At 43.5% G+C, this 144,179-nt stretch overlaps 1 long non-coding RNA gene and 1 pseudogene across 1 annotated transcript; both read right to left on the bottom strand.

Annotated features, from left to right (window-relative positions):
• Positions 1-10,046: 10,046 nt before the first annotated feature.
• LOC132245746 (leucine-rich repeat transmembrane neuronal protein 4-like) lies at positions 10,047-16,062 on the bottom strand (annotated as a pseudogene).
• A 28,467-nt stretch (positions 16,063-44,529) lies between these two features.
• Positions 44,530-110,893, bottom strand: LOC132245747 (uncharacterized). Its single transcript, XR_009457464.1, has 4 exons — positions 110,809-110,893; positions 94,085-94,213; positions 52,655-52,791; positions 44,530-44,713 (listed from the first exon to the last, which is right to left on the bottom strand). It is a non-coding gene; the product is annotated as an uncharacterized LOC132245747 (long non-coding RNA).
• Positions 110,894-144,179: the final 33,286 nt, after the last annotated feature.

Raw genomic sequence — 144,179 nt, 5'->3', positions numbered from 1 at the left:
AAAGGACATCTTAATTCCATTTTTAAAATACCTTAAAAAGGAAACAACCCTAAAAGGACTCTTTAATCTGTCAGAGGCATACCGTATTAGAATAAATGAATAGAAGCTGGATCTGAACAAATCTAAAATAGAAATAAGACAAAGGATTTAAAACTAGTGAGGAGCATGCTGCCAATAAAAGTCATGGATTCGTCATCTCTTGATGCCTTCAAATCAAGACTGGATGTCTGTCTAGACTAGAAGACATGCTATAGTTAAAAGTGTTTTAGATTGTGTGTGTCTTCATATATACATAATGCACATATGGCTCAGCATAGAGAGAACTGCAAAATGTAATGACCTAGGACACACGATTTAATCTGGATGACTGAATGGTTGCTTCTGGTTTTAAATTATATGAATTATTTCTTTTTCCCACCCTTGGTTGTCCTACCTATTGAGATTACAGACTGTTTAGGGCACAGAATGCCTCTCTGTACTCATACATAGCATCTTGCCATAATAGGGTTCAGTCGGATCTGAGACCTTTAGACCCAACTTCAAATATTATAACTAGAAATGACTATTATTCATAGCCAAAGCAAGAATGCAATAGAAATCCCAATAAATCTTTTCAGGACATATTAAATTTTGGAGCAAAGGATTTCCTATAGCCTTGTAAAATAAGAGGGAAAAAAATCATATCGAGCTGCCTTAAAATAAAATGAAAGCCAAAAAATAAAAAAAAAAAATAAAAAAAATAGGCAGCAACAGTGCAGTAGTCTTTTCATGGGATCCTTCCTACAAAAAAAGCTGGCAGGTTCAAGGATCTTCCTTAAAGTAATCGGCCAAAGCTCAGAGGTAAGCAGAAAGAGAGGCCAAAAAGGGAGAGGGAAAAAAATAAATGCTTCAGGTGATAAAACATCAAAAGGATCCAGAAGTCGAAATGAAAAATCAGAACTGACTCATTGGAAGAAGACAGGTGGCAAGCAAGCTCTTTCTTCAGTATTCATGCCGTTGCTTGATGCAAAGATGATGATGGCATAGTCCCAAGCCAATGCTTTTGAAACCAAACAAAGCAGACCTTGCATCTACCTGATTAGCAACCAACACAAGGAAAGCATAACAAGTACCTAAGTGCCTACCTGAGCAGAGGAGAATAATATCACTGCATATGGAAACAAAGCCATGGCATGATGCGCAGGGAAAACTGACCGTGACATTGGCTTCCAAAGAGACTGGGATCTATCAATATTGGCTCAGTAAACATACATACACAAAAGGAAAGCTTGTTTTCTTTCCTGGGATCTGAAAGCACTGCAAATGCTCAGTGGCATCTGAACAGCAAAGTTCACACGTTTCTAACTGAAAGCTCTGTATCCCTATGCACCAAACGCAGCAGTTTGCATTTGGATCTAATGAAAACAGTGGCTCTTTCCTGGAAATGATTACTTCATTTTAAAAGGAAGGTGTGGGACAATATTTCTGGAGGATAGACCTCAGCAGATGAAACCAATGGTCCTTGTCACAACAACCCAATGGCCTGCTAGGCTTTTATGGGGCTTGATAAACCTATTTGAATCAGTTTTACTTCCATAGATGGTGAATGCTTTAGGGTAATGTCTGTCAATATGTTTGTCCAGCATATACAACCATGGGACCCTTCTACCAGTAGGGCCTCTAACACTAGTGTAACACAAATGCTTAAAAAAATAATATGGTACCATGTCGGACTTGATGATCTGTTCAGGTCCTTCCGACCCTAGAAACTATGAAACTGTAAGTCACAACCAGTATGTTGAGATGCGTGTGCTCAAGTTTGATAAAGTATCTCTAGTTTAAGGCACTCAAAAAACTGCGCTGATACTCCAAGGTACTGAGGATCTACACTACTAATTGAATGCAATGTGCCTTTTATTTCTTTTGCAGGTGGCCTGAACCCTTGTTGTGCCTACATATGGATTTAGATGCCTAATTTTAAACAGCAAGGCCAAGATTTTTGTTTGTCACTAGGCCCCCATGTACCCACATTTTGCATTAGTGTAACTATTTGTATTAAGGGTGTGATTTGTTTCAAACAAATTGGGTGCATCTACATGTGCGTATTAATGTGAAGCAATAAACGCTGGAGCTTATGCTGCAGAGTTTATTGTTGCAGGTGCACAATTCGAACGCGCACCCAGGACTGTAGCACATTGAGCCAGGTTGGAGCAGACCTGGCTGGCAGAGCTCAATGGGCTGTGGACAGGCCGGCTGGGGCACAAGGGTGCTTCAGCGCAGGGCTAGCTGGCAGTGGAGCACCCTCATGCCCCTGCTAGCCAGGGCAGCATCTACACATGCATTGCTGTGGAGTAAAAAATGCCGCAGCAGGATAGTACTTGTATTTACCTGCTTCAGAGTAAATTCATTTACTCCAGTTTAACAGGGGCGCACATGTAAAAGTGTGATGTTTACTGCACAGCTCATTAGTCTAATGCACAGTAAACATCTCGTGTGGATGCGCCCAGTAGCTACATCAGCAGAGCCCGTAATGTAGGCCCAGTTCAATGGGGATAAAGATGACTCTTGGCAGAATAGCCTACTCTACTTCCTACACTGGAATACATTATACTTGTCTAAGATTACACCATATAAAATGGGGAGACTGTGGCAGAGAAGATATACACCTTAATCTCTACTAGTATAATTACATTTGTCCAAGTTTGGTATAGTATCTTGAGAGGATCTAACTGTTCTGATGTGTTCAAAATCAGCTTCTAATTTCTACTTAGCCTAATGCTCATAATTTTTTTTTAATTCAGGGATGGCCAGTAATGGTAACGGTCTGCTCCCAGGAGCACCACAAATAAAAAAGGGCCTCTTTGCTGGGTGATGTCTCTAGAAACAGGGTGTTTTCCTGGGGGGAAGAGGGACGCAGGAGTCTGCCATGTCACTCCAGCATCACCACCCACATTTATGCTGTCACAAGCTCTGCTCCACCATTAAACCCACCAACATTTCATGGCCACACTTTTCATATTGAACTTCCTGTTTATACAATAAGAAAGAAAAGGTGTAGAACTGAAGGCAAGGAGCCTTAAATTTACAAGGTCTTGGGCGCACCCAGGAACTTTGGCTGGATTTGCAAAAGAGCTCAGGTCCCATTTAGGCACCTAACTAAAGGTGCAGTGAGATTTTCCAAATGGCTCAGCAAACTGCAGCTGGATTTTTCATACCCAACATGCAATTTTGCCATGAGCCGATATTTAAATGGGAGCTAAGCTGAAAGTCTGACCTTTCCTAAGGGTGCTAGGCAATCTAAGCCTTTGCATACATTTTACTACAGCTACTTCCATAGCCTCTTTAGCGACAATGCCTACACCTGCAACAAAAATTAAGGACCCTCCAAGATTTACTCTGTCCTTTGTCAGGCAAACCTCTCATTGGTCTAACCTTCAGGTCATCTACCTGACATGGTGCCTACAAGCATACACACAAACCGGCTCTCATTCATCAACACGTTTTCTTCAGAAATGTTTTACTGATGAGCAGCTGTGTTCGTTTTCTCCTTAGTTGGTTCCTGTATGCAGATACAGAGCTACAAGTGAAGCTTCATCCTTTTTACCTTTGGCTTTGATGCATTCAAAGGAGAAAAGGGAAGCCTATGCAGAGCTGGGGGGAGAGGAAAACCAGGGAGACTCAACAGTGTAAAAGAGGAACAAGACACCGAAATGCATCGTGCTTATTCTCACAATTTCAGCAGATGTTAATTATCTAGCAAATCAGGTTATCTTCAACCCCATCTGGAATAAGGTTGCCAGTGCACCGTGCCTGCAGGGTCACCTCCTTTACCCCATTCCCTCCGAGCACCCCCATTTCTTTGCCACTCTCCTCCAGTCCCATTTCACCAAGGCACTATTCTCTGCTCAGCCATCTTTGCTAAGGGAAGGAAATTCATAACAAAATTAACAGGATCATTTGTTTTTAAACCCTCCAAGTTATTCCCTCTTCTCCATTTCCTGTTTTCTCTGTGCTCCAGGATCCTGTAAAGACAAGCCCTCACCATGTACACATCAGTGGCTCCACTGAAGTCAAGGGCACATGAGGAATTAGGACATTCGACTCCAAGATCTTTGGGCCAGAGTGTGTCCTAACAAGAACCTTATACAGAACAATACATGCTGTCAGGGCTTAATAATTAATTAATAAATGGCACTAATACTGACACTTCCTTTCCAAAATAGTCTTACATGGAACAGATCTATAGATTCTTAACAGGTTTTTTGACATTACAGTCCTTCAGTGCTTTATCTCCTCCTACTGATGAAAGGAGAAGGTGGATGACCATAATATAATGCGACTGTTTTAGCATGTATGAATGGAAGTAATGACTGCCTTATTTTTGATCCCAATGAAAACACTTGGGAACATCAGGCACGGGATGCTGTCCTGTCTGAACAGGCAGCCTCATTTGCCAAATGTTGAGAAGTGGTTAGATTAAAAAGTGAACCTTTAAAAGTGGCAACTTAAGGTTCATGTCAGTGATATCTTGAACGGTTTTGCTTCAGCTTCTCAATTTACAGGGAAAAAAGATCACTTTTTAGTTTGTTGGAGGTGCTGTTATTCTTGTTATTTTATAGCTTTGATCCTGAAATGCAGTAAGCCAGCAAACTTCCACTTGAAGGAAGCAAGCATCTTTGTAGCAGGACCCCATCCCAACACACAGAGGCATGGTGCAGATCAGTATACATGAGTGATAGTATACTTTGGTTGATAAAAAGAATTGCCGTTTAAGTGCGGTCTGAGCACTCATCCAAATAAGTGAGAAAAATGCAGGTTGCATACCAGCACATACGCAAGACAAAGACCAAACTAAAGGAGCTGCAGTTGGCTAATAGAAGAACAAGAGCCAAAATCATAAGCATGCCGTTATTTAGCAAGGCTTGCCAATAGACTAAATAGAATATGACGAACCAGGTGCAGTGATTATGACACCACCGGATGCCAGTGGATTTACACCCTTTTACAACAAGGCTGAATTTGGCTTTATACCTGCATTCAAGAGAGTCATTCAGAAAGCCCAGTTTGTAAATGCAGTCATATAACTTGCTTCTGTCGCTCTCTTATTTGCAAAGTCATGCCCTGGTTCACTGAAGCTCTTTAAATGCTAAATGCGCACACTGCTTTAAGTAGGTGACAGGTCTCCCTGAAGTATTTGGGGCTACTTATATGATCGAGTGCCGTACTGAGCTGGAATCTAAGATGCACTGCTTCAATTCTTGTTTGCCAGAAGAAAACGGGGGGGGAGGGGGTTAGGTATAATATGTTGCCAGGCCCTTTTAACCACAAAATCCACACTGTGAAAACAACAGGGGCATCCTACACAGCCCTTAGGAATCATCAACTATCTCTAATTTCCATTGATAAAACATTCAGGAACCTTCCACTGGTTATAAATGGAAAGGCGAGTTAAATAATCCTTTCTTCCCTGCTGCCCGCACATTTTTCAAACCATGAGATGGTCGCTTTTGCCTCTGAAAAAATAATAGATAGGAAGGACTTTTGAAGACAGGCAATGATTTATAAAAAGACAAAGTGGAATCAATAAAAACTTGAGCCACTTCAGTGTGTCCTTAAAAATATATTTGCGACCCTGACCTTACTTTGCCTCTAAATCTTTCTTGTGTGTGAAAGCTGAGCATGGGAACAATGAATGAGCCAGTCGGGACTGCTGAAAGACGGCCCTGAGTTACGTGTCTCTCTCACAAATACGAGTCCTCTCGGACTATGTCTGTCTGAATGCATCAATTATTAATACTGTTATGTTCCACTTCCCCTTTTCCCCAGTTATGAAACTTTCTTTTGCTGAAGATACCGAGGAAGATTCTTTTCCAATTGATAAGTGCTGTACAGAGCATGTCTGTCCTTTTACAAGTTGAACCTGGTAGCTATAGGGATGAAAAAATGTTAAATCCAAGCTGAAGATAGTAGGGGCTTATGGATGTTACATGAGTCTTCAATGATCAAGTGCTTTAATGTCTTTTCTAGTCTTCTCTACTAATAGCCAAGGTATACTAAATCATCATGGAAATACAGGGTCAACTTTCCAGGAGGTGCATAGACAACCTGTGGTCTCAATCCAGCAGATATTTATACACAGGCTTAACTTTATTCACATGAACAGACACACTGAAGCAAATATTTATTATTTAGTACTTGCATTACAGTAGGGGCTGGAGACATCAATGCCGCACTGTGCTAGGTGCTGTACAAGCAGTCATGGAAAGGCAGGTCCTTCCCCCAAGAAATTACCCATCAAATATCAACTGGCAGACAACACGCTAGCAAACAGAGGGAAATAGGGGAAATAATCCTCAGCATGAAAAGTAAAGGTGACAGAACACCAGCTGGCAGCCATGCTCATGCCTTTGGTAGACACCGGGAAGATGGGAGTTTTATGGAGAGATCTGAGAAGGCGACTGTTTGAGTAAATAAAATTAACTTGACTGTATGTGCCTGCAAATGTGTGACCCGTGGCGACCATGTGAAGTCGGTCGGTCCCTTCAACTGTTGAAAGAAAAAAACAAGACTCTTCCCCTAGTACAAATCTAGAATAGCTGCACTGATGTCGGCAAAGTTACTCTAGGTTCAGAGCGGTGGGAGAGAGGAGAATCCCCCTGAGGAGTCTAATCTGGTGAATTCTATCCAAGTGCTTGTCCAAAGTTAAGACTACAGGACAGATGCATACATCTGCACTTCTCCAATGCACCGATGAAATTCATAGAGCCCTAGATGCTGGGGTCGGACGGGACCTCAAAGAATCAAGTTCGACCCCCTGCCCGGGCAGGAAAGAGCACTGGGTCAGATGCCCCCAGACAGATGCCTATCCAGCCTTGTCTTAAAGACCCCCAGGACAGGGGAGAGCACCACCTCCCTTGGAAGCCCATTCCAAATTTTGGCCACCCTTACCGTGAAGAAGCTTTTCCTGATGTCCAGCCTAAATCTGCTCTGTCAGTTTGTGACCATTGCTCCTTGTTACCCCAAGAGGCACCCTGGAGAACAGAGCATCTCTGATCCCTTGCTGTGTCCCCCTAATCAATTTGTAGGCGGCCACATGATCACCTCCCAGCTTTCTCTTGCAGAGGCTGAAGAGGTCGAGGTCCCTCATGAGTCTCTCCTCATAGGGCTTTTCCTGTAAGCCCCTAACCATACAAGCAGCCTCCTCTGGACCCACAAGTCTATCAACATCCTTCTTAAAGTGCAGTGCCCAAAACTGGATGCAGTGCTCCTATTGTGGTCTGACCAATGCTGCATAGAGGGGAAGTATCACCTCCTTGGATCTATTCATTGTGCATCTGCTGGATATACTTGCACCCTAGGTGCAGCACTCTGCATTGGTCCTTGTTGTACTGCATCCTATTGTGTACTGCCCACTTGTCCAACCTGTCCAGGTCTGCCTGCAATCGTTCCCTACCCTCCAGAGTGTGCCCTTCACCCCACAATTTAGTATTGTCCACAAACTTGGACAGAGTACACTTCACACCCACATCCAAGTCACTGATGAAGACATTGAAGACTACAGGTCCAAGGACCGAACTCTGCGGGACTCCACTGCCCACATCCTTCTAGGTCGATAGCGACCCATCTACACCACTCTCTGGGTGCAACAGCTAAGCTAATTTGCCACCCGCCAGACCGTGTAAACATCTGTGTCACAGTCTCTTAAATTTATTTATGAGAATGGGATGAGACACCATATGGAAGCCCTTGCTAAAATCCGAGAAAACGACATCCACCTCTACTCCTGTGTCTAAGCATTTTGTGACCCTGTCATAAAACGAAACCAGATTGGTCAGGTATCATCTACCTGCTACAAATCCATGCTGCTTTTCCTGCTGAATTGATTTTTCCGCTGGGCTCCCACAAATATGATTCTTCATCATTTTTTCAAAGACCTTTCCAAGGATGGAGGTGCACATGTAATTTGTAGGAATTACAGGGCCAGATCTCAGCTCAGGTACACAGACATACTAATGCAGGTCATGGAACTGTGCTGACTTGCAACTAGTAATTTAGCTAATACTATGGATTGCCCTGTCCTTCTTAAGATTGCATCAGAGTCCATTTAAATGCCAATTTCTGATTAAATTATATTACATTTCCTTTATTGTGCTCTTTGCTACTTGCATCTGAACTTGTATCATTTGTGAGCACACTAATCTTCAGCTACCCCAGCTTTCTAAATCCACAAGAAAGACTTGAACATTTACTGTTAAAGGCCATCTTGCACGTGTACAAATGGTCTTAAAACCTTACTTGAATGATCTTTCTTTGCAAGGCAATCAGTCATAAACAGATGCTCAGACTTTGTCTTCCCAGCAGATGACCTTTACAGCAGCATCACCATGGCCTGAAGTCTCATTATTGTTAATCTCAGATTAAGATCACTATAGGTCTGGAGAAAGTATGCAATATAAACCCCCTTGTTTACTACCCTGTGGTAAAACACACACCTTTTTATTCAATTGCCATGATCACACACCAATTAGAGATATTTTCAAACCTTAAATAACTTCAGACTTATAGCATCTCCTGTGTCTCTTAGTGGTCATGCCACTCAGATATTGGATTTTGATTCATTCTTTAGAGATGCGATTCTCCTCTGAGTTGTGCTGGCGTAAATCAAAGGGAATCTCACTGAAGCTAATGGAGCTACACTGGATTTAAAAACCAAACCAAACCCAGGAGTGACAAGAGAAGGAGGTCTTGGGGGTCGCACTGATACCAAGGGAAACCCAGAGTAATCCCACTGAGTTGTTTTTTTTTTCTGTACCACTGCTGACAGCAATACCATACCTTAATTCACACTACTTCTGGTGGCAATGGCGAGGATATGCAAGGTCCCTTGATTTCAGCAGGGATATTGCTTTAAGCAAGTTAAACACAAAGCACACACTTCTACTTTTTATCAGAGCAAACATGTTCCAAAAGTGACTGGTGCTTTTGGGTGCCCAAATTCATGTATCTTAAAGGGTCCTGATCTTCAGAAAAGTGCTCAAAAGATCAGGTCCTGGGAAAGGATCTCCAGTTGGTCACTCAAAATCAGTTGTTACACTTAACCAATCTTGACCTTACATTTTAGCATATCTGAACGTCAAAGACACTGTCCAAGCCCTAACCTGGTTTAAACCCAACCTGCGGAAGTCATTGAGAATTCCCAGGATGGGAAGGAGCCACAACAGGCCGTTCATGTTTCCCATTAGGATGCTTACAGTGATAAGAAAAGCCAAGTCTAACCTGGCTTTAACACCACAGCAGCACATGCACAATGTCACATAAGCAGAAAGTCAGTTGCCCAAAGAAGTCTTTGTTGAAATGGCATAACACAAATCCATTTATTTACCATGTATAAATGGGCCGTGGGGATCTAAAGTACAACCCTTTCTTATTTATTAATGTCCTAATGATTACAAAATTACAGCTCAACATATACACATGCGTATATGCTCCACACACACACATGCTCCCCAATGACTGCCAGTTTTTTACTTACACTTATAGAGCCAAAACGACACCTCATGTGAAAGGGTGCAACTTTGAGCTACATCCCCTTCTGCCATCTCTTGGTCTCTCAACTGAAACTTTACAGCAAAACACACCAAACCAGGCATTTGCAAATGTTACTTTTGACTTCTGCCCTACTTTAGGACCCAAGTTCAGGCAAGTCCATAAACAAGAGCTCCCATCCATCCTGATTCAGCAGAGCACTCAAGTGAGTTAAGCCAGTGCTTAAGTCTCATTGTGCTCAATTATATTCCTGAACTGCAGACGGAATATGGAAAAGAGAAACAGCATCATCTTTTTTAACCCCTGTCAAATAGGTTGGAGAAGCCGCCAGATGTAATACTGACCCTACTATACAGATTTCCCCCCACCCAAGCATTCTACTCCGTGTTGCCTAGAACAGCAGGTGCCTTAATCACCTCCCAGTTACACCAGCGCACATAATCATTGACTCCCATAAACAGTCCCGGATTTAGGGTTAAACTAAATAAGCTGCACTTTAGGGCCTCACAATACGAGGGGCCTCTAAATAAGAAAAAGAAAACTGACTCAATGTCAAGTTTTATAATAGGCAGTTGGTAAATAAAGGAGATAAAGGAGATATGGGAAAATGACTCTCTAAATGTGGACATTTTTGTCCTTATGTGACAAAAGTATACATACATTGGATTATTTTCATTGTATGCAGCCTCTAAAGACGGACATAGTTTAGGGCCTCAGCATGTCATAATCTGGCACTGCCCATAAAGCAACTGGTGTAAAACGGGTCCCGGCAAGAGGAAATTCAGGCTCTAGATGTGTTTAACATGGCTATTTATTCCAACTTAATCTCATCCTCGGATGAACCTCTTTCAAGTCTGCACTGTTGAAAATAACCACCGTCACTTCCCTGACAGTTGTCATTTAATTAAATAACCTTTCCCACTGAGCACTCCCAAAAGCACAAAGGCTCATTAAACTTTCTAGCGATTATAATCGCCACAAAAGCTTCAAACATTTACCTCTCCTTCCCAGCTGCTGAAATGGTTTTAGGAGGATCGGGGTTCATACCTTACATTCCCTGGAGCCACAGACAGTGTACGCGCAGGGTCCAGATCCATTAACGGATACACCCATGGTTGGCTTGTAGTCCACATAATACTCCTGCAAAGGGGAGTTCATTTGCCTTTCAGACTCTGTGGCCGTTTTTCTGCGCCTCTTCATAAGAGAGTGCTGCTGGAGTTGTTTCACGCTGGCTGGGTAGCACTTCCACGACATGTAGATAACCAGCAAAATCATAGCCACTGAAAGAAAGAGGGCCACGCACCCAGCAACGATTTTGTGAAAGGAAACACGCTCGTACTCCCATTCCACTCCAGGTGCCGGCAGGTCCGGAGAAGGACTTGGCATAATGGAGGTTGGCCGATTACTTTCCAGTTTAGAAAGGGTAGGTTTGGGAATAAAAAGTGGCCTCTGGGGCATTTTAGGTGCCTGGTATGAACTTTCAGTACCACCACCTGGATTTCAGTGCAGATATTATATGTTTCCACAGCATCATTCACCTTCTCCCCATGCATGTGCTTAGGGCCCGCACATATCATACTGCTTTATTCCCCTTGAAATTCTTAAGCCAAGTAAAGAGAGGGCAAATGGTTTGAGTACATTCCCACAGATTTCCAGACAGAGAGATCTGTATTAGTGAAAGCCATGTATCGATGGTCTCCTGAGAGACGCTGGTGAGTTTGTTGGCATCCAGGTTCAGCTTGTGCAGGTTGGGCAGGCATCAGAACATCCCAGGCTCTATTCCCATCTTGTCATTCCCCAATAAATCCAAGTCGTGCAAGGAGCTCCAAGTCCACGTAACCCTGGTCTAACAGACCAGATCCTATTCCACTGCAAATAAATGGATCGAAGGTTGAAGAGGTGTGGAAAGTGGGCCAAGCTGATCTTAGAAAACTGGTTGTGCTCTAGAGGCCAGCAAAAGCATTGCGGGACAGACTCCGCACACGGTTGTAGCCCAAATCCAGAAAATCAATGTTCCGGCAATCTTGAAAAACTCAGACTGGTCCCGTTTTCAGCGAGTTGGACCGCAAGTGCAAGAACAAGTGTTTGAGAAGGCCCTTAAACTGCTCCGACCATAACATCTGCAGCTTGTTGTAAGAAAGGTCCAGGTTGCAGAGATTGGGGACCAGGTGAAATGTTCTGTTGTGCAGATGAGTAATTTTGTTGGAGCTTAAAATTAGTTCCCTCAGCCTTTGGATCCCCTGAAATGCATCCTCAGCCATGGAGCTGATGTCATTATGGTCAAGATAAAGGCAGATGAGCTGATTCAGGCCCCAAAACTGATTTGATTTAAGCTTCTGGATGCTGTTGTAGCACAGCGATAAGCCTTGAGATCCTCCAGAAATATTCCGAGGGATATCTCTGAATGCGTGAGATTCACAGTACACCATCACATCTGCAGTTCTTGGGGCAAGTGCGCTGAGCCGCAGTGAGCGTACCAGACAGCACCATAGGAAGTAGCACAAACATCACACTCATGCCTCTCAGCTGCTTCATTAAACAGAAACCTGCAATATTAAAAAGACGACAAACGTGCATTGTAAAACTATTAAAATAAATCACCAGGAGATTACTTATGTCAGCGGGGCTTCTACTGAGGCATTGGAGGTCCAGTGGATTTGGAGACAACCTGTTTGTCCCTTCCTGCATTGTTTGCTATGTAAATGCCTGTTATCATTTCACTTCCTAGCCTGCCTCCCCCTTCCCCCACACCACCACCACCACCACTGTGGTTATTCAATTACTTGTGTGTGATTTATGATCCCAAAGATGGGCCGAGAGCCTGTCTGCTCTTCCCTTGATCTCATGTACATACGCACACCGTGTAGCGGATATATCCTTATCACTGGATGCTGAGGTTTTAACAATGAATGTATCTGTCAAGTCACCGTTCTGAACTCACCGCACGGTTCGATAGGAAACTCAGCCCCTGCTTTGGTAGTTCAACAAGAAGTAAAATATTTCTTAATAAGCCCAGCTGCTTGTAAATCTTTTCCAGCCTGCACCCCTCCCCCTTCCAAAATGAGTATAAAAAGGAGCTACAGTGAGCAGCTGACATAATACAGTTTGACCTACATTTAAAACATGCCTTTATTGCAAAATGAAAGAGTAGATGAAAGTCTTACTAACCAGCATTGAGGGATCTTTTTCATGTGGAAAAAAAAAGCATGCATTGTAAACACACATACTATCATAAAGCATACATGTATATTATCTATATTATGTAGCAGACGTAGGGGACCCCGATATCATGAGGATGCCTTCATTAATATACATATTTCACAACTTAATTTTCAAGGTCGCATTATATGGATGTAAACACATCTACTGATATTCAAATATCTATTATTTTGTATGTGTGTTATTTTGATGTACTGCATGTGCATACCTACATGTATGTGTGTATATATACACATGTACACACACATACACCTATATAGAAGTATGAGTATGTGTGTATATGTATGCACACACACTTTTATACCAATGTTGTGTGACCCTGGTGGCAGCACTACCCGCAGCCATGTCCAAGTTTTTGGGATCCTGGGGTGCCAATAGGTCTCGGTCTACTCCCACTCTGTCTACAGGCTGGGAGCACCACACACTGGAGTGCTCTCCTGTGGTGCTCCCCCCACCAGACCACACACCAAGTAACTATTTACAATAATTTTTTATTTACAATAACAACTCAGAGATTGACAAATAATAACTGAGAGACTGACAAATTCGACATCCCATAAATAACAAACTATTGTTCATTTTTGAGCCATTAGAGCTATATTATTTGTGCAAGCTCAATAGCTATTAACTTGTGTGAGCTATTGAGCTAGTAATGATAGCTCATTATTGAGCTGTTTTCGATAAGCTCAATTATGATACTCATCATCTAACAAAAGCAATTATGTTATCAACTTTACCACTTGGGCAACTTATAACAGGTACGTATATATGCTGAGTCAGCCAGGTCTCCACAAAATCCCTCTGCCTGCAGCAAAATAGCCCGCTGTGCAGCAGCTGCAGTGGAGCCCCGGGGAGCGGTGCTCGCTCTGCCTCACAAGAGGGGTGGCGATGCCGTCATCTGGACAGAAGATGGTGGGGCCTGTCAGGAGGGTGGCTGCTCTGGAGACCAGGGTTTCTTGCCTTGTCCAGTTTTTCCTGGGCACCTGCAATCACTCACACAGCTCCCCAGACAGTTCCCAAGGCAGCTGTCCCGTGGTTAACACCTGGAGCACCCCTCTCACCTGTACGTTATTGAGCTGTCTGCTGGAGCTCTCACACAGCTGCTTTCTGCAGCTCTCCCAGAAAACCTCCTCTAGCAACCCCTGTCCCTCATTCCCTCCAGGGACTCCCTGCACCAGGGGATCTTAAGAGTGGGAGGGGAACCCATTTGCACAACCCCTGCTCCTTCAGTAAAGGCAATTCTGGGTACTTGGTAGCTGGTGGCTCCTCTGCCCGCAGTAGCAGCCCTTCTCCCCTTTTTTTCCCGGGCTTCCTGCCCTTGAGTTCCAGCTGTCAAATCTCATGCACGCATCCTGTGTGCACAGCCTGCTGGCAGAGCCTTGTCCCAAGAGTGCAAACACCCTGAATGAGCTTGCACACTCCAAAGAAGCCCTTCAGCACCTTTGCAGTTGCATTAAGATCAGCAAAAAGCGTTACATTTCAAGAGTCATATTTTCATCTGGACCCCCCTTGCTGTTCCTCACTGCCGCTGATTTGAATGCTTTGCATTTCAGATGTCAGGCTGATACTTCTGCATTGTCTATGCTGCTTTGGGAGAGCAGTCAGATTTTGCACAGTCTCTGAATAATTGTGGCAAGAATTTCAGAAATTTCAACCTACACACACACACACACACACACACACACACACGCACACACACTTTCTCAGAGCAAATCATAATTTTGGGACCCCCCTGGCTCAGTCCAGAGCTGTATTCCCACCCAACATTTGGCTGCATTCTTCCATCAGCAGCACTCTTCAAAGGCCTGTTATCTTCTCTGTAAATAGTCATTTTATTATTTGTCACACACCCTGTGCTGCAGTTATTAATTCCAATTTTAAACCAAGAGCCAGTAAATGAAATCATTCTTAATCTAAAAAGCCCTTATGTGTCTCTCTCTTTCACTTCAATGGTTAGGTCTCTAATTTAAATCCTGATCTTTCACTCTTGCCTGTCCACCAGCAGCAGCAAGCGAGAAATAAGTTCCAGCTGTTGCAGAGTTGGGGGGGATGGAAATTAAAACTGTCACACTTGAAAAAAATAAGACAAATGACTGCTGGAGATCCACCAGCTCTACTAGGGATATTTATTGACAAATCAAGTCAGCCTTCCCAAAACCCACAAAATCACCCCCCTCTTGCCTACTTCCCACATGCTGCAAACTGTTCACAATCCTTCCTGACAACCTGCATAATCTCAGTACAGGTTTATCTAACGTGCACACAATCCCAAAGGAAATCTCGTATGTGCGCACCTCAGACGGATACAGACACCTATTTAGAGGTGTATGGGCAAGTTGGATCATGAATGGACTCACTGTGGTTGTCAGCTCCATGCATGCATTTACATATTAATTACATATAAAACAACTGCGGGGAAGGGGGGGGGGCGGGCAGGTGTGTGTGCTTGTGCAGTGGTAGGGATATGCAATCAAAAAATATAATAGCAAAAACGCCCGGAAAAGGACTGTACCGCTGCTGTTCAGACTGGTCCCCGCTCTCCATCAGCTAATAATACAGCTGAAAAAATGTACTGTACACCTGCACCTGTGCTAAGGAGGCAGCAACAAAAGTTCACTTACCCATCCTTTTGTCATCCACAAGTGTATCCCCTTTTTTCTTCTCCCTCTCTCTTTCTCTTTTTTTTTTTTTTTTCTTTTTTCACACAGGGCTCCTTTCTTTAAACCATCGCAACCTTCATGCCACAGCACAGCTGCCACTCACATCACCGCCATCCAACTGGCATGCCAGTAACCCACACAAAGTTTCCTAGAGAGGACAAGAAAGAATTTGGTGGATGAGGAAAGGAAGGGACAGGGGAAAGGAGTAGAAGGGGTGGGGAGGACAGGACCAGGGATGGGGAGGGTACGGCAGGGGTGGGGTGGGGGGGATACACAATGGTGCTCAGAGCTTAATAAATCATCAGAGAACCATCACCATTAATTGGCAATCTGCATTTAAGAGATATAGCACAGCAGGTAAACCAACTTCTCTGGGAGGAATAAAAATAAAATCTTCCCCATACCTAGCACCCCTTATTCTGCTGCCCTTTGCTGTTCTCAGGTGCAGCAATCCATCCTCCAACTCTTGAAGCCAGCAGGTCTCTTGTGCTGTTTAAGAGCTATGCTGTACAGGTTTATCCATGTAGCCGGTCGGGTTGGAAGTGTTTTGTAGCTGTGCTAAGAGGCAGCTCTTGTCGAATTCAGCAGGCTTTCCAGAGAGCGAGGATGCTCTGGAGTGCGTGGGTGTTAACCTTTAGTTTGTGATGCACTGAGTGCCCTCCACTGGAGAGAACGGATCACACATTAAAGGCACAAACAAGTGATCCTGCCATTGCTATTCACGCTCCACTTTCAGAAACAAAAATTAAAGACACAGTATTGCTTCCTCCCTCCCGTACTTCATTTTTCTTCCCAGATTATTAAACATTTATTCCATGGATTTTCCTGCAATTACTATAACAGACCAAATAAAACACCTCATCCTTGCATATTTAGCAAGCTGCATGCCTAAACCACCATCTATTTCTTCTGCGAATTATAGACTCTTTTTAATTCCTTTATTCATTGCAGGGGACTTGGTGTGGAGGGGGGATGCTTATAGATGAATAATAAAAATGCTGTTAAAGGTACTAGGTGGGGGCTGTAAAATACACAAATCTAGCATCTGCATAAAGGGTATTTAATTAAAAGTGCTATGTTGAAGTGTAAACAGACTGAAAATGGCATTTTTTTAAACTCTGCTAAGTGCTTTTTGTCAGGCAAAAAATACAAAGTTCAACATATAATTGTAACAGAATGCCCGTGTGGGCTCACCAGATCGGCTTGAGACATTTCCCCTGGGCTAAAAACAGTGCTGGTGAACTCAGAGCAAGTCCAAGGGTGGAGGTGGGGAGCCCTGCCCTGCGGAGAAGGAGAAGCCGATTGAAAGAAGAGGTTTTCAATCCCCTCATTCGCAGGAAAGGGGGATGGCCGGGGTTGGGGGCCAGCCACCCTCAGCCCTGGATGCCCGATTTGCAAGCCAGGGGGACTGCCGGAGGGGATAAAAGCATCACCCTAACTGGTGTGGAAGCTGCTGACAGTGATACCGGGAAACGACGCAGGAGGCCTAAGAAGAGCTGGGGAGAGCTGACCCGGCCGAGGGAGCAGAGACCCCTCTGAAGAGCCGCAACAGCCTTGGGAGAAGAAGGCAGTGGCAGTCAGCCGTACCTCCGGCCCTGCAGCAGAGAGGGCAAAGCAGCCAGGAGCACAGGCGGCATCCTTATCCGGAGCAAGGAGCTGGGCTGGTGATTGGAGGAAACCCCTCACCTTCCCTGGGGAAGCAGGACAGCAGCAGGCAAGGCACTGGGATCCCGAGGAGCAGCAGAGCACCAGGACGAGGGGTCCTGGGAGCTCGGGGCGCAGGCTGGTGCTCGGAGCAGGACTGGGGAGCCGCGAGGCGTGTGGGGTGCCCAGCCAGTCATCTGGAGCAGAGGTTTGGAGTAACAACCCCTGGGAGCTGCCTGTGCTGCTGACCCTCTGCCACTGACTGCCCCAGAGGGGACTCAGCCCTGTCCCTTATTCTACAGCTGATGGTCATCACATGAAGACCCCGAGCTTTGTGCTTGGGCCATGCTGATTGCTGCAGGAGCCTACTCTGTTGCTTGCCTTTTTGGTAGCCATGGAGGGTCACCCTTCAGCCTCTTTGGGGGGTTGGGATTTGATACACTTTGATTGCTGCAGACCAGAAGAGCTGAACCTGTTGCAGTCTGTCACTTATTGGGAAGCCTGTGGGAGCTGCTGGGAGTGAGCACCCTGCTTCCTTGTGGTAGCACCTCAGCAGCGGCTGAAAGCTGCCAGTTCCCCTACCCGGGGGTCTTGAGTCAAGGGCTGACTAATGCATTTGGGTTTGTTTTGTGATTCTGGTTATGCCACTGAAGTTCACGTGTAAGTCACCTTTCCTATTATTCTTGTTTTGTAAATAAAGTGTAAATCGTTAAATCAGTTAAGTGTTAGACCTGCTTGGGACCATGGGGTGCTCCGGGGGGAGGAGGGGCTGGCTGGGAAGTAAATTGGTGATGGCCAGAAGCCCTGCTCCACTCTCACCACACCATCCCTGATATTGGGCAGGGGTGGCAGCTATTGGGCTGCCACCGGGGTTACATAATGCAAGGCTGGAGAGGCATAATTGCAGACACCTTTTTCCAAATTCAGAAGCAGTCAGGTCTCACAGACAGAGCACTGGCCTGGGACTCAGGACGCATGGTTTCTACTTTGATTTTCTGTGCGACCATCATTTCTGTAGTGTTTCATCTCCCAACCTTGATCTACCTTGCTTATCTGAGGGCCTGATCCAACTCCCACTAAATCCTTTGGAAAGATGTCAATGGGCTTTGAATCAGGGGCATACGATTCTTGATGCATAGACACGATTTTCCAGACAGTTCAGCCCTCAACGTGTAAATATTTTCAGAAAATCTGGCCACTTACTGACATACCTAAGAAGGATCTGAGCTCTTTAGAAAATCTGTCCTCATTTGTACATGCCGTGGAAAGTCTGAAAGTAATAGCCTGTGTGTCTAGAAAGCACTTAGCACAATAAACCTTGATCCTATCTGAGGTCTCTGTATGCTACCACTATTCATTCTACTAGTATTAACAAAAATAAAATCCCATCATCCTTCAGGGCCAGATTCCATGCCTGTTTTTCTAGATTTCTTATTCCTTTATCAAGCACAAAGATTACTGCCTCCAGTAGGAGCGTTTCCTTACATAAAAAAATGAGGGTTTAATATTGCAATCAGCTTTAAATGAAATCAAGGTCACCAAACAGTCTCTGCTTTCTCCCTCTCAACCAGTCTCAGTCAACTTCAGGAGTCACACCTGGCAAAAGAATTCAGTATTTGGCTTTCATTGCCTAGGGCCAAGCAAAATAGCTCACCGCCAATAAAACACAGAAATAGGCTCAAGTCAGCATTTTTCATCCTGTTCCACAATCCCAACCTCTCACTATTGGGATATGTCTTGATCCCGGTTTTCCTTTTATCCTCTTATAATGATTTGGGGTCATTTGCATATAATGGTTCAAGGTTTTGAATTTGGATTCATCTGCATGACTAACTATGATGGTGATTTACAATTTTCAAGATCAAGCTGTAAAGCTAGTCCCATGTCAGAGGCAACCAAAACCAACTGGGCTCAAGTTTAAATTGTAAAGACATGATTATGAAAGCAACATGCCATCGTGATCAGCATCATTTTTGTTCTCATTCATATGTAAGCCCAGTAATATTTCCTAATATGAACAGTGCCAGAGTCTGGGATCCTGGGACTTGGATAGATAGTTCGCTAAGAACAAGTACATGGCACAACTAAAGCTGAATTGAATCAGGTTTTATCCCCCACCCCACCCCTGCCCAATCAAGGAAGATCTAAAAAGACTGAAAACATTTCCATGTGGTTTTCTTTCCTGGGCTTCTGTGTCACTTCGTTTTTTAAGAGAGAAAGTGCCAGAACTGTCCTCATTCTAGACGCTCTCAGGTGAGCAAGAAAATGGCTTTATTTGCTGCTGTAAAATTTGATGAACTTTCTCTCCTAAACTTTTGATTTTTAATCAGAAAACCATAGCCCCCAAAACTGAAATCTTTGGCGGTTCCACCAGTGCCCGCTCCCCAAAATGTTTCAGTCAACAAGTACAGTCTGGGTTTTTTCTTGGTTTTCCCACAAACCATAGTGAGAAAACTAGTTCAATAGTCAGGAAAGTGTACAAGACAGGAATGAAAATGTCATTTGAGATTTCTAGTCCAGGTCTATCTAGGCACAGGTATCACAGAAATCTTGCATGAAGAAGTTTAGGATGTCATATAGAGGTTTGGATACTCCAGATGACAAGGTGTCCTGCTCGCTATCATCACTAACCTGCAAAAATTATCAAAACTAATAACCACTAACCTTGCTTACACTGCAATCCATTCTTTAGCATCTAGACTGATGACTGCATTTATTTAATTCAGCTCCCAATCAATATAATAGCAAATCTGCGGAGTAGGATGGCGGGGGTTCATTTTGAATCTCATGATTTCTAAATCACGGGATTCAAAAAATAAGAATGTTGCAAATTCTTTACATTTGTCTTCTTGTTTTTGTGCATTTAAGATGTGTTTGAGTCCTGTTGTAAGGTCTTTTTTGGAGAACTACAGGAGTCACAAACTTACACATGCTGAACCCTTTATCTGTGCAATTTGGAGGGACGAGAGTGCTCTCCCCATTTAAAAAAGAACAGAAAATTCCCAAAACAAATAATCTCAAACTTTCATACAATCAGCTTTTCAAAAGCCCTGCATAGTCACATGGTACATTTCTATTGACTGCTACAGGAGTTGGACTATGGCTCTTCCACACTTTGAAAAGCCCCAGCCACTAACTGGTTGAAAGATGGAGGTCTTCTTCATAAAAGCTTTATGATTTTTTTCTTGCTTTGCTAATTTAATTTTTAAAAATACTGTCCACCACGGCTAATCAATTATCTAGATTCATTGGCTACTTACCAATGTCATCCCATTCACAAAAACTTTTAAGGTGCATGTAGAGCTCTAATTATGACTGCCTCAGCCAAGTCATTGTCTTATTTATTTAACTGACTAAAAAAAAAAAAATAAGGCCAGGGGAACCATTTCAAAAGCCAGGCCTGTGTAACATCTGCCAAAGAACTTTCCCCCAACATTTCTGCATGAAGTCCACAGCTTCTGCCTCATATGTTTCTGAAAGACAGAAAAGGATGGAGAATCTACCACATCCTGTCCCCCTGGCTAATTCATCTTCTGTTGAACAGCTTGAGGATGAGAGCTCTGGCCACACTGGCTTTGAGAGCTGCAGTTTATTGCTTCATGCCATAATGATCCAGCAAACAGCTACTTCACATACTTTCCAGATGCATGGATGTAACGTGCTTGCCTCCCTTGTATGCCAGCCTAACCCTGTTGCTCACTGCTCCCCCTAATGAACACTGCTATTTATATTTGACACAGGCAGTATTCAGGCAGACCTCTGTAATGGAGACTCAGCATCTTTTAGGCACATAGCTCAGAAATTATTGCTTGTGCACAGGTATGTCTGTAGGACTCTCAGATTTACTTCTCCTTTATAGTCTGGTGTGAGCATAACCCGCAGGTGATCACATACTCAGATCCCATGCTGTGCGAGTCCACAAAGTACAGGAGTATGCTACCACCCCTGGCTACATAGCCTTATACAGCTTCTAAAAATACCGTATTGCTTGAAAGAATGAATCTCAAAAGACACCCAAGAAACAAAGCCTCCGTTTTTGGCGGCATTTATCGGAGCTGCCGGGAATCTTGCTAAAAGCCCTCAAATTATTCATTATTTCTCTCTTTAGTACATCGAGCTCCAGGTTCTCCAAGCACTGGTTTCACGTGTGACATTTACTTTGTGACACCGGACACGCCGAGTCAAAACTGAGCAATAACTACACAAACCTAGTTCACACAGTGCGAATCAGCTTATCCGCCCTTTGGGATGGAAATTTTTTATCTTGGCTGTTTTGGTGCAGCAGAAGTACATATTCATCACTTAGAAAGGAAGGTCTACAGGCATCCATCAGGAATATATCTTCTTGTGTGCTTTAATTCAGAATGAATCAGCATTGGAAATGGCCATTTAAAATATTGTTCAAAAGAAAAGGCATCTTAATTTTAAAATGTTGTGTTTGTTGGTTTATCAGCAGCAGCCCTGCTTTTGACATATATTGTCACTTTTGGACCAAACAACAGGAAACAAGCCTGCCCCTTTAAGCACTTTTTTTTTTTTTTTCCCCTTAGGAATGGTACTACTAGTTGCCCCCAAAAATGACAAGTTTCAGTTTGGGGGATTCGTTTTTCTTAAATAACAACTAAAAATATTTCTATCCTCCTGTGAGGTAAGGAAGTGACAATTTATACATGAGGAACTGCAACAAATTTCTATGCAGGTTGGGCACCTAAATACCTTTGGGGATCTGGGTCTACATAGGATTGCAGGAAAGTAAGGCTGGAAGGGAACTCGTAAGGTCACCTGGTCCCCTCCACTCGAGGCAGGACCACCCCTAACTAAACCATCCCAGCAAGTGTCTGTCTTGAAAACGTCCAGGGATGGAGACTGAACAGCTTCTCAGCACAGCCTATTTCAATGCCCGACCTCACAGTCAGGAAGTTCCTAACCATCTCCAACCTCCATTTCTTCTGCTGTAGTTTGATGCCATTGCTTCTAGTGCTGTCTCCTACAACCATGGAGAAAAGTCCATCCCCATATTGTCTCTACAGTCTCCATTCAAGTATTTGAAGACTATTAACCAATCTTCCTATAATCTTTCCAAACTAAACAAGATTTGAGCAAATGTCTGCAGCAGAGCTTCAGATCAGAGACTAGCCTTGTATGGCACAGGCTAGTCATCTTTCTATACCTAATTTAATCTTGCATTTCTTCTTCTATAACCTTGCCCTCTGCCTGCGGAAGGGGCGGCGGGGGGTTGTGAAACATTTGCTGAGCAATAAGGTGGCATTTTATACTCACTTTCCATTGGGCAAAGTAAAGGTTCATTACAAATTTGAACTCTGGTGAGGAGGTCCGTCCTCATTCTTCCAAGTTCTCAGCTTCAGATGCACTGCAACTTCTTGTCAGAGACATGGAGCCAGGGATTTCCAAAACTAAATGCATGAGCTAATATCATTTGAACAAGAAGGCAAGGCTGTGGGGCTCAGGGCTCTTGCAAATGCAGATCAGCATAAAAGGGAAGCTGTAAATACTTGCCCAAGAAGCTTACAGCAGTAGATACTGCAGTGGTACTAATGAGGAGCTTGCTGACAGGTGTAAATTGTTGCTTGTTGCCAGGTGTGGCAAGCTGAATGAGGGCAGAATACCTCTGAGTAACAGCAGCACTGCTGCGGCAAGGCAAAACTCTGTTCAGCTTCACAACGGCACCACGTTTTACCAGCAGAGGATCTGAACCTGTAATAATCACCAGACTTTTTTAAAACTCAGTTTGGGTTCAACTTATTGTAACAGCCACCAAACCTGGTATTATCACAGTCTAATTCTCAGAAAGAAAGGAAAACATCCAATTCAATTGGAAAAGGTATTAAGGAAAAAAAATTTGCTAATGAAACAATTCCTTTCCCCGCTCCACTTTAAATTAAAATTTGCTCTTTAAATTCAAAACAATGCTGAGGAATATAATATGCCAAGTACCCAATTTCCATTCCTCTCCTGCACAGTATTTGTGTCTGAGGTTATCATGTATATTGAAGATCATCCTGGAGTTAGTTAATTGGGCCTGAAGCTCTATAAAAATAATTCAAACTGGGCAATTGGTAATAAATGTAAAGCCTTACAATTTGTTTCATCTTGGGAACAATTCAAAAGGCTAAAAAAGTCACCTGTCTTTACTCCTAATGTTACTGAAGAGGGAAACAGTATCAGGTTATTGCATTAATGTATGGTCATTTATGTTTCAAAGTGGAAAACGAGCGTCCTGGCATTCGTGGAGTGCCAGCCAGGTCCATTTTTAAAGCAAGACAAGATTCACTAAACATGTCTATAGCACGTTCATTTTACAAGCCACAGAGGGAATGTTTCCATAACTCTTCCTCTGGATGATTTCTCTAAGGATATCAAAGCCTTATTTAATTACTGGATCAAGAAGGTGGCCTAGTCAAAGCCACTCAAGCTGGTCAGGGCCTCAGCAAACTTACCCCACCATGGGGAGTGACATCCACAAAAAGGTTATTTTGGAAGCGAGTAAGACTCACTCCCGTGTAGACAATAAGTGGGAGGCCTGCAAGCTACTTAACACCCTCCAAACATGGAGTTTAGTGCAGTTATATTCTCATCCTCAGCTAAAGGCTGCCATTGTATACATGTTAAAATGCTTGCACCCTCCACACCTCAGAAGACTCATCTTCCCACTTATGTTATTTCAGCCTAACTCTACAATCTCCGTTTGCACAGAGGGCACATTTTAATCATTTATAAAGGGCTGGTAGATATTTTAATCATGGTTATTCATTGCTAATGAGTTTTATATGTGGCTTACAATAGTTTAAGTATTCATAACACCTCCCCCCACATCCACAGCCAATTGCTGAGTGGGGGGGAGGGAGGAGGTCCCCCAGCAGCTGATCACTGAGCCCAGAAATGTCAATAGTGGAACCAGCGGCAAAAATGGAAGTGCTGCTGGGGGACCGAATACCCTTCTGGAGGTCCCGGCTGGCACCCCCCCCCCCCACCCCATCAGCACACCACTCCTTGAACCCTGGAGACAGGTTTTCATTAGTGTGGGACTTACTTCAAGAAACTTTCCCAGTGATTTTCAAAATCTGGCCCTTTATTTTTATTCCTTAATTAGTGAGCATTATTGAAAACCTGCTTTTGAGGTCCTAATGGCTCCTGAAAACTCACCATGCAGCGCCATGTGCATCGTGTGTCTCCACTACCGAGTGTTAATAAAAGGTGCCAAACTGATCAACCTGGAGAATGATGCTATCTATCCATGCAGTAGGTACAGCACGGCCAGCAGCAGTTCAGGCTTTTCCCATGCTGTCCCACCAATACACTTTTATTCCTGAGCTGGAGCGTATACACGTGGGAAGGCTGTTCAGTCTCCAAGGCACAAAGCAAACCTTTGGCTCAGCTACTGAAAAGGTCAATGAGATTATTTTGTAGTGCCTAGGGTGATGGGGGTTTGTGATGTGTACATCTGCCCAGGAGAGCCTGGACTAGCATCACCAGCTAATTGTTACACAATGCATCAGACTGCCACTAGCCAACTTTTGGCTGGCTTCAGAGCAAACTGGATTCAAACCAATGACCTTGGGTGACAAGCTCAGAAAAGGGGAGAGCTCTTTTATTGCTGGTCTCCAAAATAAACTCCCTTTGTATATGAATGACAGCAAAAGCTCAATCTAGCCAACACTTGCTTCCATGGCTGCTGACCCACAAAAGCTCCACAGACCCTTTGGGTTTTGCTGGTGTATATGCTTGTCACAATGGCATACGTGACACAGGGTCCCTTCGGTTACAGGGTAAGGCAATGAGGACAAAAACAGACCTACATAAATAGCTCAACAATCACCTGCTAGATTTATTCTTGTGAACTGCAAAATTTAGTAACACTGCGTTTTGTTATGTTATAATGCAACAAAAGACCCTCAGTTTGCAGAACAGAGCAGAATTCAGTCATCCATGACTGTTACCAAAGCACTTAAACTCATGCCCAAATGATTTATGGAACAGGACGAGGCTTCAGCAAATGTCTGAGTGCTTTGCTGGACTGTAGTCACAGCTAGGATGGTGAGCAGAAACTTAACCCGGCACTTCAAGACTCCTGTTCAGACTTAATACTGCATTAGCATACATTTGGACAGGTAACAAAAAGCATCAATCCCAGCTCAAAAATGGAGCCCCTAGCTATTGCAGCCGTGAAATGTGCAATATGCAGCACAAATATGAGAGGAATATTGGCTTAATAAGTACAGAAAGAGATGGCTGTTTTCCCAGTTTGGTTGTATTTGAGTTACTTAAGTAAAAAATAAACATTGTTATATTAAAACTTTTCTTCTTTAAGACACAGCATGAAATTTTCTCCTGCACTGCATATCAGTATAAAGGCTACCCACCATTTGGGCTCTTTTTTGCACACCTGTGGGTCAATAAGCCTCTCTACTGAGGGTGATTTTTTCTCTAGATTTGGGAAGCCAGTTCTAATGCCAGCTTTGTGGGCACCATAACAAGCTGGGCACAAATACAGGGAGAATAGGAGATCAACACCTTATCAAAGCCCATGGAAGAATTCCTGTTCACGTCACAGGGCTTTTGCGACTGCCGGACAAAGAGTTTGGAGGGCCGAGGGGTGGTGCAGTCTATGAAGAGACAAGAGATAAGACAGGACAAAGCATGCTGGAGTGTGGGACGAACTCCCAGAGGAGATCAAGTGAATCCAGACTCCCACAATCTTCAGGAAATGTTGCAAAACTTTCTCACTGGAGAAAGCATAAATGATACTCGCAATACAAATATGCTGGAGCAGCCCACCAAAACCTCCATACCTAAGCAAAGTATCAACCCCAGAAGGGTAAAAATGCCAGATTCTTCACTGTTGTTATTGAAGGTTTTCAAGTTCTCCAGTGAGGGGTGGCAGTACACAGCTCAAACTGAAGTAGTTGAGATAGCTAGAGGGAGAATTTGGTGAACAGGGCACAGGAGCTGCAACTGTTGGGTGAGCAGAAGGTGCAAATTGGGATCATTCACAGGCACACTACAAGGCTTAATTAATTAGCATTTGCCAAGGGCTTCAAGATCCTTGGTGGAATAGGGTGTTCGAGAGTGAAATGTGCCCCTGTGCAGCACGGCCTTTGAAGAGAGCTTGATCCTGGTGTAGTCCTTGCAGGTTGAGCACCTAAATACCTTTGAGGATCTGGGCCTACATAGGATCTTAGGAAAGTAAGTCTGGAAGGGAACTCGTAAGGTCATCTGGTCCCTTGTGCCTTTGCACAGGGGTAAACTTCACTCTGAGAAGGAAAGAACAATAATAATTTTATCTTTATGGCCTGTAAAGTGCTTTGGAGGGATTTCATGGTTGCCAGGAATTGTTATTATTCCATTGTTACTATCTGTAAAATGCTCTGTTATGGTCATTTGGGGTATACCACAGATGACCTCTATTTGTTTGGATTTTTTTTTTCTTTTTAATTTAATGTAATCACTGGATTTTCTTTATATGGTTATGACAAAGTATACTTTGCAACCTATGGTGCAGTGGTCATCACAGGATTCACAGAATGCAGTACTTGTGTGTCAGGGAAAAGGAATAAATAAGTTTCATGGACTGGACACAAAAAAGAAAAACTTTCAAATTTGTTAACTGGGGCTAGAAACCAGCCCTGGCAGAGGATGAGAAACATCTGTTTTTCAACCAAAAAACAAAAAAAAAAAGCCTGATTCCCATTTCAAATGTTAACCTTAGAAAACCAAAGAACATCACTAGTTATTTTTTTTAATTCATATCTTAGCTTTTGTAATGCTAGAAATCAAATGCAGTACGAAAGTATCAATGCCAGTAGCCTGAAATTAGATGTCCTTGCTTTCATTAGGTGTGCCACTGAAATGCTTCCTGATGTTTCCCAGACCCAAGGCTGCAAAAGCCTTCCCTGTTACCCAAGGAAGAATTCACAGCAGCAGGCTCTGGCCTGAAAGGTGCAACTAAGTTATTTTAATGAGATTTTCTGCAAGATTGCCATTGCAGTATAGGTAAGGGCAATGACATACCAAGATGCATCTTACAGAGGTCTAGAGTACATTCCACTAAACCACTCAACTTTTTCACTTATTGCATTGGTTTTGCATACTGATCTGTGCAACATCACCCTATAGTGGTTGGTTTCCAAGAAAAAAATATTTGAAATGCAATACACAGAGGTGATGCAAGTGATAAGACTGGAGTGTTTGGATAGCAGGTTACATCCAAAATCAGTTTCTAATGAGATGATCAGAGCCAGCCCATGCAAGGGATGGAACAGGTCTTCTTGAGTGGCAATCTTGTTGGCTCTTCCCATGAGCCTTTATTAAGCTAGTTCTATTTGTTCATAAATGAATTGGTAGCAACTTCCAGGCTTGTAAAGTAACTTTGCATCACATCACTAGGCCACACTCAGTATTCTTACCATTATTGTGTAGTTTTCTTCATCGATTAACAGACAGCAGCTTTGCAACTGTAACACTGCATTACCATCTATACCACCCCAGGCCAGGTATTAAATATTACCATTCAGATACGACAGTGCTGTACAGCCACTTTGGACTGAAAATGGAAATCCCAGCCCAGCATCTTGGGAAAAGTAGCAACATCATGTACATAACAGAGCAGTGACAGGACTAAGCATGTACATTTTGGTTTGCTGATTCATAGCCTGATGCTGTAACTATTAGGCCAAATAGTCTTTTTTACCTACCCTACCTCTGCAGTGGATTGCAATAACATGCTCAAGAGAATCACAATCATGAAGCTCGTATCAGAAGGAGAACTTCCTCAGACTTCAGGGTAAGTTGGATCCATTGTTTCACTCAGATTCATCTCTAAATTTTGAAAAGCACTATTTTTTCCTTCAGGTACTGAGTGCTTAGATGTGTCATTTCTTTCCCCAGAGCATGTAAAGGGAGGGGAAAAATAGAGACCATGAGAAGAACATTATTACTTTCCATCTGCTGAAGAACTGTAGGAGGAATTTATTTTTTCTTTGCCATTTTCTTTTAAGATTGTGAAATTAAAGGAAAAGTCAGGAGATAATGAGAGAAATAATGAGGAAGGGCACAGAACACATTTCCTTATTATGAGAACTGGGCAAAACGTAGCAGCTTTGTTTTGCAGGGGCTTGCAGTCCCAGGTGTTTTATTTTGGGTTTCAGGTGAAAGCTGAGATGACTTGCACAATAGATGAGCCAGACTAAAAACCTGAAGAAAATCTACCCCAGCTACCAAGGATGAAGTTTCTTTTTCTTTTCTGTATTATTATTGTCACTAGTGTATTGGCTACAATTGTACCTTCTGTCAATCTTACATTAAGCAGCAGGTACAATAAAAATGTGAACCAAAAAATAAATAAATAAAGCCAGTTTTTGAAGGAGATTTCATAGATTTCATAGACATTAGGGCTGGAAGGGACCTCGGAAGATCGTCGAGTCCAGCCCCCTGCCCAAAGGCCAGGAAGTCAGCTGGGGTCACAGGATCCCAGCAAGATAAGCATCCAGTTTGCTCTTGAAGGTGTTCAATGTAGGCGCTTGAACAACCTCTGGTGGCAGGCGGTTCCGACAGTAAAGAAATTCTTCCTTATGTCCAGGCTGAAACGATCTTGTAGTAGTTTATGACCGTTCGACCTAGTTGTCATCCCTAGGGATGCTCTGGTGAACAAATGTTCCCCGAGATACTTGTGGTCACCTCTGATAAACTTGTAGGTGGCCATCAGATCACCCCTGAGCCTGCGCTTTTCCAGGCTAAAGAGCCCCAGGGCTCTCAGCCTGTCATCGTAGGCTCTGCTTCCCTGAGCTCTGATCATGCGCGTGGCTCTTCTCTGGACTCTCTCAGGCTTCTCCACATCCTTTTTGAATTGTGGAGCCCAAAACTGGATGCAGTACTCCAGCTGCGGCCTCACCAAGGCCGAGTACAGGGGGAGAATGACGTCCCAGGATTTGCATGAGAAGCATCTATGGATGCAAGCCAGCGTTTTGGTCGCTTTACTAGCCGCAGCATCGCACTGCGGGCTCATGTTCATCTTGTGGTCAATGATGACCCCCAAGTCTCTTTCTTCCATAGTGCTAGCCAGCGTACCACTGCCGAGCTTAAAAGGATGCTGCGGGTTTTTCTTCCCAAGGTGGAGAACCTTGCATTTATCGGCGTTGAACACCATCAGATTCTCGTCCGCCCACTTGCTGAGCCTGTCCAGGTCAGCCTGGATCACCCGCCTGTTTTCTGGTGTGGATGCTTTGCCCCAAAGTTTGGTGTCATCGGCGAACTTGGCCAGTCCGCTTCTGACTCCAGTGTCCACATCATTAATGAAGATGTTGAACAATATGGGTCCAAGGACAGAGCCTTGGAGGACCCCACTGGTCTGATAAATGCAAAGATATAATACTCTGAACACTACCTGCCTATGTCCATTAAAAATTGCTTGAATTATTTGGGATCAGGTATTAAGTCTGGATCTCCAAGTCTAATTTGGGCAGTTATGTGCTGCCTGCCAAAAATCCACTTTGTTTTAAATATAAACCAAATTCTTTTTTACCGTTCTTCTCCACTTCCTGGCCTAACGTGCTGCATATCATCCCACGGGCTTCATTAACAATTGTGCCTTCCAATCAGAACTGGTCACATTTCAGTGAAGCATGAAGTCATCCCAAAATTAAGATATTCAAAGGCGACCAGTTTCTTGGATGCTCAGCTTGGAACAGCTTTAAGGGACTTTTGATACAAGCACAGTGAACACCCAGCAATGGACACCTCTCCTCACTTCTGCAAATCCTGGCATTTGCAAATCCACTAACAATATATATTTTTTTTAAATAATGCTTCTGTGTGCATCAATTGCAGATATTTCGCTTTGGAGGAGATTTCCAGGTGTATCCATGGCAGCTAGATACTCAACTCTCATTGAAAGTCAAAGCAAATTAGGAACCTAGCTATCAGTCATGCCTGTGGAAAACTATCCCCATTATTATCATCTGGATTAATACGAATAACACAGAGTTCCCGACCCTGAGTTCTCAGTCTCCTTTCCTGAAGTATTTAGCATAGCATGAGCTCTTGAATGACAACCCGACAGTGAAGAGGAACCAGATTACATATATGCTCCTTTGGTATACATGAATCAATAAAACACTGATAAATAGAAACTACACTGGAATGAATTCTTTTTTGACCTACTACTCCTGACAACGGTAAAGATTTAGCTGAGCAACAATTTGACTTAGAGCTGCCTTACTGGGCTTGCTTTGCTTAGCATACATCAAGAAAATGATGTATACCTAGAGCAAGTCTTGACAGATTTTGACCTATTCATTGATTGATGAGCTCCAATTACTGCATCAGATTCAGCAACATATTTTACCTGTAGTTTGTGTCATCACTCATATGCTATTCTTCTTTTACAAGATAGTTTAATGTTGTGCAGTTTGATAGATGAAGTATTTTATGCACAGCTACACAAAATAAAAGTGATTTACTTTCCTTAAAAGAAGGAGATGGCAAAATAAAATTTAAGGCCAGATCCTGATATTCTTATTCATGTTGAGAAGTTGCAGACTCTCTCACACTTCCTACAAAAATCAATTAAATGCCTCATGATATGAACACTTTTCTTGGGCAGGAAGACTGGGGAGATGTAACCTAGTCATTGGTTGCCTTATGTGTTTGCAGTACTTGTAGGGACAGCTGGGGAGAAGGAAAATTTCTGGATGGCTCATTCATTACTAAAATAGTACATCTGCTCAGAAGCAGAGAAAAAACAGAGAGTAATATCAAGGCAGCAGGCCAAGCGGTCTCTGAGCTGCGGGGTGGGGCTGGTGGTTCCCTGCGTAGCAGTGGCACTCCTCAGGCAGCACCCACCGCTGGCACCCGGCCCAGGTGGTCCTGGGGGCACTACAGCTGCGGAGGGAAGCACCAGGCCCCCGCGTAGCTCAGGCAGGCTCCAGAGAGTTTAAAAAAAGATCAGGCTCACTGCTTTTCCATGCCCCACTTCAGTAGAGCCTGCCATTAATAGTAGATCCTGTGCTGGAAAGAAAGACTTTTAGGAACATAGGTCTGGAAAGGATCTCCTGGGTCACTGAGTCCAATGCTGTCACAGGCAGCCATGTCACATGAGCCTATTCATAATTTTAACATGTTTCTTCTTAGAATGAGCTATGTTCGCTGTCACTGGGTTTGGCCAGTTGCATGTTTTAGCAGTTTTTTTCCAGGCACTGCATCTTCCCCAGTCGATCAGGGTGCCCGAGCTGCTTGGTGTAACTATGCAGACAGCATTCCTGTGACAAAATGTGTGAGGAGGAAATTGGGAAGAGAAGGAATGGATACAAGCCAAGATGGGGAGCTGCCCTGGAGCACCCATTTGAAGTACATCAAAAGTGTTCTTGATCCTGCAAAACCCGGGTCACTGTGGGTCACTTCGTGCAACCTAGTTATGCCTTTTCTGCTCACCACTTGCATACACACAAAACCTGGATGTTCTTGTAAAACATAAAACTTTGAAGAGATACACACTGTCCTCTCCCTGCAGCAACCTACACCACCCATGATTGTTTTCTGCCATTCAGATTTGGTGCCAGGTTCTGCTGGAGTAAGGTACTGCTCAAAATGAGAAATGACAACCAAAATGATCTCTTGGTGACCTATGATCTACGGCAGGGGTTTTCAACCTTTTTTTGGTCGGTGTACCCCCGGCAGGCAGTCGAGAAGTGGGGAGTCTGCCAGTGGCTGATCAACCAGTGGGGCGGGGGTGTTCAAAACCGCGGTGAAGCATCAGCAGTGCATGACAGCAGTGAAAACAAAAGCACCGGCAGCACATGGGGTACAAGTGGTGCAAAGTGTTGGTGGCCCACCCCCTGCTTCTCCATGCTGCTGCCGCATACCCCCTATAGCTTTCCTAAGTACCCCCAAGGGTACACATACCCCCGGTTGACAACCCCTGGTCTAGGGAAAGGAAGAAGAGAACCCGTAACAATGGAGAATCCATAGCAGTCTGCTGTCCAACATCACCAGAGGCCTTTGATTCATTAGGAAATGGTGTCTCAAATTTTCCTCTGACGTAAATTAAGGCAAAGCTACTGCCCATCCCGCCAGGTACCATAAGTCTGCCTAACTCTATTGAAATCCATCCTATTTTACATCATCTGAGGCTCTGCCCCAATGGAATTAAATTAACAAAAAACAAGTTCATATTCAGAGATACCAGATGATGACCAAAAGGGGCTGAAGGAATTCCTGGTATAGCTCAGCTGAAAGGAGATCTTCAAAGGATGCAACTGCCTCGCTCTCACCTGGAGGTTAACGTTGAAAACTTAGTTCACAAACAAGGCAGCATCAGTGCTATCTGTAGGGGGCTCTAGCCTTCCAGACAACTGCCCATCGACCAACCATTTTCATGACTATCAATCTCTGCTCAAGAAACAGTCAAGGACTGGAACGACAAGGTTATTCCAAGTCGGGGCTCAGGTGCATTGCCTGGGCTGCAGAAGAAATCTGACAAGCAAGGAAGAGATGAGCACCAAAAAGAGAAGAAAAAAAACATACCTGAAGGCACCTATTTTAGGGTAGTGTCTGTATATATACCTGCTCTTGTTTCTAGCATCACGGTCACCCCGCAAACAAGTCTCTTCACAGAACCGGTCTTGCCAGCAACATAAGCAACATACAGTAAATAAAACTAGGAGAAAGAAATGAGCCAAATTTTGCTCTACCATTTAATGGGATAGGCAAACAATTAAGGGAAGCATATAACCACTTCAATCTCCTCCCAAAATCCAGGCTTTTGCACATCATCACTAAAATGATGGCTTAACTTGTGATCACTGACTGGGAGCTGTATTCTTCATAGGAATCTTGGGGTTTCACTGGATGTCTTGACCACTAATTCCTCACTCCTTCCAGTATAAGTCAAGCTGGCTGCCAGAACTCATCGCCCAAACCTGCATATGTTAGTTCATAAAAATCAGACCCCAGCCTATTAATTGCTTCATGAGACTTTAGCACAGAAAAAACTGCATTTTTTTTTTCCATTTGGGGACAAGAGGTGGGCTTGCACTGAGCACTCCATTCTAAACAACTCTGTATTTTGTTACATGTCTAAACCTGGACCTTGGTCTGAAAGTCAGGATAACACAGGCCGTTGTCCTCTTCTACTGACTGAACACGATCAGAAGATAACAGCCTGGTACAACTAGTAACTGTAAGTCCTGCAGCTTAAGCAGCAGAAGTTGACATTTTTAGGGCTAAAGGCTCTAAATTTACTCTTAGATTAGACCTTCATGCACGGGCTATGGGACAGGGCTGAACTGCTACCCAGCACGTCCACGGGTGGTGGGTAGTGGAACGACCTTCAGGGAAGCAGACGAATAAGCAGCCATAGACCAAGCAGTGACAGGACCTCCACAATGTGGTGAGGACAGCAGATGGCAATGCTTTCCCTTCTGAAAAGCCACATATATCCTTTGACAGTGTCATGACATGGCGAGTATAGGTTGCTACTATAATAAGCCTACCCGGGCTCCAGCCATGGGTCTACAAGTCCTCAGTTGCAGGGCAGGTTGAAGAAAATGTTAAAATTTCAATGGCTATGAAGGCAGATGAAGGCTGCCGCAGATCCACCGTTACCTTGGTCTCTTCGTCTCAGGCTCTGCTACATACCCCTGATGCCCAAGGGATGACCCATCCACTGCTTTTACCATATAAAAGACAGAGAAAACAGCGAGTGCTTAAATCCTTGCTAAGTCTGTTCTATGTCTTTTGAAAGGGGAAAAAAAAATCCAAGCCTCCAAGTTAGTCAAATGCATCAAACAAACTCCCACGTGCATCTAGATCCTCAGCACAAGATTTAGCACCATTTGGGAAATCACCATGTTTTGCCTAAGAAAGCATAGGATAGATTTTTTATTATTATTATTATGTTAGACTAAGAGCTTCGTCACACTTCCATCTTTCCTGTGACCTTCCTCTTCAATTTTCCAAAGCACCTATGTATTTGCTTACTTCTAAACTCATGTAACAGTGTTACTAAATATTTACATTTACATTACAGTCTAGCCCAAAGGCCTAAATGAGAAGCAAAACCCTGTGATAGGAAGTCCTGTAGGATCACATAAACCCATAATTCTTGTTCAGGAAAGGTTGCAATCTAAGAAATACGAACACTAATGTAATGCAGCAAGCAAGCAAAAATATGCCAAGTGCGACTGAAGTGGAAGTTGCTGAACTACAGCAAACAAAAGCCCAAGTCGGTGACAGAGCTGGGAACAAAACTCCAGGCCTATACATTCGGTGTTCCCTTCCCTACACAAAGGAGCTTCTCCTTCTGTACAACTTGTCAGCTTCTCAGCTTTGCAGTTGCAGCTGTAAAATCTATGGACCAATCAGTCAAGTCTATCGTTCAACTGAAAATGCATCAAAAATTAATTTACCAGCGTAATCCTGTTAGGCAATGAAAATAGGAGACTGAGCAAACGTCATTTCAATCGGAATAATCAACGCCTTGCTATAATAAAATATGGATGTCATGCCACATGTACCGTAACTGATGTTTCGTATGATAATGCAGCCTGACCAGCGAAGACTTGAGTATAAGTGAGATGCAACTGGATTGGGAAAATGTGCAGCTTAAAAAAATTAAGCATAAAATGCATCAAGACATTAAAATTAAGCAGCATGGGCAGCAAAGTAAGTAAGAATTAAATTAGTAAAATCTGCATTAATGCAAGCAGAAAATGTACTATAGGAAATAAGTATGTACCTCACAATCATCATGACTTTGATCTTTACTGGCATCTTGTTGTATAGAGTAAGAACCGCGTTGTCAACCTGAATAAATACATTTATTTTGATTTATGTTTGTTGTCCTAGCAAACTCAAAGCAGTTGAATTTACATTTCCCACTTTGCTTTTAATGATGGCTGAGCCTTAGTAAAGCAGAAATGGGCAAAGAAAGTGGTAGCTCCAGTCTGTCTCTATATTTAGGTTTATTTTAGGAGATGGAGCACAGGTTTCAAAGCCAAAGCAAAGTTAGCCTCGAAAATCCAATGCTCCTGAACCAACAAGCAGGCCACACGCAGTATCCATGGAAATGACCCAAGTGCAGTTAATTTAGCTGAAGTCCAGGAGGGCGGCCAGCAGTGTGAATATTTGCATATGGAAACCCGCAGTATATGCAGCAAGCTCAGGAAGGGAAAAACAAGAAAGTTTGCTGAGGGGGAGGAGGGGAAGCATTTTCTAATCCACTGAGAGAGCTCTGCCTGCTAACAAATTTCACACATCAGCCTGAGGCTCTTGAGATATTGCTTTCAACAGCAATATAAATGTATTCAAACATGCGTTATACGTCTGATTAATTTTTGTCTAGTGACATTTTTTAAATAAAATACTTGTCAAGTAATCTCTCTATTGCGTGGCATATGATACATCTCCAAGTGCTTGTACTCTCCATATGTGGGAGGCTTGCTGATATTAGTAAATCTGAAACCTCAAGCTGCCTATGCCTGCTAATACTCCAAAGAGGGTTTTTTATTTTTTTTTTTTTTAGGAGTTGCTGTTGCTTTGGCAGTAATGGCAATGAAAATGAACACCTTACTTCACTTGGTCTTCAGCAGTTATTTTTGTTACAGTAATGCTAAAAGTACTCAGTGTACTAATTGTTGTACATATCCATCCATGCTATGCTATGCTATGCTATGCTATGCAGCCCTTTGGTACCACAGTACTTCAGTACCCACCAACTTTTAATAAATTTATCCTCACAGCAGACCGTTGAGAGACAGAACTGACTCTGTCCTTACTCTAAAGCAGGAGCGGGCAATTATTTTGGGCGGAGGGCCGCTTACTGAGTTTTGGCAAACCATCTAGGGCCGTATGATGGGCAGCCCAGGGTAGCTAAATATTCATTTTCTAAATTCTTTAGGGGACCCGTGGGCTAGAGACGATGGCCTGGCAGGCCGCATTTTGCCCACCCCTGCTCTAAAGACTAAGATCAGAGGCACAGAAAGTCAAGGCATCTTTACATTGCCTCTGCACAACATACAGAAGGCACCACAAAAGATCATGACACATCCACTCACTCCTGCCTACACATATCAAAGCCCCCAAATTAGGCAGTAGATTCAATTTAGCAACCTAATCAGCAAGCACTTAACACCACTTTCATGCATGCCACTTCATACACCCTCAGGACCATGATACACTGTCTCCTGCACTTTAAATTGGCCATGTTCACCAATTTCCAGGCTTTGGCAAAGCAGAGTAGAACCAAGAGTGCAGTGTTTAGGGGTAAGCAGAGCCTTCTTGAGAGCAGCTATAGGATACTGGAAGTGGCATGTGCATGTCCTAAGGGACCTGTCCAGGCTCACAGCTTATCTAGAACTTGAACCCACACCTTCTAAATCATGTCCTGACTCCTGGACCACCCTTCCTTCAATGAGTCCCTGTCTTGAAGAACATGTAACGTAAGTGGACCCAAGACACACAGAGCAAGAGAATGATCACTTCTATTTTAAGCATGGGAGACTAGCAACACACACACACAAACTGAAACCACTAGATCAGTCTCTCCAAACCTTGGCAGAACTGGGAAATAAAGCCATATTTTCCCAAGTTAAGTTTTTAAATGTCTCTGCCCTCTCCAAACAGAATGGATTAGGGATTGTGAATGTACATGGAGAGAGGTTAGCATCAGTTCGGTAGCTGGTATCTATGGAGTGTAGTGTCTATATCCTGTAGCTCTTAAGGAATGGATTCACATATCAAATAGATTTTTTCCATTTCACTACAATGCTGAATTAGGTGTGTATAGTCCTCTCATTCTGAGGAGGGTTCAAGTCCAAAAGGTCTAACAACGATCTAACATTTGCTATTTCTTCTTTGCCAGTTTGCACAGCTTGATGCATTTCAGTTACAATGCAATAGAAATATAGGTGCTCAATTGCCATGGTAATGGCCTGATATGGGGAGCTATATAAAACTCTTCCTGTTTATGAACAATTTATTAAAATAACAGAGTTTAAGTCAGCGCAAAATTTGGCTTTCTTTTGACTGTAAGCTTGTCCAGACAATGATGTGCCATAACGTGGGCCCTGGCAAACATTCATTTAAAGATGCAGTTGGATCATCCCCAATCCCAAGAATTGTTCCTCCTGCCATGTCACATGTGGGTCAGATCCCAATCACAGACTTGATAGTTGCCATTGCTGGGGGAGCCTGGGATCATAATCCCAGGCTTCCTCTGCACTAGCAAGATCAAAGTAGTTGCTCACACATCCAGGCTTGTGGCCAACAACCAGTGAATTGTTGGCTCCAGGCAAAGACTGCAATGGGGTCTTGAATCAGTCCCAGCATGAGCTAGGCCAGGCCCACAATCAGCTGATTGTTGACCTTGGCCCATACCTGCTACACATTCCACTTAAGGCACCATACAAACCAGCTATCAAACTGTTCTACATGATACGTAAAACATTGTTATGGCTCGTTTGCCAGGTTATGGCAATTGAGTGCACACATACCACCCTTGCCACTTACGCCACGGTTAATATGTTAATTACAGTATAAAAATAACATGTCGAGGGGGGCCTATAGCACAGTTCACTCTTCATGCAGTGCCATAGTAAGCTGACTGTCTACTGAGCAGAAGCAACTTCTTATTGGGAAACTAGGAAGATTCCAGCTGTCCAGCTTTGCCAATTTTTTTCACAGTAACTAAATTACCTGCTTTGGATAATTTCTAACCTGCAATGAATTTTGCTCCACCCCCAGATTTCACAATGGGACTCTACAGCAGAGCTGGAACCTTAGACTAGGCTGTTGGGCCTAATCACCTGCCCACGTAGGCCCTGGAGAAGTGACTGCATTTATCCTGCGGGCCCAATCTAACGCACTCTGATTTTTACTACTAAGATTGCTATTCATTTCTTTGGTTCAAGTCTTGGGTGTTCATCCCGTAAAGCTTGGGTTTCCCCATGCAGCCAGCTGGCAAACAGCCACCATGTGTCTCTCTGGTTATTTTAGTGCAGATTTTTAATGGAAAGGGAAGAAAAAGGCTAGATTTCCATTATACATTTGCCTATGCCAAATATGTTCTTGGTGCAATCACTAAGTAGGATCCCCATTTAAAAGTCAGCTTTTGCTCATTTCCCCAAGGCCATTAAAGCAGAAGTATCTACTAGACGTCCTGCCTAGCCTATTAGAAAGGTCAAATGTTGTAAGAAAGCATACCTTTCAGTTCTAAATGCAATTACATTTCCTGAAAATCACATCATTTGCATACTTTTTGAAATACATAATGAGATTTTCATACAGCAGCAGGGCTGTAGAATTGAGAAAAATCTTTGTATAATGCCATGACCTGTGAAGAAAACCTCTGTTTCCTTCAACTATCATGTGAAAACGACTAGGTCATGCAGAAGTTAGTTGCTAAAACTTCCAGCCTGAGCCTCTGCAGCATATTAAAAGCATTATCGAAATCCAGTTTCAAACCCTGTTATGCTCAGAGCTGTATAAAGATAACAAAAATGACAGCCCCTGCCCCAGAGCGCTTGCAGCTCAGAAGTCAGGCAAGTTACACGTGGTTAAAAGGGCAAATGGGAGTAGCCAGGCGGAGTGACAGGACAACATAAGAACATGAAGAGTTTGGCAGTGATAGGAATTCAAATCTCACCTTGTTAAGATTAAGCCGTTCATACATGGGCAACCCATCTTCCCCCTGGCACTTGTTTTAAACTGCTTTGACAGTGTAAAGTAAGTGGCCTTAAACTGGATGCCAATGTAATTGCAAGAGCCCAGTGAAATGGCTTTAAGTGTAAAGGAGAATCTGGCTAATTGATCAGCAATATACTCCACTGATTTCTATGGACCTACTTGTGACTTATGCCTTGACACCCATGCAATAGGGAAACTCAGTGCATCCAGGAAGAGCACACACCAACTGCTGAAGCTTCCTTAGCCTGATGAAGGGTTTTTGAACCCGAAAGCTTGCTTAATAACTATTCTCCAACCATTTGGGTTGGTCTAATAAAAGATATCAATTTCACCCAAGGAACCTTGTCTGCCTATGTAAATGCAGGAGGCTTTTTATTTCTCATTTTCCCGATTTTCCTTTTTGAAGTGATGAATGGGATTACATCCTACATCTTATGGCATTTCAGCATAGCAAGTATGCCGTTATATTATGCAGTTGTTCATAGATAGACAGTTTTCTCCCCTCATACAAGGCCTACTGACTCATCAAAAGTCCACCCCCTCCTCTCCAGAGTGAAGAATTAAAACATCCCTCCATGGTAATTCAGTTTAGACAATCACACATCAAATGAACAGTTCCTGGAAAGGGGTCTTTGTGCAGTGGGTATTTCTGGTTTTTAGGCTGCCAAGAAGAAAAGTGGTTTACATTAGAAGCCCGCTGAATAAAAGTAAATCTCTTGCAAAAATTGCATTTGCCGTCAAACAAAGACAGCAGATAATAAAACATTGCAAAATGGAACAAATGTTACAGATTTCAGCCTCTTTTAGATCCTTATTACAATTTGAGGAAACATATTGATTATGTTATTTCAGTGCTTAAGAAACAGATTGGGTCTTGCTTTGATTTTAATGGTGCTTTTCATTTTACGAGTCAGGAAAAAGATGCTGAGCAGACTATTATTTTCCTTGATAGGGCTGTTAGAGACTCTTACTTGGCCAACATACCAATCTTCCTCGCATTAGCTTGACATACATGATAATTTGGGGTGTTTCGTCCATCCTCTGATTTACATATTCATCTTTATGCTTAGTGGAGACTGCTTGACCTTTTCCCTGCACGGCATACAGTACTAAGATGATTAAATGGATTCTAGCATTCTAGCTAGTTTCCAGTTATTGTTCTGTATCTCACGTATTCCTTTCACCTGCTGGACATTGCTCACTGAGAACCAACCCTACATCCTTACAGTGCTGGCTGGAAGTGCTGCACTGCTGAGAAAGAGAACACAGCGACACAGATTTAACCTTAACACCAAGTCAATACAAATTAAACTTGGGTGCATTGGGTATTGTGATCACTAACAGAATGAATTTGGATCTCACGCGTGCCTCCCTTTCTGAATCAAGGGAGCTCTTATAAATCAAAGCCCATATGCATCTCCCTGTATAAAATAATAACCCCTTCTAGAGCTGTGCAAGCTTCACTTCAATTTGACACATTGCACCAGCTTTCCAAACATGTCTCACTTGTTATTTATGTTTTGCCTGAAATTTTAGATGGCTGATGCAAGGAACAGAACTGAGATCTCTGACAGCCCGATTAGCCTGAGCTGAAACAGATACTGCTGTAGCAGAAAGCCCCCTTTTCCTCTTGCCTGCAGTTGCTCTCCCCTCCTTGGATATGTTTTTCCTCTTCTCCTTTTCATCCTTCCTTTCTTTTACTTCAACATAAGGAATTGTGTTATAAAATTTGTATGTGTGCATTTTGTATCTCCCCTTGTATTTTGGTATTTTTATCTATTTGTGTGCCATGGCATTACTTTTGTAGCTTATATTTTATACTCCTCACCTTTCAACTAAAAGTGTTTATTTTCAGAAGTAAGTTATACATTGTAACAATGTTAACAAGGGCAGGAATCTAACTGCCGCTTTCCTGTATCAGGCTGGCCCCTGAAAGAGCGAGTGAATCAGTGATTGAATGTGTAACACAGTAGCAGGTGGCCATTAACACCTAGGGAAACCTCAGATCAACCAACAGAAGAAATCAATAGGAGACAATGTAGCAACCGGGAATTCTCTAAACTTCACTGTTCAAGGGCTAGAAGCCCTGGTCTGAGTTAATCAATGCCGGGGACCAAATTTTGGGCTGAATATCTCCAGATCGACCACTCCCAGAGTCCTATTCAAAATTCATCAACAGACTTCCAAACCTGCACGTACATGCGGACGACCCCTGGGGCTGACAAATGCCATCCACTAGCCACCGAGAGGGGAAGTCCCACGAGGGTCAACGACCCATGGATTGGGCAAACCTGAAAACTGGGGAGTCACCAAAGTCTGCCAAGGACAGATAAAAAGCAGTGAAAAGTGACCCTCAGCAGCGCCCTCTTGATCTCCAACTCGACCAGCACCCAACCTGTCCAGACAGAAGGACCAGCCAGCGACCCCCTTCTGAAGGATAACAATACGCTGAAAGAAGCCTCGACTGGCCATTGACAACAGACTCCAGCACTTGTAGGATAGCTATACCTGACTCTTGCAGCTTGCTACTGTGTGTGTGCATGTGTGTGCGTGTGTGTGTGGGGGGACCAGCCCCAAGGTTTATGATTTAACTTCATTACAGTGCTTCAATCTGCCTAATAAACCAGAATTTTTTAGGATCCTGAGTTGGACATTTGTAGCCAACACTGCATTTTCAAGTGTATGTCAAAACCTCAATATTTGTTCCCTCTTGCGGCTGCACCCATAATTGTCTACCTACAACTAGCAGGGACAGCAGTATTGCTATTACAGGAACAGAGGCACCGCCGCTAAGGATTTACTTAGTGCATTAGGAACATCACGTGGTTTTCCCATCAGATGAAAATTTCAAACTGCATTCATTTGGGGCACAACGCTGTAACCACTGGGCTTTTGGAATAAATATCTAGACCTGATTTCTGGGGTGAAACAACATCAAATTTGACTCTAATTTCTTAACTGATTGAAAACACAATTTTTGACTACTCATTATTCACGTAATAATATTTTCCCCAATTCTTGTTGTAAGCATGTGTTTGTAGAGGATTATAAGCACTAGAAAGAAAGGGAGAAAGTTATAAGGTACAGCTATAATCAGTTTTTTGCCTCCAGAATTTGATTATTCTACAATTGGTTAATTATTAGAACCTTTGTTCCCACAACAGAGCCATCAGCATCCCAGGATCTTACAGCTGCACCTCCAGGAATGTAGTATACCTCATCCAATGCACCAAATGCCCTGATGGAAGATATGTAGGAGAGACCAGACAACAACTGCGCACCAGAATGAACGCACACCGGAAATCCATCAAAGACAGAAACACCCAATTACCAGTGGGGGCACATTTCTCACAGGAGGGCCACTCTCTCTCCAATCTCTCAGTCCTGATCCTCAAAGGGAAACTTACACAACACATCCCAGAGACGAGCCTATGAGCTCCATTTCATCTACCTGCTGGATACTAGAGATCATGGACTAAACACAGACATTGGATTTTTGATAAATTACGATCTGCCTGGCAACTGACTCCCCAGCCCAGCCCCTGGCTTCTTTACTTTTCATTCCATCCAGGAAGAGCACACAGCAACTGCTGCAGCTTCCTTAGCCTGACGAAGGGTTTTTGAACCCGAAAGCTTGCTTAATAACTATTCTCCAACCATTTAGGTTGGTCTAATAAAAGATATCAAATTCACCCAAGGAACCTTGTCTGCCTATATCCTTAGACCAACACGGCTACAACCTAAACCCCTAGAATTATCACTGGCATTAAATCTATGCTAATTCAATCTCATCCAAGGAACAGTGATTTAACCCAGAACCCTTTCCCAATGTCATTCAACAACTGTAATTAGTTAGAGAGGTGTTCCTATTCTCCACTCACACTATATTATGATAAGTATTATTTAAAATGTATTATTAATATTCATTCAACAAACTGAGAATAACGAGGGGGTATTTATGACATAGCTGAGGAGGGCTGTTCAGACATATCTGGTTACAGTTTTCTTTTTCTTACAGAAACATTAATTTCTCATGTACATAAGTTCACGTTTAGCACTACTAATGGAAACAGTGCAAAATTAATTGGGATGTTTTAATGTGAATGCTAACTGTAAACACACAGTTTCACCCATCAGTTGAAATGCAAAGCTGCCTCCCTACCCCCTGCCACCTTCAATCCCTAAGATTTCTGGAAAGTAACAGTTAACTTTCACTGATTATAAACAAAAAATAATTCTTACATAGTATACAATTAGAGCTTGGAACATAGAGCCACAATACATCACTGGGGCAAAGAGTTGTTCAGCATTACCAAAGAACTGGACATTTAGATGGATGGTGTGAACATCTGCAGTTACAATATTAAGAATTAAAATATGTTTTAAATCCAATACTGTCTAGATCTTAAATTGTATATTTGCTTTGTAGGTCCTCAAGGCTTTGACCTAAGGTCAGGGTAATAACACAAGAGGATATCAAGGAACAGAAAGGTGAAATGACTTGTCTGAGGAAAGTCAAGAAAGAAGGCAGGACCTGAACAAGAACCAATATCTCCAAACAGGGAAGGGAAGGGGAGAATTAAACAATTGTATCTTCATTTTTTTGGGAAGGCTATAAATCTTCATGCTACAAGGCACACACTAAACTAAAACTGAAGCGGGTTAGGAAGAATCTCTCCCAGTGAACAGACATTTCCATAACACGTAGCATCATATTTTACATTTTTCTCTTACGAGTCTAAGAAACAGGCAGACTACTAGACTAGATAGATCACCGGCCTGATCTAATATGGCAATTTCTATGTGTCTAAGGTTGCGGGGGGGAATAAAAAGTTCTGGTACAACTCACTCCAAGGAAAAATCTAGACAGCTCTAAAAAATTGAAATTAAAACATAAAAATTACAAGAAACTAATTTCCCTCCCTCCCCCATGTTGTAATCTGATTTTATGCGCAGCATTAAAAGCACAGTGTGAGTTATCATTTAAAGGCTTACTTGAAAGATGCCATATGCTTAGATGCAGGCAACAAAATATAGGAATCTTGATAGATGAAGTAAGTTTATATCCATTCTAATTATATTCATAATACACTCATTTGAAATACCATAGGTATTATTTAGATGAATGTTACGCACTCCTTCTAAAATAAATTGAAATAAAAATATAATGCAGAGCTGAAAAATATTCTCTGTGCAAGTACTGTATCTCATTGACAAGTACTTTAAAAAAAGCATAAGTAATAAAAATTACTGCTAGAAAAATCAAAGTGTTCCATTCCTAGATTTTATGGGGGCAATAAAAAATGATGAAGCAGCTCTAGTTAAGCTAGACTGATGAAGTGATATAGTGCAGAAAGGCATTTAAGGTTGTATTGAAACAGATTTAAAGTTGATATATAGCAAGTACAATAATTCTGGTGCATATTAAATAGAGCTTGAATGGAATTTTATAAAAGTGTAGACAAGCTAGTGTAGACATGCACCACAAAATTGTAAGCAAAAAAAAAAAAAAAATCTCTTCTTTCCCTCACCAAAGAATTTGGATGAAATCAACAAGTTTTCATCCATCAAAGAGGGTGCATCATTGTAATCTCTGTTTGTTTGTTTTTTTTTTTATTTTATTAATAGGAATTCAGAATGACCAACCTTTTTTTAAAATGTATTTTAGTTCTTAACTTTCTTTCATCATAAAATAAGGGAAGATTTTGTGTTAAAAAATAATGGTATTCTAATGGAAAGCCATAACAGCAGCGCAGAATGTAGGCAGGAACACAGGATCTGGATTTGTGATCTGCATTTATTGTTATATGACTTTGGCCAAGTCACTTTTCCTTTCAAGGACCTTTCCCCTCCCAGGCTTGTTTGCCCTTATGTATACTCCATTGAGAAGGAACTTTCTATTACTATACAGTTGGACGGTATCCAGCACAACGGGGCCTTCCTTCTCCTCCTCCATCTTCAAGGTGCCACTGTAATATAAATAAGAACAAGAATAAGGACTGAGTAATAGGTCACCACTGTGGTCCTTTGTGCTGGTCAGAATGATACTAAGTGGCCAGAAAAATCCTCCAAATGTAGTAGCTGAGGTTTCCATCACTGAGGTTTCCATGTCATCTTCCTTGGGTACTTTGTGGGAAGGATGCTAAAGGGAGAGGGGAGCACTTATCTAACAGAACAGTTCCCTTGGGGTAACTCTGACTGATAGTAGTTAGAGAAGACTGGTGACTGATGAACCCCAGGCTAGGAAAAGCATCTGTTTGGTTTTGCCTCCCTCCCATTTAGTTGCCCAAAGCACGATCATATGCTGGGTCGCTGCAAGTATGCAAACAGCCAACAGAAAAAAATTCCAATATAGGCAGCACTTAAGAATGTAGAGAATAGCTGCTGGTTTTATTGGACCAAAAAAAGATGTTGTGCCCTGCAAATGGCTTCCTCTGCCAGCTCTTAACAGACACAGATGAGAAAGGAGTCACAGGCCAGTTAGAAAAGTGTGTTATTTGTAACATAGCCTGAATTTTGATGCCAGAGATGAGACTTTACATTCAACTTCTACTGCTAGACAGGATGAAATGGAGCAATGGAAAATATGTTGTGTTTGTGCACGACAATTAAACAGTGACTCAAAACAACTGACATCAATGCCACATTCTCTATGTGGCTTGTGCAGATTTCAACAGTATACCGGGCTTCTGCATTTCTTCTACTGCTCTGAATAAAAGGGTCTACCACAGCTTCCCCGTTAGGAAGGGAAAGACAAAAGTCAAGTGCTATCATTAACTGCATCATTATTTTCCAAAATAAACGTGCAACCTTCACCTCCGTAGCAGTGAATGGCATCACTGGGGCTGCTCACATTAAGCTGCCATCACTGCACTATCATTATGGGGCTGTTAAGGAAAAAGAAACACTTTGGGATACACTAGAGGATGCGTTTATTTCCCAGTGTTTCCAAGCTGAATTGTGCATGTATGGGTTTTTGAGGAGGAGAAGGAAGGTCGATGATACTGGAAACAACAGGGATAATAAGTGCATTGCTCTCAAGAAACCTGTTTAACACCCTAGCAGGCATCATGGATGAAATCCTCCTGGCCACTCTGAACTCAAAGCTCCCATTGAATTTTTAACAAGGCCAGAAATTCAGATGCCAAAATAAGAGAAATGGCATGGAATCGATCCCGGAAAAGGAGAGGGGGGAAACTGTGAAATCTTTGCTCAGAAAAGACACTCGTGGACTCTGCTGAGCTTTTTGCCCAAATGAGGAGTTCAATACTAGGACCTGCAGAAAGTACAGACCAAAGTTGATCAATGTAAATCAACTTCAACCGGAGTTTGAAAACAAATGCCTTAAGTCAAGAAGCAACGTTTTAGGAGTAAGGAGAGTAGCTTAATTAGTCTTGCCCCAGAGGGCAAGAATCTCTACACATTGAAAATGAACTCCAGCCCCAGATAGCTGAAAAAGAAATGGCTATGCTAAAGAATTTGGAGAAATTATATGATCATTGTTGAGAATAAATTCCCACTTAAGGTGTGCCCAAATGTACACACACACTTCACTTTTGCCAAACCTAACTGAAGTTGAATGTGGAAGAACTGAAGCTGATTGCTTGTTTCATTGGGCTGGAGGGAAAACAGAGTAACTGTTACTAGACCATTTTAGACTTAGGGAATAGGTGACAGTCATTTATGTGCAGGGACTATTAGAAGCAGCAGCAATGTCACCAATCCAATTTATCACCACCAATGAAGAACACTCAGCTGAACCTACAAGATTAAAAAGATTTTTTATTATTCGGAGCAAAAAAAGTAACAAAAAACAGAACAAAACAAACAAAAAAAAATAGCCAGAAGTCTCCCTGCAATTGAAGTATCTGATGGAATTTAAGGTTAGTGTGAAATATTAAATACAGGGAATATTTAATGTTGCATGCAAGGAATATTGATGCTTACATAATGCATGACAAAGTATTTAGTAATGCACCATGGTATAAACAAGCTGGGATAAAGGGAACCAGTCATTCTATGCTCATTAAACTGTGTTGATCCCCAATTACTTGGGAAATGCTAGTTTAGTGCTGTGACCTTTGGTAGACATTACTGCAGCCCAAAAATCTCGTAGCCACAGGTGCAGGTATGAGACAGGAGATGCTTGTCCAGACAGATTGAGTCTGAACTATGTACTGTGTGCACTGTTACTTATTTCCAGGACCCATCATGTGTTTTTCTTTACATGAATGCAACACAAGCTTATATTGTATCAAAGTGTCGCAAACTAGAACAGTGGTTCCCAGTCTGTGGCATGCATACCGCCAATGGTACGCAAACAACCTGTCAGTGGTACATGTTAACAGACTTATTATAATTATATGACAAAAATGTGCTGGTGGTACTTAAGGGTGAACTGAGAAATTTGCTGGTCGTACTTAAGGTCATATCATTTTAAATTGGTGGTGCGCAATCTGTCAGAGTTTGGGAACCGCTGGACTAAAGGATGTAGTCCTGGAGTTGGGACTTTGGAGACTTGCACTTCTACTCCAGGCTGTGCCACCAATTGAGTGGCCTTAGTTGTGCTGCCTCCCTTCTCTGTGCCTCAGTTAAGAACACAAGAGCTGCCATTTACTGGGTCATGGGTCCATCTTACCCAGTATACTCTCCCAGACAGTGGCAGAGCGCATGCTGAAAGGGAGAGTGAGCAGGGTATGACCAGGGTTTTTCCCATTGTTCTTCTCTCACGTGCAGCCTCCAGCATTTAAGGTCTAGCAAGTTCTGATTCGGAGGCTGTACCCCAAACTCCTGTGCTCAATAGCTATGGATGCACCTCCAAGAATTTGTCTTGTCCCTGTTTAAATGTGGCTAAACTGCCACAAGATGCTATGCAAGCTGACAGTGAGTTCCACACGCGAATTCCACCCTGTGTTAAAAAGAACTTCCTTTGTCAGCTTCCCCTCCTCACAGTGGGATCTCAGTACTCACCTCCCTTCTGCTTTGATGTCTGCTACTAAGGGAAAGCTCAGCAACTTGATTATCTTTATATTGTTAATACAACAAAGAGAGAAAGAGAGAGGGAGAATAGGCCTTACTAGGAGCTGTATTCTGGCATTGTTTGCTCTCTCCCCTGAACAGCTCCACCTTCCAAAATAGAGGATAACGTGATGGACATGGTATACAGCTGTTAATAGTAAATGAAACAGAAGTATTACGTGGTATAGCATATGCTTTAACCTTATTTCACATTATACAAGTAGAGTGTTCTGTCTTTCTAAACAACTAGAATATTCTGGTTAACATTTTCTGTTTGAGTCTCCCTTTGTTGAAATGATTTTAGTAAGGGCTTGACTTTTGGTTATGATTTTCTTTTCTTTTTTGGATTTGAGGTTATAGTTCTATCATTTTAAAACCAACTGTCTGTGAAAGTCTCTAGATTTTGGAAGACTATGAATACACTTATAATATAAACTGTATCCAAGCTAATATTCTGGTTTGCTTTGGTGACAATACGTAGCCTGGCATTCTAATGTAACTTGTCTAGCTCACAGCTGACTTAGGATGTGTTCAAACTGATCCTTTAATTCAAGTATTGTATTAATTCTTTTACTTAAAAATTAGCTGAGTCATTACTTTGTCTTAAATGCCTCCTTTTAACCTACATTTTAAGATAGCAGCTTGCAAATCACTACCACCTTGTGCTGATCAGGGCCAAGAACTTGCAATGTCCAATATCTGAGTACTAATTTATCTTACTGCTTACTGAGTAGTAATTTATCCGACTGTTTATCCCTCTTCTCCCTTTCCTCTCCATCTAGGTTTCACTTTTATGGCTTATCCACCTGTTAGATATTGTCTGAAGTCTACATTGTGATCTCTATGGGGCATGGGCCGTTGTCCTGTTTGCACAATGCCTGGTATGATAGGGTCCTGACTGGGCCCTATTATTCCTATCACAATAGTAGTAACACATTACTTATGAGCTGTATGCTTCTCTGCAAAGACATCGTCATCATTACAAATCAGTGACCACTACCCGGTATATTTCCTATCTACAGCCAAAACCTAGGAGGGGTCCCCCAAGACAGGGCTTCAGGTCAAGGCAAAGAAACTTATGGCAAGACACAATGGCAGGAAGCATGCCCCTTATCCTCAAGGATGGATAATTAATACATCATGAAACCAAACAGATCAATACAAGTGAATGGAAAGACTCTTCAGGTTGAGGTGCAACCCAGAACAGTCTTCCAACGTGGTATGAACCTTCCACAGGTCCCCAGACAATGCTGCCCCCAGCAATTTTGCAAAGGAAAAGGACAGCTTACCTGGATTAATCCTGTGTTCAATTGGACATGGTGGGCTTCATATCTTCACACACATGGCTCACATGACCATTTATCAATTTTTGTTACTTGCAATGTGGAAAGACCTAGAGACTCAAGCCATTTTGTGCGAGGCACAAATGCCAAACAAAACAGAGATTGATTTTTCAGTGGAGAGCTTCAAAGATAACAGGTAACTGATTTGTTCAGATCAAAAATGAACTCAGTCTTATCTCTACTAATAAACAGAGCACACAGGCCTCAAGTTGCAACTAGATCCATCTCTAGTGAAATCAATGGCAATCTTCAGAGGCACAAGGACCCGCATTTATGGATCTACAATTGCAGGATTGAGACTTATTTAGGCTTTATGGGACCCAAAGCATTGTAACAAGGCAGATGGATCTGTTTCTTAGCTAACCCCCTACAGAATCCACGTGACTTGAAATGCTACTGCTAATTATTCTTATCACAGAATAGTGGGCACCTTGGGAAGATCTGAAAGAAAAGAGAGCTCTCGTGTTATTGAAGTGTGAATTATCAGTAGAGAAAAAGCCACTAAAGGAATAAGAGGTTGTAAGACCAATAAACTATGGGCAAACAGCGGAGTTTTCACTCCAGGTCATGAGACAAAGAGAAACTCCAAGACGAAGTAACTGCTAAGAAATGGAATGCAGGAAAAACATTCATGGGTTTTTTGTTTGTTTTGTTTTTTTCCCTTTATGAAGATGAAAAGTTTTAATTCAAAAAATGAAACAAAACAGAACAGAACTGAAGAAGCCTATGCCAGTTAGAAATGTGTGGTTGTTCTGAAATATTTAATACCCAGTGTTAAGTATTTTATGCAAGAAATATTTGTGCTTGTACTGGCACTTCATTTTAATGTACAGAAACATCATGGACCAGATTTGTCTACTGCCAGTAGAGGCCTCTTAAATGAGGCCTTGATGATCATGCTCCATAGAAGTTAGTGGGATTTTCACTACCTTTATGGCTAAGTGCAGATGTCACACTTAAATCAACCTAGCCCTCGTTAGGTTAATCTAACTGTTGATCTTTACAGACATTCAGGGAGGTTAGTTCTGGCAAAAAATGGACAGACAGATCTTAATTAGTTCACCCAAGGCAGCAAATTATGTCAGATCAGGAATGGTTTCAGCCCAATCTGCTGAACATCTGCACAAGTTCAGAGCACAGTCCTGAGGCTGGGAAAGCCCAGCCACTAGCCCCAGCTCTGGGGCCACACTCCTTTGACCCTCATAACCCTGACTGGGCTATTTTCAGCCCCCAGACTCCCCCACTCCTGGATGGGCAACAGCAAACCCACCAAACCCTACTCCGTACAGATCCACCAGCACCGCCAATGATCCCACCGACCCCAAATTACTTAGATTGGGGTTCCCAACATATCTCCCAGCACTGGTGAACATGTGCACAAGCTACACCTGAACTACAATCACGCAGCTTCAATTAAGTCACATTATCATGGATCAGGTATGGCTAATATCTTCCCGTACTATATGTGACTAGCTTTTTAAAAGAGATTCGCTCATTAGCAAATCTGTCTATCATTGTCACAATGAGAGTGGTTGGGTGCTGACTGCTTGGGAAAGTAGATTCCCAAATGTGGGCTCTGGGAAACCGAGAAGATGACTGTAGGATCCCTTAAAAATCTGGGCCACAAAAGGCAAGAGCTAACAGGTAAGGCATGACATCTGGATCTAGTTCCAAAGTCCCTTAAAACTTTAGGAAGCTTGGATACAAGGTATGGTTCAAGACGCACTTGGAATAATTGCCGAAACGCAGTGTTACATTTCCTGTCCTATCTTTTGTTAAGGAAGGAAACGTTAAGTTACAGAAATGGGATTGAGGCAACCAACGAGCTCTGCTTTAGCATATTTTTACAGCAAGTTGTAGCTTGTAATGGTCTATCAACATTAAGCAAGACTTGCATCATTTCTGGATTGGGGCTCCCATGTTCAGACCAGGCATTTACCCTGCCACAGGGTCATTGCATGCCCTTGCAAATTCTGCACCTCACATTTCCAATCCCACCTAGCCCCAGTCCAGCTCCTACTGGAGTAAATGGGAAATAACCAAAATTCTCAGCGCAGGCCATACCTGGTCCTAACGCCTGACTTGGAGTAGGACTAACAGGCTTCATTACCAAAACTAATGATGAGTGTGGCAGAGGGATGCGATGAAGAAACCTGAGGAAGCCTCTTCCAGTGACACTTCCATGATCCTATTTGAAATTCTCAAGCAAAACCTGCCTATAAATATAGAAACCTTCTTCATCAACAGTAGAGCCCTCGGATGGATAAACAGGGACCTCCTTGTACCAGATAACTCGAATGGCAAGACAAATGTGTTATTTTGCCTTGGTAGTGCTGGGAGTGATTCTTCAGTGACCTGATGAAAAATGTTTTGCATTGAAAAACATGTCTAACTTTACTGGACCAACTGCATGGCTGGGATAAAGATCACTCACAAAAATCCTTGCCTCTTGCATTATTTTGCCTTCTAATTTGTACACTGCATACTTTTGCTGTACTTGCTGTCCAAGCAGGTAATAGGGTTTTATCTAACCTCAAAATCGCTATACAACCAAACTGTCTAAGAACCAAGATGCAAATCACAAACAGAAATCTCTAATTGTTCATATTCAAGCAGTACAAAGCCCAGCTGGATTTCATGCCACAGTTAGCTTGTATTTGTAGCTAATACTGAAGTACTCTTCTTCAACTTCTTCTTTTCCAGTATATAAAAAAAAAATCCTTACACCACTATTCTCTCCTTTTTAAGGCACTTGTGCAAATGCTTCCTAAATTCCTCTAGCTTAATTTTAATTTCCACTTCAAGAATTACCTTTTGGGGCAAGTACTTTGCACATCCTCCAAGTCAAAAGTTTTCCCTCCTCTTAAACTTTTACCATGCATAAAATGTGCAGCAGCACACAACACAGAAACAGCTGCTTTTCTGTTCTGCTTATCAAGTTGCATTGCTGTTGCTAGTTTGTTGGCACAAGGGACCCAGCACAGTCAGCTGACTGGCACTAGGATAAGCACCACACCACCTCAAGTTTAGTCACAATGTCTAGTCCAGGATGACAAAATAAATCTTTGTTACAGTGAAACAAGAGGAAAAAGCAGTAAAAGGTAGCAGTGAAAGTTTGCTGTTCTTATCTTCACTAACTATAAAGGTGGAAGGCCAAGTCCTTCTTACATCTGTGTAAATCCACAATAATTCCAGGGTACTGGTCTCAAGTTGGAGTTACACCTAATTTAACAGGAGTACAGATGAGGACAGATGTGGCCCAGCAGACAGCATTCAGAACAGGAGATCTTTTCAGAAGCAGTGTTGCATTAACATGCAGGATTACCATGCATACACATGCACATAAATAACATATTCACAAAACCCAACACCTTAATTCTATACAAAACATAAAGAGCTTTGGTTGTCAGGCCCAAACATTCATCTTTTGTGTTGTAAAAAGCACATTTCTTTTACATTAAACATTTCGTTCATCTCTAACTATTTCACTTCAGGGAGGTGTGCAATGGGATATCTGTCCCAGGAAATAACCATGTGGTTTCTGCTTACCTGATATCGGAGCACCATTCCCACTCCCTCTCTGGATCATAAGTTCTGTCCCACTCTGGCTTGCAACACCGAGCTGAATATCCAAGTTCAAAGTCAGTCTGGCGTTTACAGCCTTTGTGCTTCCAGTTGCAGTAAGTCTGGAAACACACAAACCACAACTTCCCTATTAATTTGCATTAAGATATCCAGCACTCAGGATCTCTCTGTTCTGTGGAAATGCTTTTCCTTCTCTTGCCCAGTCACCTGATTTTTCCTTTACCTAGGATCAGTTACTAGATTCTTCCTTTTTCCAGACATTTCCTCAGGCATGAATTAGGGGGTCGACTGTGTTTGCAAGCATGCGTTATATCACCATTCTAATAGTGAAGTGAGAGTTTGCTACTAAAATTGGGAATTACTTTCTTGAAATGGTTTGTGCTAAGAGTGTCTGATGATTCTCTCCAGCATTGGCCCTGACCCTGAACTGACTTCCATGCATAGAGATGTTTGCAGCATTGCCAACATGGATGGTTCAAACTCATGAGATTTACAAATTATTTGTTTTGTTTTTTTTCATTGGCCTCCAGTTTTTTTTCAGCTGATAGGGTACATGCGGGTCATATTGTCAGCTTTTCTTAACAACAACCAGGAAGTGTGTTCTCCCATACAAACATGATTGCAGGCATTCTGGCTTTAAAGCAACATGACATTTCACCAGGGATCCTAGTTTTCTGTTTAGTGCAGAAAAATGCAGATTTTCTCATTTTAAGAGCAGGACCTGGCAGAGCAGGGTGAGGAAGCCCAGTGAGTCCCATGCCACCATGGTGAGACATCCCCTACCTGCCTGGCAGCAGCAGGGGTGGCACCATGGAGTTGTGTCCCCCACTGCTGCCAGGTGGGCAGGGAGCACCTTGCCATGGTGGTGTGGGGCTCATGGCAGTGGCACCAGTCTCATTGATAACCCAGTGACCAAGTGATCTGTAAGGTCCCTTCAAGCCTCTAACAACTACAAGCCTATGAAAAAAAACCTGATGAGATGAGTAGGCTATTTTCCTTTAATAAAAAAGGAGTTTCATGATGAGCTGCTGCTTATTCAAAGTGGTTCAATCATCTGTAATTACCGTTGTCACTGGTGACTTTTTGTTGCAAGGAACTTAAGCCAAGATTGGGGTCTTCCGTGGTGCCCTGTACAAACTTATGAAGATGCAACCTGGCACTGAATATTGAACAATCCTACAAAAGTATAACTGGATTTATTGGCCCATTCCAGCTTATATTCCTTTCATCATGAGGAACCATGATTTTCTCAGGGGAGAGGCAGCACAGTCTATTTGATATGGCAATAGGATAAGAGCTCATAAATAAGGCTGAGATCCTGGCCCTGACATTAAGCTCAGATGAGTCACTTCACCTCCCTGCCCCTCCTGTTCTCTTATGTATTTAGTTGGAAAGCTCTTTAGGGCAGGGATCATCACCCCATACTTGCCCAGCACTTAAAACACTGGGGCCCTGTGCTCCTGCTAGCCTGATAATATTTCTCCCCTTTGGCAAAAGTCCTTCTTAAGGGAAATGTCAGAGCTAAAAAGAAAATGGATATGCTTAGGTTCTTTGATCTTTAATAAATACTGGTCACAACCAATGCTCACTTAAAATACGGATGCCTGATTCCCAGCCATTAAGGACTTTAAGCATCATTACTTCTATTTGGTGAAATAAACTTATTAAACTCTCATGGTAGCCTCAGCAGTGCTTGTGGGCACGCAGGAAAAAAACCCACACATTGCTGACTGTCTGAGACCAGAATTTCTTGTGGTGAGATGGGGGAACTGGAGAGGAGTTAGCTTTATGTCAGGGCTCCATTTCCTGGGTAATGTTATTAATTTATTCATTAAAACATTATCAAATTATTGAAAAGAAAGCACCATCCTGAGATGTAGATAACAGCAGTTCTGCATCCCATCTGAATGGTATGTTCACTTTAGCAGAACTTTCAACTACCAGCATCATAGAATCATAGAAGTAGGGTTGGAAGGGACCTTGTAGATCTTCAGGTCCGACCCCCTGCCTGGGCAGGAAGAAAACTGGGCTCAAATGACCCCAGCCAGGTAGGCATCAAGCTGCTTCTTAAAGACCCCCAGGGTAGGAGCCAGCACCTCTTCCCTTGGAAGTTGGTTCCAGATCCTAGCCGCCCTAACTATGAAGTAGTTCCTATGGATGTCTAATCTGAACCTACTCTCCAACAACTTGTGGCCGTTATTCCTTGTTATCCCGGGGGGGGGAGGGGCGCTAGGGGAAACAAGGTCTCCCCCAAACCCTTCTGGTCCCCCCTAGTGAGTTTACAGACGGTCACCAGGTCCCCCTGTCAGCCTTCTCTTGTGAAGGCTGAACAGGTTCAGGTCCCATAGCCTCTCACTGTAGGGCCTGCCCTGCTGTCCCCAGACCATGCGGGTGGCCCTCCTCCGGACCCTCTCAATGTTGTCCACATCCCTCTTGAAGTGGGGTGCCCAGAACTGGACACAGTACTCCAGCTGTGGCCTGACCAGTGTCATGTAGAAGAGGAGGATTACCTCCTTGGACCTACTTGACATGCACCTATGGATGCACGATAAGGTCCGGTTAGCCCTGCTGACCGTGACCTCGCATTGTCGGCCCATATTGTTTCATAACTTTTACTTTTATTATTCAGTTCAGCCAAGCTTCTTTTTTCCAACTCTGTTTACACATTTTAATGAGTTTTTAATCTTTCTTGACATATTTATTTAGATTATTTGTTTTACAAAAGTAAAGTGTCTTAAAGTGTAATTGAGGAAAGCAATGCCTGCTCAACTATTGGAAAGCAGCAGCATGAAAGTACCTGACACTCAGGTGTTGCCCAGTAGCTTTCCCTGCAGCAGAGCTATGGGGATGCCATGGACTCCTGCTTCTTGCACATACATGAAACTGTTCTGTGCATGGGGAAATCACTCAAACATAATCAGGAACTTGCTGCAATTAAGTAGCTGAAAGGTGGGGGGGGGGGTGAGGATAAATGAAGGAGAGGAAGACCCTTGAAGACCCTAGTACTTATTTCTAATACACCGATGCCATTAGGCAGCAGAAGGTCAGATATATATGAAATGCTTCTGAGGATTCCTTCAAAGCTCACCCTTTCTATCAAGATGACAGTAGCCTCCATAGATCAAGCTGACATACCCATGGATTCTCAAGATCAGCAGCATTAGACAACCCTGTTCCCCCACAGCGAGGGTACATTTTACACTGAAATTTTGCAATGTGCTTTCCTCTACCTCCAAGATTTTCTTCCCACTCACAGAAGATTGGCATTTGGGTGGCAAAGGGATGACACAGGACTGTCCTCTGGTTAACTTGCCATATAGGGCGCCTATAGACATGCTTGCTGGTGTTCTAATTAGAACATGGAGCAGACTTGATTAATGGAGCCTGCTCCACCATGTTCCAATTAGAACACTCCAGCATTGCCTTGGTGTCATGCGTATTAAGCCCCCATGCATTTCAGAATGGCCACAGGGGCACTTCATGTAATCTCAATGAAAAAGCTCTAGATAAAGCATCCCACAGACATTTTGAAATATGCACGGGCTTAATACACATGACGGTGAGCCATTTTAATTAAAGCAGCTGTCCAGAAACTGCTTTAATTAAAACACCTCCCACCACACAGTGAGCACGTATATAGGCAGCCATAGATTCTGGAGACCTAAATTTGAGTCTCAGCTATGCCAACAATCCCAGCAAGTGATTTAAACCAGATTTTTCAATATTCAGTGCCCACAACTGGGCCCAGGTTTTTAAAATAACTCAGATCCCGTTTAAGTATCTGTTCCGCAAGTATCACAATGGGCTTTGCCCAAAGCTTATCATCTTAGAAAATTTGATATTATTTTGCAAGGCAGCGTCTCTGAGTAGCACCAATCCCAGACCAGGACCCCACTGTGTTAAACACAATATGAGTCCATACCAGAAAGATGGTATGACCTTTTCATCTCCCTTATCCCTTAAATCTGTAAATTAGGGATAAACACTACTCTCTACCTTGTAAGAGTGTTTCAGGACAAATGCATTAACATAGGATATACATTAATACACCATGGCGCTGAGAGCCATATAAGAACCTTCACAGGTAGTCCAGAAAGCAATCTCTGCCTGTATGATTATGCATCTATTTATTGTGTATATGAAATTATAATAAATATTTTAAATATTTTGCAGAGCATGAAGGAAAGTTAAATGTAACCGAAATAATTAATCCTCCTTATAGTTCCATCTTTAATGACAGCTTTGGAGTGTTCTCTAATCTCTGCAGAGTCAAACTATTTTTTGAAAGCAATGAAACACTTGGGAGAGTGATCGACTTAGACATAATAATGCCACATCCATCCACTAATAGGAATACATTAAAAGTTTAAGTTTGATCAATATTTGTCACTCTCAACCGCCAGTTAACATTAATAAAGTAGATTACTGTCAGAACAAAAAAAGCAAGAAGCATTTATGAAATTGTTATGACATAATCAAGACTAGCAGTTAAAACTGATCTATAAATCCAACACCAGAACGGTGCAGTCATATATCATTAAGGTAATGAATCTTGCTACCGATCCTGTATTTGGGGTACTTTCTCCATTAAAAGTACAGTAGTCTAAGCCCATTTAGCAGTTATGAAACACCTTCTATGAAATGGCTTTGACTTGGTGTTATCGGTCTGCCTTATGCTACTTACACATGTTTGAATGAAAGGTTCCCTACAGCTTTCCAAAAGAAGGGAAAAAAATCCACTTTCATTTCTTAAACAAGTAAATAGTGCATAGAGAATTGTTTAAGGAAAAAAAAAGAGATAAAATTAGAAAGCGGCTTTTATATATTTATTGAAAGCCTCCAGAAAGGCAATAGCTGCCAAAGAACTGAGCTGCTGTGCAGGGGATTTATTACACATCAAAAACGGCAAAATCGGCTTTATTTGCCAGGTATGGAAAATGGTAAAAGTTATGCAGTGTTGCCTACAGACTGAAATCCTATTCAAGTCAGTGAAGAAGTTCCCACGGAGTTAAAGGACATTTGGAATGAGAACCCAAGCTTTCCATCCCCACAAAACTCAGGCACCACTTAATATCAGCACTGGCGTTAAACCCACCTCTCAACAAACAACTACAGCATACGCTTCTTTTTAGGCACAGGAGAAGTCCCAAGAAAGAGACTGGACTTCAGTTTGGTGCTGAATTGGACTCAAGTAACATGATTTTGGCTCATTTCCATAAGAGCTGCTTTTTAGAAACACTGAGCACTTTCAGCTCCCATGCACTTCAAACAGGATGATGAGCATGCAGCATTTCTGAAAAACTGCCTTTCATTGCCTCAGTTTACCCATATACAAAATGATAGGCTAATGCTATTTCATGGAAATAGTCTGAGGCTTAAACTAATGGTTCTAAAGCTCACGCACATCCCCAGAAGAAAAATGCTATATAAATGCAAAATATTGCTATAATAAGCATTCAACAGTACAAGCCATAATAATCATTTTCTTCCCTTCTCCAGCAGCAAAGGAGAAAATATAATACTTACCATGGTAGAATTACCATGACTTGGAGAGACTATAAATGGAAAATTCTCACACAATACTTTCTGGGATGAAAGCTCCTATGCAAGTGTAAATTATTATCATTAAAATAATGATTTTGTACCCTGCTTAAGTTTTGCAGCTTGCACTGAGATTGAAAACGAAGCTCAAGGATGTCATGTGAATTTTCCACAGCATTTGGTCTCCATCTGAATTGTGTAGCCCTCACAATCAGCACACAGAGACCGCATTAAGAAAGAAAGCCCTATGGTACAGGATCCAAATTTGTTGCCTTATTTTTCTTGGATAATTTTAAAGCCAGGAATGACTACAGAGATTGTAAACAGTACCTCACCAGTTCAAATCCAGATCAGGTAGGAAGTTGAACAGAAGAGATCATCAAGTGATGGCTCTGAGGTGTCACATATAAAATGTGTTCTTTAGTCTCAGGGCAGCTATCATGGATAAAAACACCACTCCATTTGGCCATTCCAGACACCCCTCGCTGCCACTCTCAGCAGACAAGCAAATCATTAAAATGACCACAAAGGCTGATTTAACCTCTCAAACCCTCAAAATATTCTTCCCCCATGGCAAGATCAAGACACGCCAGCTGGGGAAGCATGCAGAAGCTTGCCTGGCATTTGACTGGGTAATAGGTCCTTGAGAAGCAAGCCAGAAAACAATGCAAATGCCTTCTAAAAATGTTGCTTTGAGTTAGAACTGGTTTAAAATTTTTCAAGCAACCCTTTTCAATGGAAAAGATGTTTTGGACAACATCTAAAAAGATGTGTTGGGAATGTACTGATTTTGTAAAAAAAAAAAAAAAAAAAATTAAACCAACATTCAGTTCTGAGCAAGTCAAAATATTTTATTTCAGTCCAATCTTAACTTCTATCAAGTCAGAGTGCATGGTGAAAAATCCTGAGGTTCCTATTTTCCACCCTGATTAGGGATTAAGTGAAATTTCAGAAACTCAGCATATTTGTTTTCTAATCATTTCCACCCCTGTTTTTGAGAGTCTCTGTCACCAGCTGCTAGACATCCTTGACAGAAGTACTTCAACTGAGTTCAGTCAGTGTTTTAGGTTCCCCATTCCTCTGTAAATAAGGACTAAAACACCTCAAACTTTTATACAGAAAAATGGAGAGTCCCAAATTAGAGAAAAGGAAGGAAGTAGGTGAGAATAGGCTGTGAGCCAAAATCCATTTGAGTCAATGTATTCAGTGTCTAAGGTTTAAAATTACTTTATAAATTGTCACTTTTCAAATTCAAGTTCAATCCAAACATGATTTATACATGATCAATAGATATTACAAGTACGTTGCAGACATGAATAGATGGTGTGAAGTATGTGCTAGGCCCTATCAGTCTTAGTTGTTAGAGAGCTGGGGTTATATAAGTAATCTTTTGACCCAGTAAACTTTATAATCATCCACAAACATTGCTTGGGATCAACGTGGAAGTATGCAGATACAATTCTTGTGTTCTACAACAAGAAGTCAGACTACATATGATCACATCATCCTTTCTGGCACAGATAACAATTCCTGAACATGTCCATCAGTCACATATTAACTACAGCTGGTTAGGACTTGCCTGATGACGTGGACTGAGGAGGATCGGGGGGGGGGGGGGGAGCGCGGGGGAGGGGGATAACCATCTGTGCCTCCAATTCCCAAGTGGGTGCTATTTGAGGGGCAGGAGGAGGGGGGAGGGGGTGATTGGTTAATTATTCTAGTTACTCTTTTGGTCTCTCCAACTCTTTTTGTCCCTGCATCCCCAAAACAGTAGAGCGAGGTTTGTTTCTTTTTAATTTTTTTTTCAATTCTATTTTTTTTTCCTTTGAAGGAAGGGAAAACAAAACCTTGTCCAGTTCGGTCATTAGCCTGCCACAAACTATTTATAAATGGAACTTCAATATTCAAGTGTCACCATAACAGACTGGAAAAATATTTATGATGCTTGAAACAAATCCTTTCTATTTCATGCACAGCTGATTTACACTACGCTGTTTAATGACTCTTCTATTTTTCTTCTTGCCATTTGCTGATCTTTTTTGGTGTCTTATTTGCCATCAATCACACCCTAAGTACAGTAATGCTCTCTAGGGCTGTGCGAAACAGCACCGTTTCATTTTTACTTTTTTTTCGCCATTTCGATGGGACAGTGTTTCATTTTGAGTTTCGGTTTGTTTTGAAAGCACTGTTCCTTTTTGTTTCATTGCAACTGTTTCGACGTTTCGCCGTTAGGCTATAATGGGGAAGCACAGAACTGCCTATAACTTTGTCATGTTTTAGCAGATTTGAATGAAAATAGCAGGGATGGTAGCCCCTTCTGAGGGCATGAAGCTCACCATGTTTCCAGGGGATAGGTGAAGGGGTTTCTGGGAAACTGCACCACAAGCTGCTGACAAGAAAAACTCATGTCACTTGTAAATGTAAAGGCACAGGGGGGTGAAAATAGCAGGCATGGTAGCCACTGATGAAGCTGGGAAGTTACTTGGTATTTATCTAAAAGTTTTGTGAGGATACTCCACATCCCTGGTGATTAACCCCAGAAGGTTGAGGGTATTCAGCATTTCAATACCCAAATGATTTAGGAACACCTAAATGGTGTAGGAGCTTAAAACAAATCAACTCGCAATAAGTCAGTTTTAAAAGATATTTAATGCAAATAAATGCAAAGGGGGATTCTTAAATGTACATTAGCACTTATCTGCCATGGATTTAACTGAGAATGAAACATACAGGTATGACAGGATTTGCTTTTAAAAATCCTGTTTTCATATTTTGGTTTCTAAGTAACTTTAAAAAATTGGGCCAGCACAGATAATCCTCCCACAGGATCTGGCACAGATGATCATTGTCTTAGCCCTCTGAGGTATGGAAGGGGTATCTGTATTTCCTGCAGAGATGTAAGGGCACTGAAGGAGGGAAAGGACTTCTTAGAGGTCAGACAGGATGCTGGCGATACAGCTGGGAATCTAAGTTAGTTCCCTCTTTGTGCTTACATTTTCACTCCAAACCTTATAGCACTTCATAGGAGTACACATTATGTTCAATTGATTGATAAGGAAGCAGAGTCACAAGGAAAATTGGGTCATTTCACCACATTAATGAAAGACCCAAGGCCTAAGGGAAAAACCTGCCAACCTGACAGAGCCCAATGTCTTAGAAAGGGTTGAACACTGACCCACATGTAGCACTTCTGAACAGAGAAATCAAGTGGTTCCAGCAATCCAAGATGCCCATGCGCTATGGAAAACCAGTATCATTGTGTAAGAGAAAAATATATCATAATACTGACAAGCTTCCCTCATGCCCCTTACCTTTAGATGCATCATACTCCTTTACACATAGTATAGAGATTTTCCATGGCCTTCAGAAGCAAGAACCTAGGAAAAGTATTGGACATTAGGGCTAGGGGCAGACATTCAGAAAGCTGGAGCTGGAATGATTCAACCTTTGCAGGTTAGTCTAACCTGGCTAGGCTGAACTGGTTTGTAACAGGACAAACGTTATCTCTTGACTGAGGCAAAGCAGGAGAGTTAGTCTTCCCTCTACCCCCTCTGGTAGCTGGGTTTGCCTGCCCTCGCCGCCGTGCTCCCTGCGTGGGAATAGGCCCCCTGCTGTCCCTTCCACCGGCAGATGAGGGAGGAGGAGTAACCCCTGTCCCTGCCCCTCCCATCCCAAGGGACCCTGCTGGCCAGCATCTGGCCATGTCCCCTCCCCACATTTGCAGCAGGAGAGGGCAGGGTCCTTGTTGGGGGCAGCAGCCCCTGTCATAATGTGGGGGAGCGCGAGCCCCTTCCCGGTGGGGGCACTGTGCTGCAGGGCTGGCAGAGCTGCAGTGGGCTGTGCGCAGTAGCACCGGGGTCCCGAGCGGGCCAGAGCCCTGCAAGCCCCCTGCAGTGCTGCTGTGCTCTGCAGAGCGGCCCCTCCCGGGAAGAGGCTTGCTCTCCAGGAAGCTGTGACAGGCTGCTGCCTGGCGCAGTCATCTACCGCTTGCTGCTTTCACTGCCAAGTGGGGGGGGGGGGGGCGTGCCCGGGCCCTGCTGCTCGGTCTGTGCTTGAGGCAAGCCCCATCCCAGCAAGAGAAGGCTCATTCAGCCGCTGGCCCCAAGTATAGGCCAAGCGGCAGCTGCAGCCAGGCCGGGCAGATCCTTTGCAGTGCCAGTTGTGGCGGTCGAGTGGTAGGCCAGGCCCTGGCCAGTAGCCAGAAACGGCAGGTGGGTACTTTTTGACAGATGGAGAGGAATTAGGCACGGAAGCGTATTGGTTGAACAAAGAAATTATTTACTTACACCGTCGGTGTATACAGCGCAGGAAGATGAACTGAGTTAGATTACAGTTGCAGTCTGAATAAGATGAAAGCTTTCTAAGAATGGAATGAGACGTCCGTAAACGGCTGAACAAGCATGCAAGACGGGGGGGGTACGTCAGGTAGGTCGGTGACGGGGAGTCGCTGGTGGGTGATCAGTCCGCCAGGTTTACTCTGAGAAATGAGCAGAGTTCTCCGAGTTCTCTGAGTTCTCCAAACTCCGAGAAATGTGCGGAGCTTTCCGAGTTCTCTGAATTCTCCAACGTGGGTGGAAACTGCTTTAACTTTTATATGGCTAGTGAGCCAATTGCTAATCGCCAAATATGAATAATTTGGAAACAGCCAATGGTGGTGTGCATGTTTGCATAAAGTTGGCGGGAACTTTTTTCTAAGCTGTAACTTTCCATTACTGTGGCATACAGTCACTGGGTTCTGACATAGTGGAATTTTCCACTGTGCCACAGCATTTAGAATGACTGACAGCGGGATTTCCCACTGTGGCGGGGGATTCCACTGAGGCACATGTATCAAACCAAAGGAATGTTCCACTGTGCCATAGGCATACAACTACTTGGTTCTGACACCAGTGGCTGAATAAGCCCCTTCCTGCAGTTTCAGCCATTCTGAAACTGGTTTATGTTCACTGAACGTCTGTTCTGTCACAGGCTTAAACCAGTTTCTGAACACTTAAACCGGTTTATGTGTAATGTCTCTCCCTAGTCCACAAAGTCATAAAGAGCTTCACTGTTTTTGCAAACCTCCTCCCTGTTATTTTGCCCTTAAACATGAACTTATAGAGCAGTATACTCTTAAGGACACATCCTCCCTCTTCCTAGGTGCCCTGCTCAGAGCCACGTAGTTTGTGACTGACTTCACTGCTACTTTATTACCCCTCTTAAGGAAGGAAACATGATCTCATTCTGATAATGGGTAGCAGAACACACAAAAATATCACTGCAAGTAGACATTAGTACAAATACTCTGAAATGCCAAGCAGCCCAGGACTAGCAGATGTGAAAACTGAATTATTTCAAGTGTTAAATAACACAGGGTTGAAATCTAGACGAAACAACCAGTGAGACCAGGAGGATCCAGGAGGACATAGCAGTATCCAATATGTGCAGCCAACTGACTGACACTTAGGACTTCAGCTGAAATGAGTAGAGGGTTTCAATAGCTATGAGTAATGGGGAGTGAGTCCTCACCAGAAACCTTGTTGGCTGTCCCAGGAGATGAGCCAAAGTTAAAAAATCTTTTATGAGGTGCTTAGAAAATCCCTTTAGGCATCAATCTGCATGCTTAGGTGCCTAAACACCTTTGGAAATTTGGCCAGAAGTTATTTTGCTCTGTGAGAAGCTCTCACTATTTAGCAGGAATGAGCTCTAAAAGACCTTGGCACCACTCCTCTGGCTATAAGCATGACAAGGGTCCAGGTTTGCAGAGGCAGAAACAATTAAATGCTTCTTTAGCCAAATGAACATAATGGAAATTTTGTCACAATTTAATTTTCTCTGCTCTGGAATGAGAGCAAGTTGATACCCGAGTAAAGGTGACCTCAGTGGATGCTGAGCTTCCAAAGCAAACTGGTGGATATGAAAGCATTAATTCATTAAGTTGCTGCACCAATTCATGCTAATGTTATTTAGGCTAAATTTCCACTTGGGCACCTGGTTTGACCTACAGCACTGGTATTTGAATTAGCAACTTCTTCATTTCCCTATTCTCTTTATGCTGGAGCCGTGCATGTGAGCAATCAGAGTTCCTTTAGGCAAGCCGTTCATTGGGAAAAGCAACAGTGTCTTCTGGCAGCAGATATTCATTTCATTTAGCTCCCTTCCCAACCCCTCCCTCCCACTAGAGGATAACATTTATGCCATTTACTGCTGCTCTCCAATATATTAATTGCAAATCTTTTTAGTTTTATTGTTGTTCTTTTAAACTTCCCTGGCTCTTGTTGCTTTCAATCAAGGGAAGAAGAAGAATCCAACCTGGAGTTAGACACCTACCTATCTTTATGCAGCTGGTGCATCCATTCAATGTGTACCACTTGAAACAGGAGACCTCAATCCTTGACTTGGATTTATAAATCTGGATTCTTAGGCTAGGGTACGTCCTATTTAAATCAACAAGGTACCACATAGATTCAGTCACCTGGATCTGTACCAGTGCTGCAAACACTCCTGCCCACTGTGTTTGTTCAAGGCTTGGGGCCCTAAATGCACTGTACAAATGTCACTTCAGCACTGAGAAACCTAGAGCGCATTGTAAGTCAACAGGAAGAATCTCATTGCAATAAGCACTTGTGTGGTCCCCATAACTGAATTGTCTCGGTACCTCACATTATGCCTAGAAGATGGGGAAGTTCTGTTATCCCCATTTTACAGATCTGACACTCAGAGACATTCAGTGACCTGCTCCAGACCACACAGAGATTATGGCATAGCAGGAACTGAACACAGCTCTCAAGTCCTAACCGCAGGACCTGCTTTCCTCTCCCAGCCTCCTAAACCTCTCAGTCATATTTCCCAGTAAGACCAAGGCTCCCAAATCACTTGTGAACTTGCCAGCATTTTACCCCCAGTCCTGTTAAACCTTAACATTCCTCTTGTCCTTCAGGAAAGGAGGTTTAATAGAAGCCCTCTGCACTGTGAAGTTTTAAAGGTCCGGGACTGCAGAAACACCAACCAAGTAGTATATGGCACATGCTACAAAAGAACAAATATTTCTCAAAAATAAATGCATATTGCTTAAAAATACCTTACAAATCTGCATACTTGAATAAGTATAGTGAAATAGCAACTTGTCTGTAAGGTTTAAAGTCTAGTAAAAGTGAGATGCCTTAGACCAGGGGCAGGCAATTATTTGGGGCAGAGGGCCACTTGCTGAGTTTCAGCAAGCCGTTGAGGGCTACATGGTAGGTAGCTCAGGGCAGATTAATATTAATTTTCTAAATTTTTTAGGGGTCCCACGGGCTGGATAGAACATCCTGGAGAGCGGCATCTGGCCCCCGGGCCGCATTTTGCCCACCCCTGCCTTAAACACTGTATAGGAGGAACAATAAAAGCCTGGTAGTGAACGCGCCTTCTTAAAAGTATAAGGGAATGTTTTAATGTGCTCAGAATTTATGCCGTTGTGGATGTTTTAACTGAATGAAGCTCTAGATCATTTTAAGTCGACCCCTTAACTCAGGCTGTTCTTTTTCCCCTTCCTTTGAGATACGAGTCCTTGGGGTTCCTGTCAAAAAGTTTGCTGCAAGGCAAGCAGGAAAAAGAGAGGCAACATTTACATACTACAGCTGAGAGGACAACTGTAACAACCAATTCCTTCAGGGCCAATTATTTGCCACAAAACTGAAGGACTGGGATATTTCTGACTTCAGACACTTTATTTTCCTGCTGCACTTCAAAGTACCCAGGGGAACTTTTCCAATCTTTTCTCCAATGCCTGATGAAGGGTGTCTGTGCCTGAAAGCTTGCAACTAAAACATTTTTTTGCAAAAAACCTTGTTGGTCTAATAAAAGATATTACCTCTACTATGACTCCTGATTGCCTTTTCCTCTAGACCAATGTGGCAACAACCTGGATAGCTAAATCGGAAGAAACAAGTTAGTTAGAGAGCTTGTCAAATACCTCTACCTCACGGAAGAAATGTCCACTACGCACAGATTCCCTTCTGGCCAAACCAGGGTAGGAGCTACTGTCTGAACTACACCTACTAATTAATATTTTGCACTTCTAATGCATTATATCTTATTACAGGTTCTCAGAGCACTCTGCAAAAGAGTGACTACATCTCAACTGCATCCATCTGAACTAAGTACAATTATCCCCTCGTCTATTCACGGGTTAACTGAGGCACATAGCTCAAGGTGTTTCAGAGATGTACCATGATTTTAGGGTGCTCATCCTAAGATACATTAAGGTTTCCTGCTTTTCACATACTGCTGAGCACCTACATTTCAAAAATCAAGTGTCCTTACGGTTCTGCTAAGTGACATCAATTTTTTAGATGATTGTTTTGTCACTATTATTGTGTCACTACTGGGAAGAGCCAGGAACAGGAGCCATACATCCAAATGATGACCCTCATTGCTTTAAACACTTGGGAGAATACTTCATCTGTTATTTAAAGAAAACAGTACTGTATTTATCTGCTACTTTGTGACATGCTTTTGAAGGTGCCCCCTTTGCAAGTCATCAGGAAGCAGATTACCCACCGAGGTCAATGATACTTTCATACATCAAAGATGCATGGAAATGGATCCAGGAGTGTTTGTGCTGACTTGGTTCAGCCTTTGGGAACTAATAAGACAGGTAGACACTGCAGAGAGAAATGCTGAAGGGAAGCAGTCTAAAACAGTTATGAAAATTAAACTGGCCAACCAGACAGTAACTGTGGTACACAGAAGTATTAGTAGTTATCGAGAGAAGCAATTGCAACTACAGCTTATCAGTGATTCCTATTCCCAGTAAAAAAGTCAACAAAATTGAGAAAGAGAAGAACAGAACAGAAAAGAGAACAGAATAGAGAAGTCCAATTTTTTTCTACATTTGTATTTTCATCCAAAGTGAGAAAAGGGTGTTTGCTTGTTTTTTTGTTTTCAGGAAGTAAAACATTGTTTCCAATATTCTGCTCCCCTGCTGCTTCTTTTTTTTTAATTTGGGGTGTCCACATTTTTCAATGAAAAGGAATATTTCAGAAAGGCTGGGGCTCTGGGTCACTGAACCAGTGGCTCATCAAGACATAAGATATGATGCAAGGAGCATGCAGCATATGTAAAAACTAGCCCCCTAGCAACAGATTGATTTTGTCCATGTTTTGCATTTCCTATGGAGAATAGCAGTGAACATGGCAAAGTCCACCCACGCATCTCCAGTAGTGAACACGACCCAAACATTCCCACTCACTCGTGGAAGGAAGAGTTTTGCAATGTTGTGACAGCTAGGTGAGAAACCACGAGAGACATCTGAACTCCCCTCATTGTAATTCCTCCTGCAAGGGCGCATGGACGATTACTTGTGTTCCACGGCTCTGGACTCTGTTATTTGTGCTGTTTGCTGCTCGTTATTTTTGTGCTATAAAAAAAAGTGAGAGAGAGATAAGCCATTCTTTCTTTGTCAAAATAACTTGCACAAGAAGAAGCTATGGAGAGGAGAATGGCTTTCTGAATACGTATGACCTTAAGGCCTTAACAAATCCTATGCTCTGGGCCATGTGGGATAGGTTAGCTGCTAACCAACTTCTCTAATGCATAAGTCCGTTGGAAGATAAATCATCATATCTGTTCACAGCCAAAGTGCTACATTCCTTTGTCTACATTTGCATGCATCATGCTTGCTATTGCACCTCAGTCATTTATTTAAAAAAAGAAAGGACAAAGAAAAATAAAAAAATAGGCATTATTTTGCCAAACTGACCTTTGCCACATACTCAAGTTCCATATTAGCTCCCACTAACCAGGGAACCAGAAGTGAAATGTCACTGCCGACTAGTGACAAACATTGACAGCACAAGGAGGATGATTTATTCCTTAAATTTGATTCTTGTTACTACTTGAAAGCTACCTTTCCCAAAGAAAGATAATAAACCCAAACAGCAAATATTGTCAAAGGAAATAAAACCACTTACCTTGCAGTTGACAACTATTGTAAAGTTCTCGACACAGATAATAAACTTAATAATAAAGTAGAACCTAGGTTTGATCTTTTGGAAAAAAAAAAAAAGTAATGTAAAGTTTAAACCTGGATTTTAAATGTGATGTTTATTTTGTACGGATGTACATGTGCGTATGTGTGTGTGTCCCCACATGCATGCACACCTGAAAATACACAGCTTCTCTTTATGGACAGTCTCTATTACTAGTTTTCTGGCCCCAGAACATAGGCACGTCCATGTGAGAGAAAGAGTATACAGTCCAGATTATCCTACATTATTACTCATTTTAGGTGCTCATTTTTAGGTATTTTGAAGGGGCCCAACACCTGCCTTCTGAAACAATCAGATTGTTTTTAAATGCCTCGGACTAGGGGCCTGAAAATTGAAAGAGCCAAAGTCAGAATATATTGGAAAATATAGCCCTGTGGGGAGAAGTTTCAAAATCGCTGTGGAATAAAGGTCATTTAGCACACTAGTGGCAAAGCTGGGAACAAAACCCAGGTCAACTGGGTAAAACACTAAACACTAGTTTAGTGTTTTATAGGGGTGTCTGAAATAGGAACTATTCAATTCGAATTCAGCCTGAATCAGGGACAGTGATTTGATTCATTGATTCGGCTCACTGTCCCCGATTTGATTCAGCCAAATCTGAATCTGAAGATTTGATGCTGATTCAGAGAATCAGCTATACAGACATAGACACAGCTTGAAATGTGTTTTCTACGTACCTTGAGGTAGCAGGCATGGCTCATGAATGCTGCGATGCTGAGGTGGATGGAGGGTCCCACAGGAGTGCGGGCGGCCCTCCATGTGTTCACGGGTGAACCTGGACGTGGATCAGACGTACTTCCGGTCCACTTTCAGATCCACTGGGGAGTGAGCAAGAGGTTCCCCCTCCACATCCTTCCGGCTTAGCAGTTGGCCATGGGGGGACTCCAGGTGCCCCCCCAGACCCAGGAGGCACCAGTAGCTGAGCTGGGGGGGCATGGAGGCCCCCCCCCCCCGTGTGCTCCCTGGCAGACCGGAAAGTGGACTGGATGTGCTTCTGGTCCACTTCTGGGTCTGCTACCAGGCACACTGGGAGGCCCCCCACGCATCTGTGGGGCACTCCATGCACCCCAGCATCACAGCATTCATGAGCCCCTGCTACCTAGAGGTACGTAGAACAAAATTTTTAAAGCTGTGTCTATGTCCGAATTGCTGACTCCGTCCACATCGATTTGGAGGGTTCCCATTAGATTCAGAGAGATTGAAAGGTCTCCTGATTCGATCTGGATTCGGAGAGTCAGCCACCAAATCAGGCCGAATCTCCACCGAATTGAATCAGGGACCGAAGCTTCGCACAGCCCTAGTGCTTTATTTACCAGCTAACACTAGACAGATTATTCTTTCTGAAGGAAGTCTAAAGGTCCAAGCCTGTGCAGGCTTCAGCGCTCTTGTTTTCTCTCTATTCCTTCCTTAGTTTCTGTGACCTTGGCCTCCACCATTTTCCTCTTCTTTATACTGTGAAACAATGAGATACAATGTCAGGGTCTGTTCTGTGCTTTTAGGACATCTGTTCATTCTTCTTGATATTCGCACCCTATGGAAAACAGAGAGAGACTTTTTAAGTCATTTCCCCAGCCTCCTGACTCTCAAAATCCTATATTTAAGTCATTTCCCAGCCTCTCTGATCAAAATCCTATATTTATGTCATCAAAATGACAGCAACAATCTTCAGAGCTGTAGGAATCCACAAGCATTTACCTGACAGAATTCCCCTAATCCAAAATAAACATACAATCCCAAAGCCTCTGTAACGGTACATCTTTTCTAAACTATTAGAGAGAGACTGAAAACAACAGCTAATTATGACATCCCACTCCACATAGGGCAAGTTCGAGCTCCTCTTCCTTCTGGAAGTGATGCAGGAGGGGAAAATGAAGCTAACCTGAATCCTCATGTCTCCATTGAGTTTCCATCTTTGTTGCAGATTTTTGCAGAACTTGGGCAAGTCACTTCATCTCTCTTGGTGCCTCAACTCCCCAACTGTACAAAATGGGGAATACAATACTGTCTTATCTTACTGGGATTTCAAGGTCCCAATCCAGAGGAAGAGCTCTCGCACTGTGGTGAGGAAAGGTCAAAGTAGCACTTAAAATAATTTCTCGCTGCCCCCTCAAACATCCTTTTTAACTGTGCAGGATTGAGTCCTGAGCTTCAGTTACATTACAGCTGTCCTTGTCTCGTGCCTTTCTTTTGTTTCTGATCCACAAGGCCTGTTTCTTTCTGCTTCTCAGACTGCTTCTGTGTGCTTAGTGTAGAAAAGCCATTAAAAAGTCTTTGTAGTGACATGGAAGCACTTAGAGAGCATGTAAAGCAACATATCCCATGCCAGATGGAGGGTGAAGTAAAGGGTTAATAGGGGAAGGAAGTGAAAAGCATGAGTCCATTCTGAAAACGAAATACAAATGACAGAAACTGTTGCCATTATTTATGTCTGACACAGCGGATCTGCATCTTGTAAAGCTATGTAATTCCATTTACTTTTATATTTGCCTCCTTCAGCAGCTTTCTTCTTTTCTTCCCCCATGAAGCTGATCTCAAAGCGCTCAGGCGATTAGTCAAGGAAGCACTGCAGAGTAGGAGTTTTGGTGGGATGGGAGCCTAAGAAGGGTGGCTGTGCCTAAAGGAAACAATCCTTCGGGCACAAAGCAAGACAATCCCCGAGCGAGGCAAAAGAGGGAAAGGGACCAGGAGGCTTCCATGGCTGACCAGAGAAATCCAGGGCAGCCTAAAGGCCAAAAGGGGAGCACATAAAAAGTGGAAACAGGGTGAGATCACTAAAGACGAATATACCTCCTCTGCTCGTGCTTGTAGGGAGGCAGTTAGGCGGGCCAAAGCTACCATGGAGCTGAGGATGGCAGCCCAAGTAAAGGACAACAAGAAATTGTTTTTTAGATATATTGGGAGTAAAAGGAAGGCCCAGGGAGGAATAGGACCCCTGCTAAATGGGCAGAATCAATTGGTGACAGATAGGGGGGACAAGGCTGAACTCCTCAACGAGTTCTTTGCCTCAGTGTTCCTAAGCGAGGGGCGCGACAAGTCTCTCACTGGGGTTGTAGAGAGGCAGCAGCAAGGCGCCAGACTTCCATGCGTAGATCCTGAGGTGGTGCGGAGTCACTTGGAAGAACTGGATGCCTTTAAGTCGGCAGGCCCGGATGGGCTCCATCCGAGGGTGCTGAAGGCACTGGCCGACATCATTGCAGAGCCACTGGCGGGAATATTCGAATGCTCGTGGCGCACGGGCCAAGTCCCAGAAGACTGGAAAAGGGCTAACGTGGTCCCCATTTTCAAAAAGGGGAGGAAGGAGGACCCGGGCAACTATAGGCCGGTCACTCTCACCTCCATCCTTGGTAAAGTCTTTGAAAAAATTATCAAGGCTCACATTTGTGAGAGCCCGGCAGGGCAAATTATGCTGAGGGGAAACCAGCATGGGTTTGTGGCGGGCAGATCGTGCCTGACCAACCTAGTCTCTTTCTATGACCAGGTTATGAAATGCTTGGACACAGGAGGAGGGGTGTATGTCGTATACTTAGACTTCAGGAAGGCCTTCGATACGGTATCCCACCCCATACTGGTGAACAAGTTAAGAGGCTGTGATGTGGATGACTGCACAGTCCGGTGGGTGGCGAATTGGCTAGAGGGTCGCACCCAGAGAGTCGTGGTAGATGGGTCGGTCTCGACCTGGAAGGGTGTGGGCAGTGGGGTCCCGTAGGGTTTGGTCCTTGGACCGATACTCTTTAATGTCTTCATCAGCAACTTGGACGAGGGAGTCAAATGTACTCTGTCCAAGTTTGCAGATGACACAAAGCTATGGGGAGAAGTGGACACACCGGAGGGCAGGGAACAGCTGCAGGCAGACCTGGATAGGCTGGACAAGTGGGCAGAAAACAACAGGATGCAGTTCAACAAGGAGGAATGCAAAGTGCTGCACCTAGGGAGGAAAAATGTCCAGCACACCTACAGCCTAGGGAATGACCTGCTGGGTGGCACAGAGGTGGAAAGGGATCTTGGAGTCCTAGTGGACTCCAAGATGAACATGAGCCGGCAGTGTGACGAAGCCATCAGAAAAGCCAATGGCACTTTATCGTGCATCAGCAGATGCATGACGAATAGGTCCAGGGAGGTGATACTTCCCCTCTATCGGGCGCTGGTCAGACCGCAGTTGGAGTACTGCGTGCAATTCTGGGCGCCACACTTCAAGAAGGATGCGGATAACCTGGAGAGGGTCCAGAGAAGGGCAACTCGTATGGTCAAGGGCCTGCAGACCAAGTCCTATGAGGAGAGACTAGAGAAACTGGACCTTTTCAGCCTCCGTAAGAGAAGGTTGAGAGGCGACCTTGTGGCTGCCTATAAGTTCATCACGGGGGCACAGAAGGGAATTGGTGAGTATTTATTCACCAAGGTGCCCCCGGGGGTCACAAGAAACAATGGCCACAAGCTAGCAGAGAGCAGATTTAGACTGGACATTAGGAAGAACTTCTTCACAGTTTGAGTGGCCAAGGTCTGGAACGGGCTCCCAAGGGAGGTGGTGCTCTCCCCTACCCTAGGGGTCTTCAAGAGGAGGTTAGATGAGTATCTAGCTGGGGTCATCTAGACCCAGCGCTCTTTCCTGCTTATGCAGGGGGTCAGACTTGATGATCTATTGAGGTCCCTTCCGACCCTAACATCTATGAATCTATGTTCTGTATTATTTACTGATCATACAGCATCTTGTTTGCTCCATTATTCCTCATTCAAAAATAAGAAATAAAAGTTTCTCAATAAAGAAAAAAAGATGGGGGAAAAACAAGAGCTAAAAGACTTGGAGGGGGGTGGGGGGGGGATTATTTTGTAAAACTGCTAAGACCTTGCAACCAAAAAAAAAAGAGGAAACTGCATACCTGCTGAGTCAAAAAAATTAATCTGAAAATACAGCAGGCTTAACTCTGACTGACAGGGCTGGGGGAAAGCAAGAGCTTCCTCCTCAGTTGGAGGATGAAGCAAAGGGGAGGGAGGCAGAATTCATCACATTGGGCCTAAAGATCCCACATTATATACACAATAATAAGAGACCAGTGTACAACGGCAACAACCGAGTGGTGGAACAGAACTCATGCATTTACTTCATGGTAAAAACAGGCTGGAGCCAGATGCTGCTGACTTTACTAAATGGGGGATTTTAATTGGATACAGGACCTTTTACTGGCTCAGTGGTGTCAGATGCTTAATACAGAGGGAGGAGTTTTGACCAGCTAATGGATGTCCTGCGGTTGTTAAGAAGCAAGTTAGTGGTGAGAGTCAGGTTCCCCACAGTGAGAGAAAAAAGGGAAAAAGGAAGCGTGCGTCTCCACAAGAGACACCTTTTTGCTCCTATAGTCAACTGATAGGCCAAGAATTCAAGAGGTATGTATAGGAAGTGCCCATCCCAGGGGTGGTCACGATGTGCCGTGCTGGCCTCACCCCTTGCCAGCCTGGCTCCCCTTGGGGCCCTCTCCCTGTTACTCACCCAATACATGTTCATGTTATTAATTTCTGATTGAAGGGAGGCCACCCCATGGCTTCCCAAACCTGGTCTTACTCTTAGGACCGCAGGTGCTCGTGGTCATTGCCTTAAGGACCAATTTAGTGGGCTCCATCCTCCCCAGTACCCACTCCCATGCCTCGCAGATGATCTGCTAACACGACTCTCTGCCCTCTGGCAGGCCCAGGCATTGGAGCTTCCCTTGATGCACCCTAGTCCTCCAGGGCACCAGACCATCCTGGTCTCCCCACACAAGCACTGGACCTTCTCCGAGGTACCTAGTCTCTCCTGGGGTCAAGTTCTCTCCCCCCTGGACTCCAGACTCTCTATTCTTCTGGCCCCTCTCACTCGCCAAGACAGTTGGGACCTCCATACCTCCCCTACGGTCCCTTCCACAACCACCAGCGTTCTCGGACCAGTGCCTCTGTCCCCAGGCCTGTCTCGTCCCTCTTGGGTACTGCTCTATTCACTAACTGGGATTCAGGCACCCTGGTCCTCCTCTCTCTGCCACCACTCCGCAGGCTATGGGCTCACTCACTCACTCTTGTTCCCAGACTTACCTATTCCAAGCCCTGGCCTGTTCCTGGGCTCAGTGCTGCTTCCCCCAGGTCAGATGTTAAGGCAGAAGTCCTGCTGCTCCTCTCCCAGTAGCTCCCAGGGCTAGACTGCCTAACCAGCTCAGGCACTGGGCTTATTTAGTTCATGCCCAGCCCCTCTCCTGGTTAAGTGAGTCCCTCATTAGCCCCTGCAATACATGCAAGCTGCTCCTCAAGCAGCCTCCGCTCTTAACATGACAGGTGCTTCCTGGCAGAGTATGGGAGGAGAAAATGGTCAAAACCTTCTGAACTACCTTGTTTTGGGAGTGTTGGCTGTAGCTGTGTCAGTCTAAGGACATAGGCAAACATGGTTCTTTGGGAGTTTGTGCCCCAAAGCTTGCAAAGAATAATTTGTCCAACTATTGGTTTAATAAAAGATATCACATTGACCCAAAGGACTTTGCCTTTCTAAATAACTAGATATTTTTGTCTCTGCCTTAGCCTACTCTCTTCTTTTATCTTTCCTTCTTCTTTTCCCAATTCATGACTCCAGGTCTTTACTTTCCAACTCTGTTTGGCTCAATGATAGCATGCACTGTATGAGCTTTTGTTTAAATCCCATGCACATAGATTCATAGATTCATAGATGTTAGGGTCGGAAGGGACCTCAATAGATCATCGAGTCCGACCCCCTGCATAAGCAGGAAAGAGTGCTGGGTCTAGATGACCCCAGCTAGATACTCATCTAACCTCCTCTTGAAGACCCCCAGGGTAGGGGAGAGCACCACCTCCCTTGGGAGCCCGTTCCAGACCTTGGCCACTCGAACTGTGAAGAAGTTCTTCCTAATGTCCAATCTAAATCTGCTCTCTGCTAGCTTGTGGCCATTGTTTCTTGTAACCCCAGGGGCGCCTTGGTGAATAAATCCTCACCAATTCCCTTCTGTGCCCCCGTGATGAACTTATAGGCAGCCACAAGGTCGCCTCTCACCCTTCTCTTGCGGAGGCTGAAAAGGTCCAGTTTCTCTAGTAAAAGGTCCAGTTTCTCTAGTGATATACAAGAACTTTCCCTTTTCCAGCTTTGTATTGCATCTAGCATAACGTGACCAAATTCTGACCATCATCCATCTCTGGCAGTACAATGATATGCATATTTACTACAAACACACACGATACATGTATGTGCAATACTTTAAATGTAACAGGCACATAGCAAGTATAAATATACATACATATATGTGCAAGCTCAATCAAAATCTTCAAATAAAATAGACTATTTAGATTTAATCTATCACTGAACTTAGAACCTCAGAACCACCTACTGAAGTGTAAAATGAGCTGAACGGCCCTTACTATCAAACAACAACATTTCAGGTCAGTCAAGTATTAACATACACTTAAAATGAATGGGCACCTAAACAGAATAAGGCACCACTGCTAAGTGTTATAAGAAAGCAATATAAATCATGTAAGAAATTATATTACCTGCAGCAGTATGTTATATCCTAAGTCTAGGCAGCATGGTCATTAATCAGCATTTGTCAAGACCATACAAAAATAGTCATTTTTTAAAGGTATTTCCACTATGAATCTTATTCAATCTCTTTTATAATAAACGTTCACATGTCCTTTGAGTTGCTTGTGTTTGCCTTAAGACACAGGAAACTCTTTATCCCTTTATAAACATAAAGCCTACTTCATTTTATTAAGTCAGAAGCCCATTCTTGTTTGCTCTAAAATGGAACGGGTTACATGAAAGCTGGATTGTCAACACAGATGAATGAAAGAAAAAAAATGTGGTGGGGCTGAGTGTGTACACATACAAACATACCCACCTGCCACCCACAAGAAAGGGAGAGAGGGGAGAGGAAAGGGTGTGGGGGGGAATGGCTTTGCCTGGTGCTGCATTGCACCAGCCCCGGCTGCCTCCTGGCCCCGGCCCTGGCCACACCAGCCCCAGCTGCCTCCCTGTCCTGGCCCTGGCCATGCTGGCTGCCTCCCCAACATCAGGCTTGGCCACACCAGCCTCAGCCCCAGCCAGGGCCCCGTGCCCAACTGTATAACACCTAGGTGGGCCCAGAGCCGGAGGCTGGAGTGGGGCCAGCCTCAGCTGTGCCACTGGGCTGGAGGGGATGGAGCTTCTGGGACCACACATGCCCACCCCGCCAGGCCCTACACAGCCAAGGCGAGGTGGGGCATGGTGCATGACAGAGCTGTGGCTTGTCTGGGGACATGGGGAGGGGCGATGGCTCCCTGCTGCACCTGAAGGAAGCCCATGGCCAGGCTGCTTTGCAACCCTATCACTGCCCTACGTTTGGGGGGTTCAGCCGCATTAGCAGCCCCCTTCCACCACCTATGATCATCAGCCAAAATGTGTACCTACATGTTAGCTCTGTACACAAGCCCAGCTCACACCCTGATGGGAGTCTGGCAAGACACCATTACTTTGATGTGGATACCCAGCAAGAAGACACAAAGGAGGGAAAGTCACATTTTCGGGTATAAGTCAGATCCACGTTACAAATTTAAAACAATAAAAATAACCCTCATGGAAGAAATTCAGTAGGTAAAACTAAAAACATGCCTGGAGGTGTTTTAAAGTACCACTATAAAAAAAAAAAAATCTAAAATGATAAAATCAGCTGATAACGTGGATACACAGATGCTGTTTAGCTAGCTTAATGGTGATTTTTGTCACATGGACACAGGAAAAGTGTAACATGGAAACAAGAGAGGTGACATGTGGACAAGTGCCTTTAGATGGGCACTGAAGCATATTGAAGCATCCTGAGCCAAGGCTTCCAAGAAAGGAGATAAATTAGAGGTAACACTAACATGATAGGAGCATACAATGGAAGAGATTTTCAAATTCAAAAGGTATATGTGTCAAGGAAATGTTGCAAATAAAAGAGAACAAATTGATGGCTGCTACAAAACAGAAGCATTCCTAGTGATGAACTATCGGGGAACTCGGCTGAGGCCCCGGCCTCAAACGTATTCAGGAAAACAGCATGCAGATGAAGGCAAGACATGAAGCTGCTCAGAATATGAGAACAAAGACAATCTATGAACAAAACAGTGGGAAAAAAACAACATCCGAAGCAATTCTCTGCTGTCCTTGTGCCGCATGCTTCTGCAGACTTCCATAGGATTGGGAGAAATGTTAGAAACGTTTTTTGGCACCAAGTGCCCTTCCTCAGATGACTTCAGTTATCCAAGAGGATACTGCCTCCTAGATCTGTCAGAGCTCCCCTGCCCATCCAAAATTCACTATGGTCAGTGCCAATCTTTTCCTTGATATCAGTGTCTACCAATGCCACTCGCATTCAAGCCATATGCACACAGACTAACTTCCTGGTGCCTCTGCTAAACCCTTCCTTCCTGCTGTTTTTGCTCCATTCTCCAACTCCCACATAGCAAATTGCTAAAGCCAAGGAGACTTGTCCCCTTACTTCCTATGAAAAAAGCTTTCTTATGGACCAGAGGCACAAACCATCTGGCTGGAAACAAAAAATGCCTCTGGATTAGGCCAGCAAGACTCAAGTTAAACGCTCGTGCTCTGTCCTGCTGTTCAGAGCACAGGAAAGGAAGAGGACGGAGCCAAAAGGGACAGCAGCACCTTTTTCTGTTGAAATGCCTTGAATTCCTCAGATTTACTGACAGAGCCATTAAAATGCAGTTTGCAAGAGGATTTATTCTTTGTGAGAATCCTAAATAGGTTTTCTTTCGTCTTCTCTTCTTTGAAAGAAGTACAGAATTAGTCTGATGATCAATTCTGTAATTTGCAGTTGCCAAGTAGCTTTGAAGCAATTTAGTGATCTGTGAACTTATTTCCCCTCTGCACTGATGGCAGGCAATATAAGGATATTGAGTCTTAATAAACTATTCATTCCCATGATCAAACTGAAGGAATTAGAATCAGAAAAGTCTCTTCAATGTTAATTATATTTAAACAAACAAACAAACATTGTTTCTTTTGGACCTTCTTTTAAAAGTCTCCTCTTGTACTCATACTGAAAAAGCTGACAAATGAGACCTAATCCCAAGAAGTACTGAGAGCCCTCACTCACAACAGAGGGCTAGTCTGCAAGGCTAGGGACAGAGTGATCGGAAACTGGTTTAAACCTGTAACAAAACAGAAGTTCAGCGCACTTAAACTACTTACAAAATGGCCCAAACCAGTTTAAGATAAACCTGCTTGGATGTCGTATCAGACTTAACTGATTTAGGTCAAACCACTTGATGGAACTTCTGTCCCAGACCCCTTCCTGGTTCAAGTTAACTCACAGACCCCAGCATCCCAGGATGCTTTGTAGCCCTAGGCTGTGCTATCTGCTCCAGCAGAGCCGGGTTGGCTTCACCCCTCTACAGCCTAACCCGAGCACTATCACTGCTCTGCCTAGGGGAGAAGGGGGCGGGAAAACTGTCTCTAAATGCTAGCGGGTGCCTTCCTGGCAGGGGCAGAGCCACCCCTCAGTCTTTTCCCCTGCTTCATGCTTGAGCAGAGAGGCAGGGGCATGGGCAGACACTGGCCACGCTGGCAGGCTCAGGTGGAGGAGTTTACACCCCGCTCCTCTGCCTGCCAGGAATCCCAGCCAGGGTCTGCCTGGCAAGGGCAAAGCAGCCTGTGCTTAGATTTTCCCCTCTCCCTGCCTGAGCAGAGGGGCAGGAGGAATGGCCAGATGCCAGCCAGCCTGGTATGCTGAGGTGGGGTGGGGGGGAGAGTTTAAACTGCCACTTCTCCCCCCACAAAGGACTCCAGGGGGGTTCTGTGTGGCTAGCATCTGGCTACATGCCCCCTCCCCTCACCCACCCTTTGTTCAAGCTGGGAGCAGGGGCCAAGCAGACAGGGGCTGCTTCACCCCTGCCAGGCAGATCCCAGCTGGGGTCTTTTGCAGGGGGGAGAGGGAAGCTTAACCCCCCTCCCTGGTTCCAGACGCCAGTTGGGGTTTGCCCTGGAGGGTTTTCTGCCCCATATTCCCCACTCAAGGTGGGGAGAGTACAGCCCTTGCCAGGGTTTCCTCCCTCACTGGAGCGGAGAGCAGGGGGCATAGTCATGTCCCAGTCCTGGGCTGGCACACTGAGGGCGGGGGTTTTACACCTTACTTGGTTTCCTGAGGGCAGTGTTCCTGCAAGGGATCCTGCAAGTGAGGGCAGGGTTCCTTACTCCCTCCCCACCTAAGCATGCAAGCCCTGCCCTGGGGTATGGCCACAACCCCCCTCCACTAGAGTGGGTAGCAAGTGGGGGCCAAAGCCTTCCAGAGGCTGCCCCCTCTAGGCAAACCCCAGCTGGGGTCCAGGGTCAGGGAGGGGGTTTAAACCCCCTCTCTCCCCACCTCAGCCTAAGAGCCCCTGATTTGGGCATGTCCATGGCCCCTGCTCTCCACTTGAACAGGGGACAGGGGCCTGGCAGGACCTGTCCCCCTCCCCCTGAGGCAGACCCATGCAGTCCCATGCAGCCAGGGAGGACCTTCCCACCTCAGCCTGGGAGCCCCCTGGCTGGGGCACAGCCATGCACCCCCACCTTCTGCTCACGAGGGCAAAAACCTAGCAAGGACTGCTCCCCCTCCCCACTTTGAGCAGAGAGTTGAGGCCACTCACCTGGCAGGTGCTGCCCACCCCCCTCCCTGCCCCCCAGCAAACCAGGGCTGGGGTCCCATGCAGGCCAGAGTGGGGGTTTAAAGCCCCCTACCCTTCCCCAGCCACATCATGCTGGGCCCAGGCTGGTGCCTGGCCTGGCCCCCTCCACTCAAGCAGGAAGAGAGGAGGGCTTCTCTCCTCCCTTCCTTTTGGCAGTGGGTGGGAAGTGTGCTCTAGCACCCCACAACTTCTGGCCCAGGCCACTGCAGGCATGTGTCTGCATTTCTGGAATCAAAAGTGAATGTGTGTTCACTTGCTTCTCAGTTCAATCTATGCCGGCTAGACTAACCTGCAAACATTGCATCGATTCAGCTTCTGGCTTTTTCACTGTCTGTACCTAGCCCAAAGGAGCCCTCAGGAAACCAAGTAAAGATGTGAAGACAGTGCCCACAAATTCAAGCACTTCAAACCACAGGGTGCCCCTGCCATTCAGAAGTCAAGTAGCCACAGTTCACTTCAGCTTCATCCTCCTCCAAAAGATTCATGGCAATATGAGTACATTGCACTGATTGGCTTTCAGGATTTTTCTAAAACTCCTAACAACCCAGCCATGCTCTTCCATAGCTCTGTTTCTCCAACAGACTGTAAAGTTCTCTCCAGAGGGGCCCAATATCAGCCTGCTTTCACAGATCAGTTACTGAAGCAAAGAGATGAAACAAAATGACCTGCTTACGGTTACTAAGCACACAGGTGGCAGGGATAGATTCTACATCTCTTGTGTGCCACTCTAATGATCAATCTACCAAGTAACACTGTCTCCTATCAGATGCAGTGGAAATTTTAATGTACATGAAGTTAAGTGTGTGCTGAAGAACTTGAAGGAAGAGCCTTTTGCTTTGTAGCCAAGCAGGTTAAGGGAGCTGTGGCAGGTGCATGAAGCAAATGATAGCCCTTGCTCAAAAACATCACAACCTGATGGTTTTCAGCAGCACCATATGCACTTAATGCCTAGTTCACTCTGTTTCTGGTGGAGGCTGAAAAGGCCAGGGCAGGGGAAAGTTTTCCACAGAAAAAGACTAGTATTTTCAGATACAAATAACATCTCAGAGCAAGGTAAAAAGCAGGCAAATATGGAAATAATTTAAACCTCGATGGATGCAGGGCCAACCTCCTGCACATAGCAATAAGCAGGTGTTGTATTAAACCCATTACAGGGGCAGCAGCCACCTCATCAGGGCAGGAGGATAATTCAATGGTGTTCGCACAGCTGTTCTGAAATTAGAGAGCTGCAAGGATTTTTATTTTTTGTTTTAGTTTAAAAAAAAAAAAACTTGCTCAAAACCTTCATGCAACAAATTCCAGCCTGCTAAAAATCATTACTGCAGGGGACAATCCTAAGAGAGAGGCTATGTCTACAAAGCTCCAAGCACTGCAGACGCTCTGGACCCTGCCTGTATTCTCCCAAGTACTACTGTCATTTGGGCTCTTTCCACTGGTAAGCAAAGGGATGGCATCCATTTTTAAACAGGAAGCAATGAGTATGCAAGCCATGTTTGAGACAGGCTGCAAACAGACCAGAAATTGAACGAAGCTAAGTGTTCATGCATAAGTATTTTTCATGCAATTTTGGAATGCTGGAATAATTTTCGCTTATGCTAAATAGCTGATTATAATCTATTTATTTAAATTATTTGGCTACTTTTGGCTGTCATGCTATAAAAGTTGTGAGAAAGGGCAAACTCTTGTAAGGCCGGCTAATTGTTGCCTAGCTAGGGATTCAATGTCTCTTGGTAAAGCTTTATACTCATTAAAAAACACCAGTTGCTAACTTGCTGCTTGATACCAGATATGATATTTTCTTGCAGCACACTTCCATTACTATATAAACAGCAATGTAATCTTTTTGCCAGTGAAGGATAGTTCCTGCAGTCCATTATATAGCATTTCTTCTAAGCTGGTTTTAAAGATTTTAAGCAACAGGGCTTCCATCTCTTCTCTACTATTAGAGTCTAATATTCAGCCGAACAGATCTTTAAAGCCAGTTTCATTCTGATGATGGCTGGGTCTGCCACATTTCAGCCAGCAGTGATTTTTTTTTTTTTTTATTGTTAATTTCTAAGTCCCAGAGAACAGGAATTTCCAAGGGAAACACTGACAGCAGTGGCAATAATGTATGGCTACAGTATTGACAAACTAGGTAAAATCTGATATAATCAAGGCTTTACGGAAGTATCCAAGTATACTGTGTGAAGTGGCCTGTCAGAAGGGCACAAACTTGTTCTTTGTGGAGGTAAGTTATCTCTGTTGTACAGAGAGACAGGAACTCAGTAAGGCATCATTACTATTTTAAACCATCAGATTATTAATATTAATTTATTCCTGCAAAAGAGGAGTTAGTTGGGAGAAGATATGCAAAAGTATTAGGCTTTTTTTACTGCCTGTATTGCTTGTTGAGAAATACAGTTATAACAGGGGAGAAAAAAAGGTGTATGCAGTTTTGCTAATATATTTATCAGGCTGTCATTCCAAGAACTGTGCTTATGGCTTACTCCCATCCCACCCCCTTCCCTGCCTCTGTTTTCAGCTATGAATGGTATGATGATAGGAGCATTGTAAATTGTCAGGCCTGGGTATTAGTCAGCTCAACTCTTGGGCTTTCTTGGCAGATAAGCACTTCTCTCTCAGGACATGAAAATGTATTTCAAGATCTGAACATTTGAGTACTGGCCTTGGGTCAACCATGAATGGGCACTAACCCTCATATAGACTGGAAGAACCTGGGAAGATGGGACTTTGAATGGCATGAATATAAAGGGTCTTCTAATAAAACCCAGAACATTGCAAATGAGTATTTACCTAGTGGAAAACATCTAACAAAATAGCAACTCTCAGGAAAGAACACAAGGTAGGTGATGGCAGTGGATGGTACTTTGACTTATTTTCCCAGGTAGTGGTAATCTTTCTCCAAATCTACAATGAGCCCCAACTGCATAAATCAACAAGGCTCCCTGCATACTTAGGGAAGTCAGTGGGTCCCTATGCAGATGTTCGCTATTTGGAACTTATTTTAGAATCCAAGAAAGTATTTGCTTCAAATCACTGGGAGATTGAATGGTTCTAGGGGTGGAAGTGGGACCCTTTCCGATGCAGCAAGCATTGGGGCCTATTTGCAAACAGTAGAAGATCTCAGAGCCCCAAGCCGTGAGAGCCAGTGCCATTCAGCTGTACTACACCGACATAAGGAAGAGCTGCTGTGCTGGTAATGGTCCAGAGAATATGTGAAAAGCAAGGTTTTTATGGCAATATCTTTTATTGGACCAAGTGTATAGCTGGGAGAGATGTTAGGCAAGCTTGGGATGCTGAGTTCATGATCTGCCTGATTTAAGCGAGTCTGCCCCTCTGCTGTGTGCCTTAACTGAAGGATGTTGGCATTTGACTCTTTTGGGAAGCACTCTCTTCCTCCCCACTTTCCCAGCCTCTCAATTTCATCCCAGGACCAGGAAACACTTCCCAGCTCCATTCAAAGTTGCCATGCGACAAATTGGCATTTTCCAATTGAGATGCATTTTGACAGATAACTCCCAACCAGTTAATTAACATTTCTCTAAGCCATTATTTGTCTTGTGTACCTAGAATTTTTATGTTGTTAAATTACCCTTGATTGATGAGTGAAGTGAGGGTGGGGAAAGATTATGTACAGGAGGTTGGTCTACTTCCTATAATCCTTGTTTGCAATGTTTTCCAAAGCTGCGGTGTTGCCCTGTGGGGTCAGGCCAACGCTCAGGATCTCAACATCGCGCTGTTCAACAGAAGGACATGGTGTACAAATACACATACACATGCACAAAAATCAATTAGGTGCACACACACACTCTAGGTGCATACACCTCCACCAGGCACATACACATCCAAAATTATCAGCCTAGGCACATGCATACCTATCACCAATTCAAGCACATGCACACTCTAATGATAATGACACAAAACCATACACAACATACACATATACACACAGGCTGAACACTGACTCAGGTGACAGTGTGTGTGTGTTGGTGCCTGTGGTACCTATGCTTGGGGTGCTTGGTAACTAAAGAGATCAGGGGAAAAGGCAGTGGGGATGGGGCAATAGTAGGAGGCAGAGGTCAGGGGAAAAGGCAGTGGAGATAAGGCAATACCAGTGGCAGAGAGGAGCTCAGGCAGCTGGAGCCACAGGAGCATGCGACAGGTGTTGGAGGTGGCGGTAAGTCAGAAGCAGGAGAGGGAGAAACAAGACCGAAGTCAGAAGGGCAAGGAGCACAGATTGGATCAGGGACAGAGCCAGAGTAAAGCAAACCCTGACTCAGGGCTCCAAATAACAGTTTTATTAAATGAACACTGTACTGTACAGCTTGGTTCCCGCACACACTCATGCAAACACTCTCACACACACTCACACAATGGCAGCAGCAGAAAGAGACTCAGTGGAAGGGTTGGAGTCCAGGTAGGGAAGAGAAACATAGTCCAAGTCCTTGGTTGAAGAGAGGGTGGGGGTGATAGCTACCTGTCCAGGCTGGGAAGGGGTCCTCGATGGCCAGTCAGGGTCTTTCTCCAGCAGGTGTTGTCCAGAGGAGGTCACCGGCAGGGCCTCTTGGTTGATCTGCTCCACGTCATGCTGCCTGTCTAGTCCAGGTGAAGATGGCATCCCAAAAGGTCAGTCTTCACTACCCCTTTTAATGGGGCAGACTACCTCTGATCTCCTCTGGGGAGGGCCTGTCCAGGCAAGGTCAGTCCTGTTCCAGAGGGATCCAGGTGTTCATACTGCGCATGTGCAGCCTTGGCACAATGGTGGCTGCCTCATCGTTTGTGTCTTGAATGCGGAGGGTGGTTCCAAGGGCTGGGTCGTTGGTCCAGGTATTGATTTTGATGGTGGGGTGATGTAGGAGGGGGTCCTGCTATCATTGTGTTTCACTCATCCATTCACTCTTTTGTTTCAGGCATTCAAGGAAAACCAATTTACATGGGAGAGGTTACAGAAGTGCAACATACTTACACACCAGGGTATGGGGACAAGATGGGAATCAAGACTTGACATCACTTCACAGACACAGGCCTAGACCATACAATATTAATATGAAACAATAACAACCAACGCACAAATTATAGGAATACAATATAAAACAGTAAAAAAAGCAATACAAACATAACAGAACACTATTTACAATCTATAAAAAGGGGCATATTACAATAATAATATACAAGACCTTAGCTTAGCTTACCTAGTACTACTTAAAATCGCTTATAAGGGATAGAGAGGGCAGAGAGAAAGTCAGAAATGGTTGGGGAAGGGGAGGGAATGCATTTTAACAACAAAACAAACAAGCAAAAACTGGGGGGGTTGCTAGATTGGGATATTTGAAAAACAATATTTTTTAAGAGGAAGAGTTGAAATCTATCATATTGGGATTCTTCTCAGAGTCCATTGGCTCTCCTTTTAAAAAATCAGTTTGAAGGGAAAGCCAGGTTTAATGTCCAAATGAAAGGTTTAAGTGTGTGGCTTTATATTATAATACATATATCTGAACTCCGCCCCCTACCAAACAAACCCTCCTCTATATAGTCATAGCCAAAGCTCACCATCTTTTATTTATCTATATCGTGTGTGTGTGTGTGTGTGTGTGTGTGTGTGTGTGTGTGTGTATTCCAATATAATAAAGGGCTTAGCCTGTCTGTCTGTAATGCTTTTGGCCAATTGTGCATGTGCTGCCGAGAGGGTGGGCTGGCGGCGATTGGCTGCACAAGCCTGGGCTGCATGGGCCCAAGTTTGAGCCGCTACCAGGGAAGTTTGTGGTGGTGGTGACCATGCCCTAGCCACCTGAGCAGTGAGGCTTCCCCCATGTCTCCCTGCCTGAAGGTGAAGGGGGGGGGTCACAGTGGTGGTGCCCCCCTGTCACACATCCCCGCTGCCCCCCAGAACAGCCGGCAGGGATGGGGAGGCGGTGGGCAGGAAAGGAGGGGAGTGGGGTAGGGGGGAGGCGATGGGGGGCCATGGGGTGGCTGTTGTCAGGGCTGGGCAGTGGGGAGGGAGTGGAGCTGGAAGGGGACCCCGACAGCAGCCGGCAGGAAGGGGGAGGCAGCAGGGAGGGAAGCTGCATGGGCCTAGACAGGCTTGGGGGGAGGTGGTCATGGGAGCAGCTGATTTTGGGGCTGAGTGGCAGGGAAGGAAGGGAGGGAGTGAAGCAGGGAGGGGAGGGGGGGGGGTCACGGTGGTGGTGCCCTCCCGGCACCCAGTCCTGACAAGAGCCAGTAGGGAGAAGGCAGCGGTGGGGAGGGAGGAAGGGGAGCAGGGAAGGGAGGGGAGGTTGGGGGGAAGCCCTGCTGTGAGGTGGAGATAGGCAGGGGGAGGGAGCCCCTGCACCGGAGGCGGCGGTGATGTTGGAGGGAGTCTTTGCATGGCTGGACCTGAAGGGTGAGTGGGGGGGCAAGGGGGAGGTATGTAAACACTCCCTGAAGTCCATCGTTCTTGACAGGCAATTAGCTAGTGTACACACACACACACACACACACACACACTTTTCTCTCACCCTTTGCTGCTCTTTCAGTATCACAGGAAAAATCCACATTAGGGAGTAAATGGTTCTGTAAAATTATAGTCGAGATAAACTGAACGCAAGGAAACACAAAGCTGAACAGTAGCAAAAAAACCCAAACATAAATATTATATATATTCTAATATAATAAAACCCTTAGTCAGTCTGTCTGTCCACAATGCTCTGGGCCAACTGCACATGCACGGCCAAGAGGACAGGCAGCAATTGGCTGGCCCGGGCACAACTCTGCATCGCTGCTCAGTGCAGGAGGTAGAGGTGGGTGGGGACCAGGGAGCTGCCATGCCGCAGCACACTGACAACAGCCAGCAGGGATGGGGAGGGGGGCAGAGGAGGGAAGCGGGAAGGGGAGTGGGGGTGGTGCTGCTGCTGCCAGGGGAAAGGCAGGGGGGCCTTGGGATGAGGCTAGGCTGGGCTGATCCCAGCAGGGGGGCCCAGCCTCAGCGCAGCCTGCCACAGGAGACCAGTGGCTCCTCCAGGGCCATGGGTAGATGGGTAAGTCCAGCCGCTCCCCCATACCACTGGGCTCTGACTGCCCCATGACCCGGCCCAGCTGGGACCCCATTCCTGGTGAATGGGACCTGGCTGGGTTGGGTCATGGGACACTTAGAGCCCAGAGGCTCTTCCAGAGGTGCAGCAGGAAACCAAAGAGGCAGCATGGGACCCCCCAGCCTGTGCATGGGGCAAGGGTGGGCTGCAGCCTCTGCTCCCTGCCTCATTGCCGCTACTTTGACAGCAGTGCAGAATGGCGTCATGTGAGTTCCAGCGCTGGGCAGGCCAAGCAGCAAAGCACATGTGTGTGGCACCTGACACCGTGTGTGGCTGTGGCTATGTGGCTGCAGCATGTGGCACTGTGCACACGTGTGTGGCACATAGTGCAGTGTGTGTGTGTGTAGCACTGTGTGGGTGGCATGTGGCTCGGTGCACGGCTTGTGGCTGGGTGCATGGTGTGTGTGTGGGAGGGTGGTATGTGCCACTGTGTGGCACGTGGCACTGTGTGCGACACATGGTGCTGTGTGGTATATGGCGTGTGGCACGTGGCACATGCCTGGGTGTGTGCAGCATATGGCTGTGTGAGTGTGGGGCTGAGTGTGTGGGATTGGGGGGGGGGGGCACATGGGGCCAAACACAGAGCAAGGGGGGAGGGTTTGCATGCAATTGGATGCAGAGTGGCAGCAGCATGGGCCGGTGGGTAGCAGCGTTCCGTGCCAGCCACCATCCTGTCATTCTTGATGAGCAAATGACTAGGATAGATAGATAGATAGATAGATAGATAGATAGATAGATAGATAGATAGATAGATAGATAGATAGATAGATAGATAGATAGATAGATAGATAGATGCGCATGTGGTGGAAACACAAAGCTTAACAGTAGCAAAGAAACCCCAAACAGAATTATATATCAGGTACTAGTACCTCATACATATTTATAGTATCTCATATATATTTATGTTTGGGGATTTCTTGCTACTGTTCAGCTTTGTCTTTCCATCACATTCAGTTTATCTCAACTATAATTTTGCAGGCCATTTAGTCCCTAATGTGCATTTTTCCTGTGATACTATAGAGAAAGAAAAGTGAAAATGCACGGTATTTAATAGTTTCTGCACACCAACTTTCCTTATTAAAAATTTCACACAATTTCTCCAACTGGCATTACATGCCATTGCCATGTACTTCTGTCCTCATGAATGTGCAGATTTGATTAATTCTATATTCAGTGTAGGTTTTAAATACTGTGTGGTAAATAATATATGTTGCTGGAAATGAAGTGGTCACATTTTTTTCACAGGACCTCTTGCTTAATTTTTGCCTAGGACAGACAATTATGGCTAAAGTAGTTGCCATCCAACAGTTTTTGTTGTCACTGACTAGGATTTTCCATGGCACTATCATCATAGTGTCCAAGTGTTTTACAAACACTGATGAATTTCTCTTCTCAACAGACCAATTGTGTCCCTATCGTACACAAGGAGTTCCTAGACATGCAGAGACCCACAGATACAATTATCCAAAAAAAGCCACTCATCCCTGTTGAGAAGTCTAGGGCTTGATTTTTCTGAGCTCCCGATTCATTTTACAGCACATGCTATGTTCAGAATGGAGCTCCCATTCTCCATTGCAAGGGCTCTGGTCAGTCTGATCTGGGACATTTAAAAAGTGAGTGTCCCCAAAATACAGAACACACATATTGGGTCAATAGGTTGCATATTAGGAGGGACTTTCCCACTATTTAAGTGGGTAAGCATCAGAACAGGCTACCCGGAGAAGTTGTTGAATCTCTATCCTTGGAAGTTTAAGACCAGGTTAGACGAACACTTAGCTGGGTTGGTTTACTCATGGCAAATTCTACTTCGAGCAGGGGGTTGGGACTGGTTAACCTGCTGAGGTCTCTTTTGGATCTATGATTCTATGATCATTTATTAGAGTTTTTCTTACATGACTTACCAAGCCTCACCTACAGGCTCTCTGGCAGAGGAAGGGGTTGGCACTGGATTTATGACCCAGATAGATACTCTATGTGGCAGAATGCCACCTGTCTCTCCCCAAAAACTCTGTTCTGTGACAATGTGGTTAACATGGGCCCTGCAGAGGGCAGACATCCCATCTCTTTAGGGAACCGGATTTTGAGACATTCCTAAGGGAAGGAGGAAACCTGCTCCCTCTGCCTAAGTGCCTGAGTTCACTCCAACAGCAAGCAGAGACCAAAGCACAGCCTTAAAAGGAAGCAGCCCAAGAACTCCCTAAAAATAAGGAAAGTTTAGCTTTGTGATTTTAGTTCTCTTGGAACTAAGTTGCTGATTGCTGTAATTATACTGGCAGGCAGTAGAGTAGGTGTATTATCAGAGATGCTAAAATATTGGAAGGAGGATATATTTGTTGCAAGAGAATTGTGCAATGCAGTATAGTGCAGCAGGTGTTGCTGAGAAGCTTAGCTTTAAAATATATTTGCGCACGCACTCACGCTAATCCTGTTCTGTTTCAGGATGTACAAAGCCTTCCCCGACCAGGAGCACTGATGGTTTAGTTCCAACAATTGACTTATTAACATCTAAGGCTGAAAAAACAAAAAACAAAAAACTTTATGTGGGGGTAGGGGGACACCATTGTAGGTCCTCTCAGAAAATTCCTATATAATATGTGAAGAATGGAAAACCAACACTTTCCTACAGAAATCTTATTGTAAGGGAATGCAAGTCTGATGGAGGCTAGCATCCCATCGGGCTGGCATGCTTACAACACATGACTTTCTGTAGCCAACAGCACAGGACAGTGATGTGGCTAAAACTACATCTGCCTACTTTCCACTTTTCGACCTGCATGACCAGCTATTTATTTGCAGCTGGATTGACTGGAGGCAGCCTTTGAGCAATGAGCAAGGCTCACACCACCCTTCCCTGAGCCCATTTGTAGCATCTGACAAAATAGATGGTTGCCTAAAAAAGCAGGTGCCACTGAACCAGTTAGTATCTAAAGGTGCTACAATGCCGTCTGCTGCCTGACTTCAGACTAATGTAGCTAACCACCTCTGAACCGTACCCCTGAGACTGTAATGGGATTCTTTACATCCGCTGCCAACACACTTCATTCCCATACTATAGAAATAGTTACAGCATGTATTAGAAAAATAAAAGTGTTTACTGGACAACTTCATTAGCCATAAGGCTCTTGTTACAGAACTTCAGAGGTGGGTGAAAAGATTTCATAGCAGCAATATAGGTAAGGATTTGCAGATGAACCTAAGGGGGTTAGGTACCTGCTGTAGTTGTGGTGGTATAAAAAAATCTTTACACAGCCTCTCATGGGCTGCAGAATTCAAGTACTTCATGTTAAAAGTGTTTGTGCATCACCCCCATAAGCAGCCTGTGAAGTATGGTGTTAGGAGTGTAGGCAAAAGGAGGGTGACCCTACACGCTGCTATAAATAACTGTTGCTGGAGGGTCTTCTTCAGACAGTCATCACTAAACCAGCACTCCAGTGAATAGCACTACACCGAGTCTGCAGATTTTAAAGCCCAGAGGATATGGTTATAACAATATACTCTAGTGCATACCTAACGCAGGGCAGAACATTTCACCTACTAATTTCTGCATGAAGGTGAACAATTTTTATTTCAATTAGAGAATACAGAGTTTAGCAAAGCACCCTTTTAGGCACTTGAACCTGGAAGGAGCAGAAGGAAAAGTTTGATTCACTTACTCTGATGAGTCCAACCTTACTCCTTGTCTTCAGCAGACTTGTTTTTGGAAAAAAGTTTCTCTTTACTTCTGTTAAATCTTCCACGTACATTTTTTAATTGGATTACCAAGTGTGTTGGTGGAGACAAAGGCAATTCATTGTCCTCTTGCAGTCTGGGTTACACTCATTTGGATGCACTTAAATTAAGAGTGCTGTTCTTATTTAAGCAGTAAGTTTGTGTAGAAATACAATTTGTAGGTAGACTGAAATATTCTGGTTTCTTTTCTCCTACTGTCTCACCTTGTTTCTTGTGCAAGCTGATTTAGAAGGTCAGTTGCTCAAGTCTCCCATCTAATGGGGAGATGAAATGCAGGGGAGGCAGCACTGACTTTTTAAATTGCAATACTTGCTAGGAGGAAAAGAAAGCAGGGTGGGCAGAGCTAGTAATTTCAGCACACAAGACCTTTCCCCATTAAAAGCTTCAAAAAACAAAAACAAACAACAAAAAACAGGATATAAAGGACACCATTTCTGATCCTAGCATGCTTTAGATCAGCATTGCTCAACCTTCTCTGGTTGGCAGCCTGTTACTGGATCATTTGTCCAAAATTGTCACAATTTCCTTACAGTGATGATAATGATGCACCTATCTTAACTGACATGCATGCATTTGTCTATCAGATTTCAAGGACCTGACAAAAAATATCAGACCTTTAAGGATGAGAGGTGTAGGAGAGCAGTGTGCATGTTTATTTTATCTATCTAGCTATAACATGCACACTGCTCTTGCACACCTCTCATCCTTACAGTTCTGGTATTTGCTGATCTTTGGGAATCTTGCTTCTCAGTCAGTGAGTTAAAGCTCTCAATGGACATCACAAAAGGTAGACAGGGTTGGTGAATAGTGTTGAAAAATGGATTACAATCTAAAGCACACACACAAACACGTATGCATATATGTGCTTTAGATTGCAATCCATTTTTCAACACTATTCACTAATTCTGCCTGCCTTTTGTGATGTCAACTGAGAGCTTAACATACTGACTGAGAAGCAACGTTCCCAAAGATCAGCATTGCTAGTGGGAGAAGCATTTCATTGACCAAATCCTGGAGCTTCAAATTGTGATATGCTGAAAGGAGACGGAATAAATTTGGCTGATGGGGCTGATGCAATCATCATCATAAAGCTTTAATTGGCCAGACCTATCGATGTCAATTCAAAGCTTACAGTGGGGTCTCTTTTGGAGCCATGGTGAATTGCTCCACCTTGTTTAAAACATGCCATTTGTTCAGTCGCACTAAGTGTCTGTGACTGTACCTGGAAACCTGAATTGTACTTTGTGGTACATTCAAAATACTCAACAAGCAAATCTTCTATAAACTGGCAGCTTTATAGGCCAAAATCAATTGTCTGATTTTTGTACAGGAAAACTACTTTTTTTATTTCAGTTCAACACGTTCTATATAGGAGGTTATTTTGATGGGAGACTGTATTTAGAAGTGCAGTGAACCATTTGAGATTTGAAAGGTTGAAAACATTATCCTCCTGGGATGCTTTGCTTTGAGAGCTTTTTGGTTGGGAGCCAGATCTAAGCTTCCTTGATCTCAATTGGGTGATTTCACCTCCAAAACTTTACAGAAAGCAACCACTAACTTGGGCCCTGGTTTTGCTTTCAGATGCACATGCTTAATTCTCCTGCCTCTAATGAGAGTCCCAAGAGTGCTTTCCAAGGCATGTCTTACCTTGACAAGTAAAAATGAAGACTAAAACTAAATGCTATGGGAAAGTTTACCAAAGCAAAAAGAAAAATCAAAGGGGTATGATAGAAGGAAAGAGTACTTATCGAGTAGATCAGAACGCGGGAGGGATTGTGTCATTCACAACTCTCCCCCTACCCTCACACTAGGAGCACTGCCATTTGGAGATGGTGGTGTAACTGTGACTATGCAGTACCGTGTTATAAGATACTGTAGCAGAGACCCTAACCAGGATCTAGCATTAGATATTGCCCAAACACAGATATTGTCATTTTTTAAGGAAGGTCACAAATGAGGGTCCTTGATGAAAAAAGGAGATGGTTGGTGGCGGCTTGTCAACTGATTTACAAATCTTGGCTAGGGATAGGAATTACACATAAGCCGGCATAAGTGATCAGAAACTGGTTCAAATCTGTAACGTAACAAGTGCAGTACACATATGCTGCTTTCAAAATGGCTGAAACCAGTTTAAGATAAACCTGGATGGATATAGTAGTAGACTCAACTAATTTTGGTTAAATCGGTTTATTGAATTTCTGTCCCAGATCCTCTCCAGAATCAAGTCAACTCTCAGTTCACCAGCATCCCAGGATGGTTTGCACCTCCCCTAAAAAATCCTCCCCTCCCCCATCACAGGGTGGACAGCCTAGCCTTGGTTCAAGCTGCCTGCTCCAGCTGAGCAGGGAGGTGTAGTCTAGTGCGTTGGGCTACTGCAGGCAAAGAGCTGCATTTCTGGAATCAGAAGTGAATGTCTGTTCATTTGCTTATCAGTTCAATCTATGTAGCTTAGACTAACCTACAAAGATTTAATCAATTCAGCCTTGGGCTTTTTGACTGTCTTTATTTAGCCATAAAACACAAGTGTTATTCTCATATTTTTAAAATCAGTTTGCTCCTGGGAATACTCTGCTCAGGGACCTAATTCTAGCCCCAGCTTCAACCCTGATACATTATAGGCACTTTTACACGTGCTTCAGTGGTGGAGGTGAGGGATGCTTTAATTAAAGTGGCTCCGAGATCCGCTCCAATTAAAAGTGCCACGGATCTCCTGTATCAGTGCCCCCATGCTTAACAATGGTGGTGGGAGCACTTGAACTAAAGTATGTTCGATGAACTTTACTTCAAGCACCCCACCATCATTATCAAGTGTGAGGATGCCGATTCAGGAGAAGCAGGAGGCTAGTGAGTGAGGTACTTGCTATGTTCCAACACGCTGGAATTTCAGTGCATTAGAGCAGCCTCCACGCTCGTGCATAGGTGCTCTCTCTGACCTCAGCTATGTGACTTTACTGCCCGCTCCCAGTTCTCCTATTTTAACTGTTTACATTGAGTGCCCCTCGGGCCAGGAGTCCCTTTATGCAAAACAGCTTTCACAGAGTTGGTTCTAATTTACACTTTGGTAACTCAAAAAACAACCTGGCCCTCACTCTTTACCCACACTACATAACTTCATTACACTTGAGGAGGTGTTCTAACAAGGGCTGCATCACTTTCTACTAAATGACTCTTTCATTGATTTTGCCTTCTCTTTGCCTTCTGACAGACAAAGGTTGCCTAACGAAACATTATTGATTGCATATGTACTTAGGTAGGCTTAAAGGTAGATGAGGAGTGAATACAGGGACATATCTGTTCCCACACAAGTCTGAACTCTTCTCTTGTCCAGGCATTTGTTTTCAAATATTCAGTGTTGTTCATGTGTACGCACATACCTTTCCTGCAGCAACGCTCAAAAAGAAGATGGTCTTCTGGAAGAAGCGGAAGAGGAAGAGAACTGAAATCCATGTATTTGGGGATCTATTAATTGTCCAAAGGGAGGCCTCTTGTGTAGAATCAGCATCCTGTCATTAGAGAAGGAAAAGAAAAAAAAACAACATCAGTACTCCATCCGTCTATTTCTCTTTCTCTCTCTCTCTCTCTCTCTCTCTCTCACACACACACACACACACACACACACACACACACACAGCCAATCTACGTAAAGAATTACATGGCAATAAATTCTTCTCCTATTGTGTGTGCACACTCAAGAGGAAGAAAAACTGCAGCTCACGTCAGAAAACAACAAACAGTCTCAGTTTAAAATATACCAATCCTAGCACCATATAGGCAGGTAAAATATTTTTATCTGTCAGTAAGTTATTTTCTTTAAAACAGAACCATGAGAAAATATGCTTTGGGGAGAGAATTGGCAAAAAGTGAAGAAGATCCAAAAATCAATAGAAAACAATAAAATATCGTGAGATTTATTATTAAGTGCAAAGAAAAGTACACTTCATCCAGTGTGCCACTGTCAAACGGAAACGTAGAAAAAGGATAGCAAAAGGAGCAAGAATGACAAATTTGACTTTCATTAGATTAAAAATGTAGCTATATTAGTCTAAACCTGGAGTGAATACTTTGCCAAAAACAGGCAGTTTTGGGATAGGGCAAAACTTTTTGTGAATTGGGGTCATATCAGGTTACTAGTTTTGGACACACAAAAAAGGAGTGTGTGGGTTGGGGGATTTTGAAAGGTTAAAAATAATTTGTTTCACTGTTGTTGGAGCACAATGTTTCAACTTCCCTTTTGAAATGTATTTTTATCTCAAAGTAAATAAGAAACCTTGAGTCAACTCAAAACAAAGCTCTATTATTTAGGCACCTCTGTTGAGCATCTGCAGCTCCATTGACTTCAAAGGAAGTAGAGGCCATAAGTCCAACCAAATTGAGTTTAAGAAAAGTTATTAGCCAAACCTCACGTCCGATCAGGGACTCCTCATTTATAGAAAGCTAACCTTTCTGTATGTGGCTTGGAGTCACTGAGAGGCTAGTAAGAAACAGTTTACAATCATATTCTTTTACGCAGCCAGAAACATTTATATAGTAGGACTAAAATGAATGTTTTAAATTGATGAAACATCTTCAGAAAGAAGTGTAAATAACAAGAGAAAAAATAAACCTCAAGCCTAGAAAGCTCCTGTATACTCCCCCCCCCCCCCACACTGTATCCCATTAATTTTTAAACTAGAGTAAAGATGAATTTACTCTGTTTTGGCAAGGGTGATTTGCAAACTCTTCTGAGAGAAGTCTAAGGAGACTAGCAGGAAAGAAAAAATGCCCTGCCATGTTGTGATTTGGGGCAATGGGATTCTGTCTGATATTTAATATAAATCCATAACAAATGCAACTCCATTCGCTCACCAGTTGCAATGGTTTCAACATTGTCAAGGGTATTTTCAAGATCTCTTAACAAACGGGCTATACATTCTGAACTGTCACACGCTGGTATTAACATGTTCTGAATACTATCAATAGGAAAGTTTCCTTCAATATTATTAAATCCACCAGATTGACCAATTAATATTTTTTACAGCCCCTAAGGTCTTGACGCCACATAGAAATTGAATTGGTTTAATTTAAATCATTTTGGCTAGAGATAGACATTACACATAAACCAATTTAAGTGATCACAAACTGGTTTAAACCTGTAACAGAACAGATGTTTAATGCACATAAACCAGTTTCAAAATGGCCAAATCCAGTTTGAGATAAACCTTGTTGAATGTAGTGTCAGACTAAACTGATTCGGCTCAAACCGATTCATGCAATGTCTGTCCCAGATCCCTTGCTGGAATGGGTAAAATGACAGAGGCTAGCTGCCCTAGAAATGTCAGTCAGCAGAGTTCTAAGTTGAGCCAGGCAGAAAAAAATTCCTCAAAACCATTTTTGATAGAAATGCCCTATGATTATGAGAAAACAGATTGGTTTCATGAAGTCTTATTAATTTGACAAAACTCCTCTTTGAAAAATATGTTAGAGGTGTATTTTATAACATCTCCTTCAAATATTTTTAGACAAAACATTTGTTCATATGAGAACTCTTTGAAATGTTTTTATTAAAAATGTTGAAACTAAAATGAAATGCATATACTGTAGTAAAATGATGCATTTTAATTGACCCCTTATTTTTTTGGAATTTTGTCACGAGAAACAGTTCATAAATGCTTTTTATTTACCCTGACTTAGGATAAAAGATCCGTTTTCTGAACAGCTCAGATGTTGAGTTTACCAACTTGATTGATAATAATAGAAATCAGATCTGCACTTGTATTTTTAATCTTCATTAAAATGTGGACAGAAAGTTAACATTCCTTTCAGCATTTCAATAAGCATTCTTAATAGGCAACATTTAAATTTTGTTTGGCAGTGTCTGTGGTCTTTGATAATGAAGGACAGCTTTAGAGAAGTGCCCAGCCAGGAATTGATAACAGTGTTTATCTCCTCTAACTCGGTGTTCACCACCTCATTAAGAAAACAACACAGGGACATTACCAGCTACCTGTTGATTCTCCCTTTGTCCGGTCTGCCACAGCATGCACCACAGCCAGCATGTGGTCTGCTAGCTAATGCTGTGTGTCTGCGTAAGGGATGGCAGAATCCCTGCTTAGCAGGGAGTGGCAAAGGGGAAGCCAGACAGATGCCTGTAGTCTGTGCCAAGCTCCAATCAGGGAGCATAGAGGAGGGTCCAGCCCTGCTGTCCAGGAGAGAGCCCCACCTAGCCCAGAGAGCATGCCAGGATGCTGGGGTTGTCTGATTTACCTTAAACCAGCAAGGGGTCTGGGACAGACATTGCATAAACCAGTTTGATCCTAATCTGTTAAGTCTGAAACTACATTCAACCAGGTTTATTTCAAACCCATTTCAGCCATTTTCAAACTGGTTTAAGTACACTGATTATCCATTTTGTTACAGATTTAAACCAGTTTGTGAACACTTCAACTGGTTTATGTGTAGTGTCTGTCCCTAGCCTTACAGCCTTGAATATAACATGAATGCCTGGACAAAATTGTTTAAAACAAATGACAACGTGCACAGGGCATTTCTTCTCCTCTCTCCCCATCCATTTCCTTGAAGGGAATGTGGCCTTGTTCTTGGTGTTTTGATGTTGTAGTGGAAAAGGAATTTGTGGTAAATCTGCTTAACAGCAATAAAAAGATTTTTGTTCTTCCCTTTGTGTAAGCATAGATGCTGGCTCTGTGACATCAGTGTAGCAGGCTGTGAATGAAGCATGACATAAAAAATCCTTGCCCGTTACACAGAGAGAATACAGAGAGTGCCCTATCATTTATTATATTGCAACATAATGTTATATGCTATATAGAGACGAAGAAGCCATTAAGACTTTGAAACCTTCCACATCACATACACCTTCCACTTTGTATGATTTCCTTCACTACATCAACCCCTTTTTTCCATCACTAGTTTGAAGCATTAGTAGGAAAACTTGAGCCATTTTCCAGTAACCTACTCCCTCCCTTTAAACACAAGGGGGGCCCTATTCAGGGTTTACACTGATGTAAATCCTTTATTTCTGTTGAGTTACTCTCCTTTCTTCCCCCCCCCCCCCCCAGTATAAACAACAGGAGAATCAAGTCCAAGCCCAAAGATTTATATGAAACCTTATGTATGAGTCTATAGAGACAGACAGGTGTGTAATATATAACACATACACAAAAGGTGCAAGTGTTTAGCCTTTGCATATTTTTGTTCCTTTTTCTATTTCACTTGCTGAGACTTGATACTGTGCCTTGAAACTGTTGCATCTCAACTCAAGATAGAAAAAAGTAAAATGAGTAAAAAAAAATAAAATCTTCTCTCTAATCACTCTCCAAGTGTTCCAAGCATGGAAAAAAGTTCTAGTCACAGCATTTTTTAAACCAAATAAAACATATGATTGTCTTTTTTAACAGAACAAACTAAATAAAGATGAAGTCTGTTTCCTGTTGCAAAAGAGCTCTAAGCACCTACATAAAGTAGGAATAATACAATACAATGGTGTTTCTTTGTTCAAACTTCAACCAAGGTTCACAATGAAAAAAAGATTTCACTTAGCAAGTGCGTAGAAGAGGATTGCTACTCCCCCCTAGTTATTCCTAGCTCTCCCTGCTGCTGGAGACTAGGTTCTAGTTGTCAATCATGATTAGTTACCTAACTGAGCTCCCAAGTCACAGGTGGCTGCTCTCCTCTCCAGTCCCAGCAGCAGCAAAGGTCATTTCTAGCTGCCCAAAACTGTTTCAACAGGAGCTTCACACCCTCACTGCACTAGGCAAAAAGCAAGATCTTGCCAGCATGATACCGGCAAGGAAACGTGCAATGGAGGACTACACTTAACCCAGTATTACTCATGAAATAGCCTGATCGCATGATGATGGCAGACAGTACTACCTGCAGCTGTCAACACAATGCTGGGTGGTGGGAAATAACTTAGCAACCTCTATGTTACCAATGGCTTTGGAGACCAAGCAACTTTGGGGGGAGGTACGAGTCTTTATCCCTGGTGGAGGAAACGCTACCGAATGGCAGATGCCATGGCAGAATGGACTGGGCTCTCCAGCCTTGGTTGGCAACCAGTCCACAAGTGGAGCCCTGAAAGGCAGATGGAGTTAAGATCTTCTTCACACCACCAGCTCCTGCAGTCAAGCTGGCTCCAAATGTACTAGTCTCTACCTTTCCTTTGGGATTAGCCAGCTAGCCTGAGAGGGGGTCATTGATTGGGCAGCTCAAGCGCCTCCATATAAACTGCCCAGGGACACAAGAGCCATAACTGAGTGCACATTCAGCAGGACAACGAAAAGACAAAATGCCTTGGATGCCCCTGCCCCATTAGGTTATCTTTTACTATGGTACTCTCCAAGGGAAAATGGTAGGGGAAGCAGTGGTGAAATCAACTTATCCCAGAATTCTGTGCAGTGATGAGCATCTCTTACAAATTCAGAATTCAGACTGCTGCGCTGATGCAATGAGCTATAAAGGAGCACGCCTAGGTTTAAATATTAATTGCTTTGATAAACAGAGAGCAAATTGACCACGCGATGAAGGATGAATATGCAACAAAACAAACCAAGGCCTAACAAAACAAGGAATCAAGCATATGGGCTCCCCACTCTGCTTAGAAGACATTGTTCAGCCTCTTTAACATAATTCAATTTATTGGTGCCCTAAAGCATATCCATCTGAACAACGAGCTTTACGCCAGTTACTGGAGATGTGCAGTAACTGGGATATTTCTGCTTAGGGGGTATTTTTTTTTAAAGGTTTCTATTCTGAACTGGAATTAAAACAAAGCATCTTTTGAAATGAAAGTTTTAATTTGGAGTCAACTGAAATGTTCCTTCACAATTCAAGTTTGTTTTCCATTACAGCTTACATTATATAAAAAAAAATATATATATATATATATATATATATATATATATATGTGAAGAGTTGAAAAAGTTGGATCCAAACATTTCAATATTAAATGCCTTGTTTTGGGTTCTTTTAGATGAAGTTTCACTGAGCGTGAAAATTTTTATTTCTACAAAGTGTTTTTTGAAGGAAAAAACATTGTGTCCGATCATTTTAAACTACCCTTACTTCTAACGTGTTTCTTACATGGTGTTCTAATGCTTAATTCCTGTAGAGTTTTAAGGCCTTTTAAAACTGTGGGGTTTTTCCACTGTCATTGAATACTATCAAAGTCTTGTCTGGAATAATGTTTGAACATGTCCCGCAGTGAAATAATTCCTTTTTTCAAGTTAGGGCTCTTGACTTAGGCTTTCTTTCACCAAAGGAATGTGCAACTCAGGGCTGTCTTAATAAGCTTTCCTATGTATAAAAGCTTTAACTTCTTGCAACCTAAAGAAGAGGAGAAAAAGGCAAGGAAAAGAAAGGGGGAAATATTGGACCCTGGTCCTGGAAGAAATTTCAACCCATAGCACATGAGGGTGAGTGTGAAGGGAGATTTACAAGTTTCATCCCAACACAAGTAGGATTCCGTTTGCCAAGGTTAGCTGACACAAGCACAAAAATGGAGCAGCAATCAATTTGTCTCTAAGGTGGCTGACTGTCCCTTTGAGATGATGGAACTTGTTTTATCATTCAACTTTTAAAATACCTACACAGAGCAAGACATGCTGTTAACCTATAATATAATACTGAGTTTGAAATTTTAAGAGGATACACACACTATAATATATATAAATACAATTTGAAGTGAAAATTAAGCAAGTGGTTGGCTAAACATTTTTTTCCAAAGAGGCCATGCTGCCTAGAAGAAGTTAGATTGAAATATTCTAAGCCTTTTTACTCTTGCAAATAAACAGTTAAACATGGAGACCACTGTTTGCATGACTAGTCTAACCAATGTGATAACCATTAATTGAAATCAGTGGAACAGTGCCCAGACATGATTTACATCAAGCGACTGACTGGTGCTCTCCGTGTATGGGGCAGAGGTCTCCGTGTGTACAAAATTGAGATTCATACCAATTGGCAGCATGATGAAGCAAGCCTGGGAATTTTTCCACCAATTTCAATTATTCCTACCTGAAATCTTGGCCTCATAGAAGACAAAGTCAAAACTAGCATGGATTTGAATGCAACCAGGATTTCATCCTTTGGATAAAGTTTCCTAGAAGTAAAATGACAGCCTTAAAATATCCTCAAAGCTTTCAGCAGAGGTTTTTCTTCAAAATATACCAGTTGACAACTTCTTGGTGGCCATCGGTATGGTTTTGTGGTTTAAGTTTATTCCCATTAACCAGAAGAAAAAAAAAATACAACAAATAAAACTATACCAAAGAGTAGGGGTGTGCAAAGCAGGCAGTATTTGATTCGGATTCAGCTGGATTTAGGGGACAGTGATTTCGTGATTCAGATCACTGTCCCGATTCGATTTGGTTGAACCTAAATATGAAGATTCAATTCCAATTCAGAAAATCAGTGATTTGGACATCAATACAGCTTTATATGCTTTTTCTACATACCTTGAGGTCCCAGGCACAACTTGTGAACGCTGCACTGGTGGGGTGGATGGGGCATCTCACAGGAGCACGGGGGGGCTCTCCAGCGTGCTCGGCGGCAGACCCAGAAGTGGACCACAAAAAGCATAACAAAATGCATAGTATCTTCAATGCCTTCTTTCTCTATTGTTGTTTATGACATTCACTAGCACAAGAAAGTTACCCTCTGGGCAGGCAAGAGTTCAAGAAGGCACCACTTAAGAGAAGTAACAGAACCTAAGGGAAAAATTACAGGACTCCAGAGGCCTCCTGTATATTCTCATCTCTGCTACTGACCCACCTGGTCAACTGAGCCAAGTTATTTCATATCCCTCGGCTTCAGTTTCCCCAGCTATAACAAAGAAAAAGATTGTGACTCCCTTTGTAAAATGGAAAAGTGCTATATAAAAGGTAGGGAACATGATAAAGTGCTACTTATTCTAAGGCATATCATCATGGCCTGCACATAAGTGAACCAAGCCCTGATGAGTTCACCACCTGCATTCCCTCAGGTTTGGTCTTCATTTTTCATATTCCCAAAGAACACCAGTCCAGTGAAAATAACGGATGAGAGGAGAGTGTCACACTTCTTCGCAGTCCTAGAGTCTATATTCTCCTCTCTCTATTTTAGCTGTTCATTTTTATTAACAGTCCAAATACAGCTTTCCTTTTTTCCTCCAAACACAGCTTTGGTATATGTTAACTATTTTGTCACAGTATACAGTAGAAAGACCTACCTACCCCCTGTTGCTTCTCACGTTCAGTGGCTTAAAAACAATGAAAAACTGTTTCTGATTATTTAAAGTGTAGCAACATAGCTAAAATTGGATTATACTGGCTCCCAAAAAAGTGATATCTGGTATCAGCCTCCAGCAAAGCTATTCATATGCTTTTGCACTTTCAGGAACAGGGCTTACAACCAAATATATGCACATATAATTTAAAAAGACTGCAATCATAACCTCATGTACAAATGGTATGTTAGGGGCAACCAACAAATGACACCAAGGTGGGGGGAGCAGTAGATATGCTGGAGGGTAGGGCTAGGATTAAGAGAGACCTCAACAAACTGGAGGATTGGACCAAAAGAAATCTCATGAGGTTCAACAAGGACAAGTGCAAAGTCCTGCACTTAGGACAGAACAGTCCCATGCTCCAGTACAGGCTGGGGACTGACTGGCTGGGCAGCAGCTCTGCAGAAAAGGACCTGGGGGTTACAATGGACAAGAAGCTGAATATGAGCCAGAAAGTGTGCCTTTGTTGCCAAGAAGGCTAATGGCATACACAGATGCATTGGTAGAAGTGCTGCCAGCAGATTGAGGGAAGTGATTCTTCCCTCTATTCACAACTGGTGAGGTCATATCTGGAGTAGTGTGTCCAGTTTTGCTTCCATCCCCCGGCTACAGAAAGGATGTGGAACAACTGGAGAGAGCCCCACAGAGGGTAATGAAAAGAGTTAGGGGGCTGGGGCACATCACTTATAGGGAGAGGCTCAGGGAACTGGTCTTATTTCATCTGGAGAAGGGCAGAGTGAGAGGAGATTTGATAGCAGCCTTCAACTCCCAGAAGGGTGGTTGCAAAGAGGATGGAGCCGGACTGTTCTCAGCAGTGAAAGATGACAGAACAAGGAGCAATGGCTTCAAGTTGCAACAAGGGAATTTGAGGTTAGATATTAGGAAAAACTCTTTCACAAGGAGGGTAGTAAAGCACTGGAACAGGTTACCCAGAGATGTTGTGGACTCTGCATCATTGGAGGTTTTTAAGTCCTGTCTATACAAAGACTTGGGTAGGATGATTTAGTTGGGGCTAAATAAATAAGTTTTGAGCAAATGACCTCCTGAGGTCCCTCCCAACCCTAATTTTCTATGATTCTATGAAATGGCTGGGAAAGAAGCTAACTGGGTCCTGTATTCAATGCAAACAGACCGACAATGTGCACAGTACATCTACTCTTGTGTATGCCCTGCCATTCACATCAGTGATTCAAAATTAGGCACCTCTTGCACTCCATACTTTGGTACAGATCTTCAAAAACTCACAGCATTCTCATTTAAGTATCAAGCAGCTCTAATTTGGGCAACTAAATAAGATGCATTTGCTTTGCAAAAAAAACCCAACAAAAAACAAACACTCAGCATAAACGCTTCCTTAAAGAACAAAAGGGTCTACTGGAAGGGACGCAGATCTGACAGTCTGTTTTTTCCCATTACTTTGTTGTCAACTCATGGATTTTGGAGTAATGTGCTGATACTCTTTATATAACTGGCCTCCAGACCTCACCAGACAGAAATCATTAAGCAAACAGTGCATTTACCAACCAAGTCATTCTGTACCCATTTAAATACTTACTCAAGCTGTATGTTGAATAAGCATCTCCTTTATAGAAAAGCTCCACTGAATTGCACAAGCTTATAATCTAAATGCCCTGTGAAGTGAGATCTTCATTCCCTGACTTTTCCTCACTCCTTAAAAATGATGGCATGGGCTCAGCCTAAGAGAGGTGCATGGATGTCCTCCAAGCATCTCCCTCAAATGCTCCAGCATAAAGAAACATCAGGGGAAGAGTCTTCAGCGGGCCGGACAGCAGAGATTTCAGGCAGCCATGAGGATCGAAAGGCAGCTCAAGGAGACAACTCTTAGATGGGCTCTGTCATCTGCGCTGGTGTCTCTCTCAGCCCATAAGGAAGTCCAAGATCAGAAAAGCACAGTGATTGTTCTACTTCACCACAGACCCTGGTTTGCCCTTGGTTATGTGTTTTATGCTGTCTTTCTATGTGGTGAAGCACTGAATCAAACCCCTGGGCTCAGAGAGAACAAAGTTGGTGAATGGCTTTGTAGGCTTCAACAACAGAACACACCATATGCTATTACAATCTACGGGGTGGCTCCAAAACCCATTTAAAAAGGTGGCAGTAAGGAAAAGATGATATTCTAGAGGGTATTCCCAATTAGGGTTGAATCTGAAAGTCGAACACATGAGAGCCATGCAGTTTGAATAACCATGATTATACTGCAATTTTATTTGGTCTTTTAAAACGATCTCTAACAGGAAAGCAATTTTGGCTAGTTCCACCAGTAGTCAATAAAGAAAGATTTTACTGTGCTATTGGAGGAGAACAATAGAAACTTTCATCACCATTATGTGTAAGCAAACAGACCACGTATGCTGCATAAGCTATCAGAAAGTGAAGGACATAACTTGAAACAGTAAGGCTAGCGCAACTAGAATTACCTGGCTTTTATCAGCTCTAAGTTACTCAGGAAGGGAAATTTAAATTAGCAGCAAGTGGCAATTGTTGATTGGTGAAGCTGTTGCTGTGATGATATCGTCATGTTTCCCATATAATGCTTTGTGTAATTTGAGATGTGCAACAGGCAATACCCCTGTGGGGCAGTTGTCCATTCAGAATGCATTCTTTAATAAATCAAGTCTTTAAACTTATGTTGTGGTTCCTCTGAGCCTCTGCCCAACGCACCCGGGGACTTACATTCTTCCCCAACACTATAAACAACGCTGAAAAACATTTCTACTTAAAATCAACCACTGCCCACACTGCGATCCCTGGACTATGTGCTGGGACAAAAGCCATCACAAGCAACAAAGAACGATAAGGAATTGAACTTGGTTGATTGTGTACATTATAAGAATGAGAGGATGATTTGGTAGCTGAAGCTGTGCATTTGGGCCCACAATAGCAGGGCTCATTTCCTAATCCAGCCAGTGACCTCCTGGTTTACTAAACCAATTTATTTAGCTCCGGATCTAAATTATCTTACCAACATACCTCACCTTTGGTGCAGTGTTAGCCTCAGATAAGACTACTAATCTGCTTAGTGTTAAACACATGCTTAAACACCTTTCTAAATTGAGGTCCTTAAGTGCCCCATGCCTCAGTTTCCCATGGTTGATGAAATAAGCCACCCTGCTGTGTGCGCGCTCTGTATGAACTAACTGCTTCCCTGCGGTGCTAAGTGAGCACCCTGAGCTGCTTTCTCTCATGGGCATGCTCATTACCCCATGCTCAGGGCCACTCAGAAGAGGCTTAGCTGCCTCATTTCCAGCACTTGGCACGTGTGCGTGGGGGGCTTCATGCTTTCCATGCATGCTCCTCAAAAACTAACAGCATGGAAATAAATCAGGTATGTCCTGTGCCTGTTGTGGCCCCAGTCAGGAAAGCTCAAATGCACACATGATTTCACTGGTGCTAGTTATCCCATTGATCCCGATACTACTCACAACCAAGCACATGCATAATTCATTGGAGGATCTGTGCAAAAAAAGATCTGTGTCTAAGACTCTTAGATGTTAAGGCTACACCTCCAAGATAATAGAGACCAAAGATTTTTTACACAATCATTTTGGCCTCAGCCCCATGACTTACCGTTGAAATACAGGGCCAAAGGTCTGCTTCTTTCAGAGACCTGAAGAAGGGTGATTTGTGCCCAAAAGGTTGTCACATCTCTCTGCCAGCTACATAGATGGTTTAATAAAAGATACCAAAATTCAGACATTTCCTGGATCGTAATAGCTATAGTAAGACTCCAGCCCTATTAGTTGTACTATAGAATTTATTTCCCCAAGGTGTGCAGTATTGATTTGAAAACAGGAACTGGTAAAGAACACACGGGACCTCTAGGTGAATGGCAACCTAGCCCCTTCAATAAAAACCCATTATTTCTCATCTTGAACCTATATTTTTTGCTCAGTAAAAAGCAATCTGTTTTCAGGAAACCCACAAAGACACTTATGGAACACAGTCAAATCACCTCTTAAGGTTTTCTCCAGCAAACTGAACAGACAACTTCTTCTGTCAGTCATTATTTTGGAATATTTCCCAGATCTCAAATCACTCTTAATTTTTCTTCCATCTTTTCCAGCATTTCAATATAGACACCAGAACTGGACATTTCATTGTAGTAATGGGCTTGACTTAATTGTATACTATGTCCATGCACTCTTATCTTCTTATGATAATATTTGGAGAGCAGGAAGCATCTCTTACTATAGGTTTGGACAATGTGTCTTGACCTCAACCGGGTCCTCCAGATGCTAGTGTACCAAGTCACATAATGTGAGGAGTCACCCAAGGTAGCTGATCACCTGAATTAAGACAGAGGTCATTTCTGCATAGCTCTTGAGAAAGCAGAATTTGAATTAAAATTGTGAACTGAGATGAATAAATTGCAACTTTGAGAGAAAGCACCAGATATCAAATACTCCTGAAGGATATGAAGATGCCACAGGCATTTAGAAATCACGCCTATTTGTAGCATGCCATCATCTTAATATAATGTCAAATACCAGTTCCAGCTACAAAAAAGGCTTGAAGTAGATGGGAAGTTTTGTATTTCCTGGTGCTGGATAAGAAGATGAAAGTAAAGGTCTGAACTCATGGAAACTGGATGCCAAAGTTTTTAATGGGTTGTCTTATTATTATTGCAAACAGCAACTTCAATGATCAAGCTAGGAAAAATAAGAGCAGGTATCTCTGCAAAATGAGAGTGAATGACTAGCACTTTGAATCGAACTGTAAATAGTTTCTACAGTGCATTTATAACCGTGTCAACAATAAACCCAGAAACTCAGAAAGATCTAGGCTTCAATTTAGGATTCCTATCTGTGAAATCTTAATGCAACAAATATCTAAAACAACTGCATATTTTGCATTGTGTTTTCCTGAGTTGAAAGGGAACCTCTCTGGCTGTACTCACTATTATTATCTGCATAAGAAACGTTTCCACAGCCATTTAAAACAGCCGTGAACAGACACATTTAGACACCCAATATGCTTGTCTGCTTATTTTGAGGTCTGGAATGAAGATTTAGAATGGCAATACTGAAAATAACAGTGAACATCATAACAAGGCCTTGAAAGAAATGGCCTTCTGAATGAATTTTTCTTAGCCACACAGCATAGAATATTTCCCAGTGGTAGTGGATATTCAGAGACAGGAAGAATAGGACTTGATTGGTTCTTTCCTTCAGCTTAAGAACTTATGCAGCACATAGAACATGAGTCTAAAACAAGGAATTAGCAAGAGCATTTTGCTTTTCTTGAACCTCAACAATAGCTCAATGCCTTTGAAAATGAAAGCACTGTAAGAGCCGGTTCTAAAGCTCATTAAAGTCAGTGAAAAGACTCCGTCCAGTCACTTAAGTAGGCTTTGAATACACCCCTTTTCTAGGACTACACCTACTGTAGAATGTGGAGTATGATCCAGATGTACATGATAAGCAGAGTCAGTGGTATAGCATTTGGAAGGGAATCCTGGGGTTATTTGAAAGTCTGGATCTACAGTATGCACATAACAGGCACTACAGAAGCTTGGACGCACAGAAACCTGGGCACAGAACCACATATCTGCAAGTGCAAAAACATGCCAGACAAACTGGAAGCCATTCCAGAAAGTCAGTCGCTGTACATCATATTCCTAACCCCACTTGGTAGCATTGTGCATAGTGTCATTAAGACAGCAGGCAGTAAAGCAGACTTCCTGCCTGTACTGAAGCAGTGCCAACAGCTGCCATCTTAAGTAAGTCCTAGGGACACTTTCTCTGATGGAGGAAACAGCAGCAGGACTCTAATGACCCCACGGAGGGGCTGGAAGTGTGTCTGAGGCTGCCAATTCAGACTTGAAAAATCAATCGTAGAAGACCTCGGCTGGCATCTGTTGCCTCGCCTGTTTGCTCTTACTGCCATTTGCTTTGATGGGACTTTGCATGCACTTGGCTGTGATCCTTTGATATATTCCTCATAAAGCGGTCTTTTAAAGTGTAGCTGTGCAAGAAGTGTAATAACTTACACTTTTGTTTGTTCAAAGGCATAATGCAAGTGCCACATTAAAGCCACTAAAGAAATACACTTCTGAATTGTAATGATTCACTCTACAAACTAACCTGAACAAACTGCAGCTAAGGAGAGGAACCAGAAGTGTTCCCAGTTGGAGGAGCCAAGCGCTGATACTGAAGCAAACCAACACTTGCAGGGATCGTTAGCCAACAGGCCTGTGCGAAGTGGGTAGTATTTGCTTTGGATTCGGCTGATTTGGGAGACAGCGATTCGATTTGGTGATTTGAATCACTGTCCTGATTTGATTCGGCCAAATCTCTGAGTCATCCAGGCCAGGCCCATCCCCTGGCCACTCTCCCAGCCAAGCAATGGCTGCCCTGCCCTACCCAGCTCCCAGCACCTGGGGGAAAAAAAACCTGGCCTCCCAGGTGTTGGTGGGGGGGGGCACTCCCCTCTGCCCCCCCCCCCCCCCCCACTGCTCCACGCTGCATGGGGTGGGCTCTCCCATCCCCACCCCTCCCCTAGCCCCCTCACGGGTGCCCCACACAGGCCAGCTCTGGCCCTTTAAGAAAAACACCCCCCCACACCCAAAGAAACCCCGGACTCATCTTGCTCCTGCTGGCAGGGGGCAATCCCCACTGCCCCAAGCCATGTGGGGGGCTCTGCACAAGTCCCCGAAGCCCAGAGGTTGCACCAGGAGTGATGAGTCCTGGGGCTTTTCTCTGCTTTTTTTTTTTTTTCTTAAAGGGCAGACCCCTGGCAGGGGGGGTTGAGAGGGCTCATACAGAGTCCCCCATGCAGCATGGGGCAGTGGGTACATGCAGACATTACATTTAGATTGGCCGAACTGGGGTTAGGTTAAGCTAAATGACCATCTGCGCAGACGTTAGTTGGATTAAAAAGTACCAGGCCCTATCTAAGCTAGTTCACTTGTGGAGGCGAACCAACTTAGATCTGGAATGGCTTAGTTAGGTCTACTGAATGTCTGCTCACGTTTGGAGCACAGCCCCAGGGCTGGTAAAGCTCAGCTACTCTTCCCCACTCTTCCTACCTGCCTCCCAACTCTGACTAGGCTGTTTTTAGTTCCCCAATCCCCCCACCCCTGGAACTACAACCCCACACAGACATCAACATCCCTCCCCACTGCAGGGTCATCTGTCCTTCCTTCTCCCCTCCCTCCACCTGCTAGGCCCTCTATCCACCCCAAATTACCTACATGGAATTCCTGGCACCAGCCAGGGTGTGCGCTTGCTACTCCTGATCTGTCACAGCACAGCTTAACAGGAAGATAAATGAGCATAGACCAGGTGCAAATGTCTGCCCAAACCTGAAGGTGCAACCCTTCCTTGCCTTCTGCCTGACTTCAGACTAACACAGCTAACTACTACACTTTTCTAGACACAGAAGGAGGTTTGCCACACCTGCCAGGCTGAATTCTCCAGGCTTAGGCAGCTGTACTTCAAACCATTCCATTTCCCATACCACATACACAAGTCAGGTCAGGTTTCTGTCAACCAGTCCTACTCTGGGTGAATTCCTTGACAAGGTATCCAACAAACACAAGTCCAACAACATTCAAGGCAAGCTGTGGTGTTCAGCTCCTCTCAAAATCTATTCTGCTGCCTTTGTGAATATTGGGGATTTGTACACAGACCCCATGTGCATGCCTGCACATCCATGCGTATGTGTGCGTGCATGCATGTGCATGTATGTGCGTGCATGTCCCTGCTTAACATCTGTTTTGTTTTCCTGGAGTGTCCCTTCTTGAATGTCGAGAAAGCACCTTGTCCCTTCCAAAGCAAAGCATAACAACAATAACTAAAGAAATCAAGCCCGAAAATGGGAATTTTACAACCTTCATTTAGGTAATCCAATTAAGAGCATATGGATAGGGAAGAAAAATTGTTTTAAGAAAATTGCACTACCAACCCCAAAAGGGAAAGTAACTACTGTAAAAGGTAAAGGTGGCATTTTTATACTTGGCATCAAGATGAAGTGTGGACATGCTGGAGAACATGAGAGACAAAAGTCTGGTACTGATGTAGTAAACGTGCTGTTTAACGTTTCAATGTTTAGGACTTGTGTGCCTGCCTAGGAAGATAGGGTGGGAATTAACAGCATACCGACTACTCTTCACTGGTTTCCATTATGGACAATTTGAAAGAGCTCCAGCATGGGTTCTATGCAGCTCAGCTCAATTGAAAACAAAGCAAAAATTATTTAATCCCACCCCCCAAACTCAACTAGCAAAAAACCAAGTCCCTACTGTAACAGTAGTGCTTGGAAATAAATGTTGAGGTTAAGCAGAACCATAACAGTTCTGGAGGATATCTGGAGTTAGCTGCATTACATTGAGCTGAACTTAAAAGTATGCTCAAAGTGTTCATATACAAAGTAATTGCAGATTTGTACACAGCTTACCTGTGTATGAATAGACTGTGGCAAATAAATCCTCAACCTGTTTCTTATGATCTCCACCTCAAGTAATGTTTTGTTTAAACACCACAAGGACCATGAGCACCCATCATCAATGCTGAAGGATGAATATGTCTTTTTTAAAGGTACCAGTTACTGTGCAGGAAAAGAAAATGGATGAAGAGATAAGAAAAGTGAAAGAAGAATAGGAGGGCAGCAGATACAGGCTAAGGTTAAGGCCCAAACTGATTAGGTACATGCCAAGCTAGTCAAAGCTAACCAGGATCTCCAGTCCTAAGATTCAAAGGAAAAATCACTGTGATTTATTTTCACAAAACAGAAAAAGGTCCTGCCCTTTAATGTCCAAACACAACCAAGCTTCCTTCAATCTGAATCACAACAGCAGTATTATAAATTGTGCCTCACCTTGGCAAAGTATTTGCAGAGCAATCAAAAGCAAACACTTGAGGACTTCTCTCCTGCAGACTGCTGCACTCCAGCTCCAGCTCCAAACACAGCAAACTACTCAATTAATTAAATTCCCCACACCTGGTTCAAATCACCTCTCCAGCCCCCAGAGGGAACACCTGTGGCCATTATTCTAACCCAAGGAAGAAGTTTAACTCCTTCCCTGCCAATTTCTGAGGATGGAGAATGGTTTCTTTATTACTCATTGGGATGAAGTCTAGGGAATAAAAACATTAGTGGATTTCAAGGATTTTAAATAAACTGCATGTTTCAATATAAGGCCCATCGTGGATGCTGAAAATAAAATAGGGAATCCCAGGTTAGGAGTGCTAATTGCATGGATGTAGTTGTTGACAGCCATTTATCAGAAGACAAGATTATATCTCATGAATAGATTGGGAATAATGGAACCATACATTTCAGTTTCCTTTTTCATAATCACAGCACCTGAGACTTGGTGAGAGTGAATCTCCTAAACAAATTGTATAATACATAATTGCATTGTTTTACAGACAGAATATTGGAATGGAAAAGGGGCTGGAGAAATAAATTGCAAATATCAAAGATGTTATTTAGTAAAACAAGTGGTGGGTCAACTCTGTGGATTTTCAAGGTTATTTTTTTAGTCCACATTGAATATAGCAACTATTTAATATTTCTTATTGTGCATTACTTCCATTGGGTTATACTTTGAGAAATCAGAAAGACTTGTCTAACTACAAAGCGATTTGGAAATAAAAATAAAAACAAAACCAGAACAACTCAGACCCTCTTCATTGTGCAGAAAATTTTCCTTGCCTAGGAAGAGTATTCAGATCCTCTTTTTAATATTTTATACACCAAACAATGTTGCATTTTCTGATAGATTAGAGTGAAAAGTACTCTTTAATGGAAATGCAGTGTTCTCATAAAAATCCTGATAAACATAGTCATTTGCAAACTTCATGGGAATGCTCTCAATGGGCTACGATTAATTATTTGTTTCGAGAAGTACATCACTCAAAATTAATACACTAATATTTATCGAATCCAAAATATGACGGAGTACTAATGTTGGCTACAAATGTCCAACTTGGGATCCTTAAAATTCTAGTTTATTAGGTGGATTGAAACACTGTAATGAGTGAAATCATAAACCTTGGGGCTGGTCCCCATACACACACACAGTAGCAAGCTACAGAGTCAGGTATACCTATCCTACAAGCGCTGGAGTCTGCCGTCGATGGCCAGTCAAGGCTTCTTTCAGTGTGGTGTTATCCTCCAGAAGGGGGTCGCCGGCTGGTCCTTCTGGCTGGACAGGTTGGGTGCTGGTCAAGTTGGAGATCAAGAGGGTGCCCCTGAGGGTCACTTTTCACTACTTTTTATCTGTCCTTGGCAGACTTTGGTGACTCCCCAGTTTTCAGGTTTGCCCAATCCAGGGGTCGTCAACCCTCGTGGGACTTCCCCCCTCCTCAGTGGCTACTGGACGGCATCTGTCAGTCCCAGGGGTCATTCGCATGTACGTGCAGGTTTGGGAGTCCATTGATGAATTTCGAATAGGGCCCTGGGAGTGATCTGGAGATATTCAGCCCAAAAGTTGGTTCCCGGCATTGATTAATTCAGGCCAGGGCTTCTAGCCCTTGATCAGTGGCGTTTAGAGATTTCCCGGTTGTTACATTGTCTTCTATTGAATTCTTCTGTTGGTTGATCTGCAGTGTCCCAGGTGTTAATTGCTGTCTCCTGCTACAGTGTTACACATTCAATCACTGATTCACTTGCTCTTTCAGGGGCCAGCCTGATACAGGGAAGGGCAGTTTGATTCCTGCCCTTGTTAACATTGTTACAGTGTATAACTTACTTATGAAACTAAAACACATTTAGTTGAAAGGTGAGGAGTATAAGATATAAGCTACAAATGCCATGGCACACAAATAGATAAAAATACCAAAATACAAGGGGAGATACAAAAAGCACACACACAAATTTTAAAACACAATTCCTTATCTTAAAGTGAAAGAGAGAGGAAGGAAGAAAAGGTAGAAAAAGAGAAACATATCCAAAGAGGGGAGAGCAAATGCAGGGAAGAGAAAAAAGAAGCTTTCTGCTACATTATTCCCCCCCTTGACATCGGCCTTACATGAGGGTGATGTCACTATACTGTTTGAACCCCATTGTTCAGCTATATAGACAGGAGGTGTGTCATCTTCAGCTGGTTTGAAGTTAAAACAAAACTTAGGCAGTTAAAAGATATTGAAAGAGAAAAGCCTTGGGGGGCTGGGAGAGAGAAAATAACATAACGAGGTTGATTTGAACAGTTACAATGGTATAGTTGTCTCTTTGCTTACTAAAATATGACTTTGAATGCAGTTGTTTGTTGTTGTTTTTTTACACACATCTTATTATACTGATATTCTAAATAGCATTTAAATCCTTAAGAGAAGTACAGAGAAAAAACAAAAACAAAACAAAACCCAAAAAACAAAGTACACATGACCCTTAATAAATATCCTTTTGCTAACCAAGTGGAATATAAAACCTTTTGAGAATTGCTGCTCTTGTTTCAAATATCAGAACAACTTTCCAGTCCAACCGGACAGAAGTGTTCTGGTCTGGGATCCACAGACAGGTAAAATTTTTAGAGTGGGTATTACCAATTACCCTTATTATATTTTTCTGATATCATATGTATTTAAACTGTGACAACTTAAAACAAACCAAACAAACAAACACAAAACATATAACAAGACACCACAAACAGACAAGACAATTTTTGCCATGGCTGTGATGAGGAAGATGCTGCTGATGGTAGTGAGGCCTCATGGTTTGTCGGTCACCTTTGACTACACTGTGGTTTCTGCAAAAGAAAAACACACAAACCTGCCAAGGAAAACTCCTTGTAGTGGCTGATTATTCATATTTACAAAGTGCAATGCTGACATGTGCAGTGGCAGTGCACACAACATTTTCCATTCTTGGTGTGCTTTTCTTTTATACTGCAAAAGTGGAGCAGTTACCTACAGGAGGGTGGCCATCCTAAATTGAGGATTTTTTTGGCCTTTTCCTGCCTCAACATCAGGGTGGGCACTGATCAGCCTGTCCGATGCGTATTTTCCAATGGCTCAGAGCCGTTCCTTCCTGCTAGCCAAGAAGGGTGGCCGGCAAGATTAAAAGATTGGTTGCCCTGTTCCTTGAGGGTCAGGTGGTTGGTGGCTCACTTTTTTTTTTTTTTTCTCCAAGCTGGGTCACTGGGATGCTCTCCTCATGACACAAGGACTCCTATTAACAAGGCTAGATTCAGGGTTAGATTTATTCCACTCCCTTAAACAGTTTCTTGGGACACATGTACCCATTTTCCTGATTCCCCTTTATCAATTTGGACCAAAGTTGGGCTTAATCAATTGATAATAGTGAATGGTCCGATCCATTTGGACTCCAGGACATGTGCCTTTTGGGTAAGTCTAAGGTACATGACTGACTGTCCAATTTCCCAAAGCCTGGGAAGCTGTTCGAGCTGCCTGTCCATCCGCAGCCGAGCTTGCTGAATAATTGTCCTATTCATTTGCTCTACCTGCCCAGATGCCTAAGGCTTGCAGCAGCTGTTTAACAACAGCCCCAGTGAAATAGGGACCTCGGTCTGAGTCTATAATTTTAGGAGCTCCAAATCGGCATATTACCTCTGTCCAGAGTTTCTTTGCTGTGGCTTCAGCACTGTGGGTGCGCAGAGGAAATACCTCCACCCACCCGCTGAAGGAGTCTATAACCACTAGCAAGTACTGGTTTCCTCGTGCTGTGCAGGGGGAGCTTGTCAATGTAATCCATTTGGATCCTTTGCCACGGACCTACTAACTTTTGATGGAAAAAGAGTCCGGGGTCTTTTGGTTTTGCTCCCTCCCCTGCACAGCGCAAGCACTTCTGCACCCACACCTTCACATCTTTGGACATCCCTGGCCAGTAGGCAATTTCCTGCACCCTAGCTGTTGTGGCTTCAGATGCCTGGTACCTGAGGCTGTGACAAGCAGTTATGATTTCCTCTCTATACTCTGGAGGTGGTACCCATCTAACTTCTCCAGTTTCCTGATGAACAGCATACTCCTCCTGAATCTTCCAATTTTGGTGGCTTGAGGACCGGGTTTGCACCACAGTAATGTCTCCCCGTGCTCCTCTCTTTGCTGTAGCATCTGCTAATTGGTTCATTTTGGCTTCTAAAGTATCAGCCTTTTGATGACCTTTAACATGTCGAATGTATAGTGAGGATGGATGCTTTTTTGTGCAATTTCTTTGCCATCAGCAGCATGCCAATTAGCTTTGTTCCAATTACATATCCAGTATTGCAGAGCCTTAGCACAGAAGTCAGAGTCAGTATAGATCCACAATTTCTTTTCAGGTGGGTTATGCTGTTCAAGGAGTTCCCTCAGGGCTCATACTTCAGCAGCTTGAGCTGAGTACCCCGCTGGCAAGGGACCCCCTATCTGATCATTATTTAAATTCACCGCTCCATATCCAGTAAACCACTTTCCATTTTCAAAGCTAGAGCTCCCATCTGTAAACCATACATGGGTAAGCTGATCCTCCACTGCTGGGTTTTCTTCCAGTGGTGGAGCCTCAGTGACCCCTGTGTTCCCTTGGCAAGGCTCTATACCAGGGCACTGGTGAGTAGTGCCTTCTATTAACAAGGTATAGGGGAGAATATCCACCTTAGACTTGGTTTCGTGTCCAACTCCTCGTCCAGTCAGGAACAATGCCCACTGGGCGATCCGGGTGTTGGACACTTTAGACCCTGTCAGGTTTCCTGACAAAATGTATTTTAAGGGTGAGTGATGTGTCTGGATGATTACTGGGGCCATCTCTGTGAGTCCTTCACATTTGTGAACAGCCCATACTGCAGCCAGGCACTCTCGTTCACACTGGTTAAAATTAATCTCTGGACCTGTCAATTTGCGGGATTCATAAGCTATGGGTACTAGTTTACTGTCTGAATTTTTTGTAGCAGTACAGCTGATAGAGCTATTTCATTCATTGCCAATTTAATATCGAAAGGCTGCAATGGGTTAGGGTATGCCAGAGCAGGAGCCGCGATTAACGCCTCCTTAAGTAAACAAAAAGCCTTTTGCTCGCTGTCTCCCCACTCCCACTGCACCTTTTTCTTTGGCAGCCTCCACAGGGGCAGTGTGATCTCTGCAAATTGATATATGTGGGAGGAAGTTAAAACCTCCAAGCAGCACTCGCAGGGAGTGAGGGTCCTTGGGACCCGGCATGTTTAGTAGGGCAGTGACCTTTTGGGAATCAATCTTTTTCCCTTCCACCCCAGTCCTATACCCAAGTGGGTTACTTCTTGCATGACTAACTGAGCCTTTGGTCTGCTGCCCCTGAACCCAGTTTTCTGGATCAGAGCCAGCACCCTTCCTGTGCGTTCCTTCACCTCCCGCTCTTGATCTCCCCATACCAGTATGTCATCTACGTAAGAGACCACCCTTTCCTGATCGGGTCCAGCTAAACTCTGGAGCATGGATATGACATGGTGGTGGGCTATAGCTGGGGAATTGTGAAACCCCTGTGGGACCCGGGTAAAGGTGTACTGTTTCCCTTTAAAGGTGAAAGCGAATCGGTTCCATGACTCGGGGTGCAGGGGGATTGCAAAGAAGCAATTGGCTAGGTCTATTACAGAAAACCATCGGGGACTCTCTTGTACCCTGCTAAGCATGGCAGGCATGTTAGCCACTATAGGCGCCATGGGGCGAGTCCCCTTGTTAATGGCTCGATAGTCAACAGTAAGCCTCCACGATACCCGGTCGGTCTGCCTTTAGGATGGGCCATATGGGGGAATTAAATTCTGAATTGGTTTCAATCAACACTCCCTGCTGCAGTAGGTCTGTGATACTTAACTGTATGGCTTCCTCTGCTTGCTTGGGGAAAGCTATACTGTTTTTGAGGAAGCACTGGATCTCCTATGATCTTAACGCAGGCGTTGATCCAGCCACAGTCACTTTTACTCCTAGTCCATACGTTAGGGAACTGCTGCACCCACTCATCCCCGAGTCAAAGTCAATGGCTCCAACCTCCTTACACCGTTCCCAACTCCAGTATGGGTTTGTCTCACCCATAAAAGGCTCCCAGGGGTCAGCTGTCTGTGCTCACCATACAACCCCATTGGCTAGATCCAGGATCCACCCTTCCCAGTTGAACAAGGGGGCTCCCAGAATCAACTGTTCAGTGGATCCCTCTTGTTGAACTCCATCTATACTAATTTCTTGGGGCCCCTCTGGGAACTGGATGCAGGTGGTCACCCCTGTGCACACCACCCCAGTGGACTCCTGCCCTGTAAAGGATCGGAGTGTGATTCGATCAGTCTCAAATTGCTTCAGGTCCCATTTCCTCCTGAATACATTTAGCGCAGCTCCGGTGTCCAGGAGTGCACTGGTATGCCCTTGAGTTCCCACCGTAACGGGTATTTGGGGTCTCCCTCCTGGATCCCAATCGAGGGTCCCCAATTTCTCCCATGAGCCAGGGCTTTGCTTGGGGGTCCCATTACGGGGGCTCTGTCAGTGCTCCTCAGAGACCGGGGCTGAGGCTGCTACCCTGTTAGAAAGGGGAGGTGCTGCTCCCTCCCCAGTCAGCTCTGCCATTCTGATAAGCAGCGCGGCTAGAGGCTTTCCATGCCATTTCCCTCTCAGTTCCCCACGCTGCATTAAAAACTTCCACACTGCTCACCGAATCCCATTTTCCCCCTCTCTTCTCTTTGATACCCTTGGGTTAACCCAGTGTGGTCTGGGGTGATAATTTGGGCCCCCAACCCCCCTATCAGTTTTGGGGTAGGCACTTTCATTAGAATAGGTAACCATATAATTTGGTGTATCATTAAGCTTTTCTTTGAACTGGGTGGCTGCAATCGCCCCTCCCCCCACCCCAGCCCCGTCCTTGATGTCCAATTAACCTCTCTGCATCCTGAGCCCGGGCTAGGACTTCTCCCAGCACATATCTCCCGATCTCTCAGAGCGGCCCCATCAGTCCAATTATGGGCTCATGCATGCCTTCCTGTACCTCCTTTCAAAACCCAGGAGGGTAATCTATACTTCTTATGTCCGATGTCCATTTGTTCTCCTTGTCTAGGGGCAGAACCGTCCCTGACAGCATTCCCAACATAACACACCGAATCACATAGTCCCTAACAGGTTCCCCAGGTGTCTGGTGGCTAGCCCTAAACTGTCCCTTAAACGTCTTTCTCCCCAAACTGATCCCCAAACCCACTATGCTCTGGAGAATATTGCCTCCTCCAAAGCTGTCCTCCTGATTCATAGCTGCCTGAATCTCTGGGGTGGCGCAAGCCCTTAGTAGGCGGTGCCATTCCCCGACACTCAGGATTTCACACTCCACTACATTCAGGGATTTCTGCAACCACTGTCCCAAATTCCTAATGTTAGCAGATCCCAGGGTCTTGCCCAGGACTGCTAGATCAGCTCCACTGAGGGGAATCATTACCTGTGTGGTTTCTGCGGGTTTTCCCTGAGCATCCTGGGTGACTGAGGTCCGCATGATTGCACTCACCTCAGGCACCAGGGTCCTCTCCTGATCTGACTTAGGGACTTCAGGAGAGGGCTCCTCTGCATCCTCTGGATTTCCCCACATCTCCCCACCCCAAATCTCTCCTGGATTGAAGGGGATGTCTGGATCCCTGGCTTGGTCTCCCCGGATGACAGCTGCTACTTGCAGGCTGAGCTCCTGGAGTTCCTTTTTTAAACAGTTAATGGTATTTAGACAGGGGCCATGCTTGGCCTTGGCTCCCTTCTCAGCTTGGTCTTTAGCCATTGTTTTTACCAATTTTTGCAAGGCTTCTCTGCTAGCCTTTTCTTGGTCCAATAATTCCAATTGTTGGGCATTGTCCTGATTTATTTTTCTCAATTGCTCATTTTCCAAGTTCCGAGACAACCCATTTAGAGTCTGATTACTGGTTTCAAATTGGACACATCTATCCTTTAGAATTTGGATTAGCTCCTCCTTTCCCTCAATTTCAGAGGCTCGCTGAGCCTTTTCCTCAACTGCTGTTTTTACAGCATGCCATAGCAGCCAGACCAAGGCACTGTGTTGCCTTTGAACCGAGGGTTTTTCACAAAGGCAAAATCTTTCAAATTGGGATTCAGTGTCCCTTGTGGAAAAGCCTGGGGTGCACACATCCTCCCTCCATGAGCTGGGTCCACCCTTCAGAATCCCCTTTGGAGAGGGGAAATTTCCTCCCTCCGTACCCACTTATCTTCTTGGCCTCCTGCTCCAACCTTAGGGTTTTTTCTCTAAACAAAGACATTTTCCTCAACATGCCTCAAGCCTGTCAGCTCCCTTAAGCCCTCACACTCCCAACCGACTCTGTCCTTGCCCCTGCAGTTCTACAACCAAATCCCTTCCTTGGTATATGCTCACCTCCTTAGGTGACAACTAAATCCAGACCTTCCTTGAGTCTGCCCACCCCCTTGGGTGAGTCAAAATCCTAATCCACCCCCTTGGGTGACTACTAAATCCAGACCCTCCTTGAGTCTTCCCACCCCCTTGGATGAGTCTAAATCCTAATCCACTGCCTTGGGTGACTATTGCCCACCCACCTCCGTGGATGTGGGTTCTATCTGGAGACACAGTCTCCCCAATTACCAATCCACTAATAATCATAGAATAATGCCTGCGTTCTCCACCAAATAATGTTGGCTACAAATGTCCAACTCGGGATCCTTAAAATTCTAGTTTATTAGGTGGATTGAAACACTGTAATGAGTTAAATCATAAACCTTGGGGCTGGTCCACACACATACACACACATACACACACACAGTGGCAAGCTACAGAGTCAGGTATACCTGTCCTACAAGCACTGGAGTCTGCCATCGATGGCCAGTTGAGGCTTCTTTCAGTGTGGTGTTATCCTCCAGAAGGGGGTCACCGGCTGGTCCTTCTGGCTGGACAGGTCGGGTGCTGGTCAAGTTGGAGATCAAAGAGGACGCCCCTGAGGGTCACTTTTCACTGCCTTTTATCTGTCCTTGGCAGACTTTGGTGACTTCCCAGTTTTCAGGTTTGCCCAATCCAGGGGTCGTTGACCCTCGTGGGACTTCCCCCCCATCAGTGGCTACTGGACGGCATCTGTCAGCCCCAGGGGTCATCTGCATGTACGTGCAGGTTTGGGAGTCTGTTGATGAATTTTGAATAGGGCCCTGGGAGTGATCTGGAGATATTCAGCCCAAAAGTTAGTCCCCGGAGTTGATTAACTCAGGCCAGGGCTTCTAGCCCTTGATCAGTGAGGTTTAGAGATTTCCCTGTTGTTATATTGTCTTCTATTGAATTCTTCCGTTGGTTGATCTGCAGTGTCCCAGGTGTTAATTGCTGTCTCCTGCTACAGTGTTACACATTCAATCACTGATTCACTTGCTCTTTCAGGGGCCAGCCTGATACAGGGAAGGGCAGTTTGATTCCTGCCCTTGTTAACATTGTTACAATGTATAACTTACTTATGAAACTAAAACACATTTAGTTGAAAGTTGAATGGTGAGGAGTATAAAATATAAGCTACAAATGCCATGGCACACAAATAGATAAAAATACCAAAATACAAGAGGAGATACAAAAAGCACACACACAAATTTTAAAACACAATTCCTTATCTTAAAGTGAAAGAGAGAGGAAGGAAGAAAAGGTAGAAAAAGAGAAACATATCCAAAGAGGGGAGAGCAAATGCAGGCAAGAGGAAAAGGGGGCTTTCTGCTACACTGGCATGGCAAAGACAAACAGAAAGAAGAATCTATCATGGCTTAAGTCAAAATCATTGGTTTAATTAGAAACTTGCCTCCATGTAAGCATAATTGTTTGAGCCTGGACTCCTTTATGCTACAAGAATAACACTCATAAAGGAACAAAGGTCAATATTCCAGGAACCCCGCTGCTAGTATATATTATATATGTAATGCACAAGTTCATGAAACAATTTAGCTACAATAAAACAATTTATAGGCCCAATACTTCAGGAAGATACTAGGAATGATGTCTGTTCCCCAAAGTAGTCTATTTAATTACTTGATAGTAGTCATTACACCAGTGTTGTCCAGCGGCGACCAACATTAGGATCACAGAAGAAAGTTAGCAAGACTTGTTATATCATCTGTTTCAGCCAAGGCAAGCTCAACGTGCATTCCTCCAAAAATTGATACATCAGACATCAAACTAATTTTAAAGCATGTCTTAGCTAAGAGGCACCAAGGGATGCTAAAGGTTTTACAAACTTTAACTCACTTCACCAGCTAATTTGGGGGTGAAACATCTCATACATATCAATTCCCTCCAACACAGAATGGTAACTCAGTGGTTTTATGCATCTCTGGAGGATGTACATTGGTGATGTTCAGTATTCAAAGACTTGAAATGAAGATTCATGACACTTCAGAGAAAAATTGCTTAGCTATAACTGGAAGATGGCCAGAACATTGGAGCTAACACCACTATTACGACTTCTCACAAAAGAATGGTGATCTTCAATACCCAGTAACATATTGTGTGAAAAGAAAACCCTTTAATTAAATAACACTGTGCAACACCAGGTCATGCAGCTGGTGAAGCCCTGATTCTGAAAGAAAATAACTAAGTCAAGCTGCCCTTTACTAGTAAAACCCAGGGAGATGATTGTGGCAGCTGGTACCCATACAACTTCAACTCACAGCACATTCATTTTTTTGACAAACAATTTAATTTTGGCCTCACTTGTGCTAGGTTCTTCTTCTCCTCTCAAGACCCCAGAGACATGTATAGCGAAAGGTCTAGAAAGCACCAGCCTTTAGGTAATTATCACATGAAATGTTTTTTGCAAAAAGCAGGTAATTTACCTTGCAGCTTCTGTGCCAGCTTCTTCTGAGCTTCACAGATCAAAAGAATGAGTTGACACAGATAACCTGGGCTAAATTAGAGGCTTTTCCATCCACTTACTGCCAGAAAACAAGGGGAAAAAAAAACCCTACATATAATGCAAACAAGAAAAAAAAATGCAACAGAAAGGGCTGTTTATGTTTTGATGGCTGCAATATAATGCTGCAGGTGAAAGGCAGGATCCTTCCTTTTTGAAAGACAGCTGAGAATTAACTGGCGGCACAGTCAAAGATAAAAACGATCTTTAAAAGGTGAATGTGTGGAAAGTGCCTTTGAGCTTTTCTTTTCTGACAGATTATTCTCGCCACTGGAGTGTCACAAAAGTAAAACATTTAAAAAGGAGTGGGACCAGATCATCTGCTGGTGAAAGTCAACATGGATTCATGAACTTTGTAGGAGCTCTCCCACTTCACACCCACTAAGGATTTGCCTTATGCTGTGGGTGTTCAGTAGTAGTCTCAACCATTCCCTTCAACACCTTACATTATCATTATGCAGCGACCTAACTTGCTTGCTTTCTTTAATACATCATTGCTTTCCAGGCCTGTGCTACTGTAAGGTAAGCAACTAATTAGCAATGGAAGACATCTTCAGAGCCTGTCTTATGTACCCTTTCTCTGGTTTGTTTGTTTCTTTCAAGACAGTTGCAAAATCCATGGGAAGCAAAATAAGCAGATGCTCAATTTTTCCCTCTCTTTTGTACTGGTGCAAATAAGGAATGACTTTTTTCAACTAGAGAAGCAAGATTGAGAAACACAGAATGCATCATAAATGTATTTGGAACAAAGACACTTTAACCAAACACCCAAATACGTTTTCTCTGCATATTGGAAATTAATGGTCCACCAGCTGGGAAGTAGACAGGACATGGGCAGAGCCCTGACTTGACACAGTCGGGTTTTTGGAAGTCAGTTCTTGGAAGGACATTGCAGTTGGACTTCCCTCTACTTCCCTAGGGAGGGATGGAAACAGGTACATCTTTGAGAACCTATTCCCGAGGCACTTTTGTCTCACCCTAGCACAGAGCATGGTTATGTATATCAGAACAATTTTAAGGCATTTTTTTTTCAAATGTTAATTTTTCTGAAAATGGTAGGTCCATTGGCAATGAAACCAGAAGTCTTCCATTTACCATTCACTGGCTTCCAAATCTCCCTCTCTTGCCAGCAAAGAGACTTGGAACTGATCTTCAGCAGCCTAACTGGGTGAGGTCCAGTTTTAGCTTCAGCATTTCCGTTTGTAACCAAAAGTGTTCACATCAGGCCCTCTGAAGTCAAAAGAGTTATGTACCTGTTTGTCTGAACTAAGAACCTGACCGGTCATCTGTGACTCCTCCTGGAACGGTTAGGACATAGAGCAGCACATAATGACTATAACAACAAGCTGGAAGCCACTTAAACATTATAGGTAAAGTCCTAGGCCACTCAAGTCAGTTAGGCTGAAAATTTACCCCATATGACAGCATCTGCAGAAACAAAAATGAACCCAGTGGAAGCATCTCTGGGATGTGCTTGTAAACCCCTCAGACCAGTTTTACTTCAGGTGACACCTGAGTCAACAGTTACAGATGAGTAACACCAGTAACACCTCCAGTAAATTGAAATGCCAGAAACCAACAAGGTTCCTTGGGTGAATTTGATATCTTTTATTAGACCAACCCAAATGGTTGGAGAATAGTTATTAAGTGAGCTTTCGGGTTCAAAAACCCTTCGTCAGGCTAAGGAAGCTGCAGCAGTTGCTGTGTGCTCCTCCTGGATGGAATGAAAAGTAAAGAAGCCAGGGGCTGGGCTGGGGAGTCAGTTGCCAGGCAGATTATAATGTATCAAAAATCCAATGTCTATGTTTAGTCCATGATCTCTAGTATCCAGCAGGTTGATGAAATGGAGCTCATAGGCTCGTCTCTGGGAAGTGTTGTGTAAGTTTCCTTGAGGATCAGGACTGAGAGATTGGGGGGAGAGTGGCCCTCCTGTGAGAAATGTGCCCCCACCGGTAATTGAGTGTTTCCGTCTTTGATGGATTTCCGGTGCGCGTTCATTCTGGTGTGCAGTTGTTGTCTGGGCTCTCCTACATCCAATGCACCAAATGCCCTGATGGAAGATATGTAGGAGAGACCCAACAACAACTGCGCACCAGAATGAACGCAGACTGGAAATCTATCAAAGACAGAAACACTCAATTACCGGTGGGGGCACATTTCTCACAGGAGGGCCACTCTCTCTCCAACATGGCTTCACTTTAGGAAACAACTGTATACTGAATGCAGCAGCAAATGTAGCAGCAGGGATCAAGTTTAGGGTTAGCATTTCCCATGGTTACACCCCTTTTCGCTGACCTAGAAGCCTAAACTGTCACCTGTGATTTGAAGAGACTCATCAGCCTCTGGACATTGCCCAATAGTAACTAAAAGAACTGGGGAACCACAATGAGACAACACGTGTTGGATGGGCAAACAGCACACACTGTGCTATTGCACACATCCTCATGCTCAGGATATACATTTTTACTTGGGTACAGTATCCTCTGTTGCAACTAGACAATTTCTCTCCAGTCAGAGCTTCACTTCTCAAATGCTTATTTCATTAAAAAAAAAAAAAAAAGATTCTCTAGATTTCCTGCTTTGACCATGCTCTATCCAGAAGTATAGTCTGCAATCTTTGCTCAACTCACTAAAAAAAAATTGTGTGTCTTGGCAGAAAACTTCAGTTCTGTCCGAACTGAAGTTCTCCAAGGAAAATACTAATTTTCAATTAATTTTTTCTTGCAATTTTCTGATTAGAATAACAGACGCATCCATTGAAAACCAAAGATTCCATTTTGAGGTGTCAAATTGTTTTGACAAAAACACAGGGGATTTTAGTTTTGGTATTTCCAATGTGAAACATTACAATTTTTTTTTTGGTAGTGTTGGGATGATTTTGTAACTGTGATGGTCCAGGAAAAATGTAAGTGGTGAGAATTTTTGTGGGTGCATATTTGGGAGGTCTGAGATCTGATGAAGGCACAGTAGGAACCAAAAGCTTGTTAGTAACACTTCAAACAGGCCAGTTGGTCCAATAATAGGTATTACCCACAAAAAAAAAAATCTTTGTTGTTGTTGTTGTTAATTCAATTTATTTTCCTAATTTGGAATCGAAGGCGATTTTGCAGAAATATAATTCTTCATAACAGCAAAACATTTTTCAGAGCATTCTTCTAACAAAGGTTTCCCAAGGTCTCTAAGGTAAGAGATTGTAATATAATGAAATAGTCAATGATACATTCAGTAGCATATCTAATGTTTTAGTGATTCTGCTATTACAAGGGTATAACTACATATACATTATACTTATTTGTTATTTCACGGCCCTACCCATTGTTTACAAGGTCAGAAATTATATGAACTCTGTGTCTTAACTACATTTATGTGGGTTGGCCTGACAAGTGACTGCTGAATGATGATGAATTCAGTCCTTTGGCTATGCCTCTGTACAGACTGAGAGCTTCAAGTGATAGATGAAAAGGTAGTAGCAGCAAACCAGGACTTCATTAATCAATTCAATTCATTTTTCATAGTGGTGTAATGAATATCCAGGGACTGTTTAACGAGCAAACATACATTGAGAGTAAAGATGTGAAAAAGCCTTATGCATGTGCAGGCCGGGAGCGGTCCGAGGCTTTCGGGGGCGCACGGCGGGCTGTGGCCAGCAGCCCTGGCACATGGGTCAGGGAATTCAGCACGGCGGACTAGAATTAGGCGCGAACTCATAGCGGTTGATTAAAGATTATTTTACTTACACCGTAGATGGTCGCGGTGCAGGCAGGAAAACTTGCTTGAGTTGCAGTTACAAACGAAAAGAAGACTCGCACGAACAAGACCCGTAGAAAACTCGAGCCTCTTGAAATAACCCGGAAAGAGCTCTGGATACCACTATGAGAGTCCAAAAGGTGACTCTCCACGAAAGCGCAGGGAAGGGTACGTCGAGGGATCAGGCGGCGACGGGGAGAGGCTAGAGGTTGATCAGGCCCCTGTATCCTCCTCTAAGGCACGCTGGGTTCGTTAAGCTCCACAGCATGCTTAGAGTTCTCCACAAGATGGATGTGGAGTCCTCCTAAATGAGGTCCTCCCCGGAGATCTCCAACTTGGGTGGAAACCGCTCAAGCCTCTTATACGGCTAGCAAGCCAATCACTAGCCACCACGTGGGAATAATTTAGAAACAGCCAATAGTGGGGCACAAGTTTGCATGCGAACGGCAGGAACTCCTTTGCACTGGGGTTTTCTCTTTGCAACTGAGAATTGCACCGTGCAAAGAAAGCTCCTCGTGGCGGGAAATAATTCTGCGGTGCCGAAGCGCGCACACAATCATACCCTTGGGCCATGACAACGCAAACTGTAGAAACGAGTCATTGGTTTTTGTCCGACAATCAATCCTTTGGGTAAGAGAATGTCTATTTCTCCCATGCATAAGAAAGCAGTGAGTGTCAAAAATGTAAACTTTGAATATAGGTACAAACTTGCTCAACTCTTAGTGCAAAACTAGATGTTTTGCCTGTTTTTGTTCAATTTTAAGCCCAGGTCCAAGCTATTTATAAGTCACTAATGTCATTTCTAGGGGACTCGGGAGTTTTTTGGAGCTCAACTGTATGTGCCTTAAAGGAGTGTTCCTTTTTTTATTCTTTCCAGAAAGAACCAAGCATTTACCCTCTGCGAATCAGACTGTTTTCAAGTGCCTCAAGCTGGGTACCAGGAAATACTGAAGTCCTTCCTTGTCCTATATATATATATATATATATATATATACAGACATATCATTGCCATCTGAAATGTTTGGCCTACTTGCACATGGAAGGTGCTTGGACAATTTCAGGTGATTTCCTGGCTAATGAAAATATACGAGAAACAGAAATCCAAGACACCAGGGCAGATTCCAGAGCTCGGCCCGACTCACTGCTTTGTATCCCTTTTATACCTGTATAACACTGCTGGAATCGCTCACTGTCACTCTGCTTGAACAACACGGCAATGAATGGGCCTTTAGACTGTACTCTGGTAAAGCAGATTTCTGACCTTTTGAAGATCTCCCCTTCCCCCAAACTGTGCTTCGCTCTACAATACAGAAGCTCCTATTTCTCATGCACATGTATTGGATGTGTGTACTCTGTTTAACATCCTGCTTTTGTTTGTGTGAATATTTATGTTGCCAGAGAGATGACTTTCCAGGGCCACTTACCAAGCTTCAGAGAAATGAATCAATATAATAGGACATGCCAAGATAACTGCATGTTTATGCATTCAGATAAAAAAACACACAAGAGAAGCATGCTTTTTCTGCCAAGGCACAACAGCTTGCATGCATTTTAGAAGGGTTGGAATAAGACAACCTATTTAAATGAAAGCCATGAGAAAATGGAAGTAAATTCCCTTGGAGAAAATAATTGCACCATTAGATACAGAAAGCAGCTCATGAACCTATGTCAGGGCTTTGCTCCCACCTCAGCTAGTTACTAGTGTTGATTCCCCAGTTTAATTCATTGTGTTTTGCATTGATGCAATTCACTCTAGTTTTGAGTGGAAATGTAAATGACACCTTTCCAGGGTTTATATGAAGGCTTTTTGGTAATATACGTATTAAAAAAGAAACAAATGAGCAAACTCTCTTTTGATGGAAACTCATAGTGTGGCCATTCAGAGTAGAGCCACACTTTGAAACACCATAAAACAAGAGATTAAAACACAGGTAGGGTAAACCCTTCCCTGGAATCCACCATGTGCTCCCAAAATTAAACCCAAGCTCTTAACTTCTAATTTCAAGATAGAAAAGACTCCAGCACTAGAAACCAGATCCTCTGCAAGTTAAACTGAGAAAAACAATACTGATTTACACCATCCAATGACCTGACTTTAAATATTTAGTTCATCAGTTTTGAAAATGGTTTATTTCCCAAGTTATAAGTGTCAGCTACTAGAGCAACTAAACAACTAGTCACGTTCCCAACCATAGGACTGAGGTATTTTGTTCCTTCTCGTTTAGAGAGCAGACCACTGATGTTCTAAAACTACACTGAAGTGGAATACTAGCTGTTTCTCTATGGAATCACAGTAGAGTTATCAAAAGGACATACCGTACCCAAGCTCTTATCTGTCCATTTGTGGGAGATATTATATTAGCAAAATGGAACTAGGAAACAGAGCAAAAGCATTCCCCAGATAAGGCCAGGAAGCTCCCGTGTTAACCCATTCAGTGTAGGAACTTGCTAGATAAGTAATATGCCATAGAATAAAAGAAAACAAAAACAAATAAAATGCTATATATCAAGCCAGCATGGAGAAACAATAGACGTCTCATTGAGTATGAGCGACTTAATACAACGCATTAGTGCATATGCGAGAATCTTGCTGTAACTTCATGCATTTACTTTCAAGAAAAGCTAAGGTTGGGTTGTCCGCCCCTGGCTATAGAGTTAGGTACTGCACTCCCTTTGAAAAAATCTGACCCTAAACTTACCCTTTCATTAGTACATCACATCTGGAAGAATGGGCCATTCGATGCTAAGTAATTTGTTTATTTTAATGATTATTTATGTTACAGAAGAGTGAATATTTGATTAAAAATAACTTAGTTGGCATTTTTTTTCCATCTGTGAACAGATTATGATACTTTCTCAAAAATAATTTATCGAAAGCTTTCCAACAATAATTTCTGATCTGTATATCAAGAACATGGACACAGTACCATAGAATGGCATCTGAAAAATAGATGCCTAGATCATGAGGGCATAAGGCTTTGTGAAGGTAGTGGAAAGGGCTTGAAATGGGGGTTCAGTTTGTGCATCTGCCACAGACTCCTATATAGGGTCAGTGTGGGCAAGTTAAAATTTGCTCTGACTCATTTCTTTATCTGCGAAATGGGGACACAGTCTCTTTCATCTATTTAGACTGCAAGCTCTTGTTAGGGAAGCACTGCCAATGATTATGTGCATATGCAATGCCTTAAATGATAGGCATTCTCTCCTGACTATCTCATCTGCAAACCAAATTCAATTACTGCATCTGTGCTGATGGCTCACAGGTCTATTCATCTTCTTCCAACCAGTGCCTTTGTATCCACATTAAAATCCTGACCCCGGCATCTCCTCTCAGCTGTTTAGGCAACTACTCAAGCTCAACATGGCTACACAATAGGTCTCCTAATATTCTTCTCCAGTCCCTGTTTTTATGGATGCCTTGTCCCTTGTCTTGCCGGGCACTTGACTCTCTTGGCATCTCTCCTTAGCCAGCTCCTTTTCATCACAAACAAGTTTCTTAGCTTCCCTCTTAAGGTCTTTCTATGCCAGAATCCCGACATAGCATTTTTTACATACTACTGCACTGACATCTCTAATCATTCAAAGATGCCTGTTCCTAACAGCCACTATTGCAGTTTTCAAATTAACACCTTCACATGATCTCCCATGTCACTCATGCTCAGAAGAGGCATCCTATGAATATCTGCAGAATTAATTTATTACCTTCCCTACTCCCCACCACCCAAAAAAAGGTTCTCTTTTTGCATGATAAATGCAAAGAAGATAGAAGGTGGTTAGGCCACTGGAGTGCTGAGGCCACGCAGACCAGTACTATCTCATTGTTTCTTTGTGGTCTATGCTCTGTCTGTAGCAACTTATAACTTTTGTAGTATCTCTGGAACAAAGCCTGTTTTCTCATTTCTCACAATACAATGGACCAGTACACAGAATCCTTGAATAAAATACCTAAGTGAAAGGGCTCCAGTTGGGGTTTCTAAACAATATCTTCATCCCACTATTGAATCATCATCCATTCAGGAAATAACAATGCTTGGACCTGGACTTCAGTTGTGAACACTCACACCCAGGATTTAGAGCTTTGCCTCCTAGGAAGGTCCCGTTCAACTTGTGCTCACAGCTATTGCTTCAATTACCATTCCTAACTAATGGGCTTGTTCTTCTCAAGAGATTACAGCTATTTACCAAATGTCAGGTGCTTATCTAAACACAGGCCAACATGACTTTTTGTCCTGAAAGGGGAGCTTTGAGGGTAAGAGAAAAGAACTACATGTCCACCCCTACTTTAAGATCTGAGCCAACTCACATGCAAAGGGATGCAAAGATTACCAGTGAGGAAGGTCAGGACCTCAGCTCTCAACAGTGAATGACAGTTCTGCGGACAGTCTGTATGATGTAGATAGCCATTCATTTAGGCATGGACTGAAGATACCTACTTGTTTCCCATAAAGTATTAAATAGCTCTTGCACAACAACCACTTGTAATCTACATTAATCTGGTTTAGATCTGAATGGACAGCAACCTGGCAAAGCTTGTGTCCTGCATGATGACCCTCTGTTCCCTTATCACCTCATTTGGGGCTGAAAAGATTGTGTTACTGGACAACAGTTTGCTTGAATAAACAGAGAAATAACCATGATTTTGGCTAATTCTCTCCCCACTTCAGAGGGATATATAATCCTGAGATGGTACAGAGGCATTTGGAGGAACTGGATGCATTTAAGTCAGCAGGCATGGATGAGCTCCATCCAAGGGTACTGAAGGCACTGGCTGACATCATTGCACAGCCACTGGTGGGAATATTTGAACACTCATGGTGCACTGGCCAGGTCCCGGGGGACTAGAAAAGGGCCAATGTGGTCCCCATTTTGAAGAAGGGGAGGAAGGAGGACCCAGGCAACTATAGGCCAGTCAGTCTCACCTCCATCCTTGGCAAAGTCTTTGAAAAAATTATCAAGGCTCACATTTGCGAGAGCCCGGCAGGACAAATTATGCTGAGGGGAAACCAGCATGGGGTCATAGCAGGTAGATCATGCCCAACTTATCTAGTCTCTTTTTATGACCAGGTTACAAAACACCTGGACACAGGAGTAGGTGTTGACATTGTTTACTTAGACTTCAGGAAGGCCTTCGATACGGTATCCCACCCCATACTGGTGAACAAGTTAAGAGGCTGTGATTTGGATGACTACACAGTCCGGTGGGTGGCAAATTGGTTAGAGGGTCTTACCCAGAGAGTCATAGTGGATGGGTCAGTATCGACCTGGAACGGTGTGGGCAGTGGGGTCCCGCAGGACTCGGTCCTTGGACCGATACTCTTCAATGTCTTCATCAGCGACTTGGATGAGGGAGTGAAGTGTACTCTGTCCAAGCTAATGGATGACACAAAACTATGGGTAGAAGTGGACACACCGGGGGGCAGGGAACAACTACAAGCAGAACTAGACAGGTTGGACAAATGGGCAGAAAACAACAGAATGCAGTTCAACAAGGAGAAATGCAAAGTGCTGCACCTAGGGAGGAAAAATGTCCAGCATACCTACTGCCTAGAAAATGACCTGCTTGGTGGCATGGAAGTGGAAAGGGATCTTGGAGTGCTAGTGGATTCCAAGATGAACATGAGTTGGCAGTGTGACGAAGTCATCAGAAAAGCTAATGGCACTTTATCGTGCATCAGCAGATGCATGACGAACAGAAGCAAGGAGGTGATACTTCCCCTCTATCAGGCACTGGTCAGACCGCAGTTGGAATACTGCGTGCAATTTTGGGTGCCACACTTCAAGAGGGATTTGGATAACCTGGAGAGGGTCCAGAGAAGGGCCACTTGTATGGTTAAAGACTTGCAGGCCAAGCCCTATGAGGAGAGACTGGGGCACCTGGACCTCTTCAGTCGCCGCAAGAGAAGGTTGAGATGTGACCTTGTGGCTGCCTATAAGTTCATCACGGGGGCACAGAAGGGAATTTGTAAGACTTTACTCACCAAGGCACCCCTGGGGGTTAAAAGAAATAATGGCCACAAGCTAGCAGAGAGCAGATTTAGACTAGGCATTAGGAAGAACTTCTTCATAGTTAGAGTGGCCAAAGTCTGGAACGGGCTCCCAAGGGAGGTGGTGCTCTCCCCTAACCTGGGGGGTCTTCAAGAGGAGGTTAGATAGGCATCTAGCTGGGGTCATCTGAACCCAGCACTCTTTCCTGCCTATGCAGGGGGTCAAACTCGATGATCTACTGAGGTCCCTTCTGACCCTAACATCTATGAATCTATGAATGATCTTAAATGCTGCTATATGCCAAACTCCCCCTTGGTTTTTGACTAAAGCAATTTTCTTTCCTTTTGGGAAATGTGGATTAAACAAGTGTGGCATTTTTGAGCCTATGAGAGACTTCCTTAAAGCTCAGAGCAACTGAAAATGTGCTTATCTTAGGAAGAACAGCTCTCACCTCTCACGTTTAAGCTTGAAAAAATAATAATGTTAGATAATCCTGGCATCACACACGATACCTGATGGGGCAATTACTTAAGCAACACAGAACTAACAACATTCAGATGCGTTGACATGGCATGTGAACCCATCGTTATCTAAGTGAAATAGAAGCAACTGCCATAGGCTTTATTGCTCTTTTGTGCCTTGCTTTTTAGGTTGGGAAATGTATTTAGTTTTCTTTTTCTCAACTGATGTTGTAGCCTCAGCATTCAAACCCAATGACTAAAACACCACCACTCTATCTTCCTTTATTCATTTACTTTTAAACTTTTGGAGCAGTCTCTTTTCCTCCTTCGTTATCCAACACAGACCAACAGCTGTGAGCCCATGGTGGCTGTGCAATTTATATAATCTTCCCGAGCGTTTTATCTCTAGGCTGCTAATTTTAGTGTGAATCAGAAAATCAAAAATGGCCTAAAATTACTGGGTGGAAAGATCAGATGATTTAAATTGGCACAGCAGCATTGACTTCAGTTTCCACAAGCTAAGGGATTGACTCATGTCAAGCAGCTTTGTCAAAGTTAGAGATTTCTTCCAGGTTCAGAATAACAGCCATATAACTAAGTCCAGCCAACAGCTGAATTCATCCTTGATGCCAGGCTCAGCAGAAAGTCAGTCATAGAGAAATAGTTTTGGAAAGGATTTCAAGAGGTTTCCTAGTCCAACCCTTTGCCTGAGCCAGGATCATCTCTATCCAGACCACCGTATACAAATTCATAGTCTAACCTCTTAGCCACATGACTGAGATGACAAGACATAATGCCAGCACACTGCCACTAGGAATGCGGAGGACCTTGATAGCCCATGTCCTGCTGCTGCAGGGGGTTGCAAACTATGCTGGAGAGATCCCAGGAGATGGCCACACCCCCTGCTATAGAGGAAGCCAAAAATCCCCACAGTCCATCCCAGTCTCACCATGGGGTGAAATTCCATCCTGATCCCAAATATAGTAGTTGGTCTGACCCCGAGTAAAGGGGCAAGACCCTCTATCCAGGAACCTCTTGGTTTAAGTCCTGCTAGAAGCCTTGCCACACCCCAGTAAAAATCCCCTGCCTTGGTTGCAGCCAACAACCAGTGTGATGGGCGACTGGTGCCTCTTGAGTCAGGGTGGGGGTGGAGCACTGGTCAGCGATGGTGGGGGGAGGGGGGTCTCCCGGCATCTGATTGCACTGATGGGGGCTGGGGGGGGGGTGTCCCCCTGAGGCCAATCTCACTCACCATGGTCCCACAGACACTTCCAGAAGCAATGCAGCCACTTTTGCTGGCAGCCCCACTGCCTGGCTGGCACTCACAGGGGGTGCACAAGCTCTCCCGCCTGCCCCCCTGCCCGTTGCCTAAACAGGGAGCGTGGCCTGACACCCTGCATCAGTACTCTCAGGGGGCACACGTGCACCCCCTACACATCACTACTGATCAGAGTCTCTGAGGAAGGCTTAAAAAGCTTCTGACATATGCAGTGGGGGTAGGGGGGCGGTATCACTCCCAGCCACATGCTGCAACCAGCAAAGCCCACAAGCATGGGAAATACCCATAATAGATCATAGGCACAGCTACTCCTAGACCACCTAGATAAGCCAGAGGCAAATCAGCATCTTCCCAGAGGCAGAATTAAGTAGAAAAGGAATAGCTGGTTAGAGAGCTATCTAACTGACAGTGCCTGCTGGGACTGCTCTTGGGTTGGGGCACTTGCCACACCACTAGTAGCTGAGGGCTGTGTTTTAAGTCATCATGTAGCTTGGAGTGCCCCAAGACACACACACACACACACACACACACACACACACACGATTCAAAGCAATTGTTCTAAGGGACCCTAGCCCTTAAGACAGCCTCAGTCCTCAGGCTCTTTATAAATGTCACACTCCTCTTCCCAATCATTAATGCAATGGGGCAGGTACAGAAGAAATCTATAACTACTGTGCTATGAATGTGAAAATGTTGTGGCTGTGCCACAGATGCTGGTTTCTATCAAATGCTTCTTCATTGGGCTATTTAAAAAAAAAGAAGTTCCTTGATTTGTGTTCATTTGAAACTCCATTTTATTTAAATCACTTTCCTTTCCCCTCCACTCTTCAGATAATAGCTCATTAATTTTTTCCTGAGAATCACAGTTAGAAAAAATAAAATTGGGAACTGACGCAAAAAATGTCTAGATAAGTAACTTGAAAAAAATATATACAAATCAATAAAATCCTGGCTAGAAATAATGTAACCATATTAAACTTATGGTGTCTGTTTAAACAATACGTTCTATTCACCATTACTCTAAATGTTGCTTCAGGAGGTTTTTTTTACAGACTATATTTTTTTTTCTTTTTACTGTAAGCGAGCAGTTAAAGTAGTATTTTGATATGTTCAGCACGCTAGGTTATGTTTTATAGATTCTTCTGATAAAAGCTCATTGTAGCTTCAAATGCTATCTTGCAACTTGAAAGCTATCCATTGCTAAAGCTTCCTTTCCATTATACTTAGACTTAGCTGTGAGCAAAATCGGTCATGGCATCTCACGCAGGATGGGCTGGGAGAATGGCATAAGGAGGAGAGTTCCAATGACCGTAATCCTGCAATCCAATCCCTCGAGCTTTACAAGCCAGCAGTTTTCAAAATGGGACCAAAATCAGACCCAGAGTGGAGGGAAGTGGCTTTCTGCTAGTCCTATGAATGTGCAGATGCTTAGAAGATTTGAATTTTGGTACTTAATGAATTCCCTAGTTTCCACACATCACTGTATAAGTTAAAGTGAACCTGGCTCATATTCCAGTGTACAAAATAGATTAAGCAAAGGCTCAAGGAGCTTGTCATTCTGGTCAGCTAGGCACTTGCATTTCAAGTTCCTGTGCTCATCCTAACCCTACCCAGGCTTCTACCACACCTGAGCTCGAGAGAATTGTACTTTCTGTCTTCACTGAACACTCATTAATTTAATACAGGAGAAGCAAGTCTCCCCCAACAACATCAAGGAGCAGAAAAGCTATAACCTCATCAGCAACCACAAACTATTTCTGTATCCATTAGTTAGATGGTTCCTCATTGCCCCCACTCCAGAGCAGGAACTAAGGCACTGAGAAACTGACTTTTCAAAGTCTCATGAGAAAGCCTGTAGCACGGTAGGGAATGGAAACCAAATCTCCCAGGTGGCTAGAACATGACATTTAGAGGTTTGCTTTTATGAACTGGCTTGTAGGTAAAGCAGATAATGCCCCAGGGCAATGGCAAGGGTTTCACAGATTCACAGGTTAACTGATTTGTAAAAGCCTGTTTGTGACAGAAGTTTCCTGCAAGACTCACTGTGTCTGACAGAGGCAAGCAGCAAGCAGACACATAGGCTGGGAAACTGAAGACATGTACCACAGTGTTCCATAACAGAGATAAGGGACTCTGCTGCATTGGCCAGGTCACAATGCCGAGCTGCAGAGCCCTTATGATTTCTGGCTTTGGGGGACAGATAAAATTAAGCGGAGACCAGTGAAGCCCAAATTTGAATGTGTGCATGGGATGGGCTTATGAAACAAAGGGATATGCTGGCAGGAAAGAATGTGGACAGTATGATGACCACAAGGAAACCAAATCAATGAAGCCCAGAGATGAAGAGTCATCGGAGGGGAAAAAAAGATACAAAAGGAGGGATTTCAGAGCAGCAAAGGGTCCCCTAGAAGGGAAGATGAGGCCACCATGGACACAGGGCATACCACCAGCCTCTCTCTCACACCACGCTAGGGGATGCGTGGACCTCAGTCTACGACCTCCAGGCTGCAGATATATGATACTCAAGAAAGAACCTCAGGGTGAAGTTCGTGTACTGGCCCGATATACCTTCCCTCTGTGAACTCTGGGACTGGTACATAGAGAATTCTTTGCATTATTCTTATCTGCTATCACTGTGTATCAATAAAACATGACTATTATTGAATGGAGAGGTCGTGGTTGGTTGGAGGGTTTGGTTCTGTCCAGAACAAGGGATCTTGGTCATAAATTAAGTGCCAACACTCCCCAGCAACGTGCTTTAATCACAAAACTACCCTACCTCTCTGAAAAAGGAATGAGCTATTGAATAGTTCATGAGATGATCCTGATGGACTTCTCTGTCCTTAGCATTCACTTTCTGCATATCACTCTAGCCATAGGATAAGCTCTAAAACAGAAGACGGTGCCCCATGTGTAAAACAATCTCTGATACCCATCACATTTGACTGCAATCTGGAAGTAGGAATACATCTATTTTAATACAGCACCTAGCACACAAAGGGACCCCTGTGCAGTCCTGTAAACAAGGACAAATGGCTTTATGCAAAGGGATTTCAACTGCTCAGGCACAGACACACCAGCAAAAATTATTCCTTCTGAGACAGACTAGACAGAAAATACTTCTACCCAGGGAAGAAATACTGTCTTTAAAAAAAATACTCTATCCAGTGGTTCATTTCAACACTTCTCAGTGTTAAAGCAGGCTCTCTAAACCATGGCATCCACACACTAACTTTATGCTGCTGTTACAGTTTTCAGTCAAGTAAAATGATTTGCTATCCAGGCTTAAATTGCCTCTTAAAAACAAAGAGCCAGGAACTTATGTGACAAGTACTCAGGCTTTTTGCAATTAGAAAAAATAAATAAATAAAAGGAAAGAAAGGATATTAACTCCTTCTCTTTCTTACTTGTATTGTCTTTATTGATCAGGCAAATGAGTGTTAGGAAAAAAATCTCCCTCGTCACATCACGGGTGCAATTGCAAGCACCAAGGCCTCTCTCCATATTGCTCCCTTATGCTCTGCCCCCGATGGATGAATCCTACAGAATTTAAAGGACATGAAACAACAAAATTGTACAGCCATTTAACACATCTCTGAACAAGTGACTGTACCATCATACAGGGAAAGAGGGATTATTCTATGGGTGTTTTGAGCAATGGGATTATTTTCATTGACTTTAACAGACTTTCCATTAGGCCCCTCATTATCAATGTTCCTTACTGAACATGTCTTCAAGCTAGATCTTGTCCTTCATTCACAAGAGAATCTCCCCTCTGTGCATCCATGGCCTATCTGGATTGTATTTATGGGAGCAGGGAAGGAAGGAGGAGGAAAAGGCAGGTGCTAAGTGCCCAACATATGCCCCTGCAAGCAACTGGGCAGAGGAAAGGTGACATTTTCCTTTCCCTCTCACTACAAGTGGCCTGCACTCTTGGATGGACAGCAAAGGGAGAGAGAGCTGCATATCAAAGAGGGGTGAAATAACTTTATTCCCCACAAAACAGCATCTCTGAGGCACAGTTTATTCCCATGGGCCCTCTCATGGTAATATTAAATCAAATAAAAGCAGGGCTGGATTATGGTTCAGCACAATAGAGCATTGCTTAAGGCCAAGTTCTCAGAATTAGGTGATGGTGTCAGAATAGCAGATTTCTTTGCGTGCATGTTTCTAGCACTTTGATTGCAGAAAAAACAAACAAACCCAAACCAAAAAAAAAAAAAAAGCTTGAAAATATGTTTTAAGCGCAACCAATGCAGAGTAATGTGCCTGAGTCTGTTGCAGCCTCCAGCAGAAGGTGAAGCACTAAGTGCCACCTTGCCGCCAGAGCCATCCAGTGCCTGAGCCCCTGCTTTGGAGCAGTGAGTTGTGTGTACCTGCGAGGAGCAGGGACAGCACAGCCTTGATCCAAGCCTGAGTCAAAGCAGCCATACAGTGCTATAGAGCTATCATTCTCCATGATGACAAGCATCTGAGTTAAAATCTTTTCTCTCCATTTTTCAGCAGGTGCAAAATGAAATAGCTTAGCCTGTTTTTTGCCAGTTTTCACTAAAACTTCTCCGATGCAGTCTCTGTGCATCTGATGTTTTACTTTGACCTGATTCCTAATTGCCTGATGTCTGCACCAGCATAATCAGAAAACCCTTTTTTTGTTTTTAATAGCACCTCCTGCCCAGGCGATCATGAAAACATCCCCACACTTGCTTGGGATGTGACCTTCATTTTCCTTTGTGAATATTCGGGCTAAAACCGGTAGCACCCTCATGCACCAAAATCATCTGTCATTACCTCTCTCCTCTTCTTCCTTAATGACCTCACAGACTCAGAAGGGTTCTGCGAGGTTAAAAACTTCACAATGGGAGAACTACAATTCGGATAATAATAAACACAGTTGGGGAATACAACTGACTTCCTTATGTTGTGAAAAATACTCAGGTGCACAGTAAAGTGGAACAAACAATAAATGTCTTCAGCTCTTAGCAGAAAGGGTGACTGCTTTCTCATGAAGTTTCTCTAAGAGTTCAAATTTGGCAAGTCAGATTCTTCGTCTGCAGACCTGCTCTGGGCTTGGATAGAGCTGTGGCAGCAATGGACTTCACTGATTGCTTTTGTGGGGGCGGGGAAAAAAGAAAAATCTGAAATGACTTCTTGACAGGTCAGGCTGAGCACAGTGGTTCAGATAAAATAAGGCAGCAGTCCTTTCTTCTGGGCCTGCATCAAAGCACAGTGGAAGTGGGGACAGCTTGTCAGGCAGTCTACATGATGGGGATATATGACACATGAGTTCTTCTCCTGGCTCTACCTCTGGGATCTTGGATAACCTTGGGCAGATTACTGCAGGTAGCTGCGCCTCACTACTTTTCCTCCCGTACTTTGTCTGTCCTGTGTATTTAGGGCATGAACTGTACCTCATTATAAGACTGTACAAAATCTCTGAAATTGGCCCATGGTCTTGGTGGACACTCATAGGTGCAATCCCATCAATCATGAAAAATCATGAGCCAGAAGGATGAGATTAGCTTCAAAAAAATCTTTTTGGGGGAGGGGGAGAGGGGATGAGGAGGAGACAATTTTTTTTTTTTTATTATTATTTGATTTTTGTTTTGATAGCATTTAGGAACCCATTTCAAACTTTTGACTGCAGCCCTGAGGGCTGCAAACTGACAGCTTAAAGCAGGGACTTCCAGGTAATTTCCTTTTTTTGGGAGCTGTAGCCTTAAAACAAAGAAATCAAATCAACCAGCATAAGATTTGCAATAAAATTGTGGGAGACTTGGCAAGTCTGCTATTATAAGACATGTGATACTTGGAAGTGTAAACTAGAGCTGGCAGATTTTTCACTCTTTTAATTCTAATTGATATGTCAATCCTGGAGCCTTCCAGCACAAACCTTCCCTTAACAAGAAAACAGCCCGTTATGTTTAACCAGAAACCCAATAAATGAACCAGGTAAGGGGCAGTTTTAAGTCGTGTATTACATAAGAGAATATTTAATACAACCCATGGCCAAACAAGCTTTAGAGGGACTCCCCAGGGGCTCCAAGTTAAGTAAAGCCCTGTTGGATCAGACTTGAGAGCATTGCTTGTCCATCTCGCTTTGCACTGGCTAGATTTGCTATTTCAGTCAATGAGAACATCTGGTGTCTTTGGTCTGGGCATTTTCCTTGGTAGAAATGTCTATTTTCATGACAACTTCTGCTTTCCACAACCTCATCCTTACACATTTTGGGGCATTTCCAATCAAAACAGTTCAGGCTACAAATACTTCTGGAAGTGCCAGTGGGGTGGGAAGTAGAAAAGTAAATCCCCCCAGTTGTATCTGGGATTTATCTAATATTTTGCCATTTTCTTTATATTCTCTCCCCCTTTTTTCAAAAAATAAAAGCAGCAAGGAAAAATTAAATACAAAGACTATGTATGTATTGTTTATAATTTTATAAATGCTTTTATTTCATACCTTTGAAACCAAAATCAATTTCCTCAGTGACATTCCCTTTCCCCACATGGAGCACTTGCTCTCCTTCATTACCAGCAGTTTATTTGTGTATTTTGGCTGCCTACACTGATTTTTTTTTGAAAGAATAAAAACCACACCAAAATGCTTGCTTTGGGAACATGGAATGAAATGTCACATAGGCCCTGGAAACAAATAAGAGGTTACATTTGTGGGAATGAGGTAGGAGTTTTGCAATGATTCTAAATGGTAAGAATTACTTAAATGTCAAGGATGATGTGAAATTTGTACACCATTAGAACAGTAGCTGGACAAGTATAATGAATTTTATCAGGGGGGTCTTGGGAGGTAACATAGCCACATTTGCATTGTAATGATTCCATTGACATTGCACTGGGTGGAAGGACCCAACAATGTGACTGATACCTAAACTACCATGTTAGTGAGTATTCGTGGTGCTAACTATACCAGTCTGACGTTTGCTTCCAATTAGGTTTGTCACTCTGGAGTAACACTTTTGACTTTGGATTTATATGAAGGCAACACAGAGCAACAATTGATTAATCGTGTGTTGTATCGTGAGAGAAAGATGTGCTCATGGGTAAGGCAATGCATAAGGATTTGAGATTGAGACTGAGGTGCTGTTTCAGCCTTTGCTACAGAGTACCCAGATGACCTTGGACATGTGGCTTAATCTCAATGCCTTAACTTCCCTCTTGCAAAATGGAAATAATTATTAATCTTTTCTTGCACCTGCTTTATTCTTTTTGGGGCCCTGATCCTACAACTACTTGTGAATGGGCCCAAAAAGTAAGTATGCCCCTAAGTATTTGAAACATCTGGGGCAAAGAGCACATACACCGTCCAAAAGATAAGGAACTAAATGGTATTAGAAGACTTCTCCAGTAGGCCACACTCATCTCCTATACCAGGCCTCAGTCCCACAAGAACCAGGCAGGTGCTTAACTTTAAGCCCATGAACAGTTTAGTGAGCATGTGCACTAAGACCCTCAGACAGGACACATGCATGCCACTGCTCACAATTCATTTGTTTCTAACGGCAAGCTGTGAGGCTGTCTGTACCTGCCTTTTTTTCCAACTGAATTAAATAAGAAGGGCTCCTACTAGCATAGTGCAGTATTTAGCCACAGCAGCATAAAACTTTCATAAATAAAAGTACTTTTAAGAAAGTACCGTGTAATGCCAACTAAGGGGTTCAGACTGGAGAATTCATCCTCACACCTAAGCTGTTTTTACAGAGCTTTGCATGAGTGTGTACGTGACTATTGATAATTCTACAGTAGGTTTATATGTGTAATACATGCACACCCACACACTGAAGTATTAGTGGATTGTACATCATTTTCTCATGACAAGCCTAATATTATTTGACCTGGTTACTTCTAAAAGTAATAGACTAAATAAATCTCATTTATGTCATGTCAGCAATTCCCGACAGGGTATTAATAGCCTTGGACACTCTCGATTTGTGCACCAGGTAGAATAAAACACAACAGCCTGGGAAACCATCCACTCACAAGGAGATGACTATTTCACTTTAAATCCAAAAGCAAGGAAATCTATTCAAAACAAAGTGCTTGCTCTGAATGCCAAGGAAGCCATGAAATATGTAGATGCAATAGGTTAGTGATAGAAGAACAGGTATGGATTGATTCCTAGGATGTATGATATACCTGCAATTAAACTAAGCTATAGCCTAACTTTGTAGGAACAGCACTGGTACCTTTGGCAGGTGTACACAATGTATAGCATCAACCTGTTCTTGGAGAAGCTCATTCAAAGCATCTCATTGCTACATGGGAGCTGAAAGGTCCCCCTCAACAGGTCCCTGCAGGCCACTGTTCCAAGGAAAGCCATGTCAGCCCATTGGAAGTGATTTGTACTGGTGTATGGAGGAAGCCAACACATTCTCTAAGTCAGCTCTACCTAAGGGAAACATTGGATAAATTGGCCATTATGGGGAATGGAAAATGACGACAGTTTTTAATAGCATGGTCCTGAAGCAATTGTACAGGTTGGGTTTTAGGAAACAAGCAACCCCATCAAGTAATCCTGTTAATTAAATGACCAAGCTCCATCTTTAAATAATTACTTTTTTGCCCTCATGTAACCCAACCTGGCAAGAATCATAGACTCCTAGGAAATGAGGGTTGGAAGGGACCTCAGGAGGTCACATCTAGTCCAACCTCCCACTGAAAGCAGGACCAGCCCCAACTACATCATCCCAGCCAAGGCTTTGTCTAGCTGGGTTTCAAAAACCTCCCAGGATGGAGATCCCACCACCTCTCTGGGTGACCTGTTCCAGTGTTTTACTACCCTCCTAGTGAGACAATTCTTCCTAATATCCAACCTAAACTTCCCTTGCTGCAGCTGGAGCCCATTGCTCCTTGTTCCCTCATCTGCCACCACTGAGAACAGTCCAGCTCCATCCTGTTTTGAACCTCCCTTCAGGTAGTTGAAGGCTGCTATTAAACCCCCTCAGTCTTCTCCAGATTATTACTCACCATCAGTGGACACAGAAGGAAGTGTGAGCCCCCATCTCAGCTGGAGTTTGAGTACTATTGTAAAATGAATACCTAGAGTGAGTGTGCTTTGGGGCACAATCTGACTTTGGACAGCATTTAACACACAGGATCCTACATACTTACTGCAGTGCAAATAAATACTAGGAGAAAAATTTCCCTCAGGTAAATTATTTCATAATTGCCCACATCAGCATTACTTGCAGGTTTCTCTTCTGCTGCCTTCTTCTGGTGACACGACATGAGACTAGAGACCCTGCTGGTCTAAGCATGGCAAATTCTGGCCAGGTACAGTCTGAGGGTACCTGCAGACGTACACAGAATAATTGACTCAATTAAGTCTGCTAAAGCATGTTAATTAGTTTATTACACTTTAATTAAAGCACCCCCAGCACCATTTTGAAGCACCAGGGTGCTGATACACGAAACATTTTGGGTGCTTTCATTGGAGCAGCTCTCAAAGCCGCTTTAATTAAAACACCTCCCCTCCACCCCCAGACCACGTGTAAAAACACTCTAAGTGATAAGAAACCAGTCTAAAACCCAGAAGAGAAGTTCACTGCACATAGACTGGTTTAAAAATGGTGGAGCCTGCTCTAAGATAGACCTGGATTGATGTGCTCTCAAACTTAATCAATTTAGATTAGACCAGTGAATCTAACTTCTGTACCAGATCCCTTATCAATTCAAGTTATGTCACTGTCCAGTGGCATCCCACGCTCCTTTGTGGCTCCTGCTAGCCCCTCCTTGCAGGGAGGTGCAGTAGCACTTGCCCCACTCTCGGCTCCTTCCAGAGCCCTGCCTCCTGCCTCTGGTCAGCTCTCAGCTGCAGGTAGGCAGCAGAAGTGGGGAAAGGAGGCATCTATTTTTCTGTGCACAAGCCCCAGCACCTTGGCACCAGCATCCCTGAGCTATGTCTCCACACTGCATGAAGCACCCCGTGATGTACACACAGACCTGACATGAACCCCTGGGCTCAGGTGCAGCCCCATGAAGCCTGACTGGCCTGCGGGACATGGACAAGCACGCCTCCTCCTACTGCCCACCTGCAGCTGACAGATGACATGGCATCAGGAGAAGGCTTGCTGACCCATGCCCAGAAGCCAGGTTGGGCTGCTTGGGGCTGTGCCTGAGCACAGGGCTTTTCCTGGCCTCTGTGTCAGGTCTGTGTGTACATCATGGGGTGCAGAGGCACAGTCCAGGGATGCAGGTGCTCAGGAAAAGAGATGCCTCCCTTGCCCACAGCTGACAGATGCCTATGGCTGTAAGATGAAGTGGCAGGGGTGGCCTGGGCATTTGGCCATCTCTAGCAGCACAGGGAGCCCTGGGAGGTGTGCAGGACCACTCCCCAGTGTGTAGAATCGTAGAAACACAGACCCGGAAAGGACCATCATCAAGATCATCAAGTCCAGTCCCATGCCGTGGGCAGGAAGTTGTTGGGCTCAGCTGAGCTCAACAAGGTACCTGTCCAGCCTCACCTTGAAAACCTCCAAGGAGGTTGACTGCACCACCTCTGCTGGGAGTGTGTTCCAGATTCCGGTGACCCTTACAGAGAAGAAGTTTTTCCTTGTGTCCAACCTGCATTTACCCTCTGTTAGTTCATGCCCATTGGTCCTCGTCCTCCCTTGAGGTGAATAGTTGCTCTCCTAGTTCTTGATGCTTCCTACTGATGTACTTGTAGGCAGCTATCAAGTCACCTCTCAGCTGTCTCTTCCTCAGACTGAGCAGGCCTCAGTTTCTGGAGTCTCTCTTCATAGGGCCTGCCCTCCACGCCCTTAGCCATACAAGTGGCCCCTCTTTGTACCCTCTTGAGCTTATCCACAGTCTTCTTGAAGTGTGGTGCCCAGAACTAGATGCAGGACTCCGGCTGAGGCTTCACCAACACCAAATAGAGAGGGAGGAGCACCTCCCTGGATCTACTGGTCACACATAGACTGATGCATGCCAGAGTTTTATT

This window comes from Alligator mississippiensis, chromosome 15, assembly GCF_030867095.1.
Source record: "Alligator mississippiensis isolate rAllMis1 chromosome 15, rAllMis1, whole genome shotgun sequence".
In the NCBI taxonomy this organism is placed as follows: domain Eukaryota; kingdom Metazoa; phylum Chordata; order Crocodylia; family Alligatoridae; genus Alligator; species Alligator mississippiensis.
Note: the sequence above shows the minus strand (reverse complement) of the source record. Positions and strands in the feature narration are given on the sequence as shown.